This window comes from Micrasema longulum, unplaced genomic scaffold (assembly GCF_059751315.1).
Source record: "Micrasema longulum isolate JH-2025_06_02 unplaced genomic scaffold, ASM5975131v1 h1tg001135l, whole genome shotgun sequence".
Lineage (NCBI taxonomy): Eukaryota > Metazoa > Arthropoda > Insecta > Trichoptera > Brachycentridae > Micrasema > Micrasema longulum.
In genome coordinates this window covers 165128-309306 of record NW_028278323.1, presented here as the reverse complement: position 1 = coordinate 309306, position 144179 = coordinate 165128, and the positions used below count along the sequence as shown (strand labels likewise).

Here is a 144179-nt window from a genome sequence, read left to right as displayed (position 1 = left end):
TTCTTGATTTAAACTAAGTAAATTTGTTTCAAGCCAGTTATTAACTATCGTATGACTTTTTGTAGCGTCAATAAAGGTTGACTCTATTTCACAATATTTCTCTTTCTACTTTTAGATCACATAGTTCATTAATGTATATATATATAATGTATATAAGAAATAAAAGTGGACCCAAAATTTTTCCTTGTGGTGTTATTATTGTTAAGTATTAATTGCACGCAGTCCCTTTTAAATAAAATTGCGGGACTCATCCGAAAACCAATTACCAGTGCTATTTAACTTCTATCGTCTCATGGACAGTGCAGAAAGTGAATCGTACATTTTTTTTGCGTAAACAAAAATAAAATTAATACATCCAAAATACTTATTACCTACCACGGATGTTGAATTGCTGACAGTAAGGGAAATATAATATAAGAAAATCTCCATTCCCCACTCGGAAATAATGAGAACAATATGGACCACTGCTATAAAAGTAGTAGCACTCTTAGATTCTATTAGTAATAGTTCCGTATTTCAGTCGAATCTTTTTAATATGTTCAATTCATCAGTTAAGATAACTTTTGTGACCGATTCTGTATTATATTATTCAACATGTAATAAATACACATCGGTATGAGCTCCCTGCATCCATAAGCTAAAATCCTATAAAATGGTAGCAGTGGTGCACCTGCGTTTGAACCCCACCAGCGTAATTATGGGTTAATGTTCCTCATTTTAATCAAGTATAAAGACATTGCGTGTCTATAATGACAGGTACATTACGATTGCGCAACCTGAGTATCGAATAATTGCACAGGAAATCTGCGTCGGGGTTCATAAGACAATGATTAGCACAATGCAACTGATTTTAAAGATAGAAACGTGATATTAAAAGAATGTGACACTTTATGATGGTTGTATTAACACGCAATGTCAAATGGTGATTAATTTGGAAAAATCTAATTCTTCACAGCTTAAATATAGTATTGGCTTATCCTTTGGATTATTTCTGATCCACTGGACTACACAGTTTTTATCAAGCCATGGTAAATTTAATTTAAATGTTGTTGATTCCTATTCGTTTCGCTGGCCTTATCCTAATAAAAATTTTGAAAACATCCTGAGGTTTTGCCCCTTTCGAGCGATGAGAGGTCTCTGTGAATACCAAATAGAGCTTCCCGTTTTAATTCATGGCCATTTATTAGGTCCTGTTAGATATACGAATTTGATGGCATCCAAGTCGAATTTCAAGGCTTTTTAAAAGTTTTATAATCATTTCGGCAAATTGATTCAATCCATGATGTCCAATCAATTAAATCCCAGTCAGTGAAGAGTTCACATCCATATTTTCAATATAATGAAGAACGTATTTCAGCATTACCTTCTTTCAGCACATATATGTCAAGGCTGCAATATTACAGAAAGCTTCTTCGGGCACCTTTTTTCTTTCGGCAATGATCAATTTTTCCTATAATGTGGGCACCGCCAGAGACCTAAGTCTTCAAATGCGGTTTGCGGTATGTGGTGGAAAAACTGTTGCGAAATTGGCTCGAATAGACTATGTTGTATTCGGACAGTCATAGTGGATTCAAAGGAGAGTTGTTGGATTCAAAGTTCTCACTTCTCACAATACTAATCCTGTAACAATAAAGATGGAAAAAATCACCTTAGAAGGAATGAGAATTTTAGCCTATTATTTTGAAAGCGGTATAAGTCGCAACTCGCAACGGCGTTTTAGTTTTCAACCCGATACTTGTGTTTGGAAGTGAAACGTATAACTGGCAGAGGAATACTTAAAGCAGAGTGAATGCGTTTTAAATGTTTGAAAATGTATGTTTGAAACAGTTGCGAATCATAATACGACCGCGAGAGCGTTTGGAATACCATCCCTGTTTTCTGGTTTTATTACACACATAGAACTGTTTTATTACACACACAGAACTGTTTTATTACACACACAGAACTGTTTTATTACACACACAGAACTGTTTTATTACACACACAGAACTGTTTTATTACACTCACAGAACTGTTTTTTTACACACACAGAACTGTTTTACTACACACACAGAACTGTTTGATTACACACACAGAACTATTTTATTACACACACAGAACTGTTTTATTACACACACAGATCTGTTTTATTATACACACAGAACTGTTTTATTACACACACAGAACTGTTGTATTACACACACAGAATTGTTTTATTACACAAACAGTATCCAGATATGGGAAACATATAGTAAAACGGTGTTTAATTTTGATAGAATACAAAAAATGCTAATTATTTTGAGGAAAAATAAGTACACAAATGGTTGCATTAAGTTCTGTACTAAAATGAAAGATACATTAATATTTAACTGTACTGTAACATTTATATTAAAAATGTTATTTCAATAGGGTATTTTCATAAACTGGGAATATGCTTTTTAATGTATTCAGTATTTAAAGAATATTTTTACGATTCGAACCATATTACTATCAAAATCTGAAACGAATGTTTTCATTTATAATTTCCTATTTAAAGTTTGATAGAAATAAAACGGCCCGTAACTGGCCAAAAGGGTTGATGACGTCACGCGTGACTTATATATCCTACGTTCACTCAAATCCTATACTGAGATACTCCGACGCGGGCGGCTTGTGGCTTTTTATTTGTTTTTTTCGAGTTAAATTTCGTCTTTTCCTTTGTTTTTTTTTTTGTTTTCATTTATAAACATCCATAGCATTATGACTAAAATTGGTTTTTTACAAGGAAAGTCCGATAACTTGCCCAAAATAGATATAATCATGATGGGTATTTTTTTCTCATCCAATACAAACTTTTTAAGTTCGAGTATAGAAATGTAAAGGCCGTAAGGTAAGCAAATATATAATTTTTGCTTCCAGAATGTATTCATTCAAATAGTTGTATTATTTGCATGTACTATAAATATATTGTTTAGCGTACATTTAATGCAAAAGGGAAGTAACGTGACTTTGACACAACATAATCCATAAAATACCATTGCTTGTAAATATCTCTGTTGCTCGAGTGCGTGTTAATGCCTTTTTTTATTAAATGTGATTTACTTATTAATATATCAACTAGGGTAAATTACGGAGACAATGCCATAGATTACATTCAAGTAAAACGGACGGGTGATATTTGAATGGTAAAAGGTCGAGTCACCCCAGCATAACTTAAAGTTAGAACCAAATCGTACTCGGTGACGTTGATTTGCGATGAAGTCTAGGAAATAATAGATTCCTGCAAGTGTGAAGACTGTCCAGCATCTCAAGGTCAGTTGCCATTTTGTAAATGCAATAAATTTCACAAATAAATAAGGTAGGTTTTCACACAGGAATTTTTTAGTAATTTTATTTTTTATTCATATAGAAAACCAACAGTTCCACAAATTAAACTAAGTAACATAAGTACAGAAATATAATACAAATATAAACATTAACGTTCAAAGAATAAACTAATTTAGTTTTGTAGTACCTGTCAAGCTTTATAGGTGCTAATTTCAGTACCTACTGTTAGTAAATGTTTATAGTCTACAGTCTACACCATAAAATATAGTATTTTGTACTGAACAAGACCTACGGAAAAAAGAATAGTGGTTTGTTTTTTTTTAACATCTCGTTTCATAACGTTCAAATGCGTTAAACCATTTTTTCTGCATTTTTTCATTAGGTACTAGGAATGGCGAAAAAAGCTTTATTTTGCGTCTTCACCATAGTGTTTGTGCACATCGGAATTAAACTGTACTTATATCTTATAACTAAATACATTTTATGCGCGTTAATTAGTTAAAACAATCAATTACAACAAAAACAACACGTAGGCTATACAAATTCGTATGAATTTGTTTGAACGGTCAGTCAAATTCGTAACGCGTGACGTCACAAGCCCATACGGCATCCGAGTGTTCGTTTTGGCGCCAATTCAAAGTATACGTTTTTAAACCGCTCTGAAAAATTAACGCGTGGACATAAAAAAATAAAAACTGTACAGTTACCATCGTAATTTTTTTTTCTATTTTTTTGCAAAATAAAAAAAAAAGTGAAAATACCCTATTATACTGCTAAGGAAAAGGCGAAATTGTGAAACTGATGTTTTATAAAGCAGTGAGAATTTTTTTTGAATAATTGCAAAACATTTACGAGGAAAAAATATCCCAATTCAAACAAATGAAACGCAATGTATCTTCATTATTTTATTTCATTCCCCTTTTCAACGCCTTTTTAACACTATTTTTACTATAAACCTAATATATAAATAAAATAATGTGATAGCTAAATAGTAAGCACAAAAATATGTCAAAGAAAGATAATAATTTTAAAAATATATTTAAAAAAACAAAAGAAAGATGGTGAACGTTTTGGAGCAGGAATATAAAAGTATAGGCATTATTCACAAATTTATTGGATTTATTAGTTGATTCTTTTTATCGTTTCTGATCGTTTTTAAGAATAACTTTTTGATAATTTTGATAGATGGCGCTATACGTTGATTGTATTTTCTTGAGGATAAAATTCTTATGCTCGTTCATATGTACAATCATTATAACAAATCTGCACCTTAACGCTGAAAGGCTAGAGGTCACATTTTTTTGCAAAATTAAGTAATGAATGTCATTTTGTATTTAGATTCTATTGATGCTAAAAACATTGGAGTCTTCCGGTATACCACTACTGAAATAGCTTGTTCTAAAACACCAGTAGTGCAGTAATAAAACGCATGCTTTCAATAAAATTCAATGTGATAATAAATAGATAAATTAATAAGCGACGTCATAATAATTTCTCACCATGGTTGTTCGCGATCACAATGGAACATCTAATTTGCACAATTTTTATAACAAACTACCTCTGACAAAGCGAGGGATTTTGCACAAGATTAAGTCTTATTGTCATAATCTACCATGTAATTTCTTTTGCCGTTAATTTTATTACTTTACTTTCCTTTTTTTTCACATACTGTTTTTTTATTAAATATTGTTTTCAAAAGCCGATACATCCAAAAAAAGTACAAAACATTATGTTCTTAATTCGAGAAATATATTCTAAACAGTTTTACAGCTTTAAACCGCTCCCTTGAACAATTTACCAAATGTGACTTCCAGCATTACAGCTTTAAGGTAGAGAAATAATGGTTTCGGATGATTAATACAACGCCATTTTCCGACATTTTAATACCGACTCCGATAATTATTAATTATATCCTAATAATTTTTATTTACTTTTGGTGCTAATTTTTAAATTGGAAAATAAACGAATACAACTTATGTCAACATTTAATATTATGTACATATATCGAGTATATACCTCCAGAAATTAGTTAATTAGAATATTTTCCAAGAATAATATGATGATGACATTCGAAGGTGTTTTAATCTAGCTTTACTACGGAAAATAATGATGGACAAACAGTTATATTCTGTTGTAATATAAAAGGCTTGCACACATGCATATTTTATTAACCCATTTTTTAAAAAAATATTTTTTTACTGATAACATTTCATTGATCCCAAACTTTCAAAATTTTCCTTCTTTTAAAAAACACGCAGTATTCTGGATTTAAACTAAAGATATTAAATAAAGTCATTTTTTTCTATGACGTATTTTGTGGCCCTTTGATAATAAGGGATATTTTAATGTTTAAATTTTTTTATATTTCCCTATTTAATTATTAAAGTATAAAATAGTACTTTCTTATCTTTTACAGAGTATTTTCTTCTCTCTTTCTTTTATTAAACACAATCATTATACCTGTAAATTTATTAAAGGAGCAAAAAATTCACAAACGTTTCTTGTATAGCCACGAACAAGCCATGTCTTTGTGGGAAATTCAATAATAATTAAAAAAAAAAAAAAAATTCATCACAAAAATCGCTCATGAATCTTCTCTATTTTGTGCATCTGAAGCACATACAATTCTCGTGGAGACTTACGGCGACCATGCTCTGTCGGAAACAACATGCAGATATTGATTTTGACGCTTTAAAACAAATGATTTATTTATTTATTTATTTATTTATTTATTTATTTACGGACAAAGTCCATTATAAACATTACAATTAAAAGAAATTTTTACAAAGGAATAAAAAAATATAAGGAACAGAAATAAGCAGCAAAGACAGATGATAGATTTTTTAGATTAAGTAAAAAGCATAGGCTAACTATACAGATTCTTTAGCTGATTTGTAAAGAAAGACATCCTTACACCATAATAATCAAGATCTTGATGATCGTTCACCCGCCTGATCATTCTGGGCAAAGGCGACTGTGCACCATAATTGGTCCTGTAGTGACCGAGGAAAAGCATTTCATTATTTCTTAGTCTACGGGTGGGAACGTTAAAAAGAATCTTTTGCAAAATTTCAGGGGCATCAATGAGACAGTTCATAATTTTATACAGGCAGATTATATCTGCAATGCATCTGCGTTTTTCAAGACTTGATATGCTTAAAAACCTCTCCATATCAGAATATGAATAGTCTCCTCTTTCCAATCCCATCTTCCATGCAATTTTTCTTATAAAACGATGTTGAACTGATTCAAGGCGCTTGATATGAACAGCATAATGAGGGGACCAGATTACAGATGCATATTCAAGAATAGGGCGAACTAAAGAGCAATAAAGTGTTTTAAGTGTAAGCATACTTTGGAAATCAGACGTAGTTCTATTAATAAAGCCTAAAATTTTTAAGGATCTGTTTACTATATTATCAAAGTGTTCCAGAAAAGTTAGTTTATTATCTAGGATCACTCCAAGATCTCTTATAGAGGTGACAATCGAAAGAACTTGGCCATTAAGTTTATAATCAAAAATAAAAGGATGTTTACATTTATGGTATGAAATAATTTTGCATTTATCGATGTTAAGTTCCATGTTATTAGTTTTGCACCAAGTATGAAATGCATTTATGTCTTCTTGGAGTCTGACACAGTCATCAATATTTTTAATTAGCTTAAGTATCTTGTTATCGTCAGCAAAAAGCCAGAATTTTGTAAAAGAAAAAACATTAGCAGCATCATTAACAAACAGATTAAATAGAAGAGGGGCCAAGTGGGCACCCTGTGGTACACCAGAAGTTACTAAGAAGCTATTTGATATGAAGTTATTGATTTTTACACTTTGTTTTCTATGTGAGAGGTAGGATTTTAAAAACGATAAAAAGGGATCTCTAATGCCTACAGCACGGAGTTTAGCACATAAAATGTTGTGATCAACTTTGTCAAAGGCCTTGGAGAAGTCTGTATACAGTACATCAGCTTGAAGATTATTCTCGAACGCTGTAAAAATAGTATCAGTAAAAGAAAGCAAATTGGTCGTCGTTGATTTGGCTGTCCTAAATCCATGCTGCTCCTCAATCAGCACATTTTTAAATATAGGTGTTATTTTTTTTGTAATAATTGATTCGAATAGTTTAGGTACAGGAGATATCATTGAAATGGGTCTATAGTTAGTTACGTTAGATTTATCACCAGATTTGAATATCGGTCTTATTATAGAAATTTTCCAAATATCAGGAAATACACTCGTTGTTAAAGACATATTAAACAGTAAAGACAGAGGCTTGGCAAGACTAGATTTACAATTTGATAGTAGTATTTCAGGAATACCATCTGGACCAATACATTTACCATTACCAAGTTTACTTAGAGCGATTCTGACATCCTCAGCTGACACTTCACAATTATTCAGGTCTACAGTATTAGTATAGCTAAATAAGGAATTAACATTGGAAGAATTATTAACATATACTGAAGAAAAATGCGTTGCAAAAAGATTAGCTATGTCGGTACCATTAGATGCGTGTTTATCTTTAAGAAACATACTTATTGGCAGATCGTTATTGAAACGCTTATTAGAAACAAAACTCCAAAACTTTTTGGGATTTATGGACAACATTGTTTCAGTTTCATTGATGTATGATCTATAACAATTGGATGATTCAGACTTCGCAAGTTCTCTTAGTTGAGAAAATTGTTGATAAAATTTGAGATTCCCAGTTTGTTTATAAAGTTTGTGGATCCTTTTCTTTTTCAAAATCAGAGTCTTTAAATCAGAGCTAAACCATTTTGGAAACTTAGGTTGAACAAAATTTCCTTTTGGGATAAATTGTTCCATCCCAATTGCGACTTTATCATTAAATAAGATGACTGCATCATTTATATGAGAATTGCTTAGAATACTGTTCCAATCAATTTCTGAAAGATATTGACTGAGGCCAGCATAATCACCATCTTTAAATTTAAGATATAATGAGTCATTAGGTTTGAGTAAGTTATTAAAAAATGAATGGCAAATATCTCCAGAAAGTGGAGGGTGATGTTTATCGACTGGTAATAATGGATCAATGGATTCAATGACAGTAGAATTAGAATTATTGCTAAAGATTAGATCAAGGCAATAGTTTGAGCAGTTAAGTATAGAATTCAATTGGAACATGTTTAAATATGAGAAAATGTTAACAATTAGAGAAGCATTTACAGATATGGGGTTTGCCACATTAACGCCTTCATTGTCGTTGATCCAAGTTACTTTTAAATGATTTTGACTCTGGCGCACCAAAAAGTTTTGAGACGAAGAATTGGAAGCATTACCCGATGATGACCCATTTCAGACGCAAAACAAACTTGCAGAATCATTAGAAGTTGATTACACAACAGTTGCTAAATGTTTAAAAGCATTACAAATGGTTCAAAACCTAAGAAATTGGGTGCCGTATGAATTAAAGTTGAGGGACGTCGAACAGAAACAGTCAGACTTTATTCAAGTCCGCAATACACGCAATATTTTTTTTTAATAATTATTTTTTTCACTTTAAATGAGTTTTATCAAAGTTTTAATAATATATTTACAAGTGTAAAAAATGCAAAAAGAAACCACGTTTTTAAAGTATGTTTATTATTAAGCTTAGATAGTACAGGAATAGTTGTAACATTTATCACATGATATTACAGAAACATTAAAGTATTTTCCTTTTGAGTAGTTGGTTCAGTTTCAATCCTAGGGCAAGGGGATGATGTCATTCAGTTTAAAACCAACGACAATCCTGTTGGAAATTTTCTTGAACAAATTGGCTGCTGTCCTTTCGATGTACGGCTTAGCTGCTCTAAGGAATTCAGCTTTATTTTGGTTCACTATCTGATTCGCAATGTCCCCTAAAAAAATAAATTACAATTATTTGTTGTAATTAATAATAATACGGAGAACGACGAAAATTTGTGTGAATATTTTCATCAATTTTAGAACTCAATGCTAGGAAAATATGACTGGGTGCCTTCTGCGTAACTGCGTTCAATTGGCGTTAAAATTTTGGGTTGTATGTAAATACTGTATTTGTTGTAATAGCTGTTGTTTTCTTAATAAAAATAAATGAGTGATTGATAATTACCAAATTGAACGTCTCCATTGAAGAGGTTAGTGATACTGACGGAGAAATCTTGAATGTCAATAATGGCCACGTTGACGGACGTGAACCTTAAGTATTCTTCTCCATTCTTCTCTTCTATCTTGGCTTTGAGAAGCAGTTCAGCAAGACACCTGGCTGGATTGAAAATTATAGCGTTAGAAAATTCATCGGAACAAAATTTTATAAAGATGGAAATGGTCTAAGAATTCTGTGATTCGGACAGTAAGGGCAGACAAATTGAGACCAAAATAAAAAAAAGAAGAGATGAAATCAAAACTGATGGGAAACTAATAAGTTCAGGTGATAAAACGAGACAAGTCCTCCGTTGCTCTCTTTGCAAAGAAATATGAGCCACCGGGAGTGGATTGGATCAAATTTAAGATGTAAACCATAGTGGCACTATGAGTGCACTAACTACATTGGTTTTGAATTATTTAATCGTAATACGTGTACAAAAAAATTAACATTTTATTAATAGCGTGAAGAAATGAATGATTTTGTATGAAGAAATGATTGTGCGTACTCTTATCTAGTACAAATGGATAGATATTTTTATTTTATTTTACTTTTAGTATTGTTCACCTAATAACAAAATATTATTTTGTTTCCGAAAATGCTGTATTTTCATATGATTATTTGTAGGTTTTTTCGTTCCAAAATTTATTAAAATAAAACGTTTGTTAAGTGCGCACTCTTAGCCTGTTTTTCCCTCATTGTGATTATTGTACACGCCGGCATTATGCGTTCAAATATAACTTAAGTAAATATACTTGTACAACTGTATATAAGAACCTCTGCAGTCTGATTAATCTTCACATTCGTTTGATAATTGTCGAAAATAAACGAAATTAGTAGACTCAAATTAGTATTGTGATTTCAATATGAAGCTCTACGAAATAAACGCCTGCTAAATAAATAAATATAAAAAAAACAGAATTGAATTTTTCATTGGCCTGGACACAGAAATTGCCACATTACTTACTAGCATTCGCCCTGATGTCTCCTTTCCCGTGAAGAGGCACCACCAGGAGTCTTCCATCAAGATCATATTTTCCGTCAAACTGCAGACGCGGCAGGAAAATTGTCGCTCTGACCTCTAACCGGTCAAGGTCAACACTGAAAACCAAAAATAATCATAAATTATCAAACACAGATAGAATAGAGCAACAAGGTAGCTAGTATTCGCGACCTTAAGTTTTCATTGATGATCTTCAGACAGCCTTTACACTGTTGTACGCGGTGACAAAACGGTTTGACGAAAACGCAACAATAATTCAAATTGAAATCTTTTTGGTGCAACTGGCCTAAATCACAAAATAATTGTTTTTTTTTCATATTTTTAATTGTCATTTATGTAAATACCAATATTTTGAATTCGTCTTGTGCGTGAAGCAAAAAAAAACATAAAATTAAACATATTGAAATTTGTATTAACAGATACATTTTTTAAGTATAAAAAATACATATGAGGCGAAAAGTACTAATAAAAAAACGAAACGAACTAAAGCGCAATCCAAATGTTATTATGTATTTAAATGTTATATAATACAACATTTATAAATACATCAATTTATTTAACACGTTGATATGATTGATAAATAATATAAAATAAAGTTGTTAATCACTAACCCAAAAAATGTACAATACATGTACATGAAGCATGTAATAAAAAAAAATTAAATGAAATATTCAAATACTATTATAAAAAATAACCAGGTGGTTGATAGATAAATATGTTTAACTTCCACTTAAATTAAGTGTGGTCTTTGATAATTTTTATTTCGTGATGTAAGCTGTCAAATAAGTTAGTCAATGAGAAAGTTTAGTAGTGCTTGAAATTTTTTCATATATTTATTTATCGACTAAAACTAAGATAAATTTTTTACTTTTTATTTTATAGACATATCGAATTATCAGAGCTTTGATTTTTAAAAGTGTTGTATTTTTTAAATAACTCCGTGTGTGACGTCAGAGTTCAGTCAGTTCTCCCGATTGTTTCGTTGACGGTAAGCAAACCGGATATCCTTCACATCTTTTTTTATATTTTATATTTTACTTTTTGTGCTGTTACATGTTCACTCAATTGCCATACTTACTAGTTCTTTGCTTATTATTGCGTTTCTTAAAATTATTTTTTATTATTAACTTTTTAAAATCATTCTTATGTTGTTGAAATTCCATTTGTCGATGCGTTTTGAAGCTACAAGACTTTTTGTGATGTTAGCTATCATATTATGTAAATGTTATCAACTATCAAATATCTAAATTTAGTAAATGGGGTCTAGAATTTCAACCGTCCATGCGCTCAGTAGCTGCAAGACTTGTTGTTATCTAAATTCTAATTTTATAAATTTGCTTTTTATTTCGTTTTCAAAATATCACTTAAACTCTAAACTTCATTGTACAATAAAAAATTTAAAAATAAAAATGTAAAAAGGGGCTAGATTTCTTATTGTCCATGCGCTCTGTAGCTGCAAGACGTTTTGTTATCTAGCTCATATATATCATAATTGGAGATGAGGAACTAGAATCCCAACCGTCCATGCGCTCTGTAGCTGCAAGACGTATTAGGATATTTATTTATTGTACAGCGCCCTTGAGGTGATTTTCACAAAAAAGGCGCTATATAAATTTTCCAAACATTATTATTATCTCTCATATCATTGGTTGGTTCACATTAACTAGTGACGTCGTTCAAAAGAGTGCGTTTTTATTTTAAAAAAATTCAAAATTTTTTTCATACATTTTCAAGAAACTTTGCCGAAAAATTTAATGCCATAATTTTTGCAAAACATTTTATGTAGCCAATTTCCCGTAGGGCTGAAGTTCCTCCTTTCTTTAAATATGTAACTATTGATTTGATGTAAATTTATTTACAAAATACTTACTCGATTTTCTTCAGCTTGAAATTTCCAGCTCCGTAAACTTTGACATCTCTTCCTACTGCCTTGAATTGGACAACATTTCCTTGATCGACCAACAGCTAGAAGAAAAAAATCTGTTAATCAGTATCCAATATAATTTTTTGAGTAGTCAGGTAGTCAGGACTTCCATTCAAGATTTGAGATTCAAAATTGTCAATATCGAGGCTCTCACGATTCTACTATTCTAAAATAATCTCTGTAGGGAAGATAACACGTTGCTACTACGTAATTTAATTTACAAATTAATCAAAAATATAACGATGAGAATAATATATTATTTACATTTTTTTTTCAAGGAATAACCCGCTCTATTTAGAGGCTTGTCAGCAGGCGTATGGAAGAAAAAAATGAAAAATATACTACCACACCCAGACCTAATTTTTCTCATGCAACTGGCGGGAATCGCTACGCCAGTTTCACAGTTGGCCGTCTAACCAATTGCGCCACTGCGCCTGTCAATAATTTAATTTATAAAACAACTTTATTTTATTTAGTATTATATATTTTTTAAACAATAATATAATAATGTAAATAGAACTTTACAATCGCAATGTTAGCCCAGGTATCACTCAGAATCTAAAGCGAAAAACACACTCGCCAGGTCAAAATTACCATGTTTTAATGAGACTGAGGCTGGATCAGTGACACTGCTCGAATGTATTTAAAAGCTGCACATATTTTCTCTGGAGCATAATGGCTGCTGGTTGCTAGCCGACTTCACTCGCTACTAGTTGTTGATTTAAGATTTTTCACTTACGTTGTTTTAGGTAGGCAATTGCGATCAGTGGCGAATGGTGATTTTATTTAGAGGTACGCTATAATTTTTTTTTCATATATTTGTACCTACATACGAGTAGAAGGTACATAATAAAATGTATACCAAAAATTGATATTTTTTTGTGGTTCTGTGTGATACAACAACTCTCATCCATGAAATCAACTCAAACGACGTAACTTCGTGATATGTTATATTATATATATATATATATATTATCCATTACTTTAATACATAAGTCATTAAAAAAATAAATTAAAAAAAACAATATGAATTCAGTCGATATTGGGTATTCAATTGAAATGTCAACTGGCCGAATTGTTCCAAAAATTTATAGTGCTAAAACGGCCGCGTCGAGCGCCATATGTCTTGCAATATGACGCACGAACGTAATTGTGGTCTTATGTCAAAAGTACTATCTCAAAGAAAAATAGCCATTAAGAAATAATATTTGAAATACTGTTTTCCAAATTAAGAATCTTCAAATAATTTGTGTAATCTGCAAGTTTGATCGAGGAGAAAAAACCCGCACTGAGGTAGGACATTTAAAATATAGTATACTTATTTGTATAAAAAAATGAGCTGGAATAATCGGCTAGTTTTTTGGCTCACCGCCGGCGCTGGGCGCACTTTATCAATATTCATATTAAAATTAGGATGAAAATACAAACGGTGGAAATTATTTAAAAGAAAAAGTAATTATTATATTTTTTTCTGAAATTAAAGATACAGTAAAACATTTTTATGGTTAGTCAAATATAATATATTTTGCTGATCTTGCTATAATGTGTCATTAATTTTGGAGATGTTTTTTAAATTGACTTAAATTTATTGTCTTATATTTTACTTAAAGATTCTTCTCATCATTTCTATGAATCCCTTAAAATATGTATGTGTATATTTATGTATTTCTTTTTTTTTTTAAATGTTATCACTATTTTATTTTTACATCTAAGCATGTTTTTCATTCTTTATTTCAATTCTTAATTTTTAATTACTCTTACAAATTTTCTTCATTTTTAATATTATTTCCATTTGTTAGAAGCAATTATGCGCAGTTTACCATTATTTATTTATTTTTATTTTCTTTTATTTAGGAAACATACAGTACAGTTACAAAGTTTAATATTTTACACAGTTAGACTTAACTCTAATGGACCAGTGAAGTTTCCATATTATAAACCAATTATATGTAAGGTTAATTATGAAAGTATAAAAAAGAGAAGGAAAAAGAAAAACATAAATGAAAGTTGTTTAAAAATTAATATTTAAGTGAAAAAAATATATTTAAAGTTTGTAGTTAGTTGTGACTATTTACAAATGGAAATAATACTAAAAATGAAGAAAATTTGTAAGAGTAATTAAAAATTAAGAATTAAAATAAAGAATGAAAAACATGCTAAGCTGTAAAAATAAAATAAAATAGTGATAACATTTAAAAAAAAAAGGAAAAACATAAATATAGACATACATATTTGAAGGGATTCAAAGAAATGATGAGAAGAATCTTTAAGTGAAATATAAGACAATAAATTTAAGTCAATTTAAAAAACATCTTCAAAATTTATGACACATTATAGTAAGAGCAGCAATATATTGATTTTATTAATATATATAATATAAGTAATTAAAAGTAGTTTAAAAGTATAAAAACATGCCAATGCAGCAGAGAAAAAAGAAAAAATAAAGAAGGAATAACAAGTAATCTTTAAAATTTGAAAAAGCAATATAAAGAGAAGATTTTAAACCAAGAGAAGTCGATAAAATTTCATTAAAGCGATTTTAGTAGTTATACAAATTTCAAAAGAGAAATTTGATTTATAATAATAATAATAATGCATGTAATTTAAGTTCTTCTTTACACGGTTCGCTCCTGATTGCGATCTATATTTGGTCATATAGGGATAGTTGATCGGTATGTTTTGTAATCATTTGAACAAAACATTTCATTAAAGTATGCTATGAACGGATTTATTTACTACATACAGTATTCTTTCATACGAATTATCGTTAGCATAGAAAAGTCTCTTGGTCTCCGTGTATTGTCGTAGTCTCTAGACTCAAATTTGTGTCGAGACTAAAAGCCCTACAGATACGTCATTGTTGTGTTTAAGTCCATTGTATAAGCTTTTTCAATGTAGAAATATTGTTGTGTATGGAGTGATATTCGTTTACGTCAGCGTTTTTGGTTGCTGTTACGTCATTGTCTTGTATGTTTCCCGATGCAATTGTGTGTGCATTTTTAACCGTCTCAAATTGGCGTGTTTTTTATACAGTGCAGTCTTAGGGGTCACATAGGAATAGTTTACAATGGAATCAATTCACGTTAAAAGGTCAAAGTCACACTTTTGGTGATATCAACATTTTTATCTAAGATTATTAAAAAAAATACGTACTTTTTAATCCTGATTCAATATCTTACAACAAGGCTCTAATCTAACCCAAAACTTATAGAAAATTACAATATTTAAGTTTGTCCAAATGTTCGTAGACAAAAGACTGAATTTCACCCCTTCGGGAGTCATTAAGATTAACAAATTACAACAGGGATGGAGAATACCTTAAATAATAGAATTTGGAAGTCTAGGCATTAACATGGCTTATGTCTTGTCATTGGCTGGTTAGAGTGGCCACTTTACACACTGTGTAACATTCACAATTTTGCCTATGTTTGACCATACAAATTTCTTCAATTCTTCCATTTGTTGATTTTAGTGAAGTTAAAGAGCTGAAACCTTTATTGTTGTGAAGAGATTCATCTGACTGAATTATTTCACATACTAGGCAACGCCTGAAAACAATTTTTCAAGTTTTAAACTTCTTCTCGGACTAGTTAGTTCAAAATCAACAAATGGAAGAATTGAAGAAATTTGGATGTTCAAACATAGGCAAAATGCTGAATGTTACACGGTGTGTAAAGTGGCCACTTAAACCAGCCAATGACAGGTCATAAGCCCTGTAAATGCCTAGACTTCCATATTCCCTTATTTAAGGTATTCTCTATCCCTGTTGTAATTTGTTGAATGTAAAAAATTGTTACAGTAATTTAAGTTCTATGTTAAAAGAAGACTAGTCCATTGACAAGTTCCCTTTTTATATGGAATTAGAATAGAACGTTTTATTTAGTGGCAATACTTTACGAGAGTCCTGGCAAAACGATAGATTTTCGTGACACGCTGCGGTATATTTAAGTCATTTCAAGATGGACAAATAGGAAAATCCGACGAGAAAGTTAAAACGGAATTCTGCTAACCAATAGTCCAAAAAAATTTGCTTGATTAAAATGACAGCTGCCAAACTAATGTAAATAGCGATGGAAAAAACTGATTACTGATCATGTACCGGTCAAATCAACTTTATCAGTTTTTTCATGCAAACATGAAGCTCTGTTTCCAAAAATTGATATAAAAAAGGCCAACTATAGATAGTATGTTTAATCTCCAAAAAATTAGACATTTATACCTTTTTCATGAACAACATCAAATGAATCATTTTTTTATTCTATCATTGATCTAGTTGTCCATCTCTAACCTTTTTTGCAAAATGATGTAACCTTATAAGAACTTCGTTAATAATTAGGTTTATTTTAAAACATTTAAGTTTGTAAGTGAAAATTCTTGATGGAAGTTCATTGTAATTTATTATATAAATAAAACACGAGTGATTCTTTAATCCACAAATTTGGAATATCCAGTGACCGGTTTCATCGCTTTCGCGACATCTTCGAGACTGGTATCTTTGTTAAAAAGTTAAATGTATTTATACAGAACAGAGGTAAGGATAGATAATTCAAAGTTATATGTAAGTAAATTAAACAAAGTTATTTTTATCTTAAGGATCATTATCAACAAATTTTCTTTGGGTTAAATATCAACCACTATATCAATTCATTAGTTAACCCAAATCTATATGCTTTCTCTTCAAAATCTCGCCTCCTTTCCTCTTTCGTTTATTTCTTTATTACTTAATTATTACGTTTATTTCTATTTTTATATATCTTAAGCTTTTTAATATTTTTTTCCTATTGAATATGTTCTGTAACTTGAATTATAAAAATAAAACTTTTATTTTATTGGTTGGTTGGTAGAAATTTCCATTTGGCAATAACCCCACCAATGTACAAATAACATTATGTACAAAAAGTTAAATAAATAAATAAAAATAAAAAATTAAAAATATAACAAGTTCCTTGAAAAAAATTTTAAGGCAGTTTTTATCGATTTTTTCAAATTCTATCAACTTGTGCGACTTTAACATGGATCGATTCAATTAGTTTTATTATTTTATTTTGTTTTCGTTGAATACTTGTTATTTCGGTCAATTAAATGATGTAAACATATTACTAGTAATTTAAAACTCATATTTACTTCAGGGATCACCAAAGGCTCGATTCCAGGGACTTTCAATTCTGGGATTCCTTTGGCAAGTCGCGGTCTAAGGAATTCTATTGAATCTCGAACACACTCGCTAATCGTATCTTGGTCCCGCTTGCAAACGTGAATATAATCGGCTGAAACAATACCATAGGAAGAATTAATATATTTATTAATAAAAATCGACATCAACATAGTACTAACACAGCATGTAAATTAGGTAAAACATTATGAAATAAAATGCTTGGAAAATTTTCGCTTATTTATTTAACCAATTAGCGCTTTCACCTTCCAATGAGTATTTTCTTGCAAAAGATTTAACATGAGTTTTCGTCAAAGAAAAATTGTTTGAAACCGAAAAAAGCGTGACGTCAATAGTATTAATTAATATAATAATACTAATGTGTTTATAATTTTCTCATGTATTTATAATTTTCTCAAACTGAACGGTTTCGGTTGGTAGGAAGAAATTACCTTAAGGCAATTTGCCCGCCCTTATATGTATAAATCTTGTATATGTATATAAAGTGTCAAATAAATAAATATTAATACAGATAGTTGTACAAAAATTAAATATTCCTTCATAAAGTATTCCATATACACGGTGTTTCGGGGCCAGACTATGAAACTCGGAGGAACATTCTTCATGGTAAACTTTTAATAAATTCCTTTAATTTTATTTTTTTAAATTTTTTTTTTTAGGATTTTTTTTTATTGTAATTTAAAAATAGAGGAAATCCTTTATATTTCAGACTTGCATCCCTTCCACAAACCCCAACCCCACCCAATCGCTTCCATTATCCGCTTTGTTGATTGAAAGTGTTTTTGATCTCATTTTTTTAAATTAAAAAATGCGATTTTGCAAAAAAAAAAGTCTTCTGAAGTTTCACGGTATCGCCCAGAAAACCCGTATAAGAAAAATATATTATTAATTCAGACTCTATCTAAATGCTATACAAATATTTGTTTTTAGCGAAAACCATCGCCATCCCACAAAACTATGCGATGGACCCAGCATCCCTAATCTGTTTTGGCCACTCATTAAATATCGTGAGTCTACTTTGGTATAAATGAGCTAGTTGCCTTGACTTTTATTTTTGGGAGTCTGAAACATTTTCCTCCCCTCGTAGGAAAGCAATGAATTTCGTTGAATGTTGCTGAACATTTATTTGGGTAAAATTTTTATTTTTAAGTTGAATGTTAATACGAGTCCATTTAATTTATTCTTTGCTTGGCTGATAGCATGTTCAGCACCGTCACTATTAAAATTTTTAATATCTGGCAGTATGTCGTTCTTTTCTTTAGCGGAGTTAGAAAAAAAACATTTTAGAAAGCATGAACGACCAGTCGACCAATCACTAAGACTCCAGCGCCACTTCTACAAAAGATTTTTACGTAGCGTTTAGTTCTGTCAAAAAAACTGTCCAAATTCAAAACAGTTTAAGGTATTTTTAATGTAAAAAAGGTTTCCAAATAGGTTCATAAATAAACAAACAAAATATTTTAGTGAGAGCCGCATTCTTCCATGCATCTTATATTGGGACCTTTTCTACAAAGATGACCAGTCTTTTTCATATTAGACAAATTACATTAGATTCAGTCTTAACTGCTAAATTCTGTTTTACTTAGTTTTTTAGCAAAATAGGCTTTACTAAAAGATTTATGAGAACTGTTGAGTTTAATGGATAAATTCAATAGTTTTACTAATTTTTAAAAGCTGTTTCGATGACGTGCCATTTTCTAATATCAATAAAAAAAATTGCGCAAGTTTTCTCATGACATGATTTAATAGAAAACTATCAGGCAGAGTAAGCGTTACATTAACTACGTTTATAAAAAAACTTCGATCTTTTTCCAATTCGTGCTCATTATTGTAAAAAAATGCAATCAACTGCATAGTGCATACTACTAAAATTTATCATGTATGGAGCATGGATTATAGTTAGAATGTTACCGCTTTTGATATTCGACTTCGTATGTTACTGGCGAATCTTCGTTAGCCGTAGATAAAAAATAAAGCTTTATTCGACTACGCGAAATTGAAAATCGAGCGATTAATCATTGTATTTAGCACTAAATACGATTGTTCGAACAACAATCGTTGTGGCGGCCTCCGTGGTGTAGTGGTCAAGACGCTTGACTCACAGACGGAAGGTTCCGGGTTCGATTCCCGGTAAGAACACAAAAATTAAATGTGATTTTTCTCAAGCCTGGGTGTTCTGTGATGTAATTCACCGCTGTAATTGGGCCTCCTGGCCTGTTGTGGTGCAAAAATAAAATAAATAAATAAACATAGGTAATAATGTATTTATTATTTAACTGATCCTAATCATGTCATCGTTCACTCTGTACTCCGATAAAACATGTTATTTTTTATTGAGGTTTTTTACCTTTTTTTGTGAATAATAATATGGGGAAATATTGAAATAACACGATTTGAATAAATCACTAAAGTATGTATTAAGCACTGCTTGTATTTTAAATATCACACGGATATAACCGAAAATAAGGAAATCGTATCCTTAAGAAGATTACTTTTAATCACAAAGGCATTGAAAACTAGTTTCGAGAAGGAAAATAATTAATCAACCTTTTGAATTGACGATAAAAAACCAAATCTTGGGATAAAACGTGCTTTATTTCAACTTACATATATTTATTTTAATGTTTTGTTTTTGAGACAAAGTCTAAACAATAATAAACAATACTACGTACTAACATGTTTCCTTATATGAATAACACGAAACCTGAAGAGAGCATTATAATTATGATAATGGTTTAAGTTTGATTATATTTTATTTAATGTTATCTCTAAAATTTATTTTTTTGTACCTAATAATGATTCTATGATTAAAAAATTATTACAGATGTTATTCTAGGTTTTTAGGCCATTTATTTTTATCAATACCTACCAGGAAAAGCTTGAAAATACTTTTGAATACTTAAATTATGTCACACATAAAGAAAAGTTTGAGAAAATTCAATGGACATTTCTTAGACATCTTAACTGGAGATGCAGGTATACCGATCTCAATTATATGTCTTCCTGCAAAAAACACCACTTGCTTACTTTAGAAGATCGCCGTCTACTGTTGGACATGGGGGTGCTTCATGACATACTCAGTGGACGCCTTGATAGTCCGGCTCTTTTGTCGGAGTTATCATTAAATGTCCCCGGCTACCGCACCCGTCACACGTCGAGCTCTCTATTTCATGTGCCAGCAGTTCGTACGAACTATGCCCAGAACTCTCCACTTATACGTTTTGCTAGTGAATATAATTTGAACTTTCCCCTTATTGATCCATTTGATTGTAAAAAAATAACATTTAAAATGCGCGTCTTAAAACAAACTTTTTTGTCTCATACTTAGTTTCAATAATAAAGTTTTATTTTATTTTATTAAATTTTATCTCTAATTCTTAATATTTTATATATATTTATATTTTCGATACCTGACACCCTCTTTCCAATTTAACACCCACACACCCACCCTCTCACTCACTTACACAAACACACTAGTATGTATTGTACGTGTATTTAATGTATTTCTGTGGATATCTGTCATTGGTTTTATTCTCTGTATATGTTATTTGTTATATTTTTATTACATGTATTACTGTTGATATCTCCAATAAATAAAATAAAAAAAAAATTAAAAAATCGGTGGCCTCTGTGGTGTAGTAGTTAAGGCACTTGACTCACGTATGGAAGGTTCCGGGTTCAATTCCCGGTGAGAACACAAAAATTAAATGTGTTTTTTCTCAAGCCTGCGTGTTCTGTCTAACAATACCATATTGTAACTAAGATTGTACAATTGAGTAATAAGCTATTTCCAAATTATTGATTTTTTAAATATTCCTTTACCTAATAAATATGTACATACTCGTACATTTTCTAATACGTTTAACTAAGATCACTAATATGATCTTTCTATTTAAGATTTGAGTTTTTAGTTCTAAAATTTCCTTATATAAGTTAAATTATAGCGTCCATCGAAGAATTGTTTCATATAAGTATATGTACAAGATATATGTATAAACCAAAAAGCGCTAAAAATTAAACAAATTCTTATTAAATGTACGCCTTTTATTTCATTGTGTATTTTATTTTATATTATTGTTATCAAAAACATTTTTCACTTTGTGGTATGACATTTTACACTTATTTGTTTATAAATTTGTATAAACCACTTTTTTTTTAAAAAATTACACTTCGACCGGTTTCGAGGTTACTACCTCATCGCCAGGAATTTAACTTACTCATAATTACACGCGTTGCTATTTATATAATAAAATATTGTATGAAAGAGACAGAAAATTGAAAGAAGAGAGAGAAAGAAGATAAAATAAATCATAACGGGAACAGTTTTAAAAGAGGACTCGAAGTTAAATTTAATTGATTATTTATTATTTGAAGTTTTTGATTAATGGCTTTACTAATTTCTAATCGTTCTAAATTATCTAAACGAAAACCATTTTTATTGACATGCAAAATTTCTACACACGTTTCTTGATTAAATTCATTGTTTTCGGATATAAGATGATTTGCGAATTCTGAAAAATTATTATCACTCAAACATCTTATATGTTCTTTGATTCTCACTTTAAATTTACGTGAAGCTTTTCCAATATAGAAATTTGGGTAATTTAAACAATTTAATTTATAAATTCCCGAATGATTCAATTTATCATCCTTATATTTACAATTTGTTAATATTTTACCTATGTTATTATTAGTATAAAAAGCTGGCCTAATATTGTTAGGTTAAATTTGTGCTATATTATTAGAAAATGAATTAATGTACAAAATTCTACGCCAGTTCTCATTTTTATTGGAAATATTTTGGGAACTGTATAAGTATTTTTTCCTATAGTTTAATTTAAGTTATTTATTCAAAATATTATCAATTAAATTTAGTTCATAGCCATTATTGAAAGCAATACTCTTTGTAGTATTTAATTCTAAGTCAAAATTATTTTTATTTAGTGGTATTGAAGTAAGCCGATGTATCATAGAATGGAAAGTATGTACGTGTAATTATAAGTTAGTTAAATTCCTGACGATGAGGTAGTAACCTCGAAACCGGTCGAAGTGTAACTTAAACAAATAATTGGTTTATACAAATTTATAAACAAATAAGTGTATTATATTTTACACTTATTTTAACGAAATCGTAAAGTTTTACAATAGAAACACCTAGTTTCTGGCATTTTGAAGTGACATTTCGTCCCTTTTTGTCTGTTTCTTCTGAAACTAGAACAGAAGCCGAAATTCGGCTTCGGTTTTGGCCGAAAATCCTGTTGGTCGGTCACTTATATGTTAATTATTAATTTTATAAATTTTGTAAACCACGTGTAAACACGGGACCAGGACACAACGCATGGTTATATAATCACGTGTTTACACGGCTCCGGCATACAAAGCACAAAAAAGGAGTGAGGCCCTGTATATGTGCGAATATTGCAATGCGCAATGTAGTTCTCCATAAAGGCCAATGTTGGCAAAACTATCATACAAAAATGACTTATTTAATTATTTCAAATAAATCTGAGAAGTTTCAATTGTTTTAACTCAGTATTTTTATAATTATGACACTTTTAAGAAACCCTCCACGAAGCATGAAATTTCACAAAAATGGGCCGGGCACAGGGTAAATTCTATGTGTATTCGACCAGTGCTCAAAGTGTTAAGTAGATTTTTTTGCCAAAGCGCTGAAGTGCAAAATCGTCTAATTCAAATAACAATTAGTTTCAGTGAATCCACTTGTGAAAAGGCAAGTTTTTCATCTATTGATTCAATAAGATACATCATTGTTTATTATACGTAAAAACATGACACATGATTGCTAGCAAAATTGAATACGTCCGCGAACAATGAACACATCGTAATGTCATATAACTCATTAGATGTTGGAAGGTTAGATTTTATAATATTATACCATGTTTGCATAAAGGCTTCTTTATAAAATACATACGTACATGTTCAGCATACTAATTATTAGATCCATATCATCCTATGTTATTATACTGTTTAGTTCTTTTCCGTATGCAAATTTAATACTTAGAATCGTGTTAAAGGAAAAAAAAACAGTATTATATCTACATGATTATCGTTTTAGTGAATTTGTCAATCAACAGGTGCGCAATTTTTTCGTAGGTATTTAAAATGCATTTTCATTCTAACAAACTTGATTCCGAATAAGGGAGAAAAAGCGTTTTGTCCATTGCAATTTTACACCCCTTTCCTTCGTTAATTCTTATTTCTTCTTGTTTAGGGGATATTATTATTATTTTGTTTTAAATATAAATATTGGTTTAATTATTTATTATTTTATTTTTTATTATTTAAATATTCGATTTATTTTGTTGAACTTAAGTTAATACATTTAAATGGATGGCAGGCTTTACTACGCATTCCCATTTTTTTTTAATTTTTCATAAAACATATAATACAAAAAGTTCATATTATACTCCCAGGAGTTATTAAAAAAACTCATTTGGGACCGTACATAAAAAAAAATATTTTTGTGACAATACATAATTTCACACATAGTTAATATTTCCGAAATAGTAAGAAAACATTGTATACGAAACATAAAACACCGTACTTTACACCATCTATGTAAATTACATTAATTACTATCACTATCAAAAAGATTTAAGTAATATTTTTTCATTGCGACAATTCTTGATTTTCAATTCGACTTTTTTGTGTTTAAGCTCATCTGGCAGTTTATTAAATTCGGAATGGCCAATATTTTCCAGAGACCTTCTGCCGAACTTTGTTAAGTGAAACTTAGACACATGAAGATTCGAGTATTGTGGTTGCGAATATCATGACCAAATGTGTATTTTAAATTTGTGTGAGCAGAAAAGTTTATGATATTCAAAATAGTATTGGTTATGTCATGCAGTGGCAAAAGGAAGTATTTTTGTCTGCCGATAGATATGCTTGACACGGGGACCCCATTTCAGTCCAAGAATTTTCTTTTTATTTCTCTGAGTAGTATAACTTGTCCATCTGTTTGTATTCTAAATAAATGAGTTCGTTCGAGGTGTCTCTCATTATCATCATAAGCTTGACAGCCCTGGATGGGCCTTGACTGTATCCAAGAGTCTCCTCCACTCTTGCTTGTCTCCTGCCCTTCCTCTTCAGTTCCTAATTATTAACCTTGTCGTATCCGCACTGATGCAGACCATCCATCGCTTTTTGGGCCTTCCTGGTCTTTGTCGTCCTCGTGGTACCGAGAAAGTTAGGCGTTTTATGTAGTCGTCGCTCTCCATTCCAATTATATGGTCAAGATGTAGTTGATGGAGCACATCGAGTGCTCCGAAGATTTTATATTGCTCCCTATTATAGCGACTACGGCAATGTTTGTTTTCTCTCACAGGGGCCATTGATAACTCTCGAAGATTCTTCTTCGAAATATATTATTATAGCCACTTTACACTATGTGTAACATTCACCATTCTGCTCATATTTGAACATCTATATTCCTTCAATTCTTTCATCTATTGATGTTTGTGAAGTTAAAGCGCTGAAACCTTTATTTATGCGGGTGAGATTCATCTAATTGAATTATTTCACCTACATACTAGGCAACGAATGTTATTTTTTCAACTTCTATACTTCTTCATGAACCAGGTGGATTTATCAACAAATTTTTATCACAAACAAAGATTTATCACAAACATCAACAGATGAAAGAATTGAAGGTGTTCAAATATGGGCAGAGTGGTGAATGTTACACAGTGTATAAAGTGGCCACTTAAACCAGTCATTAACAGGTCATAAGCCCTGTAGATGCCTAGATTTCCATATCACCGTCTCTTAAATGTTCTTCATCTCTGTTGTTATATGTAAATATAAACAGCTCCCTAGGGAGTTGAATCCAGTCCGTGTCTACAAAAATTTGGACAAACTCAAAATATTGTTGATAAATCCACCTGGTCCATGAAGAAGTATAGGAATTGAAAAAATAACATTTTCAGGCGTTGCCTAGTATGTAGGTGAAATAATTTAATTAGATGAATCTCACCCGCATAAATAAAGGTTTCAGCTCTTTAACTTCACAAACAGAGAACAAATGAAAGAATTGAAGGAATATAGATGTTCAAATATGGACAGAATGGTGAATGTTACACAGTGTGTAAAGTGGCCACTGAAACCAGCCATTGACAGGTCATAAGCCCTGTAGATGCCTAGATTTCTATATTACCTTTTCTTAAACGTTCTTCATCTGTAATATGTTAATTGAAATAGAATGCGGTTTTTACTTGGGTTCAAAAAATTCTTTAAATTTATCATTTCTTATCGTGCAACCAGAAGTGTGTCAATGCTTCTTTTAGGTATAATTCTCTCAAATCTTCTGATCTTATGTCATTATGTATTAAAAGACTGTGTACCTTGATAATAAATAAATCGAACCATATTATTTAAGCTTATTGGCTCAAAATTGACAGCTGAAAGGCAGACGTAATCATTTTATCTTTGAATTCTAATTGCTGTCAGTTGTTGGTTCATGATTCATGCTTTGTATTATGTATTCTAAAAGCATGAACCCATAAAAAATACCCAGACTTAACAAAAACAAGCGTGTTAGTTGTTAAATAGCCACAAAATAGCACTAACACCTTAATTCAATCGTCAATGTCACGGCTGTACAATAATCCACAGAGGTTTAATGTTGTTATGATTTCGAGGTTATATCACTCGGTACTTACTACACGGTGTTACAAAACTTACTTAGCGAAAAAATTGTACATTTGTTTTAATATATGAGTATATTTCATCAAACTCCTGCATCTGATACATCGACCCAAGAGTGTTTAATGCCTCGGACGAAAATAATGTTGAGTGCTCCAGAACAAAAGCGATCTTCAAGAGAAATATAAATAAAATGATTTTGTTTAGCAGAAGAGACCATTGGAGGAGACTGCTGTGAGACATTGCAGAAATTTAATTATTATTTCTAAATGTTTTTAAATTTTAATTATAAAAATTATAGGTCCAGAAAACAAGATCGTCACCGTTAACAATAAAAACCTCGAAATAGTAAATGAAAATATAATATCTCCTATATACGTCTCCTACGGTCTATTAGCGTCAGAGTGTTTCCATACTTTCTTGGGTGTCCCGCAAGGCTTTAACCTGGGTCCATTGTTGTTCTCAATTTTCATTAATAATATATAATATGTTATTTTAAACTCGCGTTTTCTGTTGTTTGCGGATGACTTAAAACTTCTTAAAGGTGACAATTTCTGACAATTTTCGTCTTCTCCAAGTGGACATATCTAATATATCTGAATGGGGAATGCGAAACAAACTTAAGTTTAATGTTTCCAAGTGTTCGGTCACGTCCTTCACTAGGGCTCAAAAAACTATAATTTTTCGCTACTAAATGAATGATAAGAATCTGATACGAACATCGAATGTTTAGGATCTTGGCATTAGATTTGTGAGCACCCTGACATTCATGAACATATGGAGACAATCAGTGGTAATGAATTAAAGATGTTAGGATTTGTTCTGCGTACTGCCAGGGTTTTCGAAAATACCCGCGTACAGAGAACTCTTTACAACTCCTTGGTGCAAAGTAGACTCGAGAGTGGCTCGACGATTTGGGGGCACATGAACTAAAGTACTTTCTTATGATAGATAGAATCCAAAAGAAGTTTCTGAAATATCTCCACATGAGAGAGTGCGGGTATTATCCTTGGCTCTACCCAACTGAGTTTCTCGAGGGTATGCTTGGCTACAACAGCTTAGAGACTAGAAGGAATGTGTATTTGACTACACATATTTATTGATTGTTGCGCGGTGTTATCGATTATTCTGAGATTATGGTGAGCATTGGTTTGTATGTTCCTGATAATTACCTTAGATAGGGTCAGCATAGATTGTTTCATATTCCGATATACAGGACCAATCTGCTTATGGTTATGCCTGTTGGAAGGGCTACCACTATGCTGATCAACATCGCTTTGGATATTGATCTGTTCCATGTATCCGAAGGGGTTTTCCGGAGCAGTATTCTGCTACTACTTTGACATGAATCTCTTTCACGTAATTTTTCTTTTTTATAATATGTTCGCATTGAATATATGTTTTTGTAATGTACATGTTATATTTGAATAAATTAATTGAATTGAATCTTGAACATAAGATAAAACTGACTTGACGTATTGTGTGTTCTTACATAGATCCATTGGGCACTGCGGGCATAGATAATAACACATTTTTGTCTCTCACCCTATGGTCCTCACAGTACCATTTTTTCTATTAAAGAAAAAATGAGATAAAAAATCGTATTTTTTATTTTTTATTTATTTTTTAATTATTAACTTAGGTATTGTTAAATAAATGTGCGAAATATTTATTTTATTTTATTTTATACCGTGTTATTTCGGGACCACGTACAAAAAACCATATTTAACGAGGTTACACGTATGGACTTTTGTAATACATAAATAAACATATTGTAGGTTTTTTTAGTGTCCATGCGTTTCGCTCTATCGTATATCTTACATCACAAATAATCACAAATCGCACGCGACTTAACGTGTTACAAACATGCTCAATATAAAATACATATCTATGCTCTTTTTTGATCAAATATACCATTAATAATACGGAACTCTTTTTTTTCCTTAATACCCCATTAATGTAATGTAATTCATGGTTTGGGAATAGTATTAGGTTTGACCACTTTAATAAGTATAATTTAAAACAACTTGTCATCTCAATTACCGATTTAAATTCTAATAGTAAAAAACTTAAACGCACAGTATCCTAGTTGCAAAAACATGTCTATAAAAATATTTTACTTAATCGATATATTTATATGTATTTACATTTATAATCGTTTTAAAACTATTATAATTTCAACAAATCCTGTAATTCAACAACATTCTGAGCAACATTTTTAAAATTCTGGGCATAAATACTGGAATCAATTTAAGGATTTATGATTATTTGATTATGCATCATAAATTTTATGCATGCTTTTTAAAAATTATATTTAATATAAATGGTTTTATAATACGGGTGTCAGGCCAATCATGACGCATGGGATAGAAACAAGATCTAACACAACCAGGACGAAGAAACTGGTAAGAGCTTTCGAAATGAAATCATTAAGGGCAATCACAGGGAGAACTCCGTAATGAAGCAATATGACGGGCCTGTGGCAGCGAGGTGAAGATGTTGTGCCATGGAGAAGAGCAAGGAAGTGATTTCGGAGAGACCATGTTATCAGAATGGGCAATTCCAGAATCCCTTACATTGTAGCTAAGAAAATTCCTCCTGGTCTGGTAGACCGTCTAAAAGATGGAGAGACAGTTGGATCCCAACGTCCCAAGAGCAGCAGCTTTCTGCCATAACAAATCAACAGATCTAAACGAAGAGGAAGAAGAAGAAGATAAATAATAAAAAATAACTTTGTTTTTAACCACTCATATTTTTTGCCGACCGGTTTCAAAGCTACACAAGCTTCCCTGTCAAGCTTTACTTTGGTAAATTATAATTTGTATACTTTGATAAAAAAGCTTTAAAAAAAATTGTTTTATAAATTTTATATTTGAAGCACTAACTTTGTGGCACAATAAATAAAACTAACCTACCTAAATAATGGAGGCGGATTGTTTTTTAAATGACAATTTTTCTAAAAAATTATCTAATTCACTACTATTAAACATTAAACCTGCATTCTACACAACTAATACTATCTTCAATCTGTGCCTCATGTCTGAGGATAGTGATTACGCCTGACTCCAGGCATGGCTCGTCTGTGGACAGTCTCCCTCCATCTGGAACGGTCTTGTGCTGTTTTATATGCATTCGTTAGTGATATTCCTGATAATTCAGTGACTATGCCGCTCCATCTTGTCGGTTGAAGTCGACGCGACCTTGTCGCTTCGACACTTTCCAGGAGAATAGTTTTCTTCAAACTACCAGAGTTTCCCCTGGAAATACTTCCAAAGAACTGCAGGATTCTTTTCTCGCACTTGGATGTTAGTTTTTCTTCTATCTCCAGTTCCCGGAGTATATACATATGCATTCGTGCGACTAATCGTCCACGGAATCCGCAGCATTCCCCGCCACCACCACATTTCGAAAGCTTCGATTTTTTAAAGATTCCCTGTGTCCAACACTCCACACCGTACATGAACACTGAGAAAACCAAAGCCTTCACCAGTCTCTATTTGGTGTTAATAGTTATACTGCGGTTCTTCAAATCTTTATCAGCTAATAACATACTATAGCAACATTGTTAAAAAATCACAAAGACAAAGTCCCTGAATATAATACATCTAGTATATAACAATTGAATTGTAATGATTGCGATTCAATCTGCATTTGAAAAACTAAAAGAAACTTTAATATAAGAGTAAAATAACACTTAAGGTGTCTAAATAATAATATTTTTTCTGAACTCGCAAACCATCTGATAGAAAATAATCATAATTTCAATAGATACTGGATTAAAAATTCTTCATATTGAAATTAAAATATTAAAATTGAACAACTTGGAAATCTTGGAAATTTAAAAAGCAATTTATAATAAGAAAAGAAATAATCAAATAAACAATGTTTCCTTTAGTCCACTCCTGTCTAGTTTTAAAGATTGTATACATCTCACATTGCGCTTCCCATCCTTTCAAGACAAAAATATTCGTTTTATTAGCTCCACGCGCGGCATAATATTTAGTAAACATTGATTAAATAAAATAAGATAGAATTAATTAGTTAAGTATACCTTGATAAAGAAACTTGTATAGCTTGAAACCGGTAGGTAGAAAAAAATAAAAATAAATGGTTAAAAACAAAGTTTTTTTTGTTGATTTTATTTTAATGAATAACCACAAAGTTAATGTTTAAAAAATAAAATTAAAATGTAACCTTAGAGTGCCTACGGGCGCTTAATTGTGTCCATGAGCGTAACAGTGAAATTAAATTCAAAATTAAATTAAATGAAAAATTAAATTAAATTGAAAAATAATTTGGGTACCTAGGCCTCAATTATGAACGCTATCTTCATCTGTAAATATCGAAACGGTATACTAAACTTCTCTACTATCTGTATCTACCTCGGTATGTTCTACCTATTTGTCATCTCGATAACGAACCAATGAATGAACGCAAAAATTTAGTCAGCGTTCCTTACGTCATTAACATTTAAAATAGTTATCATTTATATTTTAAATAGGCTTCTATGATAAAAAGTTCTCACTTCAAAGCGATTATAAACTCCAATGAGTCCCAATTTGAGTGAAAATGCTCGCTTAAACATAATTTTTATGTAGCTTTGGACAATATTTATCGAGACGCTATGCTTAGCGATCGTCTTATCTACCGAGGGATTACTAAGCCGACTCCTTTAACGTCTCGATACATACACTCCGGAGGATAGTAAAATAGACAAAAAAAATATAATAACTAATTACTTTCTTATAGTGGCAACTTTCTTACGCCTGGATACTCTTATATGTTAGGACAGAATCTAGCGACATTATTATTTGCATCTATCCACTCGTTTCAGAAACTGATAGTTATGTCAGAATTTTATTCGACTTTCCAATTAACGTATTTTTCTCTTATATTTTGAATAGGCTTTTAAGAAAAAAAGTGCCCATCTCAAAACGATAAAAAATTTAAGTAAATCGTAATTAAAAGGAAAATTGCTCAGTGGAACAAAATTTTCGTCACTTTTAATGCGTAGAAAAACGTATCGAGGGATTCTAGACCCGTCGGTATAAACCGATGTATTTACATCAAAACTTGATAGTGGGGGGATCAGTAGTGTATCTTAGTAGTCGGTCGGGCGACTTTTATCTTCAACTATGACGTCATACTGAAGCTTTGTCATTTCTGTGCGTAGATATGTTTGCCGTGACGCACGCTTCCCCTTGTTTTATATCGATGTACCTACCCAAATAGAATGAACCTTTTCGAAACTTCTAGATGTTGGTTCTGCAGTGCAGATGAGGAACCACCAATACACATTATACTCAAATGAAAGACATAACCCCTACAATACATCACATACAAATAATATAAATATATATGTTTTTTTTTTAGCACCACAACAGGCCAGGAGGCCCAATTACAGTGGTGAATTACAACACAGAATATCCAGGCTTGAGAAAACTCACAATTATTTTTTTGTGTTCTCACCGGGAATCGAACCCGGAACTTTCCGTGCGTGAGTCAAGCGTCTTGACCACTACACCACGAAGGTCACCATATAATCACTAGATCCTCAACACAAAGACAACTTAAACAAATACAAACTAATACCACCTTCGGACAAAGGAATTTTGAGAATTATTCAATTAAAATCTATAACCTTCTTCCACTATCTATTAAAACAGTTAGTAACGAGAAAATGTTTAAAAAGGCTATAAAAAATGGATAGTGGAGCTAGGTAGATGTAAAATGGATTGTCTCATTCGCCAAAACCAATATTGAATCAACTGCTCCACAAATGTATAGCTTATGTTAGGCTTTTGTTATTTTCATTGTGCGTTTTGTAATATAAATAATATAAATGTACATTTATACCTAGATTTTAAAACAGTATACATGTTTTGTTTAGTATATCTGTTTATTAAGTAAGTCATCTTTGTTTATTCTCAAATGTAAAAACATTTCAAAAAAGTATATTGTGTCCTCGTGAGGTCCCCAGTGAGGTCACATTATTTTTTTATTGTTTATAGTTTGTAAGAGTAAAATATGAATAAATAAATAAAATAAACTTATGAATCTGATGCTTTACACCATAAAAAGATCCTCATCCCGGGAGAACCCTGGTCAAACCCAAGGATGTTAAAGAGCTCACCTCCGACCTAATAGCCCGATACTTTACGGATCTGGCTTGGAGGGGGAGATTTAGCGAAATGTGAACTCTCGCCTTTAACACAGTAGCCAGGCTCTTTGTAGACCTGGGCTTGGAGGGCGAGAACTTTTCACGGGACCCGTCACAATAGATCTTCACAGGTCGCAGTGACGTCAGGAGCTTGCATAGCACTGACCTCCACCTCTAAGAAGAAGAATAAGACGTCTTTAAAAATAGTTCGTTTTTATTATTTTTTTCATATATTACATTACAGTTCAAAAAAATTTGACATATAATTCAATGCCCTAATTTTTACCGCGCGTTAGAAAAACATTTTTTGTATCCAATTTCCCGTAGGGCTGAAGTTCTTCATTGTTTTCAGTATTCGTAGATTCACCTTTTAAAGCGTCTTTGGAATAATATATTACAATTATCGAGCTATCCATAATAATTATCAAAAACGAAAGCTTAAAAGTGCTTCAAAGCTTTATTTTACAAAAAAATCTACTATTTGGTAAACAAAATATTCATATTATTGACTTAATTTGGATTCCTGGACATTTGAAAATGCAAGCATGAGTAGAATCTTAAAATAGGTGCAACATATTTGCTTTATTTTACAAGGACATCAGGAAATTATTAATTTTGATGTTTGATGGTCGGATGGCGTTTTTCTAAGAATTTCCGTGGTTACGTTGTTTAATAATTTATAAATAGCAGAACTAAGATTTTTATCTACTCGTACAAGGCTTTTTATGACTATGTTTTTGACGTATTTTTGTCACAGTCACAAATCAAGGATATGGAACAATCATTAATGATTTTTTGATTGCTTTTTTGTAGTGATAGCATAATGGGCATTTTTAAGGACATTTGTAAACATAGAAAATTATTATAAAAGAAATTAGAAAGACACAATGGTATATAGTAAACTTGGTGGAGCGGAAGCGGGAGAGAGGTGTTTATAATTGAATTTGATTCAACGATCTTATGAAAGAAGATAACTTTTTATAAAAAACATCAAGACTGGTATGTTTGTTGGCAGACCTGAGGATTAAAAAAAATTTTTTTTTTTTGTTTATTTTATTTAGTTCTATGATTAACATAGTCTAATATATATTTACAACACAATATTTACATCTATACTTATTCTAACATTATTTATCACTATTATACACTTAATATCCTAATTTATAATATCAACTGTTTCATATGTACATTTTCATTAATTATATTCACTATTTACACTATACACTACCTAATATTTTTCACATATATACTTTTTACATTTAATTTGAAACATATTTACATTTATTTCATTTTTTATGCTTTCTGGCATTTTCTCAAATAGTTGTATTCCCTCGTACATAAGGCAGTTCTGGGACATTGCTTTTGATTTCTTTTCGAGTCTTATATTTTTAGATCCTCTTGTTGCATATTTTCTATGAAAGAACTCATTATTTTTTAGTTTATTTTGACAATATCTCGGAACTATTCCTTTAATAATTTTTTTTATTTCATTAGCAACATTGAATTTGATTCTTTGATCAATTGTCATGATATCTAGAAGTTGAATCATTTTCTTAACTTTTGTTCGTCTCCCACATCTTAATATTATCCTCATCGCTTTGTTTTGTATTATTTGGAGTCTCTTTAGATCTCCTTCATTACTTAAATATAAAATACTGGAGCAATAATCAATGCGGGGAACGATAATACTTTTAAATATCAGCAGAGAGGTTTTAATGTCTAATTTATTCCTTATCCTTCCTAACAGGGATACCTTCTTTGCGATTTTCTTACTCGTATAGTCTGCATTTTTTGAAAAAGATAATTTAGTCAATCCAAACTCCTAGATATTTTATGCTTTCAACATTCTATTCTATTCTGCGCAGAGGGGAATGAAAACCATAGTTAGTTCTATGGTTATTGGTACGAAAAAGTAACCTTTGTCTAAGGTTTCTCAGTTGGGATTTTTCATTTTATTAAGTTCATCGGGCGCATCAAAGAGTGAGTTGAGAATTTTAAACAGGACTAGAAGGTCGGTTTTATTTCGACGGTCTTGAAGAGAAGATATATTTAAGATCGTTTCTAACTCATTGAACGTAAATTAGTCTCTGGATAAGCTTTCTATAATTCTTCAAAACTTATTACAAATATACAAAAGGAGTTTTTAGCCTTTGATTTGTTTTTCCTTTTTTATATTACTTTGATAAAGCATAGCAAAGCAATTGAATCACTTAATGGATTCAAGAAATATGCAAAACACAAGTGTTTGAATAATTCACTTATGTAAGAAGAAAAAATGTTGTTCCACGTGTATAAACTGATTATGTCATCAACGTAACGTGTGCTTTAATCGTATTCAAAATTATTATTATATATTTATTCAATTTTATATTTACTTGGTCTAAAAAAATGCGTAACAATGTATTTTTATAGTATTAGAATTAAAAACATATTTTAACATACTAATTCGACAACGATTAGTAGAGTCGCCCATACGGACAAAAATCATTATATGATTATTAACTACTAAGTTAGACACATTTTACAGCAATAAAATGTACCATATGTACTCAAGTTGAAAATCGCAAACGTAAATCGAAACCGTCCGTTACACGTTTGTTGTTAAAGTAAAAACCGAACAAAAAACTATGGAGTGCTTTTGTTTTATGCAAAAGAGCCAAAGGGCTTTTCTTTAAGCGGGAGCGAATTATAATTTTAAGAATTTAAGAATATTTTATTTTCATTTCCGACAATTACCTGTGAAATAATTTCCAAACATTCAAAACAAGCTAACACGATACTTATACTATAAATTATAATTAAATTTGATGATAATATTATTGACCTATGTCTGAGATCCTTTTTTTTTCATCATTATTATTATTATCATGGATAACTTATATAGTACCATTTTCGTAACAAAATACCTCAAGGGCGCTTTACATAGTGATTCTTTTAAATTTGTAATTTAATTAAAATAATTTATTTTGTTGTCACATACTACGGGTTTATTCAAATGATTTAGAGAACAAGTGGGTTTGAAATTTTTTCCGAAACATCACTTTACTTTCACAGCCTCGCACCTCTGCTGGGAGAGCATTCCATGCCATAGGGCCTGCGACCGCAAATGCGCGTTCACTAAATTTAGTGCGCTGTTTGCGTAGAGGTATAATAACTTTTCCTCTCGCCGTAGACGTGGCTGATCTAAGTGTTAGACGCCTGTCAGCTAGTTCATCTGGAATGCATAGCTCCCTTAGATATTCCGGAGCAGAGCTGTGCAGTGACTTATACATAAGCCAACAGAGTTTGTATTCGACCCTCTGTGGAAAACGTTGCCAGTGTAGTTCATCATACTCTACATTCCCTTTTCGCACCGCAGAGCAGTGCATTAAAAAATCAATTGCAGCTTATCTCGATCATATCAACAATTTAATTAGCAAAGTGGCGATATTATTGAGTTTTTTTTTAAAAATCAAAAACTTCGTTCCAAAAATGGAAAAAAATTCTAACCAACTAAGCAATTAAATAGAACTGAACTCTTTCAACTAGAATCATTAAATTTTATCCATAAATTAGCCACTAATGTAATTGTAGACGAAAAACTAAAACTTGTTAAAATTTGTAGTCAACATGGACATAATACGAGAATATCAGACAAATACCATATACAACTTTCTAAAACAAGACAAGGACAATCAAGACTTATGAACCGGGGACTGAAATTATACAATAAATTGCCAGACAAAACTAAACAAATGACTCAGACAAACTTTTCAAAAGATGTAAAAAATACTATTTTGAACAACAGAGTATGAATGAAAAATGTTTTTATTATTTTTGTAAAATGAATGTAATAATCCGTAAGGGTTTATAAATAAATTTTCAAATTAAAAAAAAAAAAATTTTTTTGTTACATGACGGTAAAATTATCAGTCTTACACATCAGATGCCAGTCGAGGGACAGTAAAATATTGTAGTGTAAAAATACGTTTTTAAATAAATATTTCCTACGAACGTGTCGGGAATCGAACCCGACACCCCTTGCATTGTAGGAAAACGCTCTGACCATTACGCCACAAGGCCGACTATGGTTATGTCAAAGTAAAGTTTAACTTTAACTTAACTTAAAAACTTAACTTTAACTTTGATTCCATAAATGTTCGATTGTGTGTAGTAAATCAATGCTTTGATTTAATCATTTGTAATAAATGAAATATAAATTTAAACAATGCTCTGTTATTGCATGATTTTGTATGTACGCAAATCTAGCAAAAGCAAAGCATTGTCGGGTTCTGCCCGTAATTCATAAAAAAGATTCTGCTTTTAAGAAGAAGTAGATCAGGAGGGCTATTTTATAGTGGGCCAATCAGGATCTTCTCCAGCATTTGCTCAAGTGATGAGGAAACCATAAAACTCTTTAAGAAAAGCCAGCCTGTTGACAATCATCGACAGGCTTTACGTTGCTTTAGAAGCGTGGCATTTTGAGTCCTACTTTAGTTTATTTTACTAACTATTTTGTTTGTTCAGTTACACATAAGTATTTTTTTTTGTGAATTACATTATTTTTACAAATATTGCATATTCAAAGTTATACGAATCAGTGACACCTAGAATAAAACACAATAAAAAATATATATAATAGGTTCCTTTATAAAAAATGTATGCGACGCGAAAAAACTGTCTCCAGGGGTAATATTTTAAACACTATGGCGGCCATAGAAAAAGCTTTTATCTCTCGTATTTACCTACAAATACGCCAGATAAAAGTGTTTTCTTGTTGTGAAGAGATTAATTGGACTGAATTATTTTATATACTAGGCAACGCCTGAAATCAATTTTCCAAATTTTAAACGTTTTTAGTGGTTATATTACAATATTTTAAGTTTGTCCAAGAGGGAATTATAACTTAAAATATTGTAATAAAACCAACTGGTCCGAGGAGAACTTTAAAAATTGGAAAATTGTTTTCAGGCGCTCCCAAAGTTCTTCTTGGATCAGTTGGTTTTATTACAGTATTTTAAGTTATAATTCCCTCTTGAACAAACTTAAAATATTGAAATAAAACTAACACCGCTTAAAATTTAAAAATTGTTTTTAAGCGTTGCCAAAGATGTAAAATAATTCGATCAGAAGAATCTCTTCACAACGATAAAGGTTGCAGCTATTTAACTTCACTAAAATCAACAGTTGGCAGAATTGCAGAAATATGGATATTCAAACATAGACTAAATGGTGAATGTTACACAGAGTGTAATGTGGCCACTTAAACCAGCCAATGACAGCCTTGTAAATGCCTAGACCTGCATATTCTCATATCTGAATATTCACCATTCCTGCTATAATTTGTTTATTTCAAGCTTAGTATGGTTTTTCACTTTTCGAATCGATTCGGTATTATTTGGTCATTTCAATAAGATTTTATTAGTTAGAAAAAAAAAATTAATACTTACGAATACTTGCTCCAAAAACAACACACATCAAGGCTTGAAAGATCACAATAAACTTAAACATTTTACAATAATAAAAATATCAATTGAAAAAAAATGGTCTTAAACGATCTTGTCTCAAATAAGCTCCGTATATCTAATTTAATAAAATATTCAGTAGATATTCTAAGATTTCTGAGACAACTATCACTCTTCGAATGCGCGTGAACAGTGGTATTTATTTGGACGGTGCAGGACTTATAAATAATAACTCTATGGGAGTGCGGGGGAGGGGTAAAAAAACATATGATAATAGTTTTTGTTCTGTAAATAAAGTTTTAATTTATTTTATTAAACTTTCATTCGCACACAGCCTGAAAAATCGCCAAACGTCAATTTCTTATACAAATAAGTAAGTGTAAAAAAACGTCATAATAATTTCAATTTTCGAACACAGTGGTACATAGGGCACTGCAATAGTACTCCAATGACGGAGTTCAGTAATTAAAAAAACATTTATTTTTTAATAGACTATCAAACTAAACAAAATATTTTTATCTGTCGTACTGTCAGTGTTATGATTGCTTCAAGTTTTGTAATTTTTAAATTACTCCGCGTGAGATGTCACACGTTCTCTTTAGTGAGTTTTGCCGATTGGTGACTTGGCCTCCCGTCAACCAGAAATCTATCACAACACGCTATCATCGGTTGAATCGGGAGAACTAGTGACGTCGTTCAGAGTACTTCGCTTTTACTAAAATCTTTTTTTTTTCATGCATTCTCAAGAAACTTTGCGGTACAATTTAATGGTATAATTTTTACCGCGCGTAAGAAAGCGATGAAACCGGTCACTGGATATTCCAAATTTGTGGATTAAAGTATCACTCGCGTTTTATTTATATAATAAACTCATCTTTTAAATTCTATAAAAAAATAAGGAAAAATAATAAGTTTTACCATTTTTTTATTTATCAATAAGACATTTTTAAAAATCGAAAAGTTAACTATGGTGATCTCAACATTTGTAACCAATCAATGGACGAACATTATTGGTGTGGGTGAGATTTATATCTAAATTAATTTACTAACTAGGTAACGCCTGAAAACATCCCTAAATTTTTACACTTCGTACCCAGTTAGTTTGATCAACATATTTATTTTATAAACATAAACGGCAAATCTGCCTTTTATAAACATTTATAATATTAACATATTTGGCTTAATATATATTTTTTTTAAAACATGAATTTCCTTATATCCAAGATTTATTTAAAAAAATTAAACCAAAAATTATTCAAGATTTATATTATTATCATTGATTTTTTTGTCCTAGCTTTAATTTTCTTTATTTGTGTACTTTATTCAATTGTGCCTTTATGTACCCGTATTAAAAAGATTTGTGTTTGCCATTATTGAATGGACTAAATTCGTTAATAAACAAATAAATGGACTTTATTTTCTGTGTATCTAAATGTCTGTAAAGCAATAAGAGGTTCTGATGAGCCCTGTAAATTCCTGTACTTCTATATTTCATTCTCAAAAGTAGTCTTTTTCATCTTTCTTGAAATGTTATATTAAATTAATCAGACTAACAAATTCATAATATTTTCAGTCCCTGATTTAAAAATGAATTAAATAATTTTTTTAAAATTCTTTTTCGAAATTTATTTATTTAAAACGCCTTGTAGGCTTTAACATGTTTTACATATATTTATATATAAAAAACAGACATATTTTACACAAAAGTAGCAAAAAATAGAAAATGAATTAATAAAAAAAAAGCAAATAAAAATATTTAAAAATAATCTTACATATAGTACATACATACATATATTCCAGTAGAGAGAACAGAAGTTCATTTTTTCCCATCGGTTATATTAGAAGAATGTAGAAAAATAATAATTAAGAATACAGATATAAGTTAACAAAGGGTATACAATATAAAACAACAAAGTATTATTTAAGAATTTAAATTTGGATATAATAAATTGATACACTGCCTTTTAAAATTCAAAAGTGTTGTATTAAATATATCTATATCATTTGCGTATTCGTTTGCAAACACATGAATTCTCCTCATAGGCGAGTGTGCACTGTAGTTAGTTGTAGATACATTTATGTAGAAGAGTTTAACTCTTAAAAGACTGTGGTAAATAATCCCTTTGCGCGCGGTGATGTAACATCGTGTTACCACTAGTAAAAGACGGAATATTCTGAAGTTCAGACATTTGAAAAAATGAAAAACATGGAAACATACTGTTTAATAATTCGTTTTCCATAACTAATGCGAATAAACATATAATTTAGCCCCGTTAAAGCAAATAAATTAAAAATCACAACAACGCCGCCCATGTTACGCGCGTGCGCCCCCTATCATTGTCATTAACCAACTGAAGGCTAAATCTGTTTTAGACGACACCCGCCGCAAAACAGCGTCTCTGTCTTTCCTGTTATGACTTATATCTTCGTGCCCTCTCTTGTATAAGGTTTATGTATAGATGTGTTGCTGAATTAGCGGACATTCATTCTTCGCGTAGCAAGGATAAATATTTTTTGAATAAACATTTAGCACAGTTATACAAATTTTACTTTCCAAGTCGGGTGTGAAAATGTCTATTTGAAGATAACAAAAAATACGAATTCATCACTCATAAAAATAAGAGAGATATATCAAGTCTTGTGTCCTATGTCGACTTGTGTGACATCACAGCCACACAAGAGTTAATAAAACGAGTAATCCGGCCGGGCACTCGCAAGTTAATTAGTTTTAACAGTTCGGAGCAGTCAAATACTGAATTTAATATTTTAAATAAAAATAACAAATAATTTAATTTTCTTCTAGTTTCTAATGTGTGTAAATTTAAATATTTATTTAAGTACGTATAATTAATATGTTCAACTGAAATACCTAATTTAAAATAAACGAAACGTAAAAATTTATGCTGAATTCTTTCGATATTATTTATATGCACTTTATAATATGGTGACCATATAACCGAGTTGTATTCAACTTGGCTACGTACTAAAGCAACATATATTTAAACGACAATTAATTTAAAATCATGATCATAATAACAGTTCACCTTTTTACAATGATTAATTAATCTAACAGTATTTATGATTCTACCGGTAAGTTTATTCATGTCACAGGTATTTCCTCTTAACTTTGCTTTTCCGATCTTCCTTTACAAGGCAAACTGTTACAAAAATATTACATCAAGAATCATTAATTAAGTGAATAAATATAATTATTTCCCATTTAGAACGCAGTCTTGCAAAGAGCACTTCATTAGAAGAAATTGTCATATTTTGTATATTTCAGTTTTTTTAAATTCTATCCCATTGTTCGAAAAACTAAATTTGTTTCTTATTTTTACAGGCGGGTTAAAAATCTATGGCCAAAATACCCGCTTTTGCTCTTTTTTTCTCTTGTAATATATATCGGTAGTCAGATGGCAGAGGGCACCATCTGTAATTTTCAAAAATGTTCAGGAGAGCTGAAATTCGTCTCAATTTCAAGACTTTAATCCAGAAACTAAAATATTTTAGTGTTGCTTTTCAATGATAAATTACAATTCTAAATGACGCTGATTTTAAAAATAAATTCTGCGTGTATTTACTGAAATATTAATTAAAACTTTTGAAAACTAAAACATAGACAAAAATATAGATGGTCCCTTCTGCCATCTGACTACCGATATATATATAAATTTTTCCCTTTCCCGTGTAATATGTTCTCTTATTATATTTGTGAAATTTTTTTGACTGGATGTTTGTACTATTTTTTATATTTTTATATAACTGATGTTTTTCCAAAAAAAATAAATCAAATGCGATGCATCTCGACCACCTGATTTAGAACGAAAATGTGATCAGTCTTATGCTTGAGGTGCCTGTCCAGAACGATGGAATATTGCCGTTTATACAACTCTTGAAATAAAGTGAATAACGAGACATTTAAACCAGCCAATGACAGGTCATAAGCCCTGTATATGTCTTAAACTCCGTGTTCCCTTTTCTAATACGTTCTCCAATTATGTTATACTTTATGTATTTAAATAACTCTTTAGGGGGTTAAATCCAGTTCTTGTCTACAACAATTTGGACACACTTATTATATTGTTGATTAAATCAACTGGTCCAGGAAGAAGTATAAAAATTGAGAAATACTTCCAGGCTTTACCTAGTATATGAAATAATTCAGCCAGATGAATCTCACCCTCATCTATAATGGCTTCAGCTCTTTTACTTAACATAACTTCACAAACTTCGCAAAAACCAAAAAATCGAAAAAATGCGGATGTACAAAATAATGGATGTTACACGGTGTGTAAAGTTGTCTCTTAAAACCAGCGAATGACGTGTCAAAAGCTTTGTACATTTCTGGACTACATATTTATAAAATATTAAAAAATATTTTCCTTCACTGTTTTTATATGTAAATAAATGAAAAACAATCGGAAAACAAATTAAAAACAATAACATAATAAAACCAAAAGATTGATTTCATTAATATATTCACTAGGACCCAAAAAACTATATTCTTTTGCTACAAAATGAATGACCAGAATCTGACACGACTATCAAATGTTAAGTATCTGGGCGATAGATTTGTGAGCATCCTGACATCAGTGGTCATGCATTAAAGATGTTAGGATTCGTTCTCCGTATTGCCAGAGTTTGTGAAAATACCCGCGTACTGAGAACTCTTTACAACTCCTTGGTGCGAAGTAGACTAGAGAGTGGCTCGATGATTTGGGGGCCACATGAACTGAAGTACTCTCTTATGATAGATAAAATCCAAAATAAGTTTTTGAGATATCTCTACATGAGAGAGTGCGGGTATTCTCCTTGGCTCTACCCGACCGAGTTTCTCCAAGGTATGCTTGGCTACAACAGTTTAGAGACTAGAAGGAATGTGTAATAGGCTACACATTTTTATCGATTGTTACGCGGTATGGTCGATAATTCTGAGATAATGCTGAGCATTGGTTTGTATGTTTCTGATAATTAGCTAAAACAGCGTCAGCATAGATTGTTTCATATTCCGAAATACAGGACCAGCATCCCAATCGTGTTATGCCTATTGGAAGGGCTACTGCTATGCTGAACAACATCGCTCTGGATATTGATCTGTTCCATGTATCCGAAGGGGTTTTCCGGAGCAGGATTCTCCTTCTATTTTGACATGAGTCTTTTTCATGTATTTTTTTCTTTTTTATAAAATGTCCGTCTTTAATGTATGTTTGTAATGTATACGTATTTTTAAATAAATGAATTTAATACACATAGACATGCCCTGAGCCCTCAAAAATGATGACACTCAACTCATGCCCTAATGCTTAGTCATGCCCAACGAGTACTTAGTCTTTCTTCAACCACCAATTACGCATGACGTTTAAAATCGAAACAAAAGTGCCTACTTGTGTCATGAGAACGTTTAAAAACTTTTCGGATAAACATTGTACGAGTAAAAAGGATTGTGTAACTTTTCATAGGCAAATATTTGTTATGTGTGATTAACAAAGCTTAATACAATTGTTATTAAAATATAAATATTGTGTTTTGTAAACGTCAAACTACGCCTAGCGGCACAATTGCGAAGCTTTTATTAGTTACAGTGATGTACTAATAGAAATACGTTTTTAACATATAGTTAACGTGAGTAAATATTATCTTTGGATTCATCAAAATCCAGTGAAAAGAAATAAATAGGTCAAAATTATAAGGAATGAACCTGATTGGGATCCACCGAAAACTAATGTTGATTGTTAACGTTAAAATGCAAACTTTTTCATGTACCGAAAATGGGTATCCTTCAATTTTCGATAGCATATACACCCTCGTTAAATGCAGCCCTGGCATAAATAAACAGTACTTAGTGACTACGGGTATGTTTTCGTGTCACTACTTTTAAAAATATTTAACTCTATAGATGTTTATGTATTATATGTCATTTCATTTCATTTCATTTTTTCATTTTTTTTTTTGCACCACAACAGGCCTGGAGGCCCAATTACAGTGGTGAATTACATTACAGAACAACCAGGCTTGAGAAAAATCACATTTTTTAAATTTTTTGTGTTCTCACCGGGAATCGAACCCGGAACCTTCCGTGCGTGAGTCAAGCGTCTTGACCACTACACCACGGAGGCCGCCTGTCAATGATACGTTAATACAAAATAAGCCGACGGAGGCCGCCTGTCAATGATACGTTAATACAAAATATGACCCAGGGCTAAGTAACAAAAATCGTAACTATAAGGAAGTTCAGTGCTACGGGAAATTTAATGTTAACAATGTTTTTTTGCTTGCGGTAAACATCAGAGAATTTAATTGTTGGGCGAAGTTTTTTTGAAAATATATGAAGAGTCATAAAATACGTTTTAATAAAAATGAATAACTTTAAACGTCACAAGTTATGGTGAACAGCTCTTTGGAATAGCAAATCAATTATGTGAAAAAGTATGTAAAAACCGGGTTGTGGTCTCGTGAGGTTCAAATCCCACTCTTCTACAACTCGATTTCCATTTTTCCAGTACAAGTTATTTACGACTTTTAGGAAATGGTCTGAAAACTGAAATATTTGAGTAATTAATAACAACTCGAGGATTTCTTTTGAAAAATAAGAGTTTTTTGTATATATTTCTTGTTTCCAGAAAGCCATGTTAAGTTTGTTCTCATACGTACGGGGTTCACTTTTTAAAAGTCAGGATAACTCACCGACGACAACTATTGACGTCACGAGCGCAGTAATTTAAAAATAACAACACTTCAATAAATTATAGCTATAAAGACGCTTTTGACATAGTAAAATGGAAAATTGTTTCATGTTGGTATTTCAAGCACGAATGATAATAAGAATGAATCTTTTCCCAGAATTATTAATAATTATTACATGTTTTTGTACACATTCATATAGTAATCAATTTATCTTGTTTAAAAGAAGAAAGAAGGGAGGGCTGATAGCTCCGTATTACTCCGTATGGATCCGCCGGCGAAAGGATTTTTAAGTCCGAGTAAACAAAAAACTGTTTATTTTTTTTTTATTATTTCATTATTATTGTAATACTTTATTTATTTTTTACGCGTGGAATGATGCAGAGTAGCTATTTAATGGTAAGCTTTTTACTTCTTTTTTTGATATTGTATTTAGTAATGTATAAAAAACTATGTACTACATATTAACAAACAATGACATAAACAATGACCTAACTATGCTGACTAAATGGACAAACACAAACTTACTTACACTTAATGAAAAAAAATGCAATATTATCTATTTTGAATCTAGAAAAAAATGTCATAAAGTAGATGCTTACATAAATAATGAACGACTTACTGAAATCGAACATGTTTAATACTTAGGACTAACAATAGACAGATAATTGACATGGACAATTCATATCAACAATTTAATTAGCAAAGTGGTGACATTATCGAGTCTTTTTTTAAAAATCAAAAAATTTTGTTCCAAAAACGGAAAAAATTCTAATGTATGAAGCCTATGTAAAAACTAAAATATGTTATACGCAACTAATATGGGGAGCAGGATATCAAAATGACATAAACAGACTACAAAGACAACAAAATAAAATATTAAAGTTAGTATATGACCTTCCCTATCTAACTGCAACTAGAGAACTTTTTAAACAAACTAAGTAATTAAATATAACTGAACTCTTTCAACTAAAATCAATTAAATTTATCCATAAATTAGCCACTAATGTAATTGTAGACGAAAAACTAAAACTTGTAAAAAATTGTAGTCAACATGGGCATAATACGAGAATATCAGACAAATACCATTTACAAATTTCTAAAACAAGACAAGAACAATCAAGACTAATGAACCAGGGGCTGAAATTATACAATAAACTACCAGACAAAACTAAACCAAAGACTTTTCAAAAGATGTAAAAAAAAATATTTTGAACAACAGAGTATGAATGAAAAATGTTTACATTATTTTTTGTAAAATTAATGTAATAATCCGTAAGGGTTTATAAATAAATTTTCAAATAAAAAAAATGATTGGCCTATAATTTTGGTTTATTTGTATATATATTTTTTTGTTGCAATAGCTGTCGTTTTCTTTTAATAAATTAAATATTTTTAACTGATGAAATAAGGGAAAAAATGAGTTAAAGAGAGGGTGTTAAACTACACAGAAAAAAGAAAGACATGATAGAGTTTGCCGATGATATCGCCCTGATTGCAAAATGTGAAGAAGAACTCACTGAAGCTCTGACATCCATGGAACATGTAATAAATAAAAAATAAAATATGAAAATAAACGTTAGCAAAACCAAAGTAATGACTGTGGCCCGTAATGAGCAGCAAATGAATGTTTAGGAGCAACTTTGAAAAACGAGTAAGAGTTTATGTACCTTGGAAGCAGGATCACCTGGGATGGAAAAACAAAAAAAGAAGTCGACTACCGCATACACCGAGCGAGGCTTGCGTTTAACAAAAAATCAAATTGATTTGAGTCAAATATAAACTTAAAACTCCGCAAGCAACTTTCCAAGACACGTGTATGGAACATATTGATGTACGGTTGTGAGACATGGTGCCTTACCAAAAAAGATGAAAAATTCTATAGGCCTTTAAGATCATAGAAGGGAGACACCTAGTTAAAACTATCTCAGAGAGGCGAGATCAATGGATCGGCCACAATATACGCCATGAGGGTCTTCTGCATGATATAATAGAGGGAATGGCTGAGAGGACAAATCACAAAGGGCGCCCCCGACGGGAGTATTTGGAGCAAGTGTGAGGGGATTTAAACTGCGCCTCATATGCCGAGCTGAAGAGGGCTGCAGAGAAGAGAGAATAATGGAGGACGAGATGCTGGACTTTGCCGCAAACCAATCCCCAAGATTGAAACTGCGAAGAAGAAATACGATACATAAATTTGAAAAAAAAATGGGTTAGTTTGATAGTCTGGTAGTTTGATGATTCCAAATTGTACAATGTCACATTTGTTCAGGTAAACCCGGATGTTTTTACGTCTCGTCCCGTATTACTTATTGGAAAATCCATCGTACTGCATGATATCCATTTAGTCGGGTCTGATTTAATTATACACTTAAAGAATTAAGCTTCAATATTTTTTATTCTACCTTTGTTCTTTACATTTGTGCCACCATGCATGAAAATTAAAGTTCGATTGAATAATAGATAACCTTAAAATAGCATAATAATTATTCTATTGCCCGGTAAAGTCAAATAAAACACAATAAGCAAATCTTAATTCATAAAATACAGCTCTTGAGACCATGTTTTATTTAATTTATTTATCTTTTCCTTTCATCGTGAAACATAACTTTAGTTTTTTTGTTATTTTTAAAAAAAATTTTTGAACACTTTCTTTCATTACATAGCATACAAAAATAACAGAAAACAGAATAAGAAGCGGAAAGCTGAACACTTTACCTTCATGTAACAGATGATCGATATACGCTGCATTTAGCGTACCTACGATGCATCGCCCTATACAACATTAGGTTCAGACACATTATGATATTTTCCCATACAAACGTATATGTATATAAAACGTTTAAAAAATTAGCCCGCCCTGAGATTTTTGAGCCTGTCCTGATAACGAAGTCTGACTACGGCCCTGCCTGCACGAAATTATGAAAAGATTAAGTAATAATAAAAATAACAGTAAAAAAAATAATTATTTCTAGTGCATACGTATTGCAATATCAAAAATGCAAAAAACACGGCATATTATTAAATTGAAGTTTGTAAGTTTTATTCAATAATAATAACTTTTAAGTGTACAATGAGTATCTAGTAAAAAAAGAAAGACGTACGTTAGTAGTATACTGATTATGTATTCATGATTAAAAAAATGTCTTTTGTATTTATTGGTAGTAAAAAGTTTTTTTTTTTTCAACAGTTGCTTAATGGATGATGAGTCATTTTTACGTTGAATAATGTTATGTATTAGCCCATTAGCGCTTAAAATCAAACTAGTTGGTATTTTAATATTTTTATTTTGATTTACAATAATATAGGTAAATTTAAAACGTAAGTATAGAAAAAAATTATATGAATTTTTAAAAATGAAATTATAGATTTTCATTTATTGATATGAAAATAAAGCTACCTACCTATGTAGGAAAAAATTATTTTTTTTAAAAACATTTTTTCTCAACATAGTCTCCTTTTACTTCGACACACTTAGTAAGACGATATTCCAACTTTTTTATACCATCTGAATAATACGATTTCGGGAACCTCTCAAAATACGCGTTAGTTTTAGTAATCACTTCTTCGTTTGAGCTGAATCTTTTTCCTGCGAGCAATTTTTTCAAGTTTGGAAACAGGAAAAAGTCAGCAGGAGCTAAATCTGGACTATAAGGTGGATGATCAACCTAAGTGTATTTCACGTAATTTTAGCATCGTACCTAATGCTGTGTGAACCGGTGCGTTGTTTTGAAGAAAGATAACTTTTTTCTTCATTAAATGTGGTCGTTTTTCCTTGATTGCATCATTCAATTGATCCGAATGCACGATAATACTTTCCTATGATTGTGGATCCTTTTTCAAGATAATCGATGAGCAATATTCCGAGTGCATCCCAAAATACAGTGGCCATAACCTTAAATTTGGTTTTTCTTTTTTTTTCTTTTCTTTTCTTTTTATGGTCATGTCATACCATATTTATATGCTATAAACTTATTAATAATTAAAAAAAGGAATTGCCCACGCTCAGACGCTGAAGTATTTGTGGGCATTTTTTCCAATTTATGTAATAGCTTAATTTTAAGATGTATTTTTTTAGTGTATTTTTGTAATTATAATTCTATGTAAATAAATCCATGGAAAATAAACCAATAAAAAAATAAAAAAAACATTGTTAGCAAATATTGCGTTGCCTCTAAAGGTTTGAAAAAAAATGTAAGTTATTAGTCAATCAAAATAAACATGCAAACAACCAAACGTCATCTTTGTAATGTGGGTATAATTAAATACATCATTGGCTAAAAGAAAATATTTCATTTATAGTAAGAAAATCATCAATTCTTCAGCAAGAAATAATGTACGTATTTGAACCAACATGCTTCTCATGTTTTTATATTGGAGTATTCTTCTATGAAGATTCTTATCATTATTTTATCTAGAAAAAAAAAAGATTACTTACATTGTTTCCTGACTCATCAAACTCTATATTTAACCGAACCTTGTTCGAGGATTCATTAACAAAGGCAAAAAATTGTTTTGACCAGAATAATTTTAGTACAACAATGATTCTGCTCTTTGTACTTGTAGCTAAAAAAACGGCGTTGTAACAAAACAATGCTTTTTACACAATCTTCTATAAAATTGGTATATTTGAGAAGAGAACAAGCCGCCTTACAATCATATCTGTACCTTAGAGAATAAAACACAGGAGTACACTTTTAGTCATTTTAAACATAAAAAAGGAGAAATTATCACAAGAAGCTATTTTATACGTTAATAAAACACAAAAGTCCACTTTCGTCATAAAAAATATTTTTTTAGTTGAAATAAAAATTTTAAATCCGCTTTGTTTTAATGCAAAATACTACAGTTGTCCCAGATACGCTATTTTAATATATACTTTTATTTTGATAATCATAATTATTATGGATTGAAATTATCTTATATTTTGGATATTTGTAGCACTTACTTTGTTGTATATTTTCATATTGATGTTTTTTGTTGATATTTCTTGATAAAACTCCATAGTTAATGATTATGATAAAATTATAAATAAACTTATTAATGAAACTTCTTAGTTTAGTTTGATTTTTTATTATTTTGACCAACGAGCGCTTTCGCATAAGTAGGCATCTTCAAGACTGGAGATTTTTAAGATGCCTACTTAGGCGAAAGCGCTCGTTGGTCAAAATAATAAAAAGTAAAACGAAACCAAGAAGTTTTATCTTTATATATTTAATCCTCCGTACGTGTGATGTCACCGTACTCTTCCTAAACGGCTTAACCGATTTACGTGCGGTTTTCAGAAAAATATAGATCTTTGCGCTGTGCATGTTCGTAGATATTAAAATTTTCAATCGAATTTGTAAAAAAAAAGTTAGGAGCATGAATGTTTTATTCATCGATCTACCAGGGTTGCATTCGAGGAGAATGCATTTGCAAAAAAATGGAAAGATGTGGTTTTTTTGTGTAAAAAAAAAGTTTAATTTTGAATGTTTACAAACAGCATTTGTATTCGTGGATCTCAATCAGATTATTTCATTAAATTCCTTATCATTTCTACCCATTTATTTTTTTTCATTAGATTTTTGGTAACACTAAAATAATATTAAATTCAATACATTTTTAAAAATGGTATTTCTGCATAAGTACACCACTTTGTTGGTGAGACGACCGGAGTTTGACGTTTGCAAAAAGAAAACTATATTTGAAAAAATATTGATTTTATGTTTTGGAATTCAACCATAAACAAGTACCTACTTTTTTTGCCTCCTCTTTCACAGTAGTAGCCGCTCGATTGTGGAATAATCTACCAACTAATGTTAGAGACGCCCCTTCTTTATTTACATTTAAGTCGAGATTGAAATGTCACTATCTAAATATTTGAATTGTTCCTTTATCCTTCTTCTTTCCTTCCCATCCCCTCTCCTCTCTTCATAGTAAAGTGTTATTTTTTTTTTATACATATATTTATTTTTGTTAATCTTTGCTTTTAATTTTTGTATAAAATTGTAAGATTCAATATGTCCATGTATTTATAATTTTCTCAAACTGAACGGTTTGGGTAGGTAGGAAGAAATTGCCTTAAGGCAATATGCCCGCCCTTATATGTATATTTATTGTATATGTATATAAAGTGTCAATAAATAAATAAATACTTAAATTCAATATTTTTTGAATATCAACAGTTTTTAGTTTTAGAATTTAATCACAAACAAGTACCTACATTAAAAGTATTTTTCCAAGATGATAGCAGGCAAGCCAACGTTCGGGCAGGACAACGTATGTGGGGTCCGCTAGTTAATAAGTATATTTTCATGTCAAAAGTCGGAATAATTAGCGCGCATGCAAAGGTTTCATAATGTACTGGATGCGACATCCGTATGCGAATACATATTGGGCGTTCTTTTATCTTTGCCTACCCCTACAAAGAAACGGCGTGATGGTTTGATGTGTTTGTTGGAGAGTAAAAAGTTTTTTTTTTAAAAGGAATAATACGCTTAGCCTCTATTTTAAGTCTTGTCAGCAGGCGGGATAGAAGAGATATGGAAGGAGGTAATAAAAAATACACCACAATACCCAGACCAATTGGGAAAAAAATCTTTCCTGGATTTTTTTCTTGCAACTTGCGGGAATCGAACCCGCGACGCCAGTTTCACAGTTGGCCGTCTAACCAACTGAACCACGGCGCCTGCTTTCGTACTTATGATAGTTTTTTTTGTATCTAAACCTCACACAAAAAAAATGTATTCACTAAAAAGAAAATATGTAGAATATTATTTCCCTTAAAACAACAAGTTGGAAAAGCGATTTTTTAAAGTTACGGTGAGTTGTTTTACTCTTACATAATTTTTCTCAATATTAAATTATTACCACTGGATTATGTCAGTTCTTAGAATCAATTAAAGCTATATAAATTTTAATTATCATTTTGTTTATTCAAGGCCAATTTAACAATATTTTTATATAACTTTGCGAATAAATAAAAAACAAGTTTTTAAAATTTAATTATAACATTTAGAACATTTCCAATCAGTTCTAAAAATTAAAAGAAAGACATTTAACTAAAATTGAAATAATTGTGATTGGGAGATGAAAAAATCTGTGTACGCAATAATTGCCTGCAATAATTGATGTTCCTTCTGGGAAATATCACGATATTTTTTTACATTTTTAAATTAACAAGGGTCTAGGAAAAACAGTCGAGTCAAAAATATGTTTATACTTATTAATAACATTAAAAATGTTTATAAATTTATAAATTTAAATTCCCGCGAAAACAATCAATTGTATTGGCCATGCCCCTAATACGTCACAATTCGGTTAAATTGCGGTTAATTCGCGTTTTGGTAGACATATTTTTAAACAATTTGATTTTAAAATTTTTAATTTTAATTGAACGAAGAACTAAAACTAGTAAAAAATTGTAGTCAACATGGACATTATACGAGAATATCAGACAAATACCATATACAACTTTCTAAAAAAAGGCAAGGACAATCAAGACTAATGAACCAGGGACTGAAATTATACAATAAACTACCAGACAAAACTAAACAAAAGACTCAGACAAACTTTTCAAAAGATGTAAAAAATATTATCTTGAACAACAAAGTATAAATGAAAAATGTATATATTATTTTATATAATATGAATGAAATAATCCGTAAGGGTTTATAAATAAATATTCAAATAAAAAAAAATAAAAATAAAAAAAATGTACGAAAACTTTTCTCCACAATATCCATATTGATTTTGAAAATACAATTAATTATTCTAAATTTATTCACATATTTTTATTGATATTCGTAGTATGTGATACTTCCCTATTGTTCCAAAAAGCCAAATTGAGGTTTTTAATGCTTTGTAAAAAAACTCACTATTTGAAAAGTGGCATTTTCAGATGAATCAATTTTTAAGTTTGGCTAAGTCAAAAGCAGACACAACCGAGGGGTATGTATGATAAGATGTATGCATGGGTAAGGAGCTAGGAATGTATGTCAGGATAGACGTGTGTGGTGGTCCATTCTCTATGCTTACCCCTATAGAAACATGGCCCGATGGTAGTATTAGAAATTGGAATTAAGTTGTGAAAGAGTGGAATTCGACCTTATGATCCGTATGTCAAGCCACGGTGCCACAACCTGGTTCTAAGAGTGCTTTTATTCAGCAATATTTGTGTGTAAAGTGGCCACTTAAACCAGCCAATGACAGGTCATAAGCCCTGTAGATGCCTAGACTTCTATATTACCTTCTCTGAAATGTTCTTCATCTCTGTTGTAATATGTTAATATTATCAGCTCCCCAGGGAGTTGAATCCAAATCTTGTCTTTATTGGTGAGACGACCGGAGTTTGACGTTTGCAAAAAGAAAACCATATTTGAAAAAATATTGATTTTATGTTTTGGAATTCAACCATAAACAAGTACCTTCTTAAATTCAATATTTTTTTAATATCAACAGTTTTTAGTTTTGGAATTTAATCACAAACAAGTACCTAGATTAAAAGTATTTTTCCAGGCAAGCCAACGTTCGGGCAGGACAACGTCTGTGGGGTCCGCTAGTTGATAAGTATATTTTCATGTCAAAAGTCGAAATAATTAGCGCGCATGCAAAGGTTTCATAATGTACTGGATGCGACATCCGTATGCAAATACATATTAGGCGTTCTTTTTTCTTTGCCTACCCCTACAAAGAAACGACGTGATGGTTTGGTATACAAAAATTTGGACAAACTCAAAATATTGTTGATCTCCTTTAATGTTTATTTCCTGATGACGATCCAAATATTTAACAATCCGGATGAGTGTATTTCGCGTAAGGGGAGTTCTACTTTATTGTTAAAACTAGTTAATAAAAAATGTTTGTTTCATGGCTGAATAACACTCATAACACGAATAATTATATTAGTTTGTATCTTAATCAAGATATGATTTAAATCTTGAGAGATTTGCCCGAGGGACAAAATTTTGAGATAATTTAATTACGATGATTGTTTGTTTATTATTTAATTCATTAAGCTGCTTTGGAAGGTCATCGCTCATCAGATATACAAATAATTAGTCGTGTGTCGTGTTTCCTTAATGAAAATTATAAGCAGATGTGGTTTCCGTAAAACAAACTTATACAATGAACACAAAATAAACTTATTTTATTTCTAACTTGTGAAAAGTTTTAGTGGAATTTTATTTTTATTTATCATGGAAATAAAACATTTGTATTCGTTAAAAGAAGAGCTATAATAATATGACAATAATGTATTTTCACTCAGTTTAGTCTTTCACCAATCTAACGATGTCGGCCAAAGCGAAACCCGGTCACTGGTAAAAATTATAAATTAAAATGGATTAAAGATATACACGTTTTTTTATTATTACTTATTATTTATAATATAAAAGGTCCTTCAGACAAAAAAAAATAGATAACTATCCTAAACAGATTAAGCTCTGTATTTAATTTCTAGTTTTATATACGTAGATTCCTTAGTCTAGCTGACCACATAACCTAAGATGTGCATTTTTAAGAAAACAGCCAGCCCTAGTAAAATTCTGATGTATGTTGTGTCGCTGATCATTTTATGGATATATTTAAGATTTTGTATATTTTTATGTAAACATTATTATATTATGTTACCAAAATATTTAAAGGGAGAAATCCCTGCAAAAAACTGTTTTTGCAGTTTGGCAAAATTTTTAAACTGCTTTTGCAGTTTAAAAATTTTAAATAAAAAAATTATGTATTGGATTTTTTTAAAAAAATACTTATATTGGGGTTCTGAAAATAGGTTGAATGCTGTCGAAATGTGATCCCTCAGGCGAATGTGTGGTAAAACGATGTATGATAGGTGCACAAATGTCGAGATCCGTGAAGTGTGTAAGGCTGAGACATGCATTATTGACAGAATCAAGAAAGGGGTGATGCGTTGGTTTGGACATGTAGAGCGAATGGACAGCGAAAGAACGGCTAAAAAGATCTACGATGCAAATGTTGATGGATGCAGAAAACGGGGAAGATCGATAAAGACATGGCACGATCAAGTCCATCAAATACTTGTCTGTAAAGATGGACATGTCAAAAGTAGGAATAATCGGCGTGCGCGCATGAGAAGATGTATGCATGTAGAGGAAGCGAGGTCTGAATGCCAAGGTAGAGTGTTATGGCGTTCTATCCTTTCTGCCTACCCCTACGGAGAAACGGCGTGATGGTTTGTTTTGTTTGTTTGGGTTCTTAATTGCAAAAAACGGCTTAACTAATTTGTGAAAATAACTCTAAACGTAATTTCATTATGTGTTTAAGGAATTTTGGTGATTGTTTAAAATCTGGCTGACCACACAACCTAAAATATGCATTTTGCAGAAAATTATATCTAATATTCAATAATACCTCATACAAACTTTTAATGTATGAGGTGACATTTAAAAAAAATAAATATTTATATTATTTATTTTATTTAACATATTACAACAGAGATGAAGAACATTAAGGAGAAGTTAATATAGAAGTCTAGGCATCTACAGGGCTTATGACCTGTCAATGGCTGGTTTAAGTGGCCACTTTACACACTGTGTAACATTCACCATTCTGCCTATATTTGAACATCTATATTCCTTCAATTCTTTCATCCGTTGATGAATGTGAAGTTAAAGAGCTGAAACCTTTATTTATGTGAGTGAGATTCATCTAATTGAATTATTTCACGTGCATACTAGGCAACGCCTGAAAATGTTAATTTTTCAATTTCTAGACTTCTTGATGGACCAGGTAATTTATCAATAATATTTTGAGTTTGTCCAAATTTTAGTTCTATGATTAACATAGTCTAATATATATTTACAACACAATACAACACATTTTGAATTAAAACATATTTTTTATTACAACAACTTTATAATTAATGAATTTATAAAATTAAAATACTTTTGTATCTTTCATCAGTATTCATAAAGTAAAAAAGTTCTAGTGCTCTCGGTGTTTTCTGCGAATTGGGATATACCGTTTTTGTGATCAACACTATCTATTTTCAGAAGGTGATTATTACAGTTATTTGTATAAAAGCCGTTATGTTTTTAGTAAAAAATAGAATTGCACTGCACCCGATAAAACAATATTTAAATTGATATTATGCAAACATGTCCCGGTACCTACCCCTGTGTATGGAAGCGAATTGGGAATTCAGGGATAAAAGTAGACTGAATGCTGGCGAATGTGAGGTTAGGAATGTATGAAAGGTGTGCAAATGGCGAGACTCGTACTGTATCGGACATCGCCACTCATTTAACGAAAAAAGGCGGAATGCGGCGGCCCTTGTTCGGTCTCATAGACGGAGATGATAGCTGGACGGGGAAAAATGCTCGACTAAGCAACGAGAACTTATTAGACCCCCGATGGCGGTTGGAGCTTTTCGAGTCACAAATATGTATGGGATTGTGAAGTACTAAGCCTCACCAAATCCCACTAAAAAGTGTGTCACCTTTTTAATCAGTATAAATAATATTTTCCCGTGTTATCTATGCATTAATTAAGACACGGGGATGATGCCTGCATAATTAATTTATTTATGAAATATATACCGAGGGAGTTATTTGCAACAAATCCTGTCCTAACCCAGATCAGCCTCTATAATAATGAACCAAGGATTGAGAAAGTTGACAACTTTAAATACTTAGGAGTACACATAACTGAGGATGGAAGCATGCATAAAGAGCTCGCAACCCGCCTTGGGATTGCTGGAGCAACTTTAAACATGATGCGTGTTGTCTGGAACTCTAGTCTATACTCGGTCAAAACGAAATGCCGATTATTCAACTCATGTATAATGCCTGTTCTCCTTTACGGGTGTAAGTCGTGGCACCTTACCAAAGCTCAAAACACCAAACTTCTGAGTTTTGAGAGTAAGTGCTTGAGAAGAATATTAGGTATAAGGTGGTTCGATTTTATAACTAACATTGAAGTCCGAGAACGAACGCAGCAGCCTCCTATAACGGGCGTCTTGAGGATGCGGCGGTGGACCTGGCTTGGACACGTGCTGCGCATGCCTCGGGAGAACCTAAAACCTAGTTGCCTCTTCTTTAAACCTGCGGGATCACGCCGTCCTGGAAGGCCGTCAATGACGATCTTTAGACATTATTCGGCGGAATTAAGGGGCGCTGGATTGATATGGGAAGAAGCGAGAATGCTAGCTGGCAATAAGGTCTCTTGGAGACAACTGGTGATGTCCACATGCTCCACTTAGGAGCGGATGTGGAAAAGAAGAAGAAGAAGAGCTATTTAGCTTTAAAGTTATAATATAGAATTAAAATATAAAAATGTCCCGCCAATGAGAGGGCGCGCTACGGTTAATCCGGGGCAGCCCGACCCCTTCTCGCTCTGTCCTGCGGCCTATGTATGCTGTCTCGGACCCTGTCCGACCGCGGCACGGTGCAAATGAATTGACATAAACTTGAATAAACTTTAATACTCCTATTCGTCGCACTCGACATACTGTATTACTGAGCTACAACAAATGCAACACCAGAGCAGCTCAAAATTCGCTCTTAGGAAGAGCAGTTAGTAACTTTTCTAAAATTGAGAAGATGTACGATTTAGACATCTTTAACGACTCAGTTCTCTGCTACAAACGGAAGCTGAGTCTTATAGATTTTAATATTTAGTATTACTAATGTTATTATTGTTATTATTGGAGCACATAGGGGAATTTGCTTATGTGTGCCCTACTTCAAAGTTTAAAGTTACTGTAATATTAGTATCATTTAGCCTCTTTGAAAATAAACAGAAACAATTAATACTTAACTAGGTACTACCAGAATACACACTACATAAACATCACATCTTATACACATCACTCCATACACCTCACTCCACGCACTACATTTCATACTCACAACAATAAAAACACAATCACTAGTAAATTCACACAAAGCACAAATTCTTCTTACATCTTGTTGTACTTTAAGATAGTTGTTTCATATATTGTGTTGTGTACGTAATTGGTGCTGTGTTAGGTTTATTTTTTGTTCGTAATATTGTCTAGATTTATATTAACATAGCACTGTGTGCACAACATTAAATTTAAACAAATAAACAAATAAACAAAACCTGTTTTTTTGTAAATAAAGTGTGTATAAAACTAAGCGTGTTATTGGAATTACGCCCTCTCCCCATTCGAGCCGCCGCCTGCCCTTTTGGAGGATATTACCGCCGACCCAGCCAGAGAAGCCTATCTCATCCGAGATAGCCGGACAATAGCAGCTGCAGAGCCACCCCTATCTGCAGTTCCACTTTACTCACGGCGTGTCATGTATACGTACATCATGTAAGGCTGAGACAAGAATAATCGACAAATCAAGTAAAAAGTGCTGCGTCGGTTTGGACATGCAGAGCGCAGTGACGGTGAAAGAACGGTAAAAGGATTTACGTTGCAATTATTGATAGATGCAGACAACGAGGAATACCGAGAAAGACATGGCATGAGCGAATTCAACAAATACTTGAAGATGGACATGTCAAAAGTCGAAATAATCGACGCGCGTGCTATTGAGGTATATAGCTAAAGTAATCACGACCGTGAACGAGCAACAAAATGAACGGAGCACTAAGCACAGTAATTTCTAATAAAAATATGTCAATCGAAGCTAAACTGGCAGTGCACAACGGAGTTTTAGTCCCAACACTTACGTATGGAAGTGAAACATGGAACTGGCAGATGACGGATGAAAACCGAGTGAACGCGGTTGAAATGCAATCTCTTAGACGAATGTGTGGGAAATCAATGTATGACATGGTTACGAATGATGAAATCAGGCGAGAGTGTAAATCTGAGTCAAGTCCAATTGATAAGATGAAGAAAGGGTCTCTAAGATGGTTTGGTCACGTAGAACGAATGGACGACGAAAGAATGCTAAAACAAGTATATATGGCGAAAACGAACGGCAACGTAAGACGAGGACGACCAAGGAAGACGTGGCATGATCAGATAAACCAAAATCTTAAGTCTGGTCATGTCAAAAGCAGACAGAACCGAAGAGCATGTATGACAAGATGTATGAATGTGGAAGAAGCTAGGAATGTATGCCAGGATAGACGTGTGTGACGGTTCATTCTTTCTGCCTACCCCTACGGGAAAATGGCGTGATGGTAGTAGTAGTAGTAGTAGTAGTAGTAGTAGTAGCACGAGCGTTCGAAATATGGTCAATTAGCAGATGTTTGATAGAACAGAGTTAAGTCTGTTGCGAACAGTCCCCGGGTACTTTTCTCCTCGCAATTACTAAAATGCCTATATGTACGCCTTATCTTAATATGCGTAAATCGATCTGAAAAAGCGATGGTATAAAAATTCACAACTAATTAATATTCTTAATTTAATCAATACTTGTTTAAAATAGCTCTCTTCGTGTCAAATAAACCTCTGATGAATATGTTACTAGTATATATTATTTGTGAGTTATCTCCAGTCTCTATTCTGCTCAGTTAGTTGGGCGTATAGTGAAACGACAAACAAAGGTGACGCGTATGCGAAAGGGAGCGACATACTGAATAGAACTTGCAGTAGATCAATGTAAACAGTCCGTGCTTTTTACTGTAGTACTTGTTTTGGTTTCCAAAGTCGACATGATATAACGTGATGACACTTGCTCCCTCGCTCATCATTACCTTTTTTTTGGACGAATTTTTATCTCGGATTTGTATAGTGTTTTCTCTATATATTATATCTCGGCGAATGCAGATAAAATTTATGAATACAGAGGGATCGCGTAAACCGATCGATCCGTATGTAAAGACAGAGTAATATGGCGTTTTTTCATCTCTGCCTACCCATACGGGAAAATGGCGAAATGGTTTGTTTGTTATTTTAGTAAATCATTGGTTGTATTATTGTTTGTAGAATAACGTACGACAAATTATTAATACTAGGTGTTTTGGATTCGTGTGTATTTTGATTCAAGTAGTTTAAATACCTTGCCCTTGTTTTGATTTCTGCAGTCACGTCAGTCACAAGTCAAGAAACCACAGTACTTTTTGCAACACCGCAGTGAATAGCGCGCCGAAAAACGCATCTTAAAAATCGATTTAAGATAACGTGCCTGGACCAATTTAAATAACGTGAAGTGGTATTAAAACGGTCGAGTGCTATCCGGGAACAAGTGCTAAAGAAAGGAAAACGTAAGTCTCTTCCCTTTCATTTTATTCCTGGATTGACACATTTATTACAACGCGTATCGAAAATCAAATGAACAAACGTCAATTTTCTTCGAACACGTTTTGGAAAAAGGAGCCTTTTTTAACAGTCCTAATCTCGAAGAAATATCGAACGTAATTTGGTCCATCTCGTAGATAAATAATAATATATTCGGACACATTGCCTTTTCTCAAGACGTCGTCGAATAAAATTATTCTGTATAGGTTGATAATTGAATTGTTATCGTATCATACCAAAATTATTCATTAATATTTTAAAACGTACAATCGGCATAATATAAATTCATCAAAACCTTCATTTACGTAAAATCTTCATGTGCCTCTCGTTAAATTATTTATTAATTTAAATATTTTAAACTACCTGCTTTTCGCGCGTCAATACTTATTCCCGCCATGCGACGAACGTTTTAGCATTAGCATTTCGAATACGGTTTGAATAAATACGTTCTGTTATTCGATACTTTTATTCGATCAGTTATCGTGTGTTCAAACTACTTCTTTTCTCTTTTTTTTCAATTGTTACATTTAAAATTATCCAAATGAAAATAAGCGTACAATGAAAGCATCCACCCCTTTCCTGAAACTGTTCATAAAGACTTGAGTCTTTCTTCAGTTTCGCATACCAATATCAATTTTTTTAAAACCAATGAGCGAAAATTTAATATTTCTTTACAATCAAACCGCGAAAATAACAAAACAAATAAACTTTAAAAGTTTATGTGGTCGAATTTGCGAAGATTACACACCTAACGTGCACACATATCCTATTATTTTCTCATCATTTTTATTATATTACACCTCAGTGGTCATCATTAGTTTAAAACTGACAATCAATGGAAAGTTCTATCCCAGTATCGTATACATATAAAACCCAGTATCGTTTAGAATCTCAAATGAGGTAGCATTCATGAAAATATTGTGATGATTTTAATACATTCAAAAAAAAAATTAATTTATTTATTTATTTATACTTTTACATTGTTTGTATTTTTTTTTAATACAGAATAATGTTCCCTCACTGGGGTGTCCCGTGCCGAGGGAAACATTTTACAAAAATGTGAAACATGCCTAAGATAATAATATTTAACAAAGTTATGAAATATATTTAACAAAATTAAAAAAATTAACAAAATAAGAACATTAAAAAAAACGTTTTTAAACCAATTAACCTAATTATAATTAACATGATAAACAAAATAAAAAACAAAAATATTCATAAAAAACATAACCAATTTATATAGACTAATTAATAAAATTCAAAAACAGTGCATACATTTTACATATTTGGCTTGATCCGTGCGAAATCCACCTCCACTATCCATTTCTTAATAGCAATTTTATATTTTGAGAACTTACTTATTGTCCTTATGGATAATGGAAGTAGGTTGTACACTTTAACCGAGTAGTAGGTCAATCCTCTTTGACCGAAGGTTGTATTTATTTTTTTATTTTTTTGCAGCATCAGGGTGGAGTATCTAGTAACTATTGTATTTGTAACGGAAGGTAGAGAATAATGTTTACGTGCGTATAGTAACAAAGCTTTTGCACATAGTTGTTTTATAGAATTTCCATTGAGATTTTCAAATATACCGAGGGAGCTAGTTCTGATTGGGACTCTTAGGATAATTTTTATTAAAGCTTTTTGTCCAATTATTATTTGCTTGATCAGTGTGTCATTTGCACGTCCCCATCCAATTATTCCATATGCCAAAACTGATTGAGTAATTGCGCAATATATTTTTACAAGTTCTTTTAGACTAATTATATTTCTTATAGTTTTGAAACAGTAAATTTGCTTCTTCAACTTATTTTTAATGTCATTAATTTGATGAGTCCATCTTAAATTCCCATCTATATAAATTCCCAAATATTTCATTGAATCTACTCTGTCCAACGCTTTACAAATACATTCAATATTCGGAATTTGGTTATTATAATTACAGCTGTGAATAGTTAAGGAAAGATTTGGATTACATATAGTTTTATTATTAATTTTAAATGTTATGTATTTTGTTTTCGAGTGATTTAGTGTTAGATAATTTGAGTCTAACCATTTTTTTACTAAGTTTAAGTCATTTTCAGCCTTTCCAAATACAATATCCCATGAGCTTCCTTGAGATAGTATCACAGTATCACCAGCAAAACTAATTATAGAGCCTTTTATAGATAAGTTATAAAGATCATTTATATAGATAAGAAACAAAATTGGTCCAAGTATGCTTCCTTGAGGGACGCCATATGAAGTTTCGGTTTCGTCGCTAGATTTATTATTAATCTTTACTATTTGCTTTCTGTTTTTCATGTAACTTTGGAACAGTTCCAATTCCTTATTAAGGATTCCTATATTCCTAAGTGGATTACACATTGTTAACCCCCTTTAGATTGTCTATTGGGTAGAATCTAATTAAGAGGAAAAAGATCGTCGTATTCAAACTGTACCAAGATCATATTTATTGCACTTCTAAAATACTTTGCTAGATTTTTTTCTAACAAGAAGGCAGTTTGAGCTGAATATGCATTAAAATCCCTTTGAACCAGGTCGTTGATTATTTTAACTGAAAAAAAAAGAAATTATAAATATGTTGTGGAGTCATATATTTTTAAATACATAATATATTTTTTTTAAACACAAAGAAACATTTTTGTTTTGCAATTTAAAATTTTTATTGCTTATTAGTAGCATGAAAAATATTTTTTAATTTGTAATTTTGAACTCCCGCCAAAACGGTCCATTTCATTGTCCACGCCCCTTATACGTCACGATTGGTGTAAAATTTCAACTTTGTTTGTGACCGTTTGAATTTAAATAGAACATAGTCACAATTGTCAAGGCCAGCCATACATGTCGCGTTTTTAGAGGAACATATTTTTTGATAATTTATTTATTGAAATTATGTATGAAAAAAATTCTCCTCAATATCCATATTGACTGAACATTCTAGAATTGATTTTTCTTAATCAATTTCGTGTATTTTATACGGTTTTGTGACATTTCCCTATTGATTTACAAAATAACAATTTTAAAAGGCGTATTCTGCCCGTCGAAAAGTGATTATATTTGAGTAACTATATGTAGCACTTTTAAGTATATTTTTTAACAGAAATACCTTTAAAATAAATTGTTTTTATATATTGCATATTCATTAATTTTTTTTTATGTGCGATTTTGAAAAAAAAAAGCGTTTTAAAATAGCTAAGTCATATGATTTTCTTTCTTTTTATGCGACTACTGCATAAGACTTGTTTGTATCTTTGTTAAATTACCGTATAAAATATTTTAAGGCATCAGTGGAAAAATTTCTTAAAGTTTTTATTCGTACGTCACAATATATTATAGATAGTTAATTAGTGAACTTACCGATCATTATCTGTTTTGTATATTTGGCCGTCATACGGATGGTTCCTCCCGAAGATTTAGATAACATATTTATCCCTTCTAGTTGAGCAAACCTTTCGTGATCATCTTGTTCTATAGCAGAAAGTGATCTGCATTTAACTTCAGGGTTATCTACAATCAAAAACAAATCGTAGGGGATTTTTACCGCGCTTCTTCTACAGGTAAAATCACTAAAATATTTTTACCAACGCTGCGCTGGCTGATGCAGCAAACTTCCGGCGTCATCACCAAAACTTTCTTTCAAAACGACCTAAATCTTTACCGGACACGGAGCTATGAGAAGTTACCTTTATAGGTATTAATTAAGGAATGATGATTATTGTCCATGCGATGATATTTCTTCACAGAGTATCGAATATTTGTTATTTCAGTGCCCATTTTTCAGTTTACAACGCCATAATCTTGAGGCAGAATGCAGGAAAGATGGAATATCCTTAACAGATATTCATACTGTCGTTAAAAGTAGGTATCACGCGCCATTGTTCTTGGACTTTGCAATAGTGGTGATTGGACTCATAAAGGTAATAAACCAAAATCAGTGATCGAACATCCCATTTCCAAGACAAACGATAACGAATTTTTCCTTAGAGTACCTTAGCCTTGTACATGGCACGTAAGGCTACTAAATACAGGGGTCCAAATATATATTGAAAAAAAAAACACAACGGTTTACTTAGACATTACGAATTATTCAGTCGGATGAATCTCGCCCCGACCAAAGGGGTTTCAGCTCTTTTTCATTTTCAGAAATACTTTCGTTTTTACAATGATTTGCCTAAATATTCAAGTTTTTAAGTCGTTTTCTTTTGGTGATAAATCACCGTCTTAGAAAATAGGGAAATTATTTATTCATTCATTTATACTTTATTAAGTTAGTTCATAACATTTTAAGAACTAATATAAACTTTTAATATCAAAATTTCTCAATAACATTTTAAATTAATTAAATATATTTCGATCTTTTCTATCACTTTTATTCCTTCAGGTAACTCAGTGTACAGCTTCAATCCCTTGTATTGTGAGTTTTGAGATTCTGTTTTTCTCTTCATTGGTAATCTTATCTTTTTTTATCCCTTGTTTCATATGTACGACATTGTTGGTTAAATTTTATTATTGTTTTTATTTTAGTCATCCCCTTAATTATTGTATGTATAAAAATTGCTACATTATATTTCATTTGCTCTTTACTGTTAGCAAGCCAATTTTTTCGTGCATTCTTTCCACATTAGAATAGATGTTTTTTTTTGTATAATCCTCATTGACTTATTTTGAAGAATTTGTATTTTTTAAATTTCTTCTTCATTACATAAAAAAAGAATAGAAGAACAGTAATTTATGTGTGGACATATTATTGTTTCATATAAAAGAACACTACTCTTTACATCTATTACATTTTGCAATCTTCCCATCAATCATTTTTTTTGTTACATATTGAGAATGTGTTTTATTCAAATATCTATTCAAGTAAACCCTGAGATATGTTTTTTCGTCCACATAATTTATATTTGAATTATCCATATTAATATTGCATCCCTGGGGTATATTTTTTCACCTAATATTCATATAGTTTGTTTTTGAGATATTTAATTTTAATTTATTAACTTTTAACCATTTTTTTTTATTTTTAAATCGTAACTTATCATTGTATCAAAATTATGGCAAAGCGAGGTTTGAACTTCGGATCTTCTGATATAGAGCCTGCGACACTACCGCAGGTGTCATCTTATGACGCAGTAGTCTAAATGAGGACCAGGGGTGGTATTCTGAATCTTCTGTACCCCCTAAAGTGTGATTAATTCGTAGATTTTGATTATTTGCATGTGTTAACACATTGTTTCATATCTGGCCACACTGATGATAAAACGTCAAATGATATGAATATGAACGTGAACACGTTAAATCAAATGTGATGATTTTTATTTAGAACGTCATTGCGACCTCTATATTCCAACAATTCTTACATCTGTTGATCTTCGTGAAGTCGAAGTTGTAAGTTGAAGTTTGTGCCGTTGTAGAAATAAAACGTGGTCTCTCGGGCGAATTTGTGGTAAAATTACGTGCTGTAGACAAATGGCTGGGATGAGCATTATCGACAAAATCAACAAAGGAGTGCTGCGCTGCTTAGCAGAGCGAATGGACAGCGAATGAACGGCCAAAATGATGTTTATGAATGCAGAAAACGAGGAAGGCTGTGAAAGACTTGGCGTGACCGAATCCAACAAATACTTTAAGGTGGATATGCTAAAAATCAGAATATTCGTGGTTCGTGCATGTGAAAATGTAAGAATGAAGAGGAAACGAGATACCTATGTATGCAAAGGTAGATTGAAGTGACGTTCTATCCTCTTTGCCAACCCCTACAGAGAAACGAATTAATAGTTTGTATGTTTTTTTGTGATAACTAATGGTAGTGTCGATTAGATAATGGACTCAGAATAATAATTTACTCCCATTTATAAAGATGGCTCTTTCGGTCTATTGCATAGAACAATAACGTTCCAAATTTTTGGTTCGACAACAAACGTAGTATAACGGATGGTTTTGGTTTGCGCTTACAATTCTCGACCTAAGTACCTATGGTCCGTTGTATTGCTGTAAACTGTAGCTAACTTCGAGATTGGCGATCATATAATGGCTTTTGTACTCTGATGTTCGATCAGGTCTGAGAATCTAACTCCACATTATCTCTTAAAGAGATCAATTCTTTTTTTATAGCATATGATTGACAATCAGTTGTTGACGATGGTTTCAAAATTGAAATATTTTGGTAAGTCATCATAGCGGAAATATACAAAAAAAAAAACGAATTAATAAAACACAAATAAAGTATTTTTGTGATACTAGCGACATCTATCAATATCTACTTGAACTAATTTCCATGTTACTAACCTTAGAGTATATACTCTATGTTACTAACACTTCTTTTAAAAAATTTCCACTTTAACAATTCGATATCAAATTATTATCTAGATTTGATGGATAAGCTGTAAATGAGAAAGTTCAGCCCTACGGGAAATTGGATATAAAAAAATGTATTCTTACGCCCAGTAAAAATTAGAACATTAATCTGTACGGCGAAGTTTGAAGGTCTTAAAAATATATGAATTCAAAAAAAAAAAAAAAAAACGAACTTTGAACGACGTCACCAGTTCTTCCGGATCAACCAATGAGGAAGTTCAGTGGTTAAACTAAGACAACTTTTTTTTTAATTTTTGAATTTTTGAATTGAATTGAATTTTTTTAGATTTTTAAACTGAGAAAACTCCACGTGTGACATTATAGGTTTTCTTCCGCTTATTGTCGATCAGTTCTGCCCATTGGCTCATTTACGCCAAGCAAACTGTAAATCTTCCATAACTGTCTTATCTTAGGTTAATTCAAATGAACCGGTGACGTCATTCAAAGTAGTTAGTGTTTTACAATTTTTTTCGTACATTTTATGGAAACGGGCCGTTGGTACTTGGATTGAGAATGAGGAACTTCAGCCCTACGGGAAATTGGATACAAAAAATGTTTTCTTACGCGGGGTAAAAATCAGAGCATTTAATTGTAAAACAAAGTTTCTTGAAAATGTACAGAAAAAATAATAAAAAATATTTTGATAAAAACGCACTACTTTAAATGACGTCACTTGTTCATGTGAATCAACCTTTGATCTGAGAGCTATGGAAGATTTCCGGTCTGCTTGTCGCTTCTGGACCAATAGGAAGAACTGAATGAGAATAAGCGGACCTCTGACGTTACACGCGGAGTTATTTCAGAAATACAAAACTTTGAAAAATCGTAGCGCCGATAATACGATATATAAAAATTTAAAAAAATAATTTTTGATTTAGTTTAACAGTCTATTAACAAATAAAAAAATTGAAAAAAACCCATGAACTTCCTCATTGCGATGGCTAAACGAAACCATCCATTACACGTTTATTGTTACATATTATACTAAATACCAAACAAAAAATTCGGAACGCCTTTATTCTATGCAATAAAGCTTAAGGCTGTAGTTTGGTAAAACGCACGCAAAATGAGGAAATCATACGATTTTCCCATTTATACCAAACGTATTTTTTAATCGCTCAATAATAAAAATACATAAATTAGATAAAAACTATAATTTTAAAGGTGTTATTAATTTTAAATTACCTTTAGACCGGCAGATTACGCCATTCCAAATTTAGACTAAACTTAGGTATCTGGAATCTCAATAAAGACTAATACCCGTATGCAGAGACAAACCTTAAGGTGAGGAAAGTACATTCTATTGTCTTCACCTTCGGGTTATTCTCTGCATTTGAAATTAGAATGTACTTTACTCACCTTAAGTTTTGTCTCTGCATTCGGGTTTCAGTCTTTAATAAGATTCTAGATACCTTAGTTTAGTTTAAATTTGAAATAGCGTAATCTGCCGGTCTAAAAGTAATTATATTTTAGTTGCATAAAACTTTTAAGCATATTTTTTAACAGAAATAGGTACCTATAAAAGTTATTGTATTTTAAATTTTTTTTTTTTTTTAATTTTAATTTTATTTTTGCACCACAACAGGCCAGAAGGCCCAATTACAGTGGTGAATTACATCACAGAACACCCAGACTTGAGAAAAATCACATTTAATTTTTGTGTTCTCACCGGGAATCGAACCCGGAACCTTCCGTGTGAGACCACTGCACCGCGGAGGCCGCCATTATTTATCTAATCTATGTTTTTTTTATTTTTTTTATTGCACGATCAAAAAAAACATTCGTTTTAAAATGGCAAAATCGTATGATTTCCTCATTTTGCGTGCGTTTTACCAGACTACAGCCTATACAGCATTTATACTCAGAGGTAAAAATAGTATTAATTTTCGCTTACTCAAAGAGACGGTCATGTATCCATAGATGTCTATGGGTGAGAACATGTATGTTCCATATATCCTAAACTGCCCCCGTATATCTAATATCGGAAGCTTGACAGTAAACTTTGTCGTTCCATCTTCAAAATTTACGCTGAAAAAAAATCATATTTTAATTATCATAAAACGCATGGATGTTAATAATATTTGATTGACATACAATTTATGTTATCATAACAGAGATGACCATTTTTTTTAAAAAAGGGAATATATAAGTTTTGCCATTTACAGGACATATTTATTTTATTTATTTATTTACTTTGTTCATTAACGCCCAAAAGGCATTTTCAAAAAATAAAAATGAAATACATGCTAACATACTAAATAATAAACAGAATATACAGAAAAAATTGTGAAATTAGTAAAAAGGATATGATAAAAAGTTTTACAAATTAAAAAAAAACCAATAATAATAAAGGTATGTAAGAAAAAACAGTAAGCATATAAACAAAAAATGCAAAGATATAAGCTTATGAAATAAATTATGTAAGGCAAACAATAAATAAAGTGTTACGGTAAGCAAGAAAGACATTTTAAGTTAAATTAATAAACAACCAAGCATATATTATCACGAAAAAATAAGAAATAAAAATATGTATCTATGAAATGCGTATTTGCCAACATATGTCCTATTGTTGGCTGTTTTAAGCAACCTTTTTACATTTTTATCTGTTTGAACAGCCATATACATTAAATTTTATTAATAATTGACTTTTGTCAACAATATTTTGAGTTTGTCCAATTTTTTATAGACAAGGACTGGATTCAACTCCCTGGGGAGCTGTTAACATTAGCATATTACAAAAGAGATGAAGAACATTTTAAAGAAGGTAATATAGAAGTCTAGGCATCTACAGGGCTTGTGACCTGTCATTGGCTGGTTTATGTGGCACTTTACACACTGTGTAACATTCACAATTCTGCCCATATTTTAAAATCTTCATTTCTTCAATTCTTTCATCTGTTGATGTTTGTAAAGTTAAAGAGCTGAAACCTTTATTTATGCGGGTGAGATTCATCTAATTGAATTATTCCACCTACATACTAGGCAACGATTGAAAAATTTTAATTTTTTCAATTTCTATACTTCTTCGTGGACCAAGTGGATTTATCAACGACAATAAGATGGGGGCGTATGTTATGTATAGCGTTATAATTGTACCTAAGATACGCTGCGATTGGTGTACTAATTTATCTTTTTTTTTTATCATTTATCATTTATTTATTCATATATATGTACATTACAAAATAAAATATCTTAATTCATACATATAGAAATAATTAGGTAATTAGTATACATAATATCCAAAGAATAATATGTTAAAAAAGTAAGAGAATCTTGTAACGAAAAACTCCCTCAGAGACGTGAAAAATGTCAATGTCCAAAGTGATATTGTTCAACATAGAGATAGCCCTTCCAACAGGCATAACCATCGGCAGGTTGGTCCTGTATATTGGAATGTGAAACAGTCTATGTTGACGCTGTCTAAGGTAATTATCAGGAACATAAAAGCTAATGCTCCGCATAATTTCAGGGTTGTCAATAATACCGCGCGACAATCGAAAGAAGTGCGTTGTTAAATACACATTCCTTCTAGTCTTCAAACTGCTGTAACCAAGCATACCCTGGAGAAACTCAGTGGGATAAAGCCATCAGGTGCGGTAAGGGAATGAATTGGTAAACAACGGTGCATTTTTGCAGAAACTTACTCAAGGTCGGAAACTACAAAGTTGGATGCTCCTCGGACAGTCAAATTTCTCGTTTCAAAACTTAACCCGGCAATTGGGTTAGCTTGGTCTCCCAAAATCAATTTATCGATTACGTATGGATCAATGGCAGGTATGTTTGCTTCCGGGAGTCCTAAAATACACAAAAGATAAAATATTTTTAGTTTCAAATAAAAATAAATCAAAAACTCTTTTTAAGTAAATAAACTAGCAATGAATGATCAAGAGCAAATAGGGAAATATCACGTTGTTTTAAATAATTAATAATAAATTAATAAGTAAATAATAATAAATCAGCAATAAAGGTGTTGAAATACAGTCCAGTATTTTTTTTTGCTAATTATTAGTACCATAAAAAATATTTTTAAATTTGTAATTTTGAATTCCCGCAAAAACTTTTTTAATGTTTGAACTTCAGAATGTTCCGTCTTTTTCTTGACGTAACACGTTGGAACTGGCCAACTGGATTGTGGTCTTGTGGTTACGTGATTATGTTGCAAACTCACGGATTAAAAGTCCGAGGATCTAATCACATCTATCACAAATTGATTCCCTTTTTTATACCACAACTTATATACGACTTTTAGAAAATAAGGCTAGAATTTAAATATTTTTGGTCAATACTCGTAAAACTCGTAATAACATTTTTATATGTATAAATTATATGTATTTATTTGATATGTAATATATTTTCTTTACTAACTCTGTATACTATGTGGAAATCTGTTATTAGTTTTGAGTTTATACACTATATGTGTTTGTTTACTATAAATATGTATGTAGAACTGTTAATTTCCCAAATAAAATAAAATAAAATAAATAAAATAAAACTCACATCTTTTTTCAACTGTATTTATGTCAATAAAAATATATAATTGATGTCAGGTTAGGTTAGCGCAATGTTATTTTAATATGCCAAAAGCATTTTTACCAAACTAAGCAAAAATCATTTTTATTAAACTAAGCAAAAATATTTTTTACTTAACTAAACCAAAAGCGTTATTATTATACTTAGCAAAATATTTTTTTTTTAAACGAAGCAATAAGCACTTTTACTCAACTAAGCAAAAAGCATTTTTATTAAACTAAGCAAAAATAAGTTTTACTAAACCATGTAAAAAACTTTTTTATTTTTTCTAGTAAAAGAGATTTTTATTGAACTGAGCATGAGACATTTTTATTATACTAAGAACTGCAGTTTTATTTAACTATGAAAAATGCATTCTTATTCAACAAAGCAAAATTCATATTTATTAAACCAATCAAAAAGCCTCAAAACAAATATCACGTCGTTTCTCCGTAGGTTAAGCCAAATCACTCTATACACATACCTCACTTCCTCTACATTCACACATCTTTTCGAGCACGCTCGCCGATATAGCCAAAAGGGTTTTAACAATGCAATTTAAATTTAACAATGCAAAATGCGTAGTAACATTTATTTATTCATTTATTTATTTATTTATTAATGAAATCATACAGTCTTTATATAAAACAAGGAACAAATTAACAATTTTAAAAAGTAAGACCAATTACAGATTTCACACTAATGAATGCAGGAGGAGAGGGGAAAAATAATTTTATTCTAAAAAAGTTAAAATAAAAATATTACATAAAAAGGAGAAGACATTGTAAAGCTACTTTACTTTCCTCCCTCTCTCTCTGCTTCCATGAACATTTCAATTTAATTGTAAAAAAAATCACAACTAACAATAAATTATTCGATGCAGGTAGTAGATGTAGGTAAGTATAAATTAAGAGTTGAAATCAAATGATTAAAATTAAAAGTAAAAGTTAAAATTAAGAATTAAAATTAAAAAATGAAAATTGAAAGACAAAATTAAGAATTAAATTAAAAGTTAAAAGTCAACATGTAATACATACCCCGCGCAAGGTTTTTTCTAGCTTCGTGGACCACATTTAAAAAACATTCGTTGTAATTCGGAATATTTCTCTTGCAAATCGTAAAAAAATTAGCTGAAATTGGGTGAAACATATTAGTAATAAAATTTTATAACATACACTTAATGTTTGTTTATAAAATTATAAAGTCTGCAATCTTTTTGAACGTACATGCTCGCATATTTCCATTCTGGGAGTGTGTGAAATTTACAACAGAAATAAACAAAAAAAATACTTTCAAATAGAACATTGTGCCGTCAACTTCTTACTATAAATAAATTATACTAATGTCAGTATTATTTCTTCGTAGAGAGATAAAATTAAAATCTTATTAATACGGTGATTATAAATTTATCTTAAATGTTATTTTTAATTTAATCTTTCGCAACAAATTAAATGTTCTTACTTAATGAATGCAAATAAAAGCTGTTTTTTTATGTTTTATTTTATTTGCCGAGAATTCCGTTTATTTATGAATTTAGATTTATTGAAAGTATAGCGTATATTAGCAAAAAAAATTCTATGTACTCAAATAATTATTCGAAAAAAAATAGTTATTTTTTATGTTTATTTAATGCTTTAAAAATTATTTAGCGTCAATTTTTTATAAACAGTGGATCTTAAACTGATAATCAACCGACAAAATGAATTTTAAACGTGTTATTGTAATACAATATATGTTTATTCAATCAATTTTTTTTTTTAATGAAATTTATTTAAACCTTGTCTTACATATAATTTTTAAGGATGACAGGAATTTAGTTTAAAACAAACAAATCAGCCAGAAGCAAGAAACAATTTTTTTACACAAAACACTTTTTTTTTTTTAAACAAGTATAAAAAAAAAATTAGAGATGTACTTAGGGTTTCCATTTATTATAAAAAAAAACTTGCCGCTTTTGAATTTCAGTAGGTACGAGACAATATTTTTTTAAATATTTATTTTACAGAAATACAAAACTTTAAAAAATCATAGCACTAATAACACGCAACGAAGTTTTTTTTAAATATTTTTTTAGATCAGTTTTATAGTCGATTCACAAATAATAAAATTGTAAATAACCACTAAACTTTCTTATTACAACAGTTGTATTAAGAAACATATGCTATTGGTTAAACGCTGCAATATTTTATTGTCCTGCACTAGCTAGCACCTGAAGCGTAAGACTGCATGTAGCACACAGTGCCAGGACGGGCCAGATCGAGAAACTAGTATGATGACAATAATTCTGACAATGTTAAAAATAATTAAAACACTTTTATTTAAATGCTTGTGCACACAAATGTTATTTATTTGTTGAGTTGACGTTTATTGTGTATGTAGAGCTCCATTGATTTAAGGAATTTTTAATTAAACAATGTTTGAGTATGTCCAAATGCTTGCAGACTGGCTGGATTTTCTCCCTAGGGAGTTGTTCATATTTAAATTTATTTCAACAGAGAAAACGGAAAAGGGAAAACGTTTTTGAGAAGGGAATATGGAAGTCTAGGCATTTACAGGGCTTATGACCTGTCATTGGCTGGTTTAAGTGGCCACTTTACACACTGTGTAACATTCACCATTCTGCCCATGTTTTAACATCCACATTTCCTCAACTCTTCCATCTGTTGACTTTTGTGAAGTAAAGGAGCTGAAACCTTTATGATGTTGGTGAGATTTATCCGGCTGAACCAAATCACCTACTAGGCAACGCTTAAAAACAATTTTCCAATTTTTATACTTCTTCTTTTACCAGGTAGTAACTCAACAATGTTTGAGTATGTCCAAATGCTTGCAGACTGGCTGGATTTTCTCCCTAGGGAGTTGTTCATATTTAAATTTATTTTAACAGAGAGGGAAAACGTTTTTGAGAAGGGAATATGGAAGTCTAGGCATTTACAGGGCTTATAACCTGTCATTGGCTGGTTTAAGTGGCCACTTTGAATCTCACCAACATCATAAAGGTCAGCTCCTTTACTTCACAAAAGTCAACAGATGGAAGATTTGAGGAAATGTGGATGTTCAAACATGGGCAGAATAGTGAATGTTACACAGTGTGTAAAGTGGCCACTTAAACCAGCCAATGACAGGTCATAAGCCCTGTAAATGCCTAGACTTCCATATTCCCTTCTCAAAAACGTTTTCCCTCTCTGTTGAAATAAATTTAAATTTTTAATTAAATCAAATACTTATTCAAGACCATGTTTTTTTTTAATCAGGCAATAGTTTCGCATTATTAGGGCAGTTTTAAACAAACATGAATTATTTTTTTCAACAATTAAAAAAAATTAAATCAAAAATTGTATGTAGAAAATACTGATTTGATTTATGTCATTACTAAACATTCTGTTAAAACGATTAATATATAATTATTATTTGAACTTCATGACACGAGTTGATAATTACATCTACCAACAACAATTAAGATTGGGTTTTCACGAAGAAGTCATATTTTGTTTCTTATTTTTAAAAGCAGCGGGTAAAAAAACATTTCAGTTAAAATAAAATGACTTATTTAATAGATATTGCAACTGAAATCGAGAACTTTATTGCGTAGAGAATTATTCACAGAAGTCCCGGCGTTCAAAGACCTGTTTTAAAGTTTTTGTGAAGAAAAAACATTTTCTAACTAAGTTTATCATCATTCTTCTTCTCTGGTCTCAATCCTGGGATTGGCTGGCAGCAATTACATTCATTCTTCTCCTCCATTCCTCCCTGTCTTGTGCGGCTCTTTTAAAGTCAACATATGATGAGCAGCGCACGTCCTCTAATAGGTCCTCCAGGTACTCTCGGCGCGGGCGTCCCCTAGAATTTGTCCCCTCGGTCTTCCCCTCCACTATGACATGCAGCAGGCCTTCTTGACGTATTACATGGCCGATCCATCTCGCTCGCCTTTCGGACAAGGTCCTGAGCAGGTGCCTTCCACCTTCGATTCTTTGGAGAACCTCTTCATTTGTAATTTAGTCTCTCCAGGAAATTCCAGGAAGTTCCTCATTCATCATCATCAAATATCATCATTATGAAACCCCAATCCACACCTGGTGGTGCATAGGGCACTGCAATGCTAAACTACGTGAAGTGTATCTCGTTCATATGTTACAATATGTTACAATTTTTTTTTTCATATTTTATTTTGATCCGCCCGGGAATTGAACCCAGGACCTCAAGCATGGCAGGTGAAAATGCCAACTTTCCTCCTCTTGATTTACTTATTCTGGATTTTTACCTGAGAGCTGCCCTCGAGTCCAGGGTCCGTATTCTAATGGAAATTTTAAACTTATCTTCAATTTTATCTACAAAGCAAAATCAAGTTTTCTGTATGAAAAATACAATACTTATTTTTTTTTCTAAATATGTTCAGTAACAGGTTACCATCGAAGAAACTTTGATTTTTTTACATAAATGTCGATGTTAGTTTATACCGTCTCGATATGTACTGATGAAGATATTGTTCATAATCGCGGCGCAGGTGTTCAAAATTATCTCATGGTAATCGGAGCTTTTGTTTCTAATCAAAAGACTGTATGCAAAATAATACAATAAAATCAGGTTCATAAAATAAAACAGTTTATTGTTTAAATACACATTTATTTACTTATTTAACCTAATTAATCCATGAATATTTTATCGTTAGGTCAATGCCGAAATCACAATCTGGTTAATTTTGCTTTGAGCAGATCATTAACTACTTAAGCAGTCCTTGTTTACAAAAATATGGACAAAATATTATCGATAACCGGTCATAGAAAAAGTATTAAAATTAAAAAATATTTTTAGACGTTTTTTAGTTTTTAGATGAAATAATTCGTAAAAAGCGTAGACTGTGAAACGACAGATTTCAAATTGACAAGCTGCATATAGCAACAACTGTGACTCGGTACACATCGCAAGTATGTAACGTTACATATTCGTACCTTAAGGAAAAACCATGGAAATCACATTGAATGAATTTATTTTATTTTATTTGATTTATTTACGGACCCTGTCCTTTTATAAAATTCGCATAGTTTGAATATTTCAATGTAAGCTCACTTTAAAACATTAATAAAGAAGAAAAAGGCATTGACAAACATAAGGGACATCAAGACAAGATCTGGACTATTTTTTGAGTGCTCGTTTAAATCGTTGTAAACTTAAACCAAAAAGTCCAGATCCTGTCTTGAGTTAACAATACGACAAAGACTGATCATTGGAGAATTAAGGCCATAATTTGTTCTATCCTGATCGATGAACAATACTTCATTGTTTCTCAACCTACGAGTCGGAATATAGAATTTTACCTGTTTTAGTAATAATGGCACATCGATTTTACCATTAAGTATGCCAAACATATAATATACAGAGTCAATATTAGTTCTAAGTTTTTGTAGACTAGAAATATTTAACAGTGACTCGATATCGGTTCATGGATATTTTTAAAATTATTTTTTCAAATTCTTTATTCAGATAACCAACAGCTACATTTCTGTTATACATTAAAACAAAACAAATTACAAATAAGCCAATTACAGGTTTTCACAAGCAGTTACCTCTCTCCCGTCCAAGCATCCACGCTACTTTTAGAAGAGGTTATATATATTGCAGTGTAGATCCACCTTTGAATCAAATATTTCCAATATTTCACCTCGACCCTGCCAGGAATCGAACCCGGGATCCCAATAATGGTAGCGCCAAACACGGCAGCCACTACAAAACTAGGTGGACTTATCTTTAGTCGATTTCCTTATCCAGGATTTTTACCTGGGAGTAGCCATTGAGTCTAAACCGCTCGTCTACAGTTCTGGCTCTTTTTTCCTATTGTCCTGCCGGACACAAAGAACATAAATATAATATAATAATTTCACATACTATATAACCTCAAAAATGATCTTAATCCTAGTGATGTACGCTTTAATGCTGATGAGTTGGAAAAGAGTGCTAACGTCACTCGGAATATATATTTTTAATTCGTTATTGTTTATATTGGAAATTGGATGTTTGATTACTGATTTTGGTTTATTATTTTCCAGTCCAATCACCATTTTTGAAAAGTCTAAGAACAATAGTGCGTGATAACTGCTTTTAACGACAATGTGAATATCTGTTAAGGATATTCCATCTTTCCTGCATTCTGCTTCAAGATTATGGCGTTGTAAACTGAAAAATTGGCACTGAAATAACAGATATTCGATACTCTGTGAAGAAGTATCATCGCACGGATAGTCATTATTCCTTAATTAAAACCTATATACGTAACTTCTCATAGCTCCGTGTTCGGTAAAGATTTGGGTCGTTTTGAAAATACTTTGGTGATGACGACGGAAGTTTGCTGCCACACGGAACCCAGAAAAACTCAGTGTGCATCTGAACGACCGTAAAAATTAAAGAAATTAAAACATTCACGCTGTTTACTGATAGGGGTAGGTATTGAAGGCATCCACCACATACCCGAATCTGTTTTACCGACTAAATGTCTTTTTTCAGAATCGATTGAATTGATTGAATTTCTTCCTCTACCGATCAAATTCAGTAAAGAAAACCGCGAATAAATATTTGCATTTAAAACTTTTAATATTCCTTTTTACTATACCTTTCAACCCTATTCATCGTCTACAGTCTACATGGTAGGGACATAGGGATAGGCATAGATAATAGAACAATACACCATTCTGTATTTTTACACATCTTTCTTTAATGATATTCAAAGCTATATCTCTTTATTTTTATTATTTTTTTATTTATAAATCATAAAGCACAGAGTATTTTACAAATATAATACACATGAATTACGTTCCCAGGAATTACAACAACTTAATACGGGACTTAAATAATATTAACAATGAAAAAAAAACACATATTGATAACAACAAAGAAACAAAGCAAGTTTAGCAGCTTTATAACTTAATATAACACAGCAATATATAAACCATAAACCTTTTCTCACACAAGCAGAATAAATATAAAAAGACGCTTTCAAGAATGAAAGAAGTGAAATCTACTAAGAGAGATAAGGTTGTTAACATTACATGCCACGCAGACGATGCCCCCATAGTGGCAGTGATGATTAAAACGTATCCATCTCAGTTAATAAAACATCTGTATGCCTAAAAAATGTCTTATGGTACGATGAACACATGTGGATTGGAAACAAGATTTGGATATACAAAACGTGTGTCAGAGCAATCACGGTGTATGCAATAGAGACGAGAATAGACAGAAAGAGAAAAAAAAACGAAAAAATAAGCAGAAAAATTGAATAGCTGCTCAGAACGTCAGATATGAAAATGCTAAGGGTAAACGCAGGGAAAACCCTAAGGAGTAGAATCCGGAATCAAGAAGTTAGATGGACTCGTGATACCCAAGGCATAGTAAATAGATTATGGAGAGATTACGTCAATAGAATGGACAGCTCTAGAATCCCCTAGACTATGGCTCACAAAATTCCAGCTGTTCGCCGTCTACCCGGAAGACCACCTAGGAGAGGTAAGAACAGCTGGAACTCCATGTCTCAGGAGTTTGCTTCTAGCTGATAACAGATCAACCAAGAAAAAGAAGCTTTTAAAAATAATTTTCACTCAGATCTTCCAAGTAAATGTCTAGGTAGAAGTCCTTCAGAGCCATGCTTTGCAATTTACGCATTTTAATTTTAATTTTGGTTGGTAGTTTATTGTACAGCGTTTGAAAGATATTCTCCAAGAACTTTTTACCAAACTTGGTGGAATGAAATTTTGGTATATGCAGGTTTTTAGATCTGCAAGATTGCGGCTATGGATATCGCTGTTAAAAAATTGCTTTAAATTTATAAGAGTTGAGGAATTCAAAATTTTGAAAAATTTGATATTAATGTTATCGGGTGCAGTAAGGTTTATTCTATGTTCTGCTAAAAACAGCTAGACCGCTTTCACCCAAAAAACTGTAATAATCACCTTCTGAAAATGATGTTGATTACAAAAATTGTGTTTTTTAATTTGCAGAAAACACCCACAGCAGTAGAAAAATCTTACGGTTCTAATCTAACATTGCAACTGTCGTGTAGATTTGATTATTCACTCGTTTCATAAAGGCGTTCTTATCTCAGTTTCACTTTTCTATGGCTGGCTGCTTTCTGCATAACTACGTTCAATTTTAATCTAACCTGTATAAACTGTACATTCGGATTTTCAAAATTGTAATATTTAACATTTGTGTTTTCAGGATGTCTCAAAAGAAATGAAAGTCAAAAATTTTCGATTTAGTCGACAATTTTAATAAGCTTAAAAGGTTTTCTTAAGTGGTAATTTTAGACCAACCGTGCCTGCAGGATGTCTGAAATTGTAATTTCTGTGTTATCAGTACGTGAACAATTCTAATTTCACTAAAAGTCCCTATTTTTTAATGTGTTTGATAAATTCTTCTTTACAATGCCAATGTTTTTAGTTGGGGAATAGCTGTGAATATGTGTATTGAGATACAATAGTGTTTGTGAGTTTTAGAAAAAGTCTCGAAAGTTCTCTTTCCAAAGCGGGGAACAATTCCTTACTAAAGGTGTCGAAATTCTGATTGATGACGTTGTTGATCACCTCCCCTGAAAAATAAAAAAAAAACATTATTGTACATTAAAACTTAAAGTTGACAATTAAAAGTGTCCTACATATAGCCCACGCAACTACACTGGCTCAGTATCTATCAGGAATAGAAGAAACATTCACATTCAATATCTTCTTCACAATATTTGGAATAATCCCAATTCGCCTGTTTATTTGAGATAGCTCTTCCAACCTCTATCACAGCATAGGCATATATTCGTTCTAGTTATGAGAGAACCCTTTCAATACCCATTCACCGCTCTAATTTTTTTCCTCCTCTTTCACAGTTTAAAAAAAAATAAATGAAAATATAACATTTATATGCAGCAAATTAACAATAAATAAATGGTTTAAATATAAAAAGTACTGAAGTAACAGAGGCGATGTATCATAGCATAAACAGTAAAACAAGTATAACTCTTAGTACATTTTTATGATTGAAAAAGAAGTGATTAAAAAGTAATGATTTTAATTGGTATAAAGATAAATTAAATAAATCTATGTTTCCATGTTTGTTTGCTTACATGTGGAACCGTGGAATAGGTGAGTATTTGACTTAGTTTGAACTATGCAAATCAAAAGAAAAAGAAGTATTTTGTCTCGTCCCACGCTGTCTTACATAAAAATTCGCACAATTTGAAGTTCGGGACTGTCATATATAATACATAATATATAATACATAATACAGACATAAATGCAAGAAACTGAACAAAAAGAACATAAAACTATTTAGCAAAGACAAACAAGGGCAAAACAATAATTCTATCCAATATATTTTAAAAAAACTAAAACTTTGAGCTAAACCATGCCAATCCAATTTCATCCCACACTGTTTAGTCGCAAAGAGATCTACGAAAAGCCGGAAGATCTATCCCAAAAAATTCAAAGTCGTGTGATGAATTGACTAATCTACACATTCTGGACATTGGTTCATAAAAACCAAAGTTGCTCTTAGAAGATTTTATAAATAGCAGATTTTGACTTCTAGTGACACGGTTGGGAACATGAAAAGAAATTGATTGCAACAGAGATGAGACATCACTTAAAGCATTAAATATTTTGAAAATGCATATAAGGTCCATCTCAGTTCTACGTCTCTCCAATAAAGACAGATTAAGAGATTGCTCTATTTCAAAATAGGAATAATTACCCCTTTGTTATCCGAGCAACCATGCCACTTTTCTTAGAAAACGGTGTTGGACAGACTCGATATGGTCAATATGAGTCCTGTAGAATGGAAACCAAATAGGAGAAGCGTATTCAAGATGGGGTCGAACTAGTGAGCAATGAAGAGTTTTGATGGTATTAATATTTTTGAAGTCCGCCGTCACTCTATTGATAAAACCTATTAATATGGGGAACAAAAGTTAATTTTCCATCAAAGATGACACCTAGATCATTTATTTTCTTTACAAGAGTTAATATTGTATTACTGATGCTTTTTTGAAAAACTAATGGATTTTCGATTCGAGAAAACCGCATTACATGACACTTATCCACGTTAAGAAAAAGAGAATTTCTGGTGCATTAGGCCTCAAGATTATATAAATTTCTTTGAACAATCGAACAGTCGAAAGAAGTTTAAATAAGTCTAAATTATGTTTAATGTGTACTTTCAAGGATTAGGAATTTGAGATACGAAAATGAGTTTGGACAAAGACAGAAATAGGAAATAGGAAAGAGAAGGAATATTAAAAAAAATACAAATAAAAAACAAAATAAAGAGTTTAGGATTCTATAGGGTATATAGTAATTCCGGCGTTTCTTGAAAATGGCCAGAGAAGGTACATTTTTTACATGAAGAGGCAGCTCATTCCAAAGTCTGACACTTTGGATATGAAAGGAATTTTAAATGTATATTTGCATTACTGCCTTTGTGGTTATTCACTATAAAAACAGATATACGAGGGTAAAGTCGATGGTAAATGAAATGAAATTATTAACATATAAACAAAGAATATTTTACAATACAATGATATTTGTTCATAAAATTATAAACTCTAATAAAAAAACAGAATTTTGGAAAAAAATTGATCGGAACCAGCATGAACACGATCACAATACTAGAGAAAAGAACAAAATTAGACTTCCATTTAGGAAAAAGGCAAAGTCACAAAATTCAATTTTATTTAAAGCAATTAAAAAGTATTACGAAATGGAAAAAAATATTTATGAAGAAAAAAACATATCAAAATTTAAAATAATGGTCAAGACATATGTGATAAACAATTTATAAATTAAATATATTTGTAATATTATTATTAGAACACACATAACAATATGTATGATATGTGTGCCCTACTTTAAGATTTAAATAAAAAATAAAAAAATATAAAAAAACAAATATAAAACAACTCTGTTTTCAACCTTTTTTTTCCACCAACCGTTTTTAAAGGTACAAATGCTTCTCTATCAAGGTATACTTAACTAATAAATCATATCTTATTTTATTTTGACAGTGATTACTAAATATTGTCAAATAAATTTTATATGTCGAAACATATGTAGCTAATAAATCAAGTTTTTTGGTCGTGTTGCTCTTGTAAAGATGAGAATTGTAAGGTGAGATGGAAAAGATTCATTAGTTAAGTATGCCCAGATAATAAAGCTTGTGTAGCTTTGAAACCGGTCGGTAGAAAAAATAAATATAAGTGGTCAAAAACGAAATTGTTTTATATTTATTGAATCTTGAAAAGTGATACGCTTTGTCGAGGAATGGAAAGTTTTCTTTGTACTCGTATATTACTGTTTTGGCTATATATATTTTCAATCTTTTCATAAAATTATAATAACATAAAACAACAAAAACAGCACAACAAACCAACACGCCGTTTTCCCGTAAGGGTAGGCAGAGAGGATAGAACGCCACATCACTCTATCTTTGCATACAGATCTCGCTTCCTCTACATTCATACATATTTTCATGCACGCGCGCCGATTATTCCGACTTTTGACATGTCCATCTTCAAGTGCTATGTCTTTCTCGGTCTTCTTCTATTTCTGCATCCATCAACATTCGCATTGTTAATATTCTTAGCCTTTCTTTCGCTGTCCATTCGCTCTACATGTTCAAACTAGCGCAAAGTTTATTTCTTGATTTTGTCAATAATGCTTGTTTCAGCCATGCACAACACTCTTTCCTCTATCGTTCTCGCTCTAACTATAATGCTTTTTTTTCATCTATTGATATATTTAACACGCCCCTTAATTTATTTCAAAATAAATTAAAACTGATTCTTTCTGGCTGCGATACGATCCCACTTGCTATTTAATGATGCTCACACTTACACACACCTGAACACTTACACACACATGCACACAAACACACTTTTACCCTTACTCTCATACAAATACACATAAACACACCCTTTTGTTGTACCACAATTTAATACGTATGATTTTTTTTATCATTGTTGACTGTTTGTTTCTGTAAAATAAATAAATAAAATAAAAATAATGCACGGATCTCAACATTTGTGCATCTATCATACATAGTTTTACCACTCATTTGCCTGAGAGATCGCATTTCGACAGCATTCAGCCTAATTTTATCTCTGTTTTTCCAAGTTCATATTTCGCTCCCATACATCAGGGTCGGGACCAGAACTCCGTTAAATATATATTAATTGTACACTGATAAACATTTAAATTTTAAGTGTTTTAATGAGTTATTTTTTAAGGCATAAAATTTTGTATTAAAATTTTCTAAATGAGTAAGTTAAATCAGTAAGCTAACTTTGGAATATTTATGATGGATAAATGAATTATGAACATATTTTTTTTGGCAATGGATTGTTCAAAAATCGAACCTGTCGATTTAACGTGAAAAATTTATGACGTAAACGAGCTGAAACCTTTTTAAACGAATGTAAGATTGAACAATGTTTTGAGTATGTCCAAATGCTTGCAGACTGGCTGGATTTTCTCCCTTGGGAGTTGTTCATATTTAAATTTGTTGCAACAGAGAGGGAAAACATTTTTTAAATTTTTTTTTATATTTATTTCTTAAGTTAGCTTATATTAAAACTAATATAAACTATTATGTACATTTACATCATCTATATATATTTACATTTCCTTACAGTAACTTATGCATTTATTTTTAAATTCTTTCAGACACTTTTCATTCTTCATACATTCAGGCATCTCATCATACATTTTTAAACCCTTATACATCAAACAATTTTGCGACTCAGCTCTTTTCAATAATGGTAGTCTTATTTTATCCTTTTGTCTAGTAGCATATTCATGACAATTTTTGTTTAAGACAACTTTATCCTTAAAATATTGATATATTAATATATTTTTGAGAAGGGACCATGGAAGATTATTTTTATTTTCCATGCTTTCAAGACATTTTTCATCTGAGCCCCTAAATAATTAAATGCATACATTCGAACTTAAAAATACGGATTAAAAATAACGTATAGTCCATGAAGATATTGAAGATTGGCCTAGAAAACTTGTGAAAATATCAACAAAATGTCAATGTTGAAGAACGGCAATGAAAATGGAGATTTTAGCGAAATTTGTTTGTCGTTTTTAAAAAATCAATTTAAACCTTCAAAGAGGTCATGCGAAATTTCTGCCCGATGTATTTCTTGTGGACAATTTATGTTTGATTTTTACAAAAAGGCTGAATGCTGTCTTCGTGGTGAAACTATCTTCGATGGAAGCGCAATGACACGATACAAGGCTGAGACAAGCATTATGGTCAAAATCAAGAAAGGGGTTTTGCGTTTGTTTGGACATTCAAAGCGATTGGACTGAATGAGACACGGTTTGACCTAATCCAACAATACTCGAGGATGGACGTAAAATACTGAAATATTCAGGGTACGGGCATGAGACGACATGAATAGTCGGTTTATAAAGATAAAATAATATTGTATTCTATCCTCTCTGCTTACCCATATAGAAAACGGTGTAATGGTTTGTGTTTAATTTAAACCCACCAGCAACATTAAAAGTACTAAAGGCAGCATTTTTTGGTGATTTATAAAACAAGGAAGGATGATTAGTGGTACGCTGCTGACGCCAGTTTAGAGACTATGAAATGTTTCTGTGAACAAACAACTCATTTCTGGGAATTGAACCTGGGACTTATGATGGTGATTATGATGATGATTATGACGACGACGACGGTGATGATGATGATCATGATGATGATGAAGATCGTGATTACGTTGATGGTAATGATGATGGTGATAATGATAATGACGAAGATGATGATGACGACGTCGACGAAGACGACCATGATGGTGACCATTATGATGACGACGAAGGTGATGATGATGATGACGATGACGATGATGATGATTATCGTGATTACGTTGATGGCGATGACAATAATGATAATAATAAAGATGATGATAATGATGGCCACGACGAATTGATACCATGATAAGGATGACGTCGACGATGATAGTGAAGATGATGACGATGATGACGAAGATGATGTTCATGGTTATGATGATGATGATGATGATGATCGCGATTACGTTGATGGCGACGGTGATGATCATAATGACGATGATGATGATGACGACGACGACAATGACGACCATAATGATGACCATTGATGACGACGAGGAAGATAATGATGATGATGACGATGATGATGACGTCGTCGACGACGATGATGATGATGCTGATGATGATGATAATCGTGATTACGTTCATGGAGATGACAATGATGATAATGACGATGATGATGACGATGACGATGATGATAATGGTTATGATGATGATGATGATGATCGTGATTTCGTTGATGGCGATGGTGATGATATCAATAATGATCATGATGATGACGAAGACGACGAAGTTGACTATGACGATGATGATGGTGATGATGATGGTGAATACTGTGATGATAATGATGATTATTATTATTATTATCATTATATTATTATGTTCTATACATATTATATCATATACACATGCACCTAGGTATTATGTCGAAATTCCGATCACGAAAAATCTAATGATTCATCAAATCGATGGCTCAATTTTATTTTCGATGCTAAAAATAAACGAATCAATGTTTTATATAAATTGTTCTTAACCCGAATCCAAACGGCCTTCTTCGTGTCGAAACAGTGACTATAAAATAATATTGACGCGAGGACACAGTTGTGTTATTACGTGTAATCATTCGTGATGACAATTAATCAATATCAGGTATCTCAACAGAGACGAAGGAATCATTACAAACCGGGTTGTTGTCTCGCGGTAGTGTCTCGGACTCATGGATCAGAGCTCTGAGGTTCGACCTCCGCTCTACCACAACTTGATTCCCATTTGGTACTAGTGAACTATTTAAAATGTGCAAATAATCGAATTTAAACATCCCTCACCTGTCACTCCATACTTTCACAAACATAAATACAACTTGACAATTCGTCGATTCCGTCAATTCTTCAATTTGATGATCTTTGCGTAGTTAAAGAGCTCCAACAGTTTTTTTTTAAATTGAAATATGAGCTTAATAAATTACAACAGGGATGGAGAATATCTTAAATAAGGGAATATGGAAGTCAAGGCATTTACAGGGCTTATGACCTGTCACCGGCTGGTTTAAGTGGCCACTTTACACACTGTGTAACATTCACCATTTTGCCTATGTTTGAACATCCATATTTCTTCAATTCTTCCATCTGTTGATTTTAGTGAAGTCAAACAGCTGAAACCTTTATTGTTGTGAAGAGATTCATTTAACTGAATTATTTCACATACTAGGCAACGCCTGAAAACAATTTTTCAATTTTTAAACTTCTTCTTGGACCAGTTGGTTTCATTACAATATTTGAGTTTGTCCAAATGTTCATAGACAAATTAAAGAGCTGAAACCTTTATTTATGCGGGTGAGATTCATCTAATTGAATTATTTAACTTCACAAACATCAACAGATGAAAGAATTGAAGGAATATAGATGTTCAAATATAGGCAGAATGGTGAATGTTACACAGTGTGTAAAGTGGCCACTTAAACCAGCCATTGACACGTCATAAGCCCTGTAGATGCCTGGATTTCTATATTACCTTCTCTTAAATGTTCTTCATCTCTGTTGTAATATGTTAAAAGTAAAAAAGTCATATTTGCCTATTCTTCTTATTGGCGAGTGTACTGTAGTTTGTTGTAGCTAAATTAACATACTTAGAAGAGTTTATTAAATTGAGTAAGGCGGGCAGGCACTCGATTGAACGCGAACAAATAGGGGAGCTTGCCCCCCACATACCGCACACGGCATCTGAGGACATAAGTCTCCTTGGCGGTGCCCACATACACGGAAAATTTGCTCGTGTTCAAACGAGAAAAGCTGCCCGAATGAGCTCTCTGTAATCTGGTAGCCTTATCATCTTTGTGCTGAAAGAAAGTAATCCAGAAGTACATAATATGTACTTCATTGGATTGAAAAAAGAGGAAGTGAATTCTTCACTGACTGGGATTAAATTGATTGGACATGATCAATTTGCCGAAATGATTAAAAAACTATTAAAAAATTAAAAAACTATTATTTGAAAAAAAATATGTTTGAATGTTGTGAATATTTTTTTGTATTGCTGTTGTTTTTCTTAATAAACAAAATTTAAAAAAAAATAAAAAAAATTACAAAACTTTTTAAAAGCCTTGAAATTATTTTTAGAAGCCACCAAATCTGTATATCCGATAGAACTTATAACAGGGCCACGGATAGTAGCAAAAAGCTCCACTCGCCAATCATAGAGTGAAAGAAAGGGACAAGTTCACAGGATTTGTTCAGAAGATTGGGGACAAATTAGGAACAAATGGGGCAGTCGGAAATGCTCGCTTTCGCCTACTTAACATTCCAATTCAAAGATTTGTAATAAAATAATATAATAAATTATGTAACGTAAAAATCATTAACATATAATGCATAGACTCGCCCAATAGAGTAAAATATTTTTAAGAGGAGTGAAAAGAAAACGTACCCATAGTTGCTAAGATTGTTTTCACCGGGGCTGCATTTAACTATCATGTGTATGCTACCAAAAATTAACTTTGACCCATTTTTTTTTACCGGACTTTGGAGATTGGAAAAATAATATTAACAAACAATAAAATTGATTTCCTTAATCTACTCGAAAGACTTCGATTCCATGTGCCATCTAGACCGACAAGACAAAATCTTTTGTTTTACACAGACAACGCGTCATTTAATTATTCAACGCAATGTACAATACCTTGAATATGCGAGCAGTACAACTGTAGATTTACCGAGGCGGAAATTTTAAATGACAATAAACGTAAATTTTAGTCAAAAGTCATGGAAATATTGAGAGAAGCATATTATAGTCAATAAATTTTATTATTATATGCATTTTATTCATTTCTCACCTTTTATATTTAATGTGTTTAACATAATTTATTAAATGTAAAAGATAAGTTTACTTATAAACCAATCTAAAACATAAATTATATTTGCGGGTAGTCAAATATTGGTTAGTAAGCTAGACGTATCTTTACTTAATCCTCTTAATGTCAATGGTACCAATATTCAATACAGGAAATCCGTAAAAAATCTAGGAGTACTAATGTATGAACATCTCTGCTGGCGAGCTCATGCTAATGAATTAAGCCGCAAAATATTTTCCAGTCTACACTCTCTTAGAAGGTTGCAAAAATTCTTACCCATTAATATTAAATGCACTTTTGTACAAACATTACTACTACCCATTCTAGATAGCGCTGATGTTTCCATGACTGATTTAAACTGTGAGCAATTCGATAAACTTGAACGACTTCAGAATACATGCATAAGGTACATTTTTGGTCTTAGGAAATATGACCACATTTCTGATTATCGTAGGCAACTGAAATGGCTCAAAATTAGACAGCGGAGAGACTATCACTCCCTCTAACTTATGTTAAATGTACTCTATGGTTCTAACGCTCCTATATACCTGCGTGAAAAATTTCGACGCTTATCAGCTCATGGTTTACCTCTTCGTTCTAATTCTCAAGGCACTCTCTTAATACCCATCCACAATTCCTCTTTCTTCTCTAACTCATATAGTGTCCATGCCGCTCGACTGTGGAATCATCTCCCATCCACCATCAAAAATGTTACTACATTATCTCTGTTTAAATCACGTCTCAAAAAACATCTCCCTTCTCTTCCTTAATCTCTCCTCCTTTCCTCTTTCCTCTTTCCTCTTTCCTCTTTCCTCTTTCCTCTTTTTTCCTTTTTCCCATTAAGTAATAGTTTTGATTTAAGGTAATTTATAAACAAATACGTTTATTTTTATTTTTATATATCTTTACCTTTTTAATTGAATATGTTCTGTGACTTGAATTGTAAAAATAAAACAATTATTTTATTGGTTGGTTGGACAAAATTGCCATTAGGCAATAAGTCCGCCAATGTACAAATAACATTATGTACAATAAGTTAAATAAATAAATAAATAGTTGAATTATTGTCTTTGGCGTAAACATTTTTTTTGGTGTGTGCATGGGTATCATTCACTAATATACAATGAAATAGTCAATGTGTTTTTTTACATAATGTTTGTTTTCCCAATAAAGTAAGCAAATAAATTAATAAATATTAACTCACGTATGCTTAATTTTAAAAACGTGTTACTTTCAGTGCATCCCTGTTATTAAGTAGAGCTTCGCAATTGCGTCGCTAAGCGTAGTTTGACGTTCACAAAAAAAAAATATTTACATTTGAATATGAATTGTTTTAAACTTTGTTAATCACCCATGAACAAATATTTAACCTATGAAAAGTTACACAATCCTTTTTACAATGTTTATCCGAAAGGTTTTTATACCCTTCCATGACACAAGCGAGCATTTGGGTTTCGATTCTAAACGTCACGCCTGGCTGGCGAAGAACGACTAAATACGCGTTGGGCATGACTGAGCTTTTGAACATGAGTTAAACGTCATCATTTTTAAGGGTTCACGCCATATCGATGTGTGTTAATATTGTAAAAACAAACGGAATATTTTGTAGATCAGAAAAGTTTCTTTCGAATGACGAAAGAAATTTATTAAATTGTTTAATTTGTTTCAAAAATGTTTACCATTTTGTTTTACTTTTAGTGTAAATTTTAAATTTGGAATTACACAGACAAAATATGTTAACACTTAATAGTATATCCTTACCTAAAACATTATCACCACCAAACAGATTAAACAAATGAATGCTTCCTTTTCCAACTTTAATCTCAAGGTCCATGCTTTTCACATGAATATAGTCTTTTCCATCTCTCTTGACCAGTTCTGCGTCCATTTTGCAAACTCCAACACAGTTAGCTGAAAAAAGTCATTCAATTGTTATAAAAAAAATCACTTAATGCTGTAGTCTGATAAAAAATAAGGAAATCATACGATTTTGTCATTTTAAAACGCCGTAAATATTTATTAGACCTACATGTTAACTTTATTAATCAAACGCTTAAACTGTATTTTATTTTGTACCTATTATGTAAATGCACTCTGGGCGTATATAATAATGGAAATAAAATAAAATAAATAAAATAATATAAAAACAATACTTTTCTGAGGTATTTCTCATAAAAAAATTACTGAAAAGTTGTATGTAACTAAAATATAATAATTTTTCGATCGGCAGATTACGCCTCTTAAAGTTCAGACTAAACTCTGGCATACTGATACTCATATCAATACGTAGTATTCAAGTAAAATTAGTTCAAGAGATTTAAAGATAAAAAAATTAATTAATAAAAAAGTCATACTAGCATTTTTTTTATTTTTTATTCAGTTATACACGAATTTCAAATCACGTAAATTTTATGGTATACTTCTTTAATTTAAGGTGAAATTATACCTTAAAAATCGTTATAAAACATATTATTTTATTTCAAACCTTTTGTGACGGAATTATGTTTTTTTTTTAAAGTAATATTTTAGTCCAACAATGTTTGAGTATGTCCAAATGCTTGCAGACTGGCTTGATTTCCTCCCTAGAGAGTTATTTATATTTAAATTCATTTCAATAGAGAGGGAAAACATTACTGAGAAGGGAATATGGACGTCTAGGCATTTACAGGACTTATGACCTGTCATTGGCTGGTTTAAGTGGCCACTTTTCACACTGTGCAACATTCACCATTCTGCCCATGTTTCAACATCCACGTTTCCTCAACTCTTCCATCTGTTGACTTTTGTGAAGTAAAGGGGCTGAAACCTTTATTATGCGGGTGAGATTCATCCGGCTTAACCTAATCACCTATTAGGCAACGCCTGAAAACCATTTTCCAATTTTTATATTTCTTCTTTTACCAAGTAGTAATTTCAGTAGATAATGTAGGTAGTTGTAAATGCCTAGACGTCCATATTTCCTTCTCAATAATATTTTTCCTCTTTGTTAAAATAAATTTGAATAATATTTTAGTAGTAAATATTTTCGGTCTGCCGTATTTTTTAGCAAAATTTTGAATTTCACGGAGATAAAATTATGTTATAATTTATTTTTTACTATGTATAACATAATAGCTTCCGTATCTTTCGATTGTAATCGTGCTCCCGGGTTCTGGTTTCATTTTATCCTCAGGGCTGCGATTACAAACGCAATCTTCATCGTTGCATATCGAGACGGGATAAGGAAGAAGCCTTTTTTTTTTAATTTTTCAAAAGGTACATGTTTTTAGAAAATTCCATACAGATCTACTTTTACACATTTAGTAAATGCTATCACTGTAACTCTCCAAAAAATGATACTCCCTCTTGTGTTTGGAGAGTGACTTTCACAGTTGTATAGTAGGGCCAATTTAATAGGTCACATTTGACATTTGTCGGTTTTAACTTCATAGTGAGGTAACCTGCTTAAAAACAACGATTTAAGTGAATAAATCGATTCGGACTTCAAACATAATATATGTGAATTGAATTCAGATGCTATGAAAAAGTACTTACGGGTTCTGTAATTTTATTTTAAAAATCATAAGTCGAATCCCTGTCCCATTATTATTTTCAGTCGTAAATTTAAGGAACAAAATAAGATAAGTACATAATTTAACAAAACTATCAACATTCGATTTTTCTGGGTAACATCCCTAGAGTTAAAAAAGAAAAAGGGTTCACTGATGCAACATTGTTTAGAACAGAAAATGTTTATTATGTTTAAAATGGTTTATTAGTGAAAGTAAATCTTAAAATTACCTTCTTTTATCATTATTGCAATAAATATGTAATCGTAATTGAAAAAATTAAGCAATTGTGCAGTTCTAAATTCGAAAAAATTAATAATATTTTATTACCGCCCTTACAAGGTTATGTTGTTGAATTTTTATGAAGTGTCAAATGTGACCTATTCAATTGGCCCTACTATAGTTGTTAATTTATTAGAGTTTATATCGTTTTTAATATACGAGTACATGAGAAAAAATCAAAACATAGGATATATACAGTGAAAAACATAAAACAATAGTACATTCATACTACATAAAATTTAATGTACTTTTTACACGTTTTCAAAAAATTTCTTTAGATTTACTATAAATTTATTTATTGATGTATTATTTTCAATAGTTTTTAGTTCATTGAAGAGATTATAATATTTTTTTACACCTTTGAAGACAGAGCTATTTTGACCATGACTTGTGTTGAATTTAGGAATTTTAATATTTTGTTGGTTTCTGAGTGACTTATAAATCTCAAATTCTTTTTTTTTTCTTATTGATAAATTTGTATAATAGAACTTATTTATAAAAAGTGTCTACTGTATGAAACTTAAATATTTTATGTAGACTTTCCGTATTGAATGTTGAGGGTTTCTTTAAAATTCCTTTAATAATTAATCTTACCCAAGATTTCACCCAGGATTTCACTAGATTTTCAGGGTGAAGTCCAGTCTTTTGTCTACGAACATTTGGACAAACTCAAATATTGTAATGAAACCAACTGTTTCTAGAAGAAGTGTAAAAATTGAAAATTTGTTTTCAGGCGTTGCCTAGTATGTGAAATAATTCAGTCAGATGAATCTCTTCACAACAATAAAGGTTTCAGCTCTTTGACTTCACTAAAATCAACAAATGGAACAATTGAAGAAATATGGATGTTCAAACATAGGCAAAATGGTGAATGTTACACAGTGTGTAAAGTGGCCACTTAAACCATCCAATGACAGGTCATAAGCCCTGTAAATGCCTTGCCATCCATATTCCCTTATTTAAGGTATTCTCCATCCCCGTTGTAATTTGTTATTTAAGGAGGGTTTAATATATTGGCATATGCACCACCCCATCCTACAATACTATATTGTAACAAAGATTGTACAATTGAGTAAAAAGCTATTTTTGAATTATTGATTTAAAATATTCCTTAATCTAATAAATATGTACATACTTTATACATGCAGTAGAATTTTAGATTTGTGAATAGAATAACGACGCTACGTTAGAAGACTTCTTTCAATCCCAATTAAACATATCATTCTTGGGAAAATTCTCGTTGATAAACGACAAAACTAATTTACTATCTACCTTATTTTTCCTTTATACCATTCGAGTTAAGCCACGAGTAAAATCTAGTGTAAAATAAATAAGAAGTAATACACTTAAACATGAGATGACTTACTGAAATTTCCAACAACCTGCCCAGATCCAGAAACGGGGAAAAGAAGAATCCTTCCATCCATATTGTAGTTTCCATCAATGTAAAGATGTTTCAGAATTATATCAAAGTTCATTATGCCGGCTTCAAAGTTAATACTGAAAGTAGAAAAGGAACATGTGTTTTAAAAATTATCAACGAGTTAATGTTTGGATGGGGAGAAAAAAGCCTTTTTTAAACTTATTTAATAATTCGAGCGCCTGTGCGTTTAGAGGAATCCCGAGTTTATTCGTATACGCCCTACGGGCTTTTACATTTATTTAAGTGCATCAGTGTAACATACGTATATGCATTAGATACAAAGTAATAAAAACATAAGAAAAACTCAAAGCAACAATAATAAGTAAAAATAATAAAATGTACCCACATAGGTACTGGTGGTTTAACTTAAGCTAGCGCGTTCAGAAAACTCACACGAACGCATTTAAAATCCATAGCATGTCGATTAAAAAAAATGTTTACCAATTTTAATCACTTGGGTAAAGTTGATAAATATTTTTGCTACCTTTTTTTAAAAATTCGGTGTTGGATTAGACGGTTGTGTATGTGAAAAAAAATTGCAATGGGTTAAGAAAATTTAATATGTATTTACTAAAACACATCGTTTCATTATTTTATATTTTTCAAATATATTTTTTAAATGTTGCATTTTACTAATTTTAGTTCTTCCAAGAACAAGAAGCAATTTAAACTTGAAAAAATGTATTTTTTTATAGTCAATTACTCTAGAACTAAAATGCGAGGTTGTGTAGATTGTTTTGAGAATATAAATAACAAGATTTATTGTTTATCAATAAGTGTGTACACATATTTTTTCCGATGTAATTTGTACAGTGCATTTTAATAAGACTCTTTTAATTATTATTATGATAAACACAAAATACTAAATAAAAAACATACTTGTTTAAGAATAAATTATATTTTCTAAAGTAATTGATTTTTTTGCTCTAATCCAAAAGAGATTTTTAAAAACATTGAATTTAACAAAACATAACATCAATTTTTTTAAAATCAGTATTCTCTAGATTAAACATGTTTTGGTGTAAGTTTTGCAAAAGCGTCATCATCACTACATAATCGACCTATTCACGATTTGATGAAATGAAAATACCTACATATTTATTAACCAGTGTTTTTAATCCATAACTTAATACTCGTACATATCATAATATTTTTACTATTAAGAATAGCAGCAAAATTCAGACAAACGCAGAAACATCCTGTGTATATTGTATTAACATATCATTAGCAACTAATAAATCAATAGTTGCCTGTGTCACGCTCATAAGCGCGTCTGAGCGCGAGAGAGACAGAGATTATTTTCATAATGCGTATGCCGTGCGATGTCATACCATGGGCTTATTCACGGATACTACACAATGCGTATGTGTAAGTATAGCGCGCGCGCCAGCTTAGAAAAATCCACTAGTATAGGGGTATACTAAAAGATATTTACACACAAAAATACACACTTTGACGTCACACATCATATGTACGTATTGAATATATGTTTGTAATGTATATGTTATATTTAAAATAAATGAATTGAATTGAATTGAAATCATACCCGCCGAGTGCACTTCTAAAAAACATTGCGAACAAGTATGACGCGGTAACGTAATACACGCCGTTTATCGCATAGAACGCAAAACGTCTCGTCTTCGGGCAATTCAAAATATGCGTATTTTAAATCGTTGTGAAAAAACATCGACCTTGCACGGTAATAACAACGTTAGCATTGTATATTTTTTAATTGTTAAAAATATATTTAAAAAGACGTGTCAAGACCCCATTGCAATAAAAATGCAGAGAGGTATTTAGACTCACAATTTATTTAGTTATTTATCGGCCATTGTGGCGTAATCCATGACCCACGACAATTGGAAAATTTGTAATAAATGTTGGCGAACAGTGTTTAATTTCCTCGTAAATTTTATTAATGGGTGACACTGTGACGTTTTCATATTTTTAGTGTTTTTTATGACAGAATTAAATAAAGATAGGTACAAAATATAATCGTTTTAATACACGACCTCAAAAACAGAACAATCTTATTTGTTTACGTTGGTTAATAGCTTGCTAAACACAAGAGCCTGACACTTTTCTAGAGTCAATCCTAAACTATTTTTATCTTGGGAAACATTTCTACAAACTAATTTCTGGAAGTATAATATACTAGCGGATCGACAGACGTTGTCCTGCCAGAACGTTGGCTTCCCTGTTATTACCTTGGAAAAAGACTTTTCATTTATAAGCAGGTATCTAGGTACTTGTTTACGATTGAATTCCAAAACTCAAAATAAATCATTTTCAAATATAAAATTATTTTTGCTAATGTCAAACTTAACTCTTCTCGCCAACAGGGGTGCACTTTATTCGTGAATGTGTTTTTCAAGAATGTATTGAATGTCAGTTAATAATATTTTAGTTTTGCCAAAAATCCACTAAAAATAAATAAATGGGTAGAAATTATAAGGAATGTAAGGAAAGAATTTGATTGGGATCCATAAAAAGCAAATATTGTTTGTAAACATTAAAAAAAAAAAAAATAATATCCTACCAATTTTTTCCTATATGCATACTCGTCAAATACAACCCTGGTAGGACGATAAAAAAAGATTCACGCTTCTAACTTTTTAAGGATTCGATTGAAAATTTTAATAACTACGAACACGCGCAGCGCAAAGATCTACATTTCGCTGAAAACCGCAGGTAAATCGGTTAAGCCGTTAAAGAGGAGTTCAGTAACATCACACGTACAGAAGAATTATATATACAAAGATAATCCAAATATACTGAAAGAGATCAGTTTGTATGTCTTCAATAATTATAATTGAGCGAGATCTCATGCACTGTTTTCCACACCCAGAAGCCGTACAAATTCATCTGTTATGACCTGTTATTGGCTGGTTTAAGTGGCCACTTTACACACTGTGTAACATTCACCATTCCGCCCATATTAGATGCCTAGACTTCTATATTACCTTCTTTAAAATGTTCTTCACCTCTGTTGTAATATGTTAATGTCAACAACTCCCCAGGGAGTTGAATCCAATCCTTTTCTACAAAATTTGGACAAACTCAAAAAAATTTTGATAAATCCACTGGTCCACGAAGAAATAAAGAAATTAAAAAATTTAAATTTCAGGCGTTTCCTAGTATGTAGGTGAAATAATTTGATTAGATGAATCTCACTCACATAAATAAAGGTTTCAGCTCTTTAACTTCACAAACATCAACATATGAAATAATTGAAGTAATATAGATGTTTAAATATGGGCAGAATATTGAATGTCACACAGTGTGTAAAGTGGCCACTTAAGCCAGCCAATGACAGGTTATAAGCCCTCTAGATGCCTAGACTACTATATTGCCTTCTTTAAAATGTTCTTCATCTCTGTTGTAAAATGTTAATACAAGGTACAAGACTACGGTTGTTATACGCAAATTATATGTTTATTTTTAATTTTATTAATTTTTCACGCCTATAAGGCTTTTACATGCATGTAAGTTATATAAAACATGAGTATATAAACAATATTAAATTTAAAAAATACAATATAAAAAAAATAAAAGATAGGAACAGTGTTAAGAAGTATAGTTGGTATAAAAATTTTAGTAAAAATATGACTTTTATATTGCCTTCTTTAAAATGTTTCTCATCTCTGTTGTAATATGTTAATGTTAACAGCTCCCCAGGGAGTTGAATCCAATCCTTGTATACAAAAATTTGGAAAAACTCAAAATATTGTCGTACCTTGTACCCATTTGATACTAGCGGCTTAACAAGGTATTTATCAAAATGATCGGAAGGGCATTGCCCTCACAATAAATTTAATCAAATAAATAATTATTTTAATTAAGATCTCCTTCAAAAATAGCAGAAATACAACGCGGAAAATACTTTTCCAAAAATCAAACTTCCTGTCATTGCGTCAAGGTGAAGGGCTTACTAATTTGTAAACTACTTCCTAACCAAATCAAAATGGCCACGAAATAATAACAACACCATTTTATTTCCGTTAAAACCGCTATGTGTGCACTTACTCAAGGTTTTTGACGTCATAATCCGAACAGCCGAAGACTTTTATGTTGTTGGCCGAAATTCTGACGGTCTGGGTTGCCCCCGTTGGTTCCGAAACTAGTAGCTCCTTGAGAACCAGAGGCTCTATCCTGGGTATTCTATACTCGGGAACTCCTGGAAACATACACATTTAAGAATGTAACTTTGAATTTTATTTGAGTAAGTTCGATTCGTAGCAAGGTCGCAATTAAATATGGTTAGACGGTGGTTTTACACCGCAATATTACACGGTTCTTGAACTGGCACCCGGAGTGTTATTCTAAACCAGTCTCGCGGCACGAGAAACTACTTTTTCTCGTGTATTTTGTATGTAAATACACGAAATAATACGGCCGCGAGAGCGTTTGGAATACCATCCCAGGGGCGTTACGCTGGAAAGACGTGAGATTTTGTCACCCACTCGACAATAATCGAGTGGCCATGTCATTTGCTTTGTCAAATTGCTATTCTTACAACGACAATTAATTTATAAAGAAGATTGTTAAATTGGCAACACTAACGAAAACGTATTTATCTATGAGTATCCTGCCACATTAAAACTTATATTATTTCTGGTCAAACCTCTCCTTTTGGATATTTTATGTGTGTAATATATTACAAAAGATCAATTGAAAATGTTTTTCTAAGACACTGCAACATTAATAATTATTATTTGCCTTTGACATAACATACATCTACATGTCATACGAAATATTTCGTATTCATGTAAAGGATTTTAAAAACATATTTTATGATATATACTCGTATCATATAATATGCTTTTAAAATCTCCACCGAAAACGAAAAATTAGTTATTGAGACCAAAATAAACTATTTGTAAAAACCTATCAACCTAAATAATAGCGTTATTTAAAACCGTATCTAAATCTTGCAAAAACAGATTTCAATTACACTACTTGACACCGCAAACTTAGCATTCTATATTGCGTTACTGAAGCATAATTATAAATCTCACTTTTTTTTTTCAAAGTGTTTCGCAAATATCTCAGTAACTCCTGTAATGGAGATTTTGCTTCTAATACCCTCATTTCTCTCAAATACGTATTTTGACACTAAAAGTAATAAAATATTTTTGAAATCATGTTTCTGTCGAAACTTCATTTGATAAGATTTTCAAAATCAGTACAGTTATATTTATTGTACATTTGTTGATACACCAACATCATAACATTTATCAGTGTTGTATATTTTACGTTAAAATATAATAAAAATACTTATCATTCAAACATGAATGGCGCGCGTTTTACGCGGAGGAAGTTTGACAGCTGAAGTGACGATGTCGCAGTCGATTGTCAATGTCAAGTGCTTTGGGGCACTCGAGATAAACCTCGTCGGGTTTTTGATCGACTATATTTGCAAGGATGGTTCAAGAATACAACCGCTCGTCAATTTACGGAAGTCTCATACGATTCTAAATATTAATGTGTCCAGTGTAAGACCTCGGGAACGAATGCATGACTGATGACAAGACATCGGATTGTATTCACTATAAAAATGCATCTAAGGCCTTATCAAAATTGAAACTACGTAAATAACACAATATTATTTTTGGTATGTGTATATATATTTACATATTTATACACACACAATTCTGGGTTTTATCCCAAGGGGGAGTAGGTATATTATTATTTATATCACTACAGAGATGGATATAAATAATAATACACCATCTCTGTAGTGATATAAATAATAATATACCTACTCCCCCTTGGGATAAAACCCAGAATTGTGTGTGTATAAATATGTAAATATATATACACATACCAAAAATAATATTGTGTAAACATGATCTGGTCAAAAATTAAGTAAAAATAAATTGCAGAGTCATCTGCAGGCAATTACTAGTAATTAATTTAACTCGGATAGAGTCTTAGCTACATAAATAAAGTAATTTGCTTTAATACTTAACCTCAATATCAAATACATAGATGGCGCTCCAAACGCGCTAGCGAAAGCTTTCCTTGTTTCATGACATATATACAAAAACCAAAAATGTCTCCGATATGGATATTCGCTAATAAGCGGAATGGGGAATGTTGTAGAATTCTACATAAAAGTGGCCACTTGAACCCAACCTATGACAGGTCATAAGCCCTGTAAACGCTCAAATATCCATAATCTTGAAACAAACAAAAAAATTCTGCCCATCTCTGTAGTGATATAAATAATACGTAAATAACAGTGAAAAAGTGTAAAAGCGGAGTACGAGCCCATACTAACAAAGCCTCAGATATAGCTGGCCGCTTGCGGTATACTATATGGAGAAACAAACAGACGCTAATCGAAAGAAAGGTCAGAATAGAAAAGACATGCGCCCGAACCATCATGACCTAAGGGATGGAAGTGAGAGCTGGAACCACCAGGACAAAAAGTCCTTTCAGAGTAGCGGAAATGAGAACCCTACGCTCCATCGCAAGCAAAACTCAGAGATCCGATCAGAAATTAAAAGATAAGTTATATTTGTGGTGTTGAAGAGATGAGGTGGGTAAGAAACGGAAGGACGATGTGGACCGATTGCTAAGCTCATTAAATCTGAAAACCTCCACAGCAGAAGACTACTGGAAAGTCGTCTTAAAGATGGAAGGACAGCTAGATGTCATTATCCTAAAGCAGCCCACCGATATAAACAGGTCATACGTCAATTTAATTACATGCATGCTTCAACTTTCCTTTATGTTGTATCGCAACTCAACTAAGGGCTCTTGGCTTCATAGAGTTAAGGATACGTTGTTATTTTCTTTGTAATATGTTTATTTATATGAATAAATAAATAAATATATAAATGCGACCTGGACCAAGAGGAAGAAGAAGAAAAAGAAGCTTAAAGTTAAACAGTAGGTATCATTTAATAAGCTAAATGAAACAACTTTTTTAAACCAGGGAACATACCAAAGAGAATAATAAATCTAGGCAAGCAAACTGTAATATTCATGTATTATTTAAGTAATTAATATAATTATTGAAAAAAACATAATTTAGAGAAAGAAAGAAAAACATTTTGCAGCTGCATTAATAAAATAAAATAACAATGGAAATTAAAAAATACCTCTACAATAGAGTTTATAAGAAATGTAGTAGGGAATGGTAAGGTTTAAAAAGATTTTAGTATGAAATTCATAATTTATTATATAAATAAAACACTAGTGATATATAATAAATTACAATGAACTTCCATCAAGAATTTTCACTTACAAACTTAAATGTTTTAAATTCATAATTATTCCCTTTTCGCACATAATGATGACTATGGCACTGCATTGGCACCTCAATATACAATATGCTGCAGCGTACTTGATCATTTTTGTTACATGAAGAGAAGATGATCAGTCTTAGGTGTCAAGTGCCAGTCCGGGCACTTTGAAATATTCTAGCGTAAAACACCTTATTAAATATATAATTCATGTCTAGCATGTTAGGGATCAAACCCAAGACCCCTTGCATGGAGGCCGACAAAATAGTAAAAAAATAAGGTTTTTAACTAATGTAGAACTGTTTTTTTTACCTTTTGCGAGATACGGTTTTAAAGCCATCACAGATTTTTTGAAACATTGTTGAACGGCTGGATCCGATTTTCTGCATATGTGAAGAAACGCGGCTAAAAAACGAAAAAGAATTTTAGTGAAACATAAAAAAAGGAAGATTTACATATGTAGGATGAGGTGGCTAGGGGTTGGTGGAGCTCCTACCCCAGTTGGAGATTGACAGAAGACACGAGTTGGCTGTTTAATGCGTATTTATTACATGGCAATAAAAAAATTATTTTATTATGTCCTGTGTGTGTTACGGCGATGAGGTTTTGAACTGGCTGCACTTGGACTCACTGATTGACCGACTGGGCGTTACCACGCCCTGTAGTCTCTTTATATGCCACATTCCTTCGTTCTTCATATCTCCATGGTAGAAACAACGTTAATGGACTTCAGGACGACGCTCTCGTCGTTATGTGCAATATTGTGAGACTTGCATAATATGTTTTATTGGATTCAATAGAAAACGCATACTTGCTCCAACGGTCGTCGCACTATATTTCAGGTGAAATTATTTAGCACGAATGTGTGTCGTCGATCAATTGACTATGAAACCCACACATATAACCGTACTATTTTTAATAACTTGTTGCTAAGCGATCACTTAAACCATTTAATCATCGCGCATCGGTTGTAAGTAATAAATCTAAATAAAGTAAATAACAACAAATTTTATTTGTACAACTATCTAAAATAAATACAATGCAAAGTAATTGCTTCAAATATAATTTTATTTAAATCTAGACTTCTACATTCGCACTCCAAGTATATTTTCCATCTCTGTTGCAATATATGTTTTATGTCAATCGTGATAGGGAATAGAATCCAGCACTTGTCAATGAACATTTTAACTCACTCAAAATGTTGTTGAAATGGGGTAATTATATCAATAAAACCTCATGCTTGAGTAAATATCATCCTTGACTTAACAAAATTTTGGCCATAATTACTAGGACATTCGTTTTTTTTCTCCATAATAATGTGTAATATTATGTCAATTTACGGAACATATTTAAATTACCGACAAGATTTTATATTATTTCTTTATATTTTCTCCTGTTTTACAATACTTAATGGAAACTGTTTTTTATGCAAAATTTTATTTTCAATATTTTCAATTTGTAAATGAATTGATACTGAGTTATACCCCACTCAAGTATGCTTTTTTGGAATTGTATCTAAGATATTATACAGAAAACTGTAATGACGTAGTTCGGTTTTATTATTTTTTTATTATTATTTCTTTTTTTTTTTTACAATATATTATAACTATTATTGACAATTCAATTCCATAAATAAAAAAAAAAACTTACTTGTTTATTTCTATTACTTTATACTTGTTTTTTTATTTTTTACTATTATATCAAATTGCATTGAAGGATTGGCAAATACGCGTTTCACATATACATTTTTTTATATCTTACTTTTTCGCGATAACATATTCTTGCTTGTTTATTAATTTAACTTAAATTTGTCTTACTTGCTCACCGTTACACTTTATTAACTGTGTTTGCTTACAAAATTTATTTCATAAGCTTTGCATTTTTTGTTTATATGCTTATTGTTTTTTCTTGCATACCTTTGTTATTTTTGTTTTTTTTTTACTTTTTATTATATCATTTCTAACTAATTTCACATATTGTTTCTGTATATTCTGTGTTTATTATTTAGTATGTTAGCATGTATTTTATTTAAATTTTTTGTAAATGCCTTTTGGGCGTTAATGAACAAAGTAAATAAACAAATATACATACAAGGTAAAACAGAGTAGGTATTCAAAAAAATAAGGATAATTACATGTCAATGAAATACATATTAACAGTAAAAATAGTAAACAAAAAAATACCACTAAGACATGGCTTGTTCGTGGATATACAAGAAATGTTATATTGATAGTGGAAGTGGGTTATGGATTTTAATTTAATAATACTCAAAATCCCTTTGTCTGAAAGTGATATTAGTTTGTATTTGTTTAAGTTGTCGATGTGTTAAGGATTTAGTGATGATATGATGAATGTCCTATGCACTATCATGCGCGAATTAAAGTTTGATGAAGATGATGATATTGTTAGCTAGCATATTTTTACTACGGTGTCAGAGAACGATTATAATAATGTGTGATTATAAAATAATAAATATTTATACTTACGAAGATCAGCAGCTAATGAACCACTTATAATACTTAGAACAAAAAATATTGATACAGATTTCATTGTTAATTTAATTTAGTATAACAAACCGATATCACAAATAAAAGCGTGTTTATTTAATACGTTTTACTAAAATAAGTTAACACTAATATGAACCATAGATTTTCTGACTTTGTAAAATTCCCGCTTAAATGATTATTTAAATGTATTTCCCGCGCAAGTGAAATGAAAACCTGATGGAATAATTTAAATTTAGGAGCGCGTTCGAACGCAACCGGGTCTCTATACCGACTACGAGCTGAGCAATGATTCGGTTTTACCTTACTGACGGAGATTATTGCTATTTTTGCTTTGTTTCATTAGCATGCGAAATTTAATAGAATAACATTTGAATGTTTAGAAATTCATGATAAATAATCTTATAAAATAAAAAAATTGAAATGTTATCAGTGTGTCCAAATTTTTGTAGATTTGTGGACATTTGGACATGCTAAAAACATTGTTAATAAAACTTACTAGTATGAGAAGTATAAAAATTTAAAAATGTTTTTTAGCGTGGCCTAGTAGGAAAAATGATTCAGCTGGATGAATCTCACCCACATGATTAAGGTTTCAGCTCTTTTACTTCACAAAAGTCAACAGATGGAAGAATGGTGATAGTGAGGATTTTTAAACATAGGCAGAATTTGTTTGTTGCGCAGTGTGTAAAGTGGCCACTTTAACATCAACCATAAATACATGGTTTTTAAAATTGTTTTTTTTTTAAATTTCTTTATGTAAATTAAGTGTTCTTTGTGCATTCTCACATGTAAAAAAAATAAAAAAGTATAATGTTAAGTGTCCCTGGCACGGGTTACCCAGTGAGGTCACACAGTTTTTATTATTTATTATTGTTTGTAATGTGGAAAAAAAAAATTGAATAAACCAGCCAATGACAGGTCATAAGCCCTGTAAATGTTTTCCCTCTTTGTTGCAAAAAAAATAGATCTTTAAACTTTTGTTTTATAAAAAAATGTAGGTTATTTAAAAAAAGGGAAATCATTAAATTTCAAACATTTTAACGGCCTTTTAGATGGATTAAAAAAATATTGTCCCGTGTATCGTTCGCACTCTTTGGTGACGTTTCGGAACACATTGCAGCGTCCATCATTATGGTTGTTGCTTGATTACATTTTGAACGTGTCCAAGCGGATAAATCATTTAGTTCTGTTTACGAAGTGAAATAGAACCAGAACACTAGATGAGTGTTTTCGACTTGATTGTATGAGATGAAAATCTTAAGTATGGAAACCGGGGCCCAGGGCCGCGATTAAAGTTGGCAGTCAAGGACATTATACTTTTACCATGACGACATAGTTGAAGATAAATTTTCCAGAGCGATTTTGAAGATACACTAGGTAGGTACATCGGTATGTACCCACGGTACACATATCTACTCATTAAGAGTGATAATTTTTTTGTCCCAATAAGCAATTTTTGCTTTAATTACTATTAATTTAATATTTTGATCGTCCTGGAGAGGCCAGTTTTTTTTTAGAAGCCCATTTGAAATACGAGAGAAAAATAAGTAAATTTTGAAATTGAATTAAATTCCGACATATTTCAACAATGTTTGAGTATATCCACATGCTAGCAGACTGGCTGAATTTCCTCCCAAGGGAGTTATTCATATTTAAATTTATTTCAGTGATAAAGTTTTCAGCTCTTCTACTTCACAAAAGTCAACAGATGAAAGAGTGAATTATGTCAAATCAGTTCATTATGTACTTTTTATGCTTTATTGATACAAAATCACGAAAAATGATAATAATAGGTACCTGCGATAATAATCATTAGAAATATTAAAAAAAAAATCCAGTACCTACTTTACCCGATTTGCTATTGCTGTTGTAAATAAGATTTAAATTTACGATGCTAACGCTAATAACGCCGTCGCTATTCCAAATTCAAAAAAGAAAAGAACGCAGCTCAAATATTAATCATGAACAAAAGCTTTCGGGTACCTATTCATACTATTTCTATGGATATGCAAATTGAATATTCAAATATGACTTTTGTTATTTGCAAATAATAAAAATACATGAAGGATTATTCTGAGAATTGTTTATGAACGCTTCCAAAATATTTGTTTAATACATCATGCATAATGTTATAATGCATATTTATTCAAAATTTTGTCCAAAGTTTTCACAAATTTAAAAAAGGCATCATTGTAAAAAAAATATCACCATCATAATCGTACTTATATTCGCTACGGATGTGCATAGGGTACTGCACTATTAAACTAACTGGAGCGTATCTAAATCATCTGTTACATACAAGTAAGGTGATCAGTCTTACGCTTTAGGTGCCAGTCTAGGGATAAAAAATATTGCTGTATGAAACCGCCTGGAAAATAAATATTTTATTATTATAAGCGTACTTATCTACGCTCGATTTCCTTTTTCAGGATTTTTCCTTAAAGTGACTACCATATAAAACGCACTTATCCAAGATTCTGGTTCTATTTCATATACAAAACTGTGTTTTTCATCCGACTGGCAACGAAAATTTAAAAAAAAAACAAGTTTTAATTAGAATTAAAATCAGTATTTATAGACACAGTTTGTACTCAAGTCTGAGGTGTTTATCATCTTTCGAAAGTGTCGGTATACAGGTTACGCATAGTTATAAAGAAATATGGAAGTCGATTCGTTCCCAGGTCTTCGCATTCGCACTTAATGGTGTATTGGGTACTGCTCGGGTGCCAACCCTAAATGCAACATATCTCGATTGCTCATTACAAGATTATAATTCTTACGCTTCAACTGCTAGTCCAGAAAACATGAAATATTGTGGTAAAAAAGCAACTTTGAAACCAATATTTAATGACCTTGAACCGAACCTGGGGCATCAAAAATTGTTCGGCAAACGCGCTACCTACTACACTACAAGGCTTGCTAATCTGTACTCTGTATTAAATTATCTTTTGCGGGTTTTTACCTAGCGTTACGTTTCATAAATTAAATTCTTCATTCCAACCGGACAGAAGGGTTGAAGTTTTTTTTTTTAATTATCACACTGGAATTTTCAAATTGCGCTTATATACCGGCTTGTGGTCCTGTGACTAGTAATTGCGGGCTCGCGGATCAAGGGTCCTAGGTTCGAAACCCCCTAGAACACAACTTGACTGTCTAACATGAAGTTATTTACAATTATGAAATATCTTATATTTTCACAAAAATCGCACTTTTCCCTCTTTCCAATTGTTCCAAAAAGCTAAACTTTTAGATCTAAGACAAATATATTGTTTTCAATGTTTAAAATATATATTTAAGAACCAAAAAATAATTCAAACAGATCAAGTCAAAGAAGGAATCGTGTGCTAGAAATACCACATTGTAAAACGAGGCTAGCACAGAGACATGCATATTTTATAGGCCCAAATTTTTTATATTTTTTTTTACTGATAATATTTCATTGATTCCAAACTTTCAAAATTTTCCTTCTTTTAAAAAACATGCACTATCCTGGATTCAAACTAAAGATATGAACTCTTTTTTTCTATGATTTATTTTGTTACCCTTTAATAATAAGGAAATTTAAAAATATTTTTTATTTCCTTTTTTAATTATGTACTATAAAAAAAAATACCATATTATCTTTTACAGAATATTATATTTTTTCTTTCTTATGTTTTACAAAAATATTAAAACTGTCCATTTTTTATTTTAGGAGCAAAAATTCATTAGCATTTTCTTGTATACCCACGAACAGGCCATGCCTTTGTGGGATTTTTTTGTTTACTATTTTTCTATTAATATGTATTTCGTTGATATGTAATTATGCTTTATTTATTTAATACTCTGTTTTATTATTATGTTTAGTTTAAGAAAAAAAAAAATAAAATAAAATAAAAAAAAAATAATTTGGGAATAATTTTTGAAAAACATTTCCAATGGACAGAACAGAACACATAGAATTTATAGCACAAAACATTTGAAAACTTTCCTATATCTTCAAGTCGATCCGTAACATCTTATCCTTAATAACACTTAAACAACTATATTTTATTTTATGTAACTCAATTATAACGGACGGGGCACGAGGCACTAATAAATCAATATTAAAACCTCTCGAATCCGTTAAAAATCAAAAACAAAAATAACTTTTGAAAAACCCTTCAGGTACCCCAGCGTAAAGTTATTTGAATAATTTGAGATTTTAGATATAAGGAAATTATATATTTATAGAATAACGATATTTGTGAAAGCAAATTATTCCACTAAACCCCAAAAGGGGCACTCCCACACTACCAGAAGTCAAACTAGAGGATGGGTCATGGGGTCTACCACAAACTCAGAATTCGGGCAAAGAAATTTTAGGTTTCTGGGCCCCAAAATATTCAATAAGTTACCCAAATATTGCAAAACCATGACCCGGATTTAGTTTTATAAATTTGTGAAAAATTGGTTAATGGGTTTAGGCCGAGAAAAATTGGAAAATTTACTCAAAATACATTCTTAAATAATAAATGGTATAAATTAATATTATATAACTGTAAAGTAAATTAACTGGTATGTAGTAATGTTATTCAACAATGTTTGAGTATGTCCAAATTCTTGCAGACTGGCTGGATTTCCTCCCTAGGGAGTTATTCATAATTTAATTTATTTCAATAGAGAGGGAAAACATTATTGAGAAGGGAATATGGACGTCTAGGCATTTACAGGGTTTATGACTTTTCATTGGCTGGTTTGTGCCCTGTAAATGCCTAGACGTCCATATTCCCTTCTCAAAAATGTTTTCCTTCTCTGTTGAAATAAATTAAAATAGTAATCTTATTGTTTATTTTTTGCATAAAAATATCTGCCTTAAAACAGGTTGTACCTAGTTAGGCAGACTAGATATGATCCAGAAAAATCTATTACGCAAGTGTTTATGTAGTAGATAAAGTAATTGTTATTTTTGTTATTTAACTATTATTATTAAGCAATATTTTGAAGTCACCTGTCGTAAATGCCTAGACTTTCATATTCCCTTCTCTAATGTGTTTTCTAGTTCAGTTGTAATATGTAAACAAACTCTCTAGGGGGTTAAATCTAGTAAAAAATTGAAATAAGCTAATTAGGAAAGTTTTGCTAAAATGACTTTACTTAAGTTTCCAGACAAATGAATCCTTTTTTACCATATTTTTGACATGTATTTTATCATGTTTATCAATCATATTTTTAAATATTTTTTTATGCATTTTCAGGAAACTTCGCCGCACAATTTAATGCTCTAACTTTTACCGAGCGTTATAAAACATTTTTTATACCCAATTTCCCGTAGCACTTCTTCATTCCGTTTTGAAGGTTGTAATTTGCAATCAATAACAGTATACGTCTCTTTCAAATAAAATAAATTAGCCAATTGGAATCCATTAACACATTAGAGCATTTCCCGGAAAATGGTGTTCAGAAATAAAAGTTACTCGGCGCAATCAAACTACGATTGTTTGTAATTTTTCTCAAAAGTGCGATATTGTGGCTCAGATATTTTCACCGCCAGAAGACGATATTACAGTAAATTTGAGTATGATTTTTGTGGACTGCTCCCCGAGACTATCGATCCATGACAATGGCGAGATTGCAACAGGCCTTTCCATAAAGAGGTTTAGTAAGCATCGAGTGATGTCAAATGTCCCACAAAACGTTACAATGCCAAACAGAATGGTCGCGGTCACGCGGACCTTACTCGGAATAGTAATCAATTGTTTAATCCTTTTATTAGACATGGCCGCTTTGATAACACGGCACCTACCTTTAACACCTTCATGACCGAAATACATTTATTTTTGATATTTGAAGCACTTACTTTGTGGAACATTATTATTTTATATATTAAGCCATGTAAGGTGTTCTCTTTCAAAAGATAAATTAAATGAGTGGAGGAAAATTTATGAAGAAAAAACTGCCAAAAAGTGGATCAAGCAACTTTTGTCAAGCACAGACGAGGCCAAAACATTTTGGAAGCATGAATCGCCTACATATGAATTAACTCTGACTCTCTCGAATATCTGCATCGCTTTGGGCTGCGAGACGATAGTTGCTGTCCATGTGATGGCATCACTGAGCAGACTGTGGAACATCTTATATACTGTCCAATGTTTGGTAGGCCGAGGTGGGAGCTTGAATGCAAAGTAAACACTCGGATTGCTGTGACTAATATCCTAGCTGAGCTCCTGAACTGTAATGATACACGAAGAGAGACTGTTCGATTCATTGCAGGGGCAATCAAGCAGGCTTAGTTATTTAATGGTGGTACCTAGCTCCTTTTGTTTTTTTGTGTCCAACTTTTACGATTTTTTATTTTTTATTATTTTTTAATGTAATGTTTCTAGAGTTATTTTGTTTATTCTGATTCTGCTTTATTTTTATTGTTGTTGTCTGCGGTGAAAAATGTTGAAGTCAACGGAATATAATCTAAAGATAAATATATTCGATAAAACCTTGCACATGACAAAAGCAAGGTACAAATAATTTGCAACTACAATATATATATATATATATATATAAAAATAAAATAAAATGTCATCAGTTCTTTGTTTAGCGAAACACTAAACAAAGAACTGATAAATTAGATCGATCAGGCATTTACAAGTTGATGTGCCATGACTGCAAGTTATTTCATATAGGAAAAACATCACGTACTTTTAAAACTAGAGTTAAAAAACATATGAGATGTCTTAAAAACAATATTTTTTCTGAGTTTGCTGACCATATTCTAACAAATAGTCACTCATTCAACTTTGAAGATGGCATCGAAATTCTGCAAACAAACAAAAAAATATGCACTTGATTATTTTAAAATATTGGAGATTAGAAAGGCTGTAAATAAAAATTTAAATATAATTAATAATCAAATAAATCTTCGCAATAGTCCCATTTAAAGTATGTTCCCTCTTTCTAAATCCACACACAAACCCCCTCTCTTCTATACCCCAGTAGCCACGCCCACTCTACCTTCACTGTGAAAATTTTATATATGTTATGTTAGTTTGTAATTAACCTTGAAGAAGGCATAGTATTGGCGAAACTAGTTGGTTGTCTAATTATAAAAATAGTGGTACATAAAAACAAAGTGATCATATTTTATTTTAATATATTAAAGAAATACATTTACACTTCTTCAACTTTCTGTAGTTAGAGAAGAAGTTAGACAGAAAGTCCCCCAGGACTTTATAACAGCTGCGCGTGGATGGTGGGCTTAAGGATCTCCCGTCAATGTTGACATTTGTGAAGTAAAAGAGCTAAAACCTTTATCGTGTGGGTTATGTTCATCCAGCTGAACCAATTCACCTACGAGTACTAGGCTACATATTGTACATACTGTAACTGACTGTCTAACTTAAGGTGTTACTATTTTTATATTCTTCATTGTTCATTTTACTTCCTGATGAGATTTTGAGGTCTTTTACTAATTCCGTGTTTCTCAATGATTTTACATCCGCTGATATCAGCAGTTTGTTAAAAGTCAATTGGATGTTTTGACGTACGTACAGAAAATGTAGGATTTCGTTTCTGCATGTATTTAATACGATATTAGGTTAGCCGACACTGAGAACTTTTTTGATTTCCGGATGACTCTTGGATTCTTACTTTTATTTTGTAAACGAATAAATAAATGAAATACAAAAAATATTTTAAAACACACTCATTCTGAATTCTGGTGCGAATTTTTTATTCTATTTTATTTATATGGCTTTCCGGACGCAGCGGGTTATTTTATTGACAATCGTGTAATTTAAGTATTTCGATTGTGATCTTGAACGCATAAACAATGAATTACTAAAGCGTGTGATCAATTATATAACTCTTTTATTGTCATAAGAGGCTAAATTAGCAGTTCATAATGGAGTTCTGGTACCAACCCTAATGTATGGAAGCGAAGCATGGAGTTGGAAAAAAAGGGACGAAAGTAGACTGAATACTGTTGAAATGCGATCCCTCAGGCGAATGTGCGGAAAAACAATGTATGATAGGTGCCCTAATGTCGAAATTAGAGCAGAATGCAAGGCTGAGTTAAGCATTATCGACAAAATTAAGAAAGGTCTTTTGCGATGGTTCGGTCATGTGGAGCGAATGAATGATGAAAGAACGGCTAAAAAGATTTATGATGCGAATGTGTCTGGTTGTAGAAGTCGAGGAAGGCCGAGAAAGACATGGCATGATCAAGTACAACAAATTCTTGAAAGTGGTCATGTGAAAAGTCGGAATAATCGACGTGCGTGCATGAGAAGATGTATGAATGTGAAGGAAGCAAAGGAAGTGTGCCAGGACAGAGTGGTGTGGCGTTCTATCGTTAGTTAGTTAGTTTATTGTCATTGACGTAATTCGAAATGCGACCGACAAAATTCAGTTATTTTTATTTTTTATTTAAGAATTGTTTACAAACCTTTTCTGCTTTCTGTGATTTCTCTATTATTTTTTAATTATTTTTTTTATTAAGTACTTTATAACAGGGATTTTTTGTTACTTTTTTATGGTTTGTTTCGCTAGATTTTTGTTTTGTTTTAGCAGTAAAATTTTGGATTTTTGAACAGAATAACGATACTTTGGTACGTCTTGGATGAACATATTAAGTTCTCCAAATCAACGTCTCTATTTAAGATGAAGATCCATAATTGGATTTTATCGAGGGGTAGAGACCACTGTATAATATTGCTTCGGGAATAAATACATAATATTGATGCTTTAATAATAATAATTATTATTATGGATAACTTATATAGCGCCATTTTCGTAATATAATACCTCAAGGGCGCTTTACAAAGTGATTATATAAAGATATAAATTTAATGTTAACTTTTCAATAAAAAAAAAATAATGTACTTTGTCACCACCCTCTAAAAATTTATTCAAATGATTTAGAGAACAAGTGGGTTTTAAGTTTCTTCCGTATTATCCATATACGTATAAATGTATATCATCTTTGAAGAAACTTAATAGTGATGCATAATTATATGTAAATATATATTTTAACTTTAATATTATGTTTTAAAAATTACATATTCTACAATATACGAGTATATGGATGTGTTCCTTTTATTGCTTCATTGTATTATTTTGTACTTATTTTTAATTACAATTAATTACTGAATTGAAATATAAAATTGCTATTAAATATCAATAACATATTGCAATGTATTCATTTAAAACTTTTTTGCATTCCATTTTTCGACATGTATAAATTTAATTATTTGTATTTTTCTATTATTATTTTGTATATTATTTTGATTACTTTGTATATTGTTCAATATGCCAATAAGTGTTTTTGTTTTATAGATAGAAGAGTCCCGACTTAGCACGGCATTTTCTACTAAGTCGAGACATAAAAAAATTATAATTGCGCTCTAAGATAAAATTGTGTATTTTGAGCATTAAATAAAATAAAATAAAAAATAAAAAAAGTTTCCGGTCCCGAAAATGTCGCGAAAGCGATGAAACAAGTCATGATTTATTCAAAATGAATGGATTCAGTTAACATTCATTTTTATTAATTCAAAATTATTTCCTACATTTTTACACCAGGCTATCAATAGAATTTTTTTCTCACTTCTTTTCCAGAAATTAAATCATAAAAAAAATTATTAAAGCAACATCTATACTTAGTAGCGAATGGTAATGTATCAATAAATAATAAATGTATAAAATAATAATGGTTTTATTAAATAATGTTCTTAATTGTAATAAGTTATATTTATATTTTTATTCTATCCAGTTATTGTAAGGGATTTGTTCCATAAGTTTGCTGATAAACTGCGACATATTTTGTACTAGTTTCTTCTTCAAATCTGGCTTCATTTCTTTAAGAAGATCCTGGGCATTTGTGTTGATAAAAAGATTGAGAGCAGCGTCTGGAAAAACATAAAAATTTGTGTTTAAAAATCACATTTAGTTTAAAACCGTCAGTAGGGTCGCAGTGAGCCACTTGTTTGAGGGTGTAATGCTATTAAATTTTGCGAGCGCCCAGTTGCATTCCTCCGGTAACACTATTGACTGGTCCAACTTGTTAGCGTCCACATCGTGAACCCCGGGCAATTGAATCACACTCATAACGGTGTGATCAAAGCAGATAACGAGAGAATGATAGGCGAGTCTCTGGCGCCTCCAAACCAGAACCAACCAGCCAATTGGGGGCAACCCCGACAGAAAAATCCACCAGAAAAGGCAAACAGTTGTCCTGGACACGAAGTGGCGTAGGACCGAGATGCTTTTGCTGTAGTGATCACCAACGTCGGAAAAATCTGATAACCCATCGCAAAAAGTATCGTTCTGTTGGCGCTATAATTTTATTAAAGTTTCGTGTTTTTTATCTTACTACGTGTGTCTCAAGTAATATTCCTCTTCTTCTCGATGAGTTCTGCTCATTCGTCAGTTGAATTACCGCTATCCCGAAATCAGAACGCGCTTATCATTGGCTAATTCGGAAGAACTGGGGACGTGATGCAAAGTAGTTTGTTTTTATCAAAATATTTATTGTTTTTCGCGCACATTTTCAAGAAACTTCGCCGTACAATCAAATGCTCTAATTTTTACCGTGAGTAAAAATACATTTTTAATATAAAAATTCCCCTAGGGCTTAACTTCCTCATTTTTTTAATTAAGACATATTAACTGGACCTTCATATTGACCATGAAACGCTTGGATCGCAATTTTGTACCTGACATGTAAAGCCCCTCTGGGCGTAACAAAAAAACTTACGTAAAATGGAGTTCTCATTGTGAACATTTTCAACCCCCATTTTCATGTCCTTTACGCTGAAGTCCATCTTCAGCTGCTCCAAAGCCAAGTGGGTTCTATCGTCTACTTCGTATGGATGTGCTCTGAAGTATATCTTAGCCTTAACACCCTCTGAAAATAAAACGAAAACAAATATGTAGGTTTAAAAAATGTAAATTCAAACAAAAAATGTATATTCTAACTAAACCAAATAATCAATTCGCTTATGGTTTAATTAGTTAACACCAATACGATAAATAATTAACACTCAGACAAAGTTAGGAATTCAAATAAAAATTTAGGATGTGTGGACGTTCAAACATAATCGAGAATGATGAATGTTACACAGTGAGTACAGTGAAGATTCAAACCAGCCAACGAGAGGTCATACGCCCTGTAAATGTCTTGATTTCCATATTCCCTTCTAAAAAAATATCTTCATCTCTGTTGTAATATTTATTTATTTTATTGGGTAAACAAACAGTATGTACAGAAATATTGCCAATTCCTTTGTATATTAGTATATTATTAAAATATTTTTTTTATCATTAACAACTTAATTTTATTGCTGAACATTTTATTTACGGCATTTCTGCCATTTACATATCTGTGCTATTAAGAGCGCTTAAAAATAAAAATATAATAAAATCGAGTATTACATATTAATATACTCGTACTATACATATTACAAATTATTTGAAATACATACATATTTAAAAGAAATTATACAAAAACAAAATACATTAATCAATCAAATCTCCTGAAGTTGATTCGCTCATTTTGATAAAAATTTGTTGGTCACTTTATTTTTTAAGTTAGGCAGAGATAAACTAAATATATCAAAATATGATGCATATTCATTCCCGGTATTCTGTAATCTAAAAATAGGTGAGTCGCATTGAGCTACCGTTCGAAAATTTCGACAATAAAATATTGAAGATGTTCTGCATTCTGATATGTAATATATAGTAATGTAATTAATTAATAATTTACACAATGCACCGTGGAAAATGTAAAATATATTTTTTTATTTTGTATGCATTTTATGTAAAAAAAAGAGTTATATGTAAGGATATTAGAAGCAAACTTAGAAATCTCCACCAACAACGGAAAATTAGTTATTGATGCCTAAATAATAGCGTAATTCAAAACTGTCCCTAAATCTTGCAAAAACATATTTCAATTATACTACTTGACATCGCCAACTTTCTCAAGCATTCTCCATTGAGTTAGTGAAGCATAATTAGAAATCTCACAATTCTTTTTCAATTTTTTTTCCCAAATACCTCAGTAACTTCTTGAATGGAGATTTCTGTTTACTTTTTATACCATCATGTACATAATTGTTTATATATATTTTTTGTTTTTTTTTTGTGTATTTATTCATATATAACACAAAAAAATAATAATCAAATAAAAAAATGTGTATGTCTCTAGCGGTAAAATCCAACCAATCCAATCCAATCCAATCCAACGAAAAAAATCGTCTACAAACATTTAGGCCTACTTAAAACATTATCTACCAAATTAACTGGTATAAATAAATGTAAATAAATTGAATAAAAATTTCAGGCGTTGCCTAACAGGTGATATAATTCAGCCAGACAAATCTCACCCTCATTAAAAAAGGTTTCAGCTCTTTTTCTTCACAAAGGTCAACAGCCGGAAGAGTTGAGGAAATGTGAATGTTTAAACATAGACATAATTATAATTGTTTCGCAGTGTGTAAAATGGACAATTAAACTAGCCAATGACAGGTTATAATCCTGTAAATGCTTAATTTTCCTTATTCCCTTTTTAAAAATGTTACTTTCTCAGCTGCAATATATTTCTAAAGGTAAATTAATTTAGTTTTGCATCAATAATAGTACAATTTGAATGGTTGGGGTCTTAAATGATCAGAAATATTCAAGAACACAACCTTAAAAAGTTTTCATTGGTATTCATAGATGGTGTAATTTAAAGTAGTTAAAGCGAATTTTACAACCCAATAATAATAAAGAAATTCAGTGGTTTTTTTTAATATTTGTTCAAAGACCATTAAACTAATCCTAAATTTAAAATAAATATGTACATTACTATCAGCGCCATGATTTTTTGAGGTTTTGTATTTTTGAAATTACTTCTCGTGTGACGTCTCACGTTCTCTTTCCCTTCTTTTTTATAAGTTCAGCTGATTCGTCAGTTGACTAACCAAAAACCGGAAATCTATTACAACCTCATCATTGGTTGAATTGGAAGAACTAGTGACGACGTAGTAATATTAAGTAATCACCGTTAAAAAAAAGAATATAATTATTTTGTTAATTTTACCTTGATAAAGAAGCTCGTGTAGCTTTGAAACCGGTCGATAGAAAAAATATAAAATAATTGATTAAAAACAAAATTGTTTAATATTAATTTTATTTTAATTATATTTAAATATGCAGTGATATTCCAAACAATTGTGCAGTGTCCAATAAATTAGTAAAACAGGCTCCCCTGCGAACAATTTTGTCTATATTTGTGAGAGCCTGCTTTAACATTTTATTATTGTTTTGGAGTGATTTGTGATGATAATTTTGTGACATTTTACTATATTATGATTTATCTACATATTAAACGTTAAAAATACCCTTAAATCATTTTGTGTTATACAAAATCGCTATTATCGATTTTACGGTTTAGTGTTAAAGGGTACTCTTGTCATATTTGGAATCCATTTTTTAATATTTTTTTTTTTTTTAAACTCGTTAAGGTAATATAAAAATATTATCAGATCTTATTATGTTATTTCTCGTCTGATAAGTGTAATAATCATGTGATTTTTAGGTTTATTATACATTTTTTAAAATAATTTTTCAAGTCAAGTCATTATTGTGTTTAAGTCCATTGAATAGTATTTTTGACTGTCCTACGCTCGTCTTCACTTTTTTAATGTGGTATTGTTGTTGTCGCCTGATATTATATTTGTGTATGTCATCATTATTTCTTAATTTTAATTTTAATGTTATTACATCGTCTTGTATGTTTTCCAGTGCAATTTTGTGTACAATTTTTAAAGTCTCAATCAAACTGGTGTGTTTTTCCATACAGTTCAGTTGTAGGGGTTAGGTAGTCTCATTAAGTATTTCCTTTGGTTATTATTTTTTTTTGAGGAAACTATTTAATGAGAATGTGCAGAATAAAATTAATATTGATGTTGACCTAGTAAAATTGCAATATTCTTTAAATTAAATATATTTCATCAATCTGTTAATTTAGAAATTAATTGTTAAAAGGGAATCATGTCTGCCAAATATTTTAAAGTTTTTTTTAATAGCTTACGAATGTTTTTTCCTTATTTTAAATGCCAGTTCTATAGATGCATCAAAAAGAGTTAAAAAGTTTTTGAAAACTTCCATGATTTTTTTATCTCTGTTATTTCAATAATACACGTGAGTACCTTTTGTCATTCGTTAATTCAGTTATAAATTTAATCTTGATTGGTTTAAAGCTGTAGTTTTATTAAGTACGATATATTTACTTTTAGAATCAATTTTGCAGTGATCTTTGATCTCCAAATTTCGTTCCTTTAAATGATTACTAAACTTAGGTTTATTGGCACCCATATAAAAGTGATGTATAATTTGTTCAAACGGTATAAAGATAATTAATTAAAACTTCAATTTTAGTTTTAAAAAAAAACAAAAATATTATTTAAAATCATCCAAATATGGTGGTTAAATTCTGTGTTAAATTATGCCTTTGAGAAAATCGTTTAAATAATAAAAAAATATTTTAAATCCTTTTAACTGGTATTGTTTTTTTATCCGTTTTTTAGAAAATGGTTTTATTTGTAAATGCAGAATTTCTTCAGTACGTTTTAAGCAGTATTTAGCCTTTTTTGCGCCGCTAGGTATTGCTATGGCAGTTCCGAGCCGGCCGCGAAATTTAATTTCGAGAAACTCTAATTTGAACGGTAGTCCTTCCGATAGTTTTATCAATTACTCGTGTCCTAGTGTTTCATCGAGCTTCTAACAGATTTTTGCTCAAATTCAAAAAGGCCACGAATCGACATTGGACTTTTTTTCAGTAGAGCTGATCAAAGTGTTTAACATGAGTTTTTGTTCTTTTTTTAAATCTAGTTTTCAAAACATTATATTATTATTGTTTGTAATATCTTTATATGCGTTTTGAAAGCTGTATCTATCTAAGTATGGAGTTTTGTGCTAACTATCACTCATAAAGCTGTAAAGTTAGCCACTAAAGCGTCTGTTATGCGATTTGGTCCATTTATAATGCAAAATCCTTTGGAGTTTTTTATCCTATTGATAAAAAAGACCAATTTAAATCAAATTTTTGCAATAAAACAAAATTTCGGTATTTTGGATTCATGGCCCTTTTGAATAGCAGCGAGATGTCTTTGAGTGAACGATATCTAAAATCGTTCGGAATACTTGACCTCAACGCGTAAAGGTCGTACAAAGGCACGCGTCTTTAACCTCCATTTTTGAAACGAGAGCGCGTAAACGCGCTTATTTTATTTTATTTTATTTGAAAAATATATCCGGCAAAAATGCATTTGGTGAAGAGTTGAGGAAATGTGACATAGGCAGAATGTTACACAGTGGGTAAAGTGGCCACTTAAACCAGCCAATGACAGGTCATAAGCCCTGAAAATGCCTAGACTTCCATATTCCCTTCTCACAATTCTTTTCAACAACTCTCTAGGGAAAAAATCTAGCCAGTCTGCAAGCATTTGGACATACTCAAAACATTGTTGAACAAAAATTAAACCTAAAAATTGTAGAACACAATCAAAAGAAATTGACAACAATTAAAAAATAAATGTAAAAATCAAAAATGGAACTTAACCGGTTAATGCCGTCGAATGGCTGATAATATGAAATTGAGCCACGGGCAAATGCACCAAAAAAAGGTGAAGTTTAAAAATATGAATCAAACAAATAAACAGAACAACTCGTTTCACAGATTTTGATGAAAACGTAACATTTGGACTAAATATGAAATAACACACAATAAAGAAATTATTTTTACCATACTCTCCCCAATAATCTCCGGCTCCTGATGCCTTTAGAAGAATCAGAACTCCTGAGGATCTGTAGTGAGCGGTGGCTTTCATTTTTGGGATAACCATAGTCACCTGGAACTGGTAGGAATCCAGGTCTGTCCTAAAAAAATTGGATACACGATCAGTTTTAAGGTGATTAATAAAGCCAAGGAGTTGGTTCAGAAATGATATAAATAAGTAAAAATGTAAAATTAAACATATATCCAGTTAAAGTTTTTCACAAAAATAAAAACAATATTTGTAAAATAAATATTTTACATAAAAAGTAAAGAAGAGCAATGCAAGACGGTGGCGAGCCGTAATTTATTTTATAGGTAATCTACAAAAAATATTCATCATTTTGTACCTACATATAAGTACATAATATGTAAGTAATATAATTATAAATGACAATTTATTTTGTGGTTCTGTGAAAATCGACTCAAACAACAAATATTATTAACTACAGTTTAAACGTAGCTTTATTCCACACTATTTTAATACAATACTAGTACAAAAGTTTATTAACAAATACCACAGACATTCAGCAGTAACTGTCAACACCAAGTACTGGCCGATTCATTTAAAAATGAATAATGCCAAAAACAGCCACTTCAATCGCCACATGTCCTATGTGGTACATAATGTGTCGACGGTATCCTTTCAAAGAAAAATGGTTCTTCGGAAATTATGTTCGAAATACTAGTTTCCAAATAGAGAATCTTCAAATAATATTCTAAATCTGCAAGCTGATTTTAGTACTAAAAAATCGCGACTATGTTAAAGACGTAAGTACGTAAAATATAGTGTACTTTTTTGTAAAGAGGAATACGCTAAGGTAATTGGCAAGTTTCATCGTTCACTGAGAATGGGACAATATATTGCTATGTTCTCCAGGATATTTCTTGTATCGACTATTTATAAAATACTTCTACGTTTAGTTAGGAAAGTTAAATTGAATTCAATTTTAATTCAATTCAACTTAATTAATTTCTAAAAATATAACGTAAATGTTACAAACTTAAATTCAAGATGAACATATTATAAAAAGAAAAAACTACATAAAGAGACTGTTGTCAAAGTAGTAGGAGAATCCTACTCCGGAAAACTCTTTCGGATACATGCAACTTATCAACATCTAGAGCGATGTTGTTCAGCATAGCGGTAGCTCTTCCAACAGGCGTAACAATCCACAGGTTAGTCCTGTTTATCGCAATATGAAACAATATATGCTGACGCTGTCTTCAGATACATACAAACCAATGCTTATCATAATCTTAGGATTATCGACTGTACTGCACAACAATCGATAAAAATGTGTAGTCAAATACACATACCCCGGAGAAACTCGGTCGAGTAGAGCCAAGGATTTGCACTCTCGCATCTACATGCGAGATATCTCTACAGATACCTAAAAAACTTATTTTGGGTTTTTTCTAATATAAAAGAGTACTTCAGTTTATGTGCTCTCCAAATCAACGAACCACACTCGTGTCTACTTCGCACCAAGGAGTTGTAAAGAGTTCTCAGTACGCGGGTATTTTTGGAAACCCTGGCAGAACGCAGAGCTAATTCTAACATCTTCAATGGTTTACCACTGATTGCCCTTATGTGATCATGAAACAACAAATATTTGGTGCTCTTGTGAGATTTGTATCTATGGCCCAGATCTTTAACATTTGATGTTCGTATCAGATTCCGGTCATTCATTTTGTAGCAAAAAAATTGAGTTTTTGGTCTTAGTAAAAAACGTGACCGAACACTTGGAAACATTAAACCTATGTTTGTTTCATTACAATATTTGAGTTTGTCCAAATGTTTGTAGACAAAAGACTGGATTTCACCCCCTTAAAAATCATTAAGATTACCAAATTACAACAGGGATGGAGAATACCTTAGAAAAGGTAATAATGAAGTCTAGGCATTTACAGGGCTTATGACCTGTCATTGGCTGGTTTAAGTGGCCACTTTACACACTGTGTAACATTTATCATTTTGCCTATGTTTGAACACATATTCCCTTTTTTAAGGTATTCTCCATCCCTGTTGTAATTTTTTTTTATTAATAACAAATAAAAATACAATATTACAACTAAATACAATTTTTTGACATTAATCAAATACATAAATTTACATTAACGTTTCCCCTTTCGTAAAAAAATAAACAATTCGTGTGTCCATAATGGGGAGTGACGTCTTACAATAGTTTATTTAATTTTAATTAATAGTATTTTTAGGATAACATATATAAATTACAAAAAAGATATAAACGATGTTTTTAATCAGTGTTACATAAAGAAGAATTATAGATGTAATTTTTTTACTTCTTTCTTATATATTTTGTATTCGTGACTGTACTTTTTATTATCTTTGTTTATTTCATTAAAGAAAAATATTCCTCTGTAAGTACATTGATGTTGTGCAGTAGTTGTTTTTAATTTAGGAATTAATATTTGTAAGGTTTGTTTCGTTTAAACTATGAAAGGAAAAAGAATCTTTGTAAAAGTCAACATTTATCATTACCAAATCTTATGTTATGAGTATTGTACATCATAAGTCCTTTAGTTAATACCACCACAAGGGGTCTTAGCACGTCTAACCACATAAATACTGGTGATTTTAGCTAAGACTGGACGGCAAGAATCAGGAGGTCTGTTGAAAGTTGAAATAATTTGCTATACCTGACGTTGGTAACTGTGAGATTGCTGACTCCATAAGCGTGAATGTCCCTGAAGCTGGCTCTGTATCCATCCGGTCCACTGCCTAGAGCTATCGTTATTTCGTCAATAACTATTGGTTCCACCTTTAAAATAAATTCATTCATTTAATTCAAATTTTAATATAGGTATCAAACAAATATTTCGATTTTAAATTGTGATTTTCCTTAATTTTATGTAATTGAAAAAAGCGAGAATCAGCTGGTGGTCTTGTGGCTAGTATTGTGGACTCACGGGTCGAAGTTCCAAGGTTCACACCCCGCTCTACCACAACTTTTTTTTGTAAAAAAGAAATATTTCCGTTCTTATGATTTACCCAAATATTTTCATTTTGGGGTCCATTTTCTGGGTTATTGAAGAGCAGGGTGCGAACTTCGTATCTTTAATTATTGAGTTCGCGACACGGGCCATGGGACCGCAACCCAGTTCCTTGAGCCTAGTTCCCAGAACTTGAATTTCATTTTCTAATGGTGAGTTATTTACAAATCGTTGTAAATGGCCACTAAAATTGAAATATTTGAATAAACCGTAAGAACTCAAAAGTTTCATTTGAATTTTAAAAAATGTGTTTTGATATATTTTTTTTAAATTCAGATAAAATCAATAGGAAGACACGATTTGATTTTTTAAAATGCTTTTTTTTTCTTTTTAAAATTTTTTAAGTGTTGGCTGGCAGTGTTTTTACCATATACTCATGAAATTATCGTCATTCCATGTCCGCTCCCTTATTTGGAGCATATGTTATCCAGGAAGATCCTCCAGGCATCTGTCCTAGTCAAGTTCGCGTCCCGCAGTGCTGACATGAACAGCCGACGAACAGTCAGCAGTAGACGTCCAGAACGTCGAGAACCTGATGCCTTGTAAAGTAGGCACGCATGGTTAAGGCTCTCAGCATTAATTTGCAAGACATGGCCAAGCCAACCGTATCGCCTCCGTTTTGTGATAGTTGTCACCAGAGTTTGGTGCGTCCGTTCTCTTATTACTCAATTCTTTACAAAGTCAAACCACCGCACGCCCAATATTCTTCTGAGACATCCATTCTCAAAACTCAGGATTCTGCTGTTTTAGGCCTTAGTGAGCTGCCACGATTTATTCATTTCTTTTTTTATTTATTTTATTTATACAAATACAAACATATAACAAAAAATTAATAATAATGTATCCCAAACTTTATGAAACCAAAGGCTCTGTGTTGAGTTGGGATACAACATAATGGAAAGTGGAAGCATGTACATTATTAAAAAATAGGAAATATAAAAATTAAATGATATTACATCGACATAATAATTTTCTATGTATTAATATGTCCTTAAAAATGCCCACTAGGCGTATATATAAATAAATAAAAAAACATAAATTAATTTTAATAAACATCTGAACAATACGCTTAATAGTAGATAAATCTATGCAATATCTCCCAGCATTGTCCGCATCCGTAAAGGAGAATAGGTGTTATGCAGGCGTTATAAATTATAGAGCTACTATAATGCCCTTTCAAGGAAAAAAGCAGTATTTAACAAAAAATACGTTTTTTTTTTTTATTCTGTCTAATTGATAATTTTGTAATCTTCGTAAACAACTTACTTTAATGAGTACATATGAAACGTAAAGAAAAACCGTATTTAATACGTAAAACCTCTTGTGCAAAACTATGATAATGTTTGCCACCGCCTTCTTGCTTAAAATAGCAGTATAGGTAACGACTATTGTCTTAAGGGAGCCGCGGTGGATCTGAGTTGGACACGTGCTAAGCATGCCTCAGGAGAACCTAAACTCAAGCTGTCTCTTCTTTACACCTGCGGGCTCCCGCTGTCCTGGAAGACCATCGACGATGATCTTTTGGCTTTATTCGGCAGAAATAAGGGACGAGAGATGGACGTGGGAGGAGGCGAAAGCGCTGGCCAGCGATATAGTCTCTTGAAAACGTCTGGTGATGTCCACATGCTCCATTTAGGAACAGATGTGGAACAAGAAAAGAAGAATCACAATTTTGATCCAAAAACAAACTTTCCTACCATAAATAGGAACTGTTTTGCAAACTAGTTATAATTATATTTATATTGTCTGTCCTCAATAAAAATATTTACCTGATCTTCTTATTTCCCAAAAACCTTTAAAAAAACCATTTACAAGTCTTGAATCGCGTACTTGGGCAAATGTGCTCATTAGTTTAATTAAACAAAGTAAAAATTAACCATGAAATTTTATCAAAAAAATAAATAATGTTTGGTTGCGCGAGTGGTTGGTGGAATTGAGTGGCTTGTGACTGGATGGACCGCAAGTGAATGAAAGTCCACCATCCTACCCATCCTGTAATCTCCCAACTTTTAATGTTTGTTTATTCTCCTCGTTTCTATGGCTATGGGTAGCTACGGTTGATATGCGAACAATTTTCCATATCCATAGCAACCAACATCAACAATCACATTTTTTCTTCTTGATAATTTCTGTCAACTACCGCATGTTCATAATTTTATCTGCCCGCATCTGAACATTTTTACATCATCTGACCGCCGCTCCGCCACATTCATCTTTATATTTCGCAAATAACTATAGTGAAAGTGCCGTGTTCACCAAAAAAGGAAAAAAAAACTACCCAGAAGCCAGGACTTGGAGATAGCATCCGGATTCATGTCCTTGATTCCCTTTCCTGTCTTCCTAAAGGTAGGATTTTTGTCTGCTATAGTTTGTTTGGCCGCATACTGTTTTTTCCGCATCGGTCATCATTGCGCACACGCCCCTTTTCTCACCCCGCAAATATTAACACGGATCAACTAATCAGTCAAATAATACTCACGCAAAATTATAATCGCCACCCCAGTGTTCTTTCACAAAAAAATATTGTAAATAAAATTAATATATAAATAAACAAATAAATGCTTACGTCAGTTACACCTAATTCAGGAATTCCATCTCTGAAGTGTTCTGTCAACTTGTTGAAGCTGTTCATAAGGCAGTCGTTGACATCAGGATCATCTCTGTAGCATTTCGTGACGTAATAAGCTAAAAATAAAACACACAAAATATTAAACTGAAATTCAGTTTTATTTTATTTCATTTTAAAATATTTTTACAAAAAATGATACATATTTTTTAGTAATTACTATTTACTTTCATATATTTTTTTTCTTTTTATATTTATATATTTTTTATTTTATTTTTTTTTTTCCCCCCCCAACAAGCCAGGAGGCCCAATTACAGTGGTGAATTACACCCAGGCTTGAGAAAAATCACTTTTTTTTTGTGTGTTCTCACCGGGAATTGAACCCGGAACCTTTCGTGTTTAAGTCAAACGTCTTGACCACTACACCACGAAGGCCGCCTATATTAAATATATTTATTTAATCTTATATTAAATATATTTATTTAATCTTATATTAAATATATTTATTTAATACTATTTTAAATAGATTTATTTTATCTTAAAACTGTAACTTCACAAAAGAGAAACTAGCAAAGTGGTAACATCTTAATTCCTAAATTAAAAACAACGGCAGGACATCATTATACTTACAGAGGAATATTTTTCTTTAATGAAATGAACAAAGAAAATTAAAAGTGTCAGTCAGGAATACAACATATTTAAAAAAGAAATGAAAAGTTATATTTATAATTCTTTTTTGTGTAGCACTGATTAAAAATACATTTTTTTTTGTAATGTATATGTTATCCTAAAAATATTAATTTTAAACAAGTTTTTTAAGACGCCACTCCCCAATATGTACACAAGAATTGTTTTTTTTCTTTCACGTAATGGGAAACATTAATGTATATATATTTATTCTATCAATATAAAAACTGTATTTAGTTGTAATATTGTATACTTATATTTGTTATCTGAATAAAAATAAATAAAAAATGCTTGGAGATTGGCTCACACTGTAAAAGTTATTGAGTGGATTTGAAGTCCTATAATTTCAAATAAATAAAAATAGGGATACAAATGTTATTTGATGTTACAAATATACACCTACATGTAGATATTATATATACATTTCCATACATGTACACACATACATGCGTACGTACATACGCACACATACATATACTTGTTTTTTCATATTCTCATCATATATTTTTTTGCCCATTTAACAGATTCAAATTATTTTTTTATAAAGTTTAAATAGAAACAGAAATAGCAATTAAACTTTTATTTTGTTCGTGTTTGTAAGGTTCTTTCTCAAAATTTGTATTTTTTAATTATTTTTTTAATTCCTTCTTATTTCGAAAAAAAATGTTTGCAAAATAAATATAAAATTACAAGTGTTTGCACATACATAATTAATTATAACGTTTCTACCTCTTTAATAGAGTAACACGTGTTTAGAGCGGGAGTTCGTTTTACATTAATTTTTATTACATTACATTTTTTTATATGTACTATATTTTATTTTTATTTAATTTTTTTACTGGCACGGTTATATTTTAATACATATGTATGTGTTTATGTGAGTGTTGCTAGTAATTTGTGATTTAAAAATGTCAAGATGGACGACGTGTGTGTATCGTCCTCGTCCATTCCTACAATGGAAATGACGAACTATAGTAGGGCCAATTTAATAGGTCACATTTGACACTTCATCAAAATTCAACAACATAACCTTGTAAGGACGGTAATAAAATATTATTTATTTTTTCGAATTTAGACTGCACAATTGCTTAATTTTTTCCAATTGCGATTACATATTTATTGTAATAACGACAAAATAAGGTAATTTTACGATTAACTTTCACTAATAAACCATTCTAAACATAATAAACTTTTTCTGTTCTAAACGTCGTTACAATGTTGCATCAGTGAACCCTATTTCTCTTTAAACACTAGGGATGTTACCCAGAAAAATCGAATGTTGATAATTTTGTTACATTATGTACTTGTCTTATTTTGTTCCTTAAATTTACGATAGAAAGTAATAATGGGACAGGGATTTGACTTATGGTTTTAAAAATAAAATTACAGTACCTATAAGTACTTTTTCGTAGTAACTTAATTCAATTACATATGTTATGTTTGAAGTCCGAATCGATTCATTAACTTTAATCGATGTTTTTAAGCATGAAACTAAAACCGACAAATGTCAAATGTGACCTATTAAATTGGCCCTACTATAGTAGAAGTTACATAAACATCTATCTACATTAATTTCATATTAACAAACTGCTGTCTTATGGTTTGAGTGATGTTATTTTTGCTGACGGTCAACAATGCACAAGTCACAAGTCGGTGTAATCTCATAACACAATCAAGACAGGGGCAACGGTAAGCTGACTTTATAGAGTTCTACTTTCAGGACATTGACCTTAATCAGTGCATTTAGTAGCGTGTAGGTACTATGGAATATAAATGTAAAGTAAATTCCTTTACCATGCTCTCTGTCTCATATTTTGATTCATTGAATTTTCGTTGGAATAAAAACCACTTATAAAAAACTTTTTTTTAAAAGTCGTCAAATGGGTTTTTGCTAAACCTAAAAATATTTGTCGGCTTCGCAGTGGTGTCGTGGAGCAAGGCGTCTCGAGTTTGATTTTCGACATGGTTGACCGTTGAAAGTGTTTTATTTTAGATACCTTACCAAATTTTAATATGGAATTCTACCAATTATCTGCATACACAATCAATAATATTGAGATCGCCTCGATTTAAATAAATTTATGTTTAAGTTTTACAAACATGAAATTTTCTTTTAAAATAAGCAAATGTTTTTAGCTTTCAGTAAAAGTAATCAGGCAATATAATTTTTATTAATTTTCAAATAGTTTGTAAACAGAAAACATACTGCTTACAAATTAACTGTTTTGTGCGCTGAATAAGCAAATCGTTGTCACTTACATTTTCTTTAGAAAGTTTAAAAAGCGTTTAAATACATTGTTACATTAATTATCCTTAAAAACACAATAGTTTTTTTATAATTTGATTTAAAAAGTCGCATAAAAATAGTCGTATTTGTTTAAACTTGTTAAGAACTTTTTGAGCAAGCTTTACAATAAACAAAATTACGGCTATTTATAATATAATATCTAAGGACAAAGATAAAAATTATACGCGTTTTCAGGCGGCATCTAGTTGGTAAATAAATTCGGAAGCCTAACAACTATTCAATTTCGCTCTTTTGCTTCCCAAATATCAACAAATGAAATGATCAAATTAATGTAAGAAAATTATTTTTAGTTACTTGATTTTTATGTATTTGTATTCTTACCTTGGAAAATTTATTGTCAAATGGCAACTTTTTAGTTCGAATCAATGACATAAAAGGTGTTACTGATTTATTTGTTAGTTTCAAAACATATAAGATAAAATCAAAATATATACTAAAACAGAACTAGCAATTTGTGTACAAAAATAAATTGATGTCGATAATAGTCTTAATGGGGAAAAGAAGAATAAAGGGAGAGGAAAATAAGAAAAACTTGGTGAGAGAAATGTGTTTTTTCAGACTTGATTTCAACCAATTTATAGTAGAAACATATTTAGTTGTAGATGTGACATGATTCCATAGCAAAGGCGAAACGTGTATATAAGCGATTATGCGCAGCTTTCCGTTATATTTTACTATTTTTAATAATGTTTTTCAGTAACTTTATTTACCGGAAAACAAACAAATAATATTTTTTATTTCTTATAAATCATTACCACCATTCGTGTTTTTCTCCAAATATAAATAAACATATTAATATATGTAACAAGGCTTTATATTAATTAATATTTTATGTTAACAACCATTTGTTTTTTTTTTGTATTTAGATTATGTGTAAAAATACGTATACTTTTAGTTTTTAATAATGTTTATATTACTTTTTAAAATTATATAATTTCTCTAACGTTTTTTTTTTGTAAGGGATAAATAAAAAACCTCCTGACAAGCCAGTTTCGCGGTTTGGTGGGTTTCATTATTTTCCTTTTATATTTTTCTGTTCATCTTTACCTTATTAAATAAAAATAAATATAAAAAAAACGCGCCCAGAGCCAGCAGTAAGCCAAGAAACTAGATGATTATTCTAGCTTATTTATTCATACAAATAAGTACAGCTGAACTCGAATTATCCAAATAAATTGGGGCCTGACCCCATTCGGATAGTAAAAAATACGAATAATTGTGTTTTTTCCGGAAAAGGACCTTTTAAATAATTAAATGAAAAGGCAACACTTTTACATGTTAAGTGCTGTACATTAATACAGTATGTACGTACCGTACTGTAAATGAAAGTCATTGCTTGCTGAACATCTCGGTCAAAGTACGCTGTTTGACTGTCATCATCCGACATCAAACGACACACTGACTGACTAATCAAAAAGAACAGTGGAGAAAGAGAGGAAAATACGGAGGGAAGGATAATAGCGCGCGTAGACAGAATCATTATTTTGCGAATCGCATTACGTGTCTGTCTTATTTTTTTTTCTGAAATTTTGAAAGCGATTCGGTTAATCAGCTACTCGGATGGTCTGAGTTTGGATAATTGGAGTTCTGCTTTATAGTATAGTGTAGATAGATATTTAGTCCATTTTTATTTCTTAAAAAATGTCTATGTTTATCAATATTTTGTTTCATATTGAAAGTATAATAATAAACCAACAATATTTTTATATCCCACTGATTTTCTCAAATTGAACGGTTTGGGTAGGTAGGAAGAAGTTGTTTTAAGGCAATATGCCCGCCCTTATGTAAATGTATGTAAACTGTACGTGTTTATAAAGTGTTTAAATAAATCAATGCATTAATTGTTTACGAAACATGACAGAAAGATTTCTTGCTAAAAACCAAAAGCTTTTCTGTGCATTTGTTAATCTTTAAAAGGCGTTTGATAGAGAAAAAATATGAAAAGTGTTATCGGAGTATGGAGTGAGCGGAAATCGGACAAGAGCTACTGCTTCTCTGTATAAAGACAGCACAGAATGTGTTTGGATAAATGGATCATACACATTGTGGTTTGACATTCATAAAGGAGTCAAGCAGGGATGTGTGATGTCACCATGGCTGTTGAACGTGTATATCGATAACTGCACGAAAGAGCTGAAAGAATTAAGAATGGGAGCAAAAATGGGTGATTTATATGTCAATCGTCTTTTGTATGCTGATGATGCCGTGCTTTTTTCTAACAACAAAGAGGAACTGCAATTTTTGGTAACAAAGGTCTACGATGTATGCAAGGGTAGCGATTTGCTGATGAATGTCGATAAATCGAATGTGATGGTTTTTGAAAGAAATGAAAGTATGGCTAAATGTGAAATCACTGTGAATGGAGTTATACTAAAACAAGAAGAGCAATTTGTGAATCAGGGAAGTATATTTACTAGGGATGGAATGACTAAGAAAGATATTCAAAGGAGGGTGAGTGCCGGGAACAGAGTGAACGGTGCACTTAAATCAACCTTGGCAAATAAATGTTTGTCGCAAGAGGCAAAATTATCAGTTCACAATGGAGTCCTGGTCCGGATCCTGATGTATGGGAGCGAAGTATAGACTTGGAAAAACAATGATGAAAGTAGGCTAAATGCTGTCAAAATGCGATCTCTCTGGCTTATATAATTTGTGGTAAAACTATGTACGATAGATGCACAAATGTTGAGATCCGTACATTATGTAAGACTGAGATTAGCATTATCGACAAAATCAAGAAAGGAGCTCTTCGCTGGTTTTGACATGTAGAGTGAATGGACAGCAAAAGAACGACTAAGAATATTTACAATGCAAATGTTGATGGATGCAGAAATAGAGGAAGACCGAGAAAGACATGGCATGACCAAATCCAATAAATACTTGAAGATGGATTTGTTAAAAGTCGGAATAATCGGCGCGCGTACATGAGAAGATGTATGAAAGTAGAAAATGCGAGACCTATTCTAGTTATATCTGTTGTTGTTATTATATGTATTGTTATTATCTGTTGTTGTTGTAAATTCTTTACTGGCTGAGATTAAATTGATTAAAGACAATCGATGAGTACAAAGCTTTTTAAAAACATTGAATTATTTTTGGAAGCCACCAGATCTGTGTATCTGACAGGACCTATAAAGGGCCACTAGGCGTTTGTACCATAAAGTAGAGTTGAGTTATTATATATCAGAGGGTGTGATAATCTCTCCGCTGAGATTCAAATAACTTAATAACTGGTCTGCTCCACAACGAAACGATTCTTCATAAAAAGGCGGCCTCCGTGGTGTAGTGGTCAAGACGCTTGACTCACGCACGGAAGGTTCCGGGTTTGATTCCCGGTGAGAACACAAAAAATTAAAATGTGGTTTTTCTCAAGCCTGGGTGTTCTGTGATGTGATTCACCACTGTAATTGGGCCTCCTGGCCTGTTGTGGTGCAAAAATTAAAAAAATAACGAATAACTGATTTTTTATTATTTGTATACCTACTTAATTCTCAAGTTTTCAAAGTCATTTACTGACTTTCTCCATTTCATTTCATTGGTGTAATATAATTTCTTGGCAAAAAACAGTACAAAACCAAATACTGCTCTCACTAGAGAAAGTACAGAGACGTTAAGTAGTGTGTCAATCATACTAAGTGCCCAGTATTAAGGTAATGGACACACATTTTACTTTCTGCGTTTATTAGTCATTAAAATAAGTAAACATATAGAGGTGAAGGTGGGGCATAATGGGGTAGTGGGGCAAGATGGGGCCCTGCGATAAAAGCCGAAATCTGCCAAGTAGCTCCGAGCACATAACGCCATTTGATGCTCTTCTTAGACCACCAATGATGCAATTGCAGCGGACATGTATGCACGCTCCGATACGCAGCGATACGAAACGTGTTTTTCGCAAATTTTATGTTATTTTATCGAGTTTTGCTGCTTGTGACATTAAAAGAAGCATATCGTGATTTTAACTGGCTGATGGTCGCTTTACAAGCTCAAAGTATTGTTATTTACAGTAAGTTCATAAATTATTTCCAGAGTAACTGTATTTCGTAAAAAATAAGCGTTGTTAACAAGCAGTAAAAGGGGCAAGACAGGGTATCGGCACCCCATCTTACCTCATTGCTTGAACACAATGCAGTAACAGTTTTTATTTTCTTTTTGTAAGCAGAATATGGTCCGAAACTACGTTTGAAAGACCAAGAGGGGGAGTTGGTCAAAGGAATGCATGAATCGAGGTAAAGAAGACATTTTAGAAGAGAAAAAAGGATATAAACTAGCTGCAAGATTTTATTCAATTCATCAAACTACTTTGGAGCGAAAAGTTATGTTAGCCAGGCAAAATAATAACAGGATAGATAAGGTGAAGGTTCTTTTGGGTCCTAAACATACAGTTTTTAATGAAAATGAAGTAGCCATCGAAACGATCAAGACGTAACTCTTCTTCCATAAATTATGAAGATGATACAGAGTGCCTGTTTTGTAGAGGGTCATACGTTGAGTCAAATAAAGGCTGGATAGCGTGTCAAATGTGCCAGAGCTGGGCACACTGTTCATGCGCTGGAGTAGACAAAAAAAAACCTAGACACCATCCTTGTCTGTCCTAGTTGCGAACTGCAGTAGGCGGTACCCCATCTTTCCCCACCAGTGGGGCAAGACGGGATAATTACGACTGTTTTTTATTGATTCATTTCACTAGTTTTTTCAGCTTATTTTTAGTTTTTTTAACACGTTTGTTAGATTAAAGGTCAAAGTTTATAAAAAAAACTTTTTTTAAAGGATTTAAAAAAAGAAACGCGTTTTATTGACGTATTACCTTAAAGGCCCTATCATGCCCCGCCCTCCCCTATGTACTCGGTAGATATATTCCGTAGATACTTGTCTACTTGACAAATGACAGTGAAAAGATTTTCCCTTTCAGCCCGGGTGTATATTAAAATATTCACGAAATTTATTTTTATTTTTTTTATTTATTTTTTATTTTATTAATTTTTTACGCCCTTAAGGCTTTTACATACATGAGAGTTATTTAAAATATGAGTATATAAACAACATAAATTTAAAAAAATACAATATAAAGTGATAAAATATAGAACTGTGTTTAGAAGTTGAGTTGGTTTTTAAAAAAAAATATATATCCATGTAATAATATTTTTTTATTTTTAAATAAGCTAAAGAAATGCAGTTAAAGGTTTAAAGCAGCTAGGTACATAATATTATAAAATACAATAAGAACAGAATATTAAGTTCTATTTGATATGGAACATAAACCTTGATATTTCAAATTTGTTGATTTATTTAATCCTGTACCTACCGAAATTAAAGAGAGGTCAGTCGGTTTTTTTAATAACTGGTATCCCTAAGTAAGTGTCTATTTTTTCTGCTTATGTCAGTAGTCTACATTACACACAAAATTTCTTTTTTTACTTTGACAGCTGTTGGATTGTTTATTTTGGGGCGAATTCCCATCGTCATTATAAATTACATTTGAGCCAGGCTCTAAGCAAATAATTCATGTAATTAAATAAATTTGGTAAAATAATTTAATACTGTATCATAATAACACATTTTCAATGAGATTCGTTTATTAACAAGTAGTTTGTTCATTAAAAATTTGTGTTACTTTTTTTAATTGTTTTTTTGTACTTTGTATTTATATAAAGACTCTATGATTTCTTTAATAAATAAATAAAAATAAGTAACAAATAACAACAAGGATGAAGAACATTTCAGAGGAGGAAATATGGAGGTCTAGGCATCTACAGGGTTTATGATTTGTCATTGGCTGGTTTAAGTGGCCACGTTACACATTGTAATATTCACCATTTTGCCTGTGTTTGGAAATCCATATTTCTTCAATTCTTCAGTCTATTAATTTAAGTAGAGTAAACGAACTGAAATCTTTATTTTGTGTGATGAGATTCATATGATTTCAAAAAAAATATTGTTCCTTCTTCGATCAGTTGGTTTAGTTACAATATTTAAAGAAAATATGTAAAGAAAAATTAAAAATAACGTTTTTTAAGAACACGTAAGGTTTTTTTTAATGTCCATCCATGAATAAATTCAGGTCTAAAAGAATTAATGCAGTTAATTCGTATTACCTTGATATAAAGTAATTAAATTTAGCGACTAACCAAAATCAACCAGGGCGTTATTTTGTATCGAAACCGGTTTATCAATAAAATTTAACCGTAAAATATTTTACTAACTGTATGCGGCGTGTTTTGGAAACTAGTCAATATTTAAGAAGCACATGTGTATTGTTAACATACTTCCCAGAGAAAAATAATGTCACGTTATTTTTGTATGGTCAAACTGGGTTATATTTGTAAATATCCATCTGTCTACCTAATAAACATGCATTTTTTCCAATTTCAATTTCAAAACAAGTAATATGGTGTAATACCCAAGGTGCTTGCCTCACGCACCGAGGGATCCGTGTTCAAATTCCTTTGGGATCACAATAATTTAAACATTCAAAAAAAATATATAAGGAGCCAGGAATATCGTTTTGGCAACATTGAAAATGATTACGGCGCATCTTTGATCAATTTTAACATAGAATCACTACAAAAAAGGCGCCTTACATGTGATTTAATTTTTCCTTATAAAAAATTTCAATAATATGGTTGATTCGCCGTATCTTTTACAAAATATTGGTTTCCGTTGTCCTCTTCGCCATACTAGATTAAATTCCCTTTTTTATGTACCAACTTGTAAAAACAATTATACCTCGAATTCATTTATTAGACGTACCTGTAGAAATTATAATGGACTCGGTATAATTGTAGACATTTTTAACTGCACGTTGCATTTGTACAGAAAATTTCTTCATGGGGTCGATTATTTGGGAAAGTGGCTGAATGTGCATCTTGAGTGGTTTATGCTATGTATATGTGCCGCATGTAACGTATATGTTTGTGTATGTTTTATATGTGCGTTCATGTGTGTGCGTGGATGGCTCGGAGTGTACATTCGGTATTTTTATTTATTACCTCCATGGAAAACGCAAATGTCAACAATTATTCTTTTCTCACTTGAAATTCTTTTTTTTTTTTGTCACATTTAATGTTTATATCTTTTGCATAATTTATGAAAACTTAATTGGTCTTTTTATGTTAAAAAATTGTTGTTTTTAATACTTATTATGTATGACTGCATGTTTTCTGAATAAAATAAAATTTTAAAAAAAACAATTTGTGCTGAATTTAATTAGATATCTAGGCATGTTTTCGGCATAGGTCATTTTTTTAAGCGCTATGCAAATATTTATCAGAATGAGTTTATTTTATTTTATCTAAAAAAATACGAATAATGTCCAATTTAAACAAATCGTCTAACGAAAAAAAACAGTAATAATACAACAATAAATAATAGAAGTAAAACAACAAAGAAAAGCAAAGACAAGTTAATACATTACACACGCATTATGGAATCCAGGTTAATTCTACAAATATTCAGTAAATTTACTGGGAATATTTTTTCAGTTTATTTGTAAAAAAAAACAATTTACAATTAAAATAATTAAGCTCTCAATTTTCATTTACATATCTAATAATTATGGGTAGAGGCGCATGGAAACCATAATTAGTCTTATGATGACCGAGGAACTGAATTTCATTATTTCTGAGTGAAGGAACATTAAGAAATATTTGTTAGAGAATATTCGGAACATCAAATAACGATGAATTATTTTAAACATGCAAATTAAATCTGCATTAAATCGACGTTGTGAGAGACTAAATATATTAAGGAAAAGTTACATGTCGGTATAGCTATAGTTATCTCTTGTGATTCCTAGTTTGTACCCAATTTTTCTTATAATTTTATGTTGAACTGATTCGATGCGATTGATGAGTTTGGTCTTGTTTTGTTTTTAAAAAAAAAAACATTTTTTGTTTTAATTTTTTTTTGTTTAAAAAGAGTTGTTGGTTTGTTTCCATGGACCATGGACTCAACGTAGGCCCATCGAAAATAATCCAATGGCGTCAAATCACAGGATCGTGGAGACCAATTTATAAACAGGAGCATTTCTGGAAACGATGTCGCAAAAAAAGGTATTCCTATTAGGAAGGATAAGGAATAAATCTCTGCTGATATTTAAAAGTATTATTGTTTCGCACTTAGATTTTCGTTTCAGTAATAAGGGATCTAAAAAGACTACAAATAATACAAAACAAAGCGATGAGAATAATATTAAGATGTGGGAGACGCATAAAAATTAAGAAAATTATTCAACTTCTAGGTATTATGACAACCAATCAAAGATAAAAATTTTATGTTGCTAATGAAATTGCGAAAATTATTAAAACAAACTAAAAAATAATGATAAAATAAATAAAACAACTTTGTTTTTAACCACTAATTTTTATTTTTCCCCGACCGGTTTCAAAGCAAACAAGCTTCTTTGTCAAGGTTTACGTAACTAATGAATTGATTCCTTTTTATTTTATTTCTATCATGTTCACTAAATACTACACGTGGACCCAATAAATTCAATCTACACTGGAAAAACTAAAAGAAACTTTAATATTAGAGTAAAAAAACACTTAAGATGCTTAAATAATAATAATTTTTCTGAATTCGCAAATCATCTGATAGAAAATAATCATAACTTCAATAAAGACACTGGATTTAAAGTACTTCATGTTGAAAATAAAATATTAAAATTAGACAACTTAGAAATCTTAGAAATTAAAAAAGCGATTCATAATAAGAAAACGATAATTAATAACCAAATAAACAATATTTCTTTTAGTCCTCTCCTGGCTTACTTCGAAAATAATGATATCAGATTACCACCCGTGTAAGGAAAAAAAACACTTGATTTATTAACTTAATTAATTAATTATTGATTGATTTATAACAAAAACCTAACAAAAGCTATACACTTGTGGAGCAGTTGATTCAATCTCCACTATCCATTTTTTATAGCCTTTTTAAACATTTTCTCGTTACTAATTGTTTTAATAGATAGTGGAAGTAGGTTATACATTTTAATTGAATAATACTCAAAATCTCTTTGTCCGAAAGTGGTATTAGTTTGTATTTGTTTAAGTTGTCTATGTGTTGAGGATCTAGTGATTATATGTCTTTTATTTGAGTAAAAGTGGTTTTTGAATCTATAAGTGAGTATTGTTTTAGCGTATAATTGTTTAGATGAAAAGATACAGTGATTATTAGGAGGTCATCTCCTAAATTCAGGTTACTTGAGATTAACTTAATGAAACCTCAGTTTATCTCACAGAGGCTGGAGGGAGTTTTTTCACATAGTATGTTAAAGGTTAACTTTATAGACAATTTAAGATAAAGAGTTATTAGTTAGTTGAAAGAGGTTAACTTTCCATTGTTATCGGGGCTCTGAGATTTTTCTTCATCAACTTTATTTAAATAGCTTCTGAAGAAACATTTATCATCTCTTCCTTAAACACTCCTCTTTTCCTCTCCTTTAATTTCCTTTTCATTTTCACATTTTCATTTTCATTAACAACAGTAAAATTGAAGTGGTTGATGAATACATATATCTAGGACACAAAGTCAAACTTGGTAAGGATAACCAGATAGCGGAGTTACCAAGAAGAATTGGGCTAAATTCGGCTGCTTTCGGCAAACTAAAACATATTTTTGAAAATAAAGAAGTCCCTTTATGCTTGAAAAGACAAGTATATGAATCGTGCATATTGCCGGTGACTACATACAGACTAGAACCCATGTCTGTTACACAAAAAAGTAGCCAGAAATTAAAAAAACGCAACGATCCATTGGAAGACAGATGCTCGGTGTATGCCTAAGAAACAGAGTAAGAAATGAAGAAATAAGGCGCCAAACCGGAGTTGTGGATATCATGGATCGTGCAGCGAAATGGAAATGGCAGTAGGCAGGACACTTGGCGAGACAAAATGATGGCAGGTGGACACCCAGAATGATAAAGTGGAGACCATGGGCAAACAAAAGAAGTGTTGGAAGGCCACAGAAAAGATGGGTCGACGGCATTGCCTCTATTGCCGGTAAAACGTGGATGATGAAAGCGGGTGATAGGAAGGAATAGAGACGTTTGGAAGAGGCCTTTATCCAGCAGTGGAGAGAATAAGGCTGAAGAAGAAGAAAAAGAAGAAAGAAATTACCCTTTTCATATTGATGATCAGTATCGAATCAATTTATTTACATACATATATTCCTAGTCAATTTATATTATTTGTTGTTTTACACATAAATATTAAAACTAAAAAAAAATAACTTATATTTGAAGCCGTAACTTTGTGGTAAATCATAATATTAAAACAAATAAATATACATATTTAAATAACAACGTTGTTTTTAAACACTTATTTTTTTTTTCTAGCTATTTAAAAAAAAAATCTATCTATTTATTAGCTCCATATGTAATATTAAGTAAACATTGATAAAATAAAATAGGATAAAGTTCATTAGTTAAGTATATCTTAATAAAGAAGCTTGTATTGCTTTGAAACTGGTCGGTAGAAAAAATACAAAATAAGCGGTTAAAAACAAAGCTGTTTTTATTTATTTTATTCTAAAAAAAACATTATTTTTATTGTCTGGCTGAAAAAAAATCCCTTTGGAGTAAAGACTGCAAATTAACGAATAAAATGAATAAATAAAAAATATTAACATTATTGAAAAAGTACTCACGTTGATGTTGAGTGTGTATATTATGTATAATCGTCGTGAAAATCAGAAAACTCGCCAGGAAAAAATTGTACATTTTTTGGTTATTATTTTTAATTTATTGTTAAAAAACAAACATTAATTGTACGGAAATTTATGGGGAAAATGTGGTTTAATTTACAGCTGATAATTTCAAGACTTTCCTCGTCTGTTTTCTAAGATTTCTAAGGCGAACTTTCTATCTATTATTTGTACGACTCGTGGCGTAGCGGACCGAGTGACGCTGCGTACTGGCGGATTACCGGTTCGACACTGAATTGTGTAGTTGTGTTTCCAACTCAACTTGACTTTAGTTCAAGTGGCCTTCGGTTGCGTCCGTGACTCTTTCATGGACACCAGGGGCCGTCAACCAAAACGCCAAGCAAAAAAGTAATTTAATTTATTAAAATAAAATAACTTTGCTTTTATGTAACACTTACAAACAAACAAACCATTTCGCCGTTTCCCCATAGGGGTAGATAGAAATGATAGAACGCCATAACACTCTATCTTGGCATACAGATCTCGCTTCTTCTAGATTCATACATATTCTCATGCACGCACGCCGATTATTCCTACTTTTGACATGTCCATCTTTACAGACAAGTATTTGATGGACTTGATCGTGCCATGTCTTTCTCGATCTTCCTCGTTTTCTGCATCCATCAACATTTGCATCGTAGATCCTTTTAGCCGTTCTTTCGCTGTCCATTTGCTCTACATGTCCAAACCAACGCAGCACCCCTTTCTTGATTCTGTCGATGATGCATGTCTCAGCTTTACACACTTCACGGATCTCGACATTTGTACACCTATCGTACATTTCATTATTTTTTATGTCATGAAGAAGAAATTCAAAACATACAAATTCTTCAAAATAAGGCAATGAGGATTATACTAAAAATAATGCACAAAGAAACTAACTTGCTCACAGTAAAGCAACAAATTAAATATAATGTGGCAATTTTATACATAAAATAATTAAGGGGATGAATAAAATAAAAACAATAATAAAATTTCACCAGCAATGTCAAACATATGAAACAAGGGGTAAAAAAAAAGATAAGATTACCAATGAGGAAAAAAACAGAATTTCAAAACTCATTGTACAAGGGATTGAAGCTGTTCAATGAGTTACCTGAAGAAATAAAGGAAATAGAAAAAAATGAAATATTTAAAATTAATTTAAAAAAATATGTAATTGAGAAATTTTGATAAAGAAATTGTAATATTATTAAAAGTTTATTTAAGTTCTTAAGATGTTATGAACTAACTTAATAAAGCATAAATAAATAAATAAGTAAATAAAATAAATAAATTAAATAAATAAATACATCGTTTTACCACACATTCGCCCTAGTGATCGCATTTTGACAGCATTCGACCTACTTTCATCATCGTTTTTCCAATTCCATACTTCGCTTCCATACATTAGAGTTCGCACTAGAACTCCGTTATGAACTGCTAGTTTAGCCTCCTGCGATAAACATTTGTTTGCCAAAGTAGATTTCAGTGCACCGTTCACCCTGTTCCCGGCACTCACCCTCCTTTCAATATCGTACCACTTACATTTTTATAATTTGACAACCAACTAGTTTCGGCAATACTTTGCCTTCTTCAGGGTTAATTACAAATAAACATAACATTCATAAAACCTGTTGGTTGTCAAATTATAAAAATATAAATGCTACATAAAAACAAAGTGATTTTAATAAATACCTAATAATATATTAATATTTTTAGCATACCGCCAGAGACACAATATTTCAATATCATTGATGTATAAATCTGTAAATAAATTATCTGTTAGGGCTCTACTTTGGTACAAATTAATTTGTCAGCATGCGTTGCACTCAGAGTATAAACACAAGTTGGTACATGACTACAACACCAGGTTAACTAGTATGGCTGTACTAGAGCTAGCTGTTCCTAAATATTGCAATAAATATGGCAAAAGGACACTGCAATACAGTATACCTAAAATATTTAACATGTTACTAAACAATATTAAAAATACTGAGATAAATACAGGAGTGAGACGTTTGCTCAAATTTTGGTTATTAGAATTTTTTTTGTATTAGAGAAAGATTTTTAATTTTTCATAATGTAATATGTAATGTTTTTCAAGTAAAATTATTGTTAATGTAGATTAAGTGTAAATAATCGATGCAATTTATAAGAACCCGCTAAGGAGTTGTATGTATGCAACTCAGCAGGACTTTAATTTAAGACTATTTTGAAATATTTTTGAAAAATAAATAAAAAAAATAAAAATTAATAATCTTCCACAAAGTAAGTGCTTCATCATCAAAAATATAAAAAAATAATTCAAATAAATATTAATAAAAGATCTTTGTTGTGACTATCGAAATGGTTGACGTCATCATTCCCTTTCCGCACCTAATGGTGCATAGGGCACTGCATTGGTACACCAATCGCAGCGTATCTTGTTCATTTTTGTTACAGGAAGGTAAGATGGTCAGTTAGTCGACCTAGTGCTCTAATGGTCTGCGCGTTTACCTACCATGCAAGAGGTTTCGGGTTTGATTCCCGACATGGTTAATATGAAATATTTATTCAAAAGGATGTTTTCACACTGGAATATTTCATAGTCTCGGGATCATCTTACCTACATGTAAAGAAAAAATCAAAATACGCTCCGATTGGTGTACCAATGCCGTGCCCTATGCACTATTAGCTGCGAAAAGGAAATTATGATGAAGATGGTCAGAATTACGCTTCAGGTACCAGGCCAGGGACTATGAAACGAACGCAGTTATGCGGAAAGTAGCCATCTATCGAAAAGTGAATCTGAGATAATACCACTTTTGTGAAATTAGTGAATAATCAAATCTACTCAGCAGTTGCAATGTTTTTTACTTTGACAAATGATTAATAATGCATACATAATTCGTTTTTTTATAATTAAAAAAGGGTTAAATTGTGGTTTTGACCAGTTTTCCACATGGTTCTATTAAAAAAAACTCAATCACCAATCAGGTACATTATCATATATTTTTATAATAATATAACCTTTAAAAGGTTGGTCAGCTCTTTTATGATCATTTATGAAGTCAATACTCGTTGTGGTTCAGTGATAGCAAAACAACCTTTGTTCACGGGTTTTGTATTCCATTCCCCTTTTCTTCACTTCCTTATTATTTCCTAATGGTGCATAGGGCATTGCAATACCGCATTGCAGCGTTACTCGGGCCGTTTGTTTACGCGAAGAATACAGAGTAAAACAATTAAATGTGTACAGATAAATAAAATGAGCATTATATATTTAATCATAAGAACTGAAACCAATACAGGAATATGGGTAATTTATAAAAAAAAGTCATTTCTTATTTACAAAGAAAATCAGATAAAGGTTCATCTTTATATATGTATAATTCCTCTGTACGTGTGATGTCACTAAACTCTTTCTAAATGGCTTAACCGATTTACGTGCGGTTTTCAGAGAAATATAGATCTTTGCGCTGTGCGTGCTCGTAGATATTAAAATCTTCAATCTAATTTGTAAAAAAAAATAAGGAGCATAAATGTTTCATTCATCGATCTACCAGGGTTGCATTCGAGAAGAATGCATTTACAAAAAAAATGAAAGATGTTGGTTTTTAGTGTATTAAAAAAGTTTGGTTTCAACGTTTACAAACAACATTTGTTTTTTGTGGATCTCAATCAGATTTTTTCCTTAAAATCCTTTTTATTTCCACCCATTTATTTATTTTTACTTGATCTTTGGTAATACTAAAATAATATTAAATTCAATGAATTTTCAAAAATCGTATTCTTACATAAGTACACCCCTCTGTTGGTGAGAGGACCGGAGTTTGACGCTTGCAAAAATAATGCAATATAAAAAAAACCTACTTGAATTCAATATTTGAATATTACCAATTTTTAGTTTTGGAATTTAATCACGAAAAAGTACCTAGATACCTACTTATCAATGAAAAGTCTTTTACCAACGTTCGGGCAGGACAACGTTTGTCAGGTCCGCTAGTATTATATATACAAATAACAAAATTAAAAACACGATTGTTTTAAATAAGAAAATGGTTTTGAATAACTAAAAACTCCCTCAGCCTGTATTGCATTGGGAAGTTAATATTTATCTACAATGTTATCTACAAAGTAAAATTAAATTTCCTCTGTGAAAAATAAAACATGCAAAAAATATTTTTTTAAAATCATATTCAATTACTGGTTACCGACGAAGACATATTTAATTTTCTTACAAATATACATATTTTCGTTCATTTCGTTTTCGTATATCGATTATACTTTATAGACAGTCGAGACACCTATGTTAGCTTCCGATTTTAATCACTACCCTGGGTACTTTAACAGAGACGGACGATTCTGCTTTGCTTCTAAGATTAGTTATTTTATGTTTTAAGTTAAGATATTGTCGGTAGATGGCGCACTTATGAGTATTTGTTTTTTAAATAATATTTTCACCTATGTGCATTGATAAACTACAAAGACGTAATTTAAAACATTTCTTCCTGGGCCGCGATTATGAACGGCTATCTTCATCGGTATATACTGAGACGGTATAAACTAATATCAATATTTATGTACAAAAGTATGAAAATTAGTAAATAAAAGGAACTTCGTCGGTAACCGGTAATTGAACATGTTTAGAAAATTGTGAATTTATTTTTACTTTGTAAATAAACTTGAAGATATATTTTGTCTTCCCATCATAATCGAGGCAAAGGGGTGCTATTTTGAACCACTTTCACGGCACAAGAAAACAGTTTTTTTCGTGCTTTTACATATAAAATACGGCCCGAGAGCGTTTGGAATGCACGCCCTGGTGGTATATGTAATTTAGATTTTTTTTATTTTATTTCATTGCCTAGTTTTTCAATTTTTTTTTTAAATTTTGTACTACTTCGTTCTTACAAAAATACAATTAAGAGGATATGCAGCGAAGAGCGGTTTGATGAATAGGTATTTAAATATAGTTTTTCTGTCACTCTCTCGCAGAAGCTTCCTCAAATGTTGTGCAAAAAGACAACTGTACGTTAGACTGATAATACCTATATGCAATCGACAGAAACGAGGTCTCGCATTACCGTTTTCCATACCCTTTAACTGAACTGATTTTGTATTTTTTAAAGAAAAAGTCGTAGAATTAAGAATAGTCCAGAAACCGCATACGCACATCAAACATAAGGCGACTCAACTACTCATAAATAAGTAAGTTTGCGTTTAGACCCATTAGTTTCTTTGTAGCCGTCGCTCAGTACGCAACTCCTGATTTCAACTATGCCGTGTTGTGTCCTTTTAAAGTTTAGAAATATTGCTAGGATCTTAAAGAAACAGGGTGGTATCACATGTCATGTGTGATTAGCCAACGAATGTTTAAGTAGCAAATGCATTACTTAAAAATTGAATTATTTTTCCATCTGTCAGACTGTCGAAGAAACAAAATGGATATTTCGATAGTGTTGCCAGGGTAGTAAATTTCTTTACCCTACTTTGCTTATCTAATGAAAGAATTGATGAAAATTAGACCTCAGATCAAACTACGCCGTGGGGGACATTAGAACGACATTATCTTTAAAACAACAAATATTATTTAACATGATATAAAAATATCCGTTTTATGTCAAATAAAATTTGTTTTATATTTTAAGTTCTAAGTTCATGAATTCAATTACTCTTATTAACTGACCCTTTACTTATCTACTCTTTTGTGTAAATCAAAGTTTCCGCGTGCACAATAAAATTTTAGTGAAATTAACAGATTACTTTTTTTTACCTTACCTTTGTGTTATGATTTTTTTACCATCAAGCAACATTACCCGGCGACTTCACTAAAGCTAGGGTTTCCTAGGACAGCGGTGCCCGTATCTTAACGGCCGTAGTGAACGGCGATGCGGTGGACAGCCGTCGTAGTGGTGACTAGAGAGTGGCTTTATTTTTTAACGGTGTTATCAACACCATTTTTATAGGAAACCACTCTCTAGTCACCGTTACGACGGCTGTCATCCGCATTAATGTTCACTACGGCCGTTAAAATACGGGCACCGCTGTCCTAGGAAACCCGAGCTTAATGCACGCGGCGAAAGTAAGGTGGAGTGGGGGAATTATTGGGCACAGTCCGATGTATTCAAATATGATTCTACGCTCCTTCTGGACTATTCTTAATTCTAAAGAAAGAGTATAAAAAAAACATTCTGTGTTAGCACGTTTTGCTTTTTCCAAAAATAGTTGTCGTATTTGTATGTCTTGCGTCTTACATTAAATTACTATTCATTTTATGTTCGAGAATCTTTTTTAACTTGTAATTACTTGTAAAACCTTAATTGTCTTATTTGTTATTTGTTTTGTTATAAATATAAGATAATTATAGCTGTTGGTTATCCAAATAAACAAAATTAAAATAAATAAAATAAATATAGGCGGCCTCTGGTTTTCACTGAGTAAATATGCAACCTCCAGAGAGCCTTCATAAAAGAATATGAAATAGTAATTTTATAAAATTACACGAAATTAAAAGACGAACAGAAAATAATTTTACAATGATAGTAATTCAAACAGAATGCTGTTCAAAAAAAATCTTAAAATTTAATTTGAATTATTAAGTTGTAGAATAGTTTTTAGTTCGTTGTGGAGATTATTATATTTTTTTATAAATTTGAAAACAAAAGTATTTTGACCATAACTTGTGAGG

General features: G+C 31.4%; 4 protein-coding genes across 4 annotated transcripts; all 4 read right to left on the bottom strand.

Moving 5' to 3' along the window:
* Positions 1 to 8869: 8869 nt before the first annotated feature.
* On the bottom strand, positions 8870 to 37978 carry LOC148276862 (circadian clock-controlled protein daywake-like). The gene is made up of 6 exons (XM_088233636.1): positions 37767 to 37978; positions 17465 to 17607; positions 12287 to 12381; positions 10381 to 10514; positions 9381 to 9533; positions 8870 to 9147 (listed from the first exon to the last, which is right to left on the bottom strand). Exons 1-6 carry the CDS (start codon positions 37825 to 37827, stop codon positions 8993 to 8995), a joined length of 741 nt encoding a protein of 246 aa, XP_088089762.1. The 5' UTR covers positions 37828 to 37978; the 3' UTR covers positions 8870 to 8992.
* A 23094-nt stretch (positions 37979 to 61072) lies between these two features.
* Positions 61073 to 71847, bottom strand: LOC148276861 (uncharacterized). The gene is made up of 6 exons (XM_088233637.1): positions 71727 to 71847; positions 71538 to 71630; positions 69636 to 69786; positions 67886 to 68019; positions 62995 to 63144; positions 61073 to 62191 (listed from the first exon to the last, which is right to left on the bottom strand). The coding sequence occupies exons 1-6, from the start codon at positions 71803 to 71805 to the stop codon at positions 62037 to 62039; spliced, it is 762 nt and encodes a 253-aa protein (XP_088089763.1). The 5' UTR covers positions 71806 to 71847; the 3' UTR covers positions 61073 to 62036.
* A 6890-nt stretch (positions 71848 to 78737) lies between these two features.
* Jhbp3 (Juvenile hormone binding protein 3) lies at positions 78738 to 102762 on the bottom strand. Its single transcript, XM_088233634.1, has 6 exons — positions 102452 to 102762; positions 100278 to 100370; positions 96739 to 96889; positions 92656 to 92789; positions 89221 to 89370; positions 78738 to 79078 (listed from the first exon to the last, which is right to left on the bottom strand). The coding sequence occupies exons 1-6, from the start codon at positions 102513 to 102515 to the stop codon at positions 78927 to 78929; spliced, it is 744 nt and encodes a 247-aa protein (XP_088089760.1). The 5' UTR covers positions 102516 to 102762; the 3' UTR covers positions 78738 to 78926.
* Positions 102763 to 112125: 9363 nt separating this feature from the next.
* On the bottom strand, positions 112126 to 137769 carry Jhbp2 (Juvenile hormone binding protein 2). The gene is made up of 6 exons (XM_088233633.1): positions 137471 to 137769; positions 123832 to 123950; positions 120912 to 121033; positions 118218 to 118351; positions 113181 to 113330; positions 112126 to 112332 (listed from the first exon to the last, which is right to left on the bottom strand). The coding sequence occupies exons 1-6, from the start codon at positions 137541 to 137543 to the stop codon at positions 112184 to 112186; spliced, it is 747 nt and encodes a 248-aa protein (XP_088089759.1). The 5' UTR covers positions 137544 to 137769; the 3' UTR covers positions 112126 to 112183.
* Between the last annotated feature and the right edge of the window lie 6410 nt (positions 137770 to 144179).

Coding starts and splice junctions, on each gene's coding strand:
- LOC148276862 (XM_088233636.1), bottom strand. CDS start 37,827: ATGTTTAAGTTTATTGTGATCTTTCAAGCCTTGATGTGTGTTGTTTTT. Junction 9,534..10,380: donor AGACATCAGGGCGAATGCTA/GTAAGTAATGTG, acceptor TTTTCAATCCAG/CCAGGTGTCTTGCTGAACTG. Junction 9,148..9,380: donor CAATGGAGACGTTCAATTTG/GTAATTATCAAT, acceptor TTATTTTTTTAG/GGGACATTGCGAATCAGATA.
- LOC148276861 (XM_088233637.1), bottom strand. CDS start 71,805: ATGTTCTATTTGAAAGTATTTTTTTTGTTTATTTCTGTTGTAAATTTC. Junction 63,145..67,885: donor ATACATGACCGTCTCTTTGA/GTAAGCGAAAAT, acceptor TTTTGATTGTAG/ATAACCCTGAAGTTAAATGC. Junction 62,192..62,994: donor TACAAAACAGATAATGATCG/GTAAGTTCACTA, acceptor TTTTTTTTTCAG/TTAAAATAATCAACGACCTG.
- Jhbp3 (XM_088233634.1), bottom strand. CDS start 102,515: ATGAAATCTGTATCAATATTTTTTGTTCTAAGTATTATAAGTGGTTCA. Junction 96,890..100,277: donor AAAACCGTATCTCGCAAAAG/GTAAAAAAAACA, acceptor GTATGTTTCCAG/GAGTTCCCGAGTATAGAATA. Junction 92,790..96,738: donor TATGACGTCAAAAACCTTGA/GTAAGTGCACAC, acceptor TTCTACTTTCAG/TATTAACTTTGAAGCCGGCA.
- Jhbp2 (XM_088233633.1), bottom strand. CDS start 137,543: ATGTACAATTTTTTCCTGGCGAGTTTTCTGATTTTCACGACGATTATA. Junction 121,034..123,831: donor CTGAATTAGGTGTAACTGAC/GTAAGCATTTAT, acceptor TTTATTTTAAAG/GTGGAACCAATAGTTATTGA. Junction 113,331..118,217: donor AGATTATTGGGGAGAGTATG/GTAAAAATAATT, acceptor TTTTATTTTCAG/AGGGTGTTAAGGCTAAGATA.